Raw genomic sequence first — 139469 nt, 5'->3', positions numbered from 1 at the left:
TGTAAATACATTATAAATTTGTATTAATGTATATTAAACTCTCTTTAATGGTACATGGGCATCGTTTAATTTGTTTGTCAATTAATTTTGTAAACTTCATAATACTCCTTAAATTGGTTGACTAACCACTATAAAATCGCTATTCTCTAGAAAAACGGAGACCACAAAGGTTTCAAACCTCTTTGACCTTCATCATATGCTAGTGAAGGATGCAACTATGCATTAAAATATAATTTCATTTTTTTGATTTTTTCTCGAAATCTATGGTTTAACCCCTACGAAAATATTGATTTTTTTGGTAAATGCTCTATATACTGAAGCCTATGATTTTTGGTGTTGTTTTAAAAATTTTAAACACATTCTACATTTTTATTAATGTATATTAAAATCTCTTTGATGGTACATGGGAGTAGTTTAAATTTTTTGTCAATTAATTTAGTAAAACTTCATAATACTCCCTAAATTGGTTGACTAACCATTATAAAATCGCTATTATCTAGAAAAACGAAGACCACAAAGGTTCCAAACCTCTTTGAACTTCGTTATATGTTAGTAAAGGATGCAACTATTCATTAAAATATAATTTTCTTTTTTTTTGAATTTTTCTCAAAATCTATGGGTTAACAACCCCTACGAAAATATTTAATTTTTGGTAAATGATGTATATACTGAAGCCTATGAACTTTAGTTGTGTTTTAAAATTTCTAAACACATTCTATTTTTGTATTAATGTATATTAAACTCTCTTTCATGGTACATGAGCATAGTTTAAATATTTTGTCAATTAATTTAGTAAACTTCATAATACTCCCTAAATTGGTTGACTAACCACTATAAAATCAATATTCTCTAGAAAAACGGAGACAACAAAGGTTCCAAACCTCTTTGACCTTCATCATATGTTAGTGAAGGATGCAACTATGCATTAAAATAGAATTTTCATTTTTTTGAATTTTTCTCAAAATCTATGGGTTAACCAACCCCCTACGAAAATATTTATTTTTTTGGTAAATGTTCTATATACTAAAGCCTATGATCGTTGGTGTTTTTTATAATTTCTAAACACATTCTACATTTGTATTAATTTATATTAAACTCTCTTTCTTGGTACATGGGGATAGTTTAAATTTTTGGTCAATTAATTTAGTAAAACTTCATAATACTCCCTATATTGGTTGACTAACCACAATAAAATCGCTATTCATTATAAAAACGGAGACGACAAAGGTTCCAAACATCTTTGACCTTCATCATATGTTAGTGAAGGATGCAGCTATGCATTAAAATAAAATTTTCATTTTCTGATTTTTTCTCAAAATCTATGGGTTAACAACCGTTACGAAAATATTAAATTTTTCGGTAAAAACTCTATATATTGAAGCCTATGATTTTTAGTGTAGTTTTAAAAAATTTAAACACATTCTACATTTGTATTAATGTATATTAAACTCTCTTTAATGGTACATGGACACCGTTTAATTTTTTTGTCAATTAATTTAGTAGAACTTCATAGTACTCCTTAAATTGGTAGACTAACCACTATAAAATCGCTATTCTCTAGAAAAACAGAGACCACAAAGGTTCCAAACCTCTTTGACCTTCATCATATGTTAGTGAAGGATGCAACTATGCATTAAAATAGAATTTTCATTTTTTTTTATTTTTTTCTCAAAATCTATGGTTTTAACCCCCTACGAAAATATTGATTTGTTTTTGTAAATGCTCTATATACTGAAGCCTATGATTTTTGGTGTTGTTTTAATATTTTTAAACACATTCTACATTTGTACTAATGTATATTAAACTCTCTTTAATGGTACATGGGCATAGTTTAAATTTTTTGTCAATTAATTTAGTGAAACTTCATAATACTCCCTAAATTGGTTGACTAACCACTATAATATCGCTATTTTCTAGGAAAACGAGACAAAAAAGGTTCCAAACCTCTTTGACCTTCATCATATGTTAGTGAAGGATGCTACTGTGCATTAAAATAGAATTTTCATTTTTAAAATTTTTCTCAAAATCTATGGGTTCCCCTACCAAAATATTTAATTTTTCGGTAAATGCTCTATATACTGAAGCGTATAGTCTTTAGTGTTGTTTTAAAATTTCTAAACACATTCTACATTTGTATTAATGTATATTAAACTTTCTTTCTTGGTACATGGGCATAGTTTAAATTTTTGGTCAATTAATTTTGTAAAACTTCATATGACTCCCTAAATTGGTTGAATAACCAATATAAAATCGCTATTCTCTAGAAAAACGGAGACCACAAAGGTTCCAAACCTCTTTGACCATCATCATATGTTAGTCAGGGATGCAGCTATGCTTTAAAATAAAATTTTCATTTTGTTTTAATTTTTCTCAAAATCTATGGGTTAACCCCTACGAAAATATTAATTTTTTCGGTAAATGCTCTATATACTAAAACCTATGATCTTTAGTGTTGTTTTGAAATTTCTAAACACATTCTACATTTGTATTAATGTATATTAAACTCTCTTTATGGTACATGGGCATAATTTAAATTTTTGTCAATCAATTTAGTAAAGCTTCATAATACTCCCTAAATTGATTGACTAACCATTATAAAATTGCTATTCTCTAGAAAAACGAAGACCACAAAGGTTTCAAACCTCTTTGACTGTCATAATATGTTAGTGAAGGATGAAACTATGCATTAAAATATAATTTTCATTTTTTTGAATTTTTCTCAAAATCTATGGGTAACCCCTACGAAAATATTGATTTTTCGGTAAATGCCCTATATACTGAAGCCTATGATTTTTAGTGTTGTTTTAAAATTTCTAAACACATTCTACATTTGTGTTTATGTATATTAAACTCTTTTTAATGGTACATGGGCATAGTTTTTATTTTTTGTCAATTAATTTAGTTAAATTCATAATACTCCCTAAATTGGTTGACTAACCAATATAAAATCGTTATTTTCTAGAAAAACAAAGACCACAAAGGTTACAAACCACTTTTACCTTCATCATATGTTAGTGAATGATGAAACTATGCATTAAAATATAATTTTCATTTTTTGAATTTTTTTTCAAAATCTATGGGTTAATCCCTACGAAAATATTTAATTTTTTGGTAAATGCTCTATATATTGAAGCCTATAATTTTTTCGTGTTGTTTTAAAATTTTTAAACACATTCTATATTGGTATTAATGTATACTAAACTCTCTTTAATGGTACATGGGCATCATTTAAATTTTTTTTCAATTAATTTAGTAAAACTTCATATTACTCCCTAAATTGGTTGACTAACCATTATAAAATCGTTATTCTTTAGAAAAACGGAGACCACAAAAGTTCAAAACCTCTTTGACCTTCATCATATGTTAGTGAAGAATGCAACTATGCATTAAAATATAATTTTTATTTTTATTTTATTTTTTTCTCAAAATCTATGGGCTAACCCCTACGAAAATATTTATTTTTTCGGTAAATGCTCTATATACTGAAGCCTATGAATTTTAGTGTAGTTTAAAATTTTTAAACACATTGTATATTTGTATTAATGTATATTAAACTCTATTTAATGGTACATGGGCATCGTTTAATTTTTTTGTCAATTAATTTAGTAAAACTTCATAATACTCCCTAAATTGGTTGACTAACCACTATAAAATCGTTATTCTCTAGAAAAACGGACACAACAAAGGTTCTAAACCTCTTTGACCTTCATCATATGTTAGTGAAGGATTCAAGTATGCATTAAAATTGAATTTTTATTTTTTGAATTTTTCTCAAAATCTATGGGTTAACTAACCCCCTACGAAAATATTGATTTTTTTGGTAAATGCTCTATATACTGAAGGCTATGATTTTTAGTGTAGTTTTAGAAATTTTAAACACATTTTATATTTGTATTAATATATATTAAACTCTCTTTAATGGTACATGGGCATCATTTAAATTTTTTGTCAATTAATTTAGTAAAACTTCATAATACTCCATAAATTGGTTGACTAACCAAACCACTATAAAATCGCTATTCTCTAAAAAAACGAAGACCACAAAGGTTTCAAACCTCTTTGACCTTCATCATATGTTAGTGAAAGATGCAACTGTGCATTAAAATATAATTTTCATTTTTTTGAATTTTTCTCAAAATCTATGGGTTAACCTTACGAAAATATTTAATATTTCGGTAAATGCTCTATATACTGAAGCCTATTATCTTTAATGTTGTTTTAAAATTTCTAAATACATTATACATTTGTATTAATGTATATTAAACTCTCTTTCATGGTACATGAGCATAGTTTAAATATTTTGGCAATTAATTTAGTAGAACTTTATAATACTCCCTAAATTGGTTGACTAACCACTATAAAATCGATATTCTCTAGAAAAACGGAGACAACAAAGATTCCAACCTCTTTGAACTTCATCTTATGTTAGTGAAGGATGCAACTATGCATTAAAATAGAATTTTTATTTTTTTGAATTTTTCTTAAAATCTAAAAATGCAACGCCTACGAACATATTTATTTTTTGGTAAATGGTATATATACTAAAACCTATGATTTTTAGTGTTGTTTTATAATTTCTAAACACATTCTAAACATGAGTTCCGGAGGTGTTCTGTTTGTGGCGTTGTGAATTACTGCTCACGCGCTTGTCAGGCTCTGGATTGGAAACTCGACATAAGTTGGCTTGTGCGCCGGCGGAACAAGGTGCAGCCGGTGACTGAGAAGGTAACGTTCAGATTGAGGGAAACGTTAACGGTGATAACGTACCAGTGGTGCCCATAGATTTAAACGAAAAATAAAAGGGTTAAAACACAAAACCCATCACATGGAATTACCTGTGGGACATGTTGTAGCTGGTGTATTTTTCTTGTTAATTTGTTTGTGGCATTCATTCAACAACATAAAACTCTTTTGTCTCAACCCAAACACTTTTTGTTCATCGCATGGCTCCCTTTCTCCAAGTTCAGGTGCTTAGAGCTTTACACAATCATGGTCTCCTCATCAATCATGATAGTCAGACAACTCTTCATTGGTCCCAAGAGACACCAACCCTTCGACCCTGATGCACCATTGCATCGAGTCATATCCGCAGCTTCAAGCATGCCTCCGTGTCTATGTTCTTTATTGTCTATGCTTTTTTCGCAATAGTCTTTGACTGAGCACGGCCTAGAGCAGCTGCAACCGCTAAGGGACTAACGTTTCTTGCTTTAGCCGCTGCGTTCGCTCAGCAATTGTTTCTCTTACATCATTACTCTGTCGACAACATGAACTTGGAAGGACAATACATTTGCTCTTTCAGTTTGTCATTTTCGTTTCCCTCGTCACCACTCTAATGGGTATTGCCATGCCACCAAAGAACAAATTGATGGTGTTTACAGTGAGAAAGTCGACTACTCATCTCCAGTATAACCACCAAAGAACAAATTGATCGAAGAGGATGGTAATGACGACCAACAAGAATTTGAATTGTTGAAGAAGATAAGTTATTCTTGATTTGTTCAAATGGGTAAACTCAATGATAGCCAAGACAAGATGTGAAAATGTTATGTGAAAGTTCAGACCTATTAAACCTGTATTTTTTTGAAATTGGTGATTTTTCATATTACTATTAATTATGGTGGTACGCCATGATATTTTATCTTCCCTGTGTATGCTAAATATTGTGAAATTACTGTTGGTAAGGATTTTACTTTTCTGGAGATATATAAATTATTAACATATCTACTCTTTTAAATAAACCGTGAAAGGATAATACACTGTATGAGCAATCTATATATGAAGGTGGAAAACTATAAAATCTATAATTAGAATATAACATATCTGACTTAAAAGCGTTCTTACATATCTCAGTTGTTTGATTTCTTTCATGATTTACCTGGTCCATTGAAAGTTGTGATAGCTTGGAAGTCCAATGCCGTATTCAATACTCTATTCACCTTTGTTTAGTTTAGTTCCAATGCCGTATATCATATAGATCCCACACACATCGCCGTTCTTGAAGTAGTGAATATATAAGTCTTCTTCAGTCTGGTATTAAGATATATGATGTATATCATGTATGTAAGGGTTTCTTAGGACTTAGGAGCAATCCAACAGCTGTCGAAACTGCATTCAACCCATCCTTGGGGAGGAAGCTCCCATTGCATGCTTTATTATTTTCATCTCTGGATTCGATGTCCAACTCTGACTCTATTTGTCTGAACCTCAACCCATTTTTACACCTTCAAAATCTCTCTTAGCGTCTTAACCTTTAAAATTTCATGCTATTTTCATTTTCTGGAAAAAACGTTGTAATTTTGAGTATGCTATTTAATATAAACTAGATTTTAACCCGCGTTTTTAAAGCGTGGAATATTTTACGTTGTAAAAATCTAGTTAGATTAATTAGGGTTTTGTGACAAATGTACATGTCAAAAGATACTCGCGTAACCGTGCAGGTATTTTTTCAATTTATATATATATATATAGATATTTATTTTAGATCATTGGTGGTATACATTTTTAACGTTAATCATATATATCAATATTTATATAACTATTTCAAATACAAAATTTCATAGTTTATTATTTTTTTTTTTACAGCAAATAATGCACAGACTCATATTGACTCTGTGAACCAACTTGCAAACTCTGCATCCATGTGTACGACGAAAGACGGTTGATACCGGGCACTACGTGCTAAGCTGTCCGCCTTTTGGTTCACCGTCCTTGGTACATGAACGATGTCTGAGTTGTGGAAGCTTCTTCTCAAAAGCTTGATGTCTTCTAAATAGGTTCCAAATGCAGGCCATTCCTCAGGTTCCGAAACCATCTTCACCAATTGAGAACAATCTGTTGCAAACGTAACCTGAAATTGTCTTAAATTTCTCATGCATTCCATTGTCCAAATCAATACCTCCACCTCCGAGTGAAGAGGTGATAGACATGCACGGACATTTCTTGCCCCTAACAAACCATCAAAGCCTCGTAAAGTACTAAACCATCCTTGCCCTGAGAACACATCCTTATATTTTTTAATTAATCAATTGTTTATGCATTTGTCTTTTTTATTATATATTTATCTTATTTGTTTGTATTTAGTTACTGAAAAAATTAATATATTCATGAAACAACATATCTGAAAATTATTATGTGTTTAATTTATCTAAATTCTGACCCACCGTCCTTCAAAACTGGATTTTCTTTTAGCAATATTTTTTATGTTTATTCATTTTAGATAATATATTATTGTATATACAAAATTTTAAGATATGTAATTTTTTTATACATGTATTATATAGTTTGTGAATATTAAGCCATTCTGTCATCATATTATATTTTTAACATAAACATTTATATTTTATAAAAATAATTTTATAAATTTATCAATTTAATATAATTTATCATATTTAGTTCAATATAATAGTTTATTTTAACATGATTTATTATTATTATTATAAAATATATAAAAATAAAATAGAATTTTTATTTTTCATTTTATAAATGATAACTTAATATATATCAATGCATAATAATAATTCTATTTAAAATTAAACTATATCATTATTAAAGTAGTTACAAACATTTTATATTATTAGCTTTAGTGAATATATGGAACTTACCAACATAATTTCTGGTTTTATTTCTAAATTTGAAATTTATATATGAAAGTTAAATTAAATTGGACCTACATAATAGAGAAGAACTATTTTGAGATACTGTTAAGAACAACCAACAATATTTCTAAAAGACAAAACTATAATATATTGTACTTACAAACTATTTTTTTAGTAAATGTTTTTATTTGAAACAGAAAGTTTATTTCTTTCTAACAAATCTTTTAAAGATTTTTATAAAATGTATTTTGAAAATTAATCAATTTAAATTGTTATCTATACTAATAAAGCAGAATCCTTCGTAGGATTATGCCCCTGACTTTTTCAATTAATTACAAAAATTTCCATTACCTTTTTCAATTGTTTTAAATGGTTTTCGAAAATTGAAAGCCCAACAATTAGAAAGTAGCATGTTTCTGTCCAACTAAACAAAACAATCCAATAATTTATGTATAGACCCATCAAAAAGGATGCATGAAGTATACATTTACTTGGCCATCGCTCAAAGTCCTACGAGCAAGCACCATAATTATCTTACAAACTTATTTAATACGAGCCTAAGAATTTATTTAAAAACCATAAACTGTACAAACCCTAAACCTTTTAATTTAAATAAACGTAAAGTAATTTAACATATGATTATATATTTATACACATAACGAAAGCTAAAAGAATTGAAAATATGATTATACACAGAATATTAAGCTTATAACTGTCTCCAATTTATATTATGCTTATAACTGTTTCCAATTTATGAAATATTTGTCAAGTTAGTAATTTTTGATGTTTACAATATATATATATATATATATATATATATTTCTCATCAAGTTCACAATATATATTTGATCCAATTATATACTAAGTATATTTCTAACCCAATTCCGTTTAATAGCTTTCACAATCACTTTGATAATAAAAATAAAAAAATGTAAAATCAATATCATTTTGCTAAATATTTTTAAAATATTACATTTTCAAACTTGGTCAACAAGCAATATCATTTAACATAAGAAAACATAACAATTGCTAAATACACTCCTAAATATATGACAGTTTTGTTATTCTTCAATCTATTAGTTAATTCTTGAAAATAGTTTAGGCAACAATCATTATTATTTAATGTAAACGAGGGTGCCATATAAATATATTTAATGTGGTTTTCCAAATTATGGTCACCACATATCCCCATTTTACAAAATCAAATCTGTAAATACAAACTATATTTTGATTCACAAAATCTATCAAGTTTCAAATTTAGCATATTTTATAATATGCTACATGTTATTTCCTAAATATTGATTTACCTAAACACACAGAAGTTCTTCTTCTTATTATAAATATGACACCATCGACGCTCTTCTGAAACAAACATTTTTCAACCCTTTTGACCTAACAATTCTGTAAAGAATGTTGTAGCCATTTTTTTTTGCAGCAAACGGCTATTCTATTACTCAAACTTGAGGTAGTCTGGGTAACCAGACCGGAATAAAACAACCAATAAAACATAGAGATCTATGAAAAAAACGTGCATTCCTAGCTAACGAATCTGCAATCTCATTTTGCGTCCTTGGTAGATAGCTGATGAAGTCCGAAAAACACAACCGGAGGGTTTGGATGATTTCCAGCTCAGTTGAGAAGTTGGAGCTGATCTTGGTAACGAATGTTGTAGCCATTACCTGTACCATTCCTACCAGTTCTATTACTAAAGTAGTACTAATATAGTTCGGCTGTGAATAATGCATCACCTTTTGTTTTTCTTTTAGGAGAAAAGCCATCATTTTGCTTCCTTTTTCATATTTGGATGAGGTACGCAAACAGAGATAGTTCCGTTAAAGTCACATAATATATCAGTGTAAAGCCTAATACACTGAATATTTTTTACAATTGTATCAATGTACTTATCTTTTACGGTGGTAGTATTGTTTCATTTTTAGTTCGGTTCCTTTAAAATTATTTCAGATTTAAGAAACTCTTCATATACATGTTAGGATATGTGAAAGAAAACTCTTTTTATTATGTTCTGTGAACAAAATAAAGAAAAGAAAAACATTTCTTATTTTGTAAGAGTAATCGAACCAAAAAAATTTAAAGATGAGCAAACGATTTATACCTTATGATTTCTTGAGTGTGAAGTCGTCTTTTTCGAATATACGTGGTAGACCTTGATTTTCACCATCGATTTTTTTTTTGCTGTTATAGAATTTTTTTTTTTACTTTATAAGTAAAGGGTCACTTTTGATGATCGAATTAGGTGCATTGTTGGACCGAGTGATCTCATTTCTTTTAGATAGTTTTAAATTTTTTTACTTAAGGGCGGATCCATCAAAAGCCCAAATTGTTTAATATAATGTTACATGGATTTATAAATAAAATCACTTTATTTCATTTACACTAATAATAAATTGAACTTATTTGAAAAATATATTATGATTATATATTTATAGAACTACTGCACATATACACAAAATACATTATATTTTCATTCAAAAATATATGTTACAAAATATAATATTTCAAAAATAGACAATCCCGCGCTTTTAAAGCGCGGATCAAAATCTAGTTATTATTAAAATATAATTAAAATATTTATATGATTTAATTTTCGTTCACTAATCAAAAATAAATTTAATTTGAAATTCTAATTATATTTTATGATAATTAAAATTTAAACTATTTAGACTTGTTAAGTTAAAGATATTAAAAAATATGATGATTAAGTTATGTAAAACTTGTTAAATTTTTTAGAGGATGGTCCAAATAAAAAAAAATTACACATGAACAAAGAATTTGAAATTTTTGTGGGTGCAAATGCCACTTTCTTGATAAACCTACATCCCGCACTGGTTATAAGCACAATATGTGTTGTTATATTATACGTAATTTTCTATCGTGTTTACAGTGAAAAGGCAATAGTAATCTAGTCTAACCACCAAGCACCTACTATCAAACAGAACAACAACACTTGAATCGAGTGTCGTCGACTCAGATAATGAGCTTTGTCCAATTTTTATTTTGCTAGACTTTTATTATATTTCTATAAATGTTTGAATATAAATAAGATAGACCCAATAAGCCTCTGGGCTTAGATTTAATGACTGTTCACAAATGAGTTTCTTGGTTACATGTGTTGTTATTTCCAAGTTGATCAGGGAAAAACCTAGGAATTAAATCTAGTAGGTGCACTAGTAATAATAAAAGAAAAAAAAGACATAAGAAGGATTCAAACATGAATTATTGGGGGGCACACATTGTACAACCTAAGTTTTACCATGTGATCTACCAAATTATTAATGATTTACCTCAAAATATAAATATTATTAGGGGTGCACATGTCCCCATAGTATAAGGTGGGTTCGCCCCTGAGGTTGATGCCACGGTTCTACAGATACAGAATCAGAAACTGGTCCAGCAGTTAGACTTGCCGAAGAAACGTATGTACGAAGTTGAGACCAAGGTCCTAGAGTTGCATCTCAACCAAACCTCTTATGACGACCAATTTATCTCTGTTGGCATGCTTTCGAACCAGGTCAGATATTACTTTGTGTTTTTTTTTCTTTCAGTTGTCTCGTTCCATTAGGTGGTTTTCCTTTCGCTAACAAATGAACAGCATTATTGTCGGTTCTTCTAACAAACATATGTAATGACGTAGAGAATTATCATTTCAAAACCAAATATGGCGTAAAAGATTATGAACGTTATGTATTATTAATCAAAACCTCTGAATCTCCTTCAAAAATGGTATTAGAAAAACCACAACTCCAAGTTGATTGCATTGCGAAGAGGAGGGCCTTTGCTTCTGCTTCCAAATTTGAAAATGCTGTGTCTGCATATGCTGATCCCCCAATTTTGTTACTCCGTAGCTATTGCCAACAATCCCGCATTGAATTTTGAGAGTGTTTTAATTGTAAGATGCGTTGTAGTTGCATTTAAACATTTCGTCCGGTGGTCGGACCCAAAACATATTTTGTCGAACAGTTTGGTTAGTTTGGTTTGGTTGATCTATAAGTATACTAATCGTTCCACATCAGCAACCACATACTCTACTGTTCAGTAATTGTTTTTGCTAAATTGTAAATATCATTAAACATAATGAAAATTCGGTTACAATACAATTGAAACCAATATCTGCTTCTCAGCTTACCAGGATTTTGAGGGCTGCAAAAATTTTAAAAAAACCCAAAAGAACCTAGGTGATTAAGTCCAAGCTTTCTGTTAGATTCGGGTTTATTATGGGCTTCCAACTCAAAACCAATTGGCAATTAGTGGATTGGCCCTAACCTTTTATATATTACTTAATGTCCCATTGATTTTCCAATGTGGGATACAAATCCCTTAATACCCCTCCTCGAGATGATGGCTCTTATCGGCCAGAAATCTCGGAACTTTAAGACAGTTATACTCGGTCGAGCGAGTCAATTACGACCTATATATACCCGGTCGGGTAGGGTTAATATTAATTAGGGGTTTAACTTATTAGGATCTGGGCTCTGATACTATGTTAGATTCGGGTTTATTATGGGCTTCCAACTCAAAACCAATTGGCAATTAGTGGATTGGCCCTAACCTTTTATATATTACTTAATGTCCCATTGATTTTCCAATGTGGGATACAAATCCCTTAATACTTTCCGACACTGGTGCTTGAAGTTAATAAAACATTAAAGGACAAAAGACAGCAAGCTAAGCTCCCAATCCTAAGCGCTTCTGTAAATTAAAGTTTTCTATTTCTGAAATAACAAAACATTTCATGATATAATAGAGAAATTAATATGAATATTTTACATGAAATGTTACATGATGTGTGCGTGAAAATGCAACAGAAGAATAATAAATAAAAAGTTTATTTTTTACTTTGAGTGGTATCTTAGATCCATGTGACGGACTATAGTTTTTTTTTGACGGCGTTCATTGTCTCCTCCCTTCCTGGATAATTGTGCAACCTGACAGAACAAAACTCGACGGCATCTCCAAGTGGTATTTCTCATCACTCCTTGCCAATTGGTGGGGTCATGAAGTGTAGACTCGTATGAAAGCTTTCGGCTTTGGTGACTCGGCGGTTCAACTCCGCTAGCCACAAGTTTGTCCTCAGAGATTTGTCTTTCTGATTGTTAGAAAAGGTTGCAGCAACGGCGGAAGATGCTAACGAAGTTGCTATCTTACCGTGAGGGGAGATGAATATGTGGTAATTCGGACAACCTATTTTGAGAAATTAATTAAATTAATATATTAAAAAAACAGAAAAATATTATGAATATTTGATATGTATTCCATCCATGATGCCCTGACCGGTCTTTCTCACCATAATTTATGAAATACTTTGATTAGACAAGATACACGTGGTAGCTGATAAGTAATGAAAAGATTAAATATTATTCTGGATAAGTTCGTGAAGTTTAAAAGAAAGAACTAGACAAATACTGAATATCAAAATTGCTGAGGTGTTGCAACCATAATATTATTCTCAACAGTTTTTGATTAAAAATAAACCAAAAATCAAAACTTATGTATCTATTACTTTGAACAACAAAAAAAGATATCCTTGTTTCTTTTATTTACTCATCATAATTTAAATTCTATAAATAGCATAGTCTCCGTATCTATAAATTCTATTAATCGACTGGTCGAATAAAATAAAATTCATCTTGATATTAAATTTAATAGCAGTTTAATATTCTTTATCTATGATTTAATTTTAAATCATTTTTACAAATAGTAATTATGATATTTACTATCGATTTTTTAAAAAGTAAAATCTCAATTTAAGAGGTGCTACATTTGAAAATTAAAAGTGACAATTGTTTAAGTGTAGAAATTCTACGGTTAAAAGAAGGCTTCAACACATTTGAGATAAAACGCGTATTCCAGACTCAAAAACGGAAAGACGGACAGTCAAGTATGCGGTGCTCGAAACTAATTGTTTTATTTTGTCCACATTAATACAAAGTCTCTTTTTTTGGTTACCTGAGTCTTAATCAAGTATATTTAAGTTGATGATAAAAAACTTAATTTTTCAAGTGTCTTAATTATTCTATATGAACAAATAGAAACTTGCAACAAACAACAAGCAACAACATTTGAAATTTGATAGAGCCTTTGTGCGTTTTCTAAATCATGCAAAATACTTTTTTTAACATTACTAAGAAAAGTACGAATTAACTTATTCCGTATATAGAACACGAGACATCAACTTTTTATCGACTTTTGGAGTAATTTATTTGCAGATTCTTTTGCTTCCAAAGAGATCTCAACAAGCACATGTGCTTTTATTGCTTAATAAAGAAAACCCAATCCAAACTTGCAGTTGAACTTTTAGGCTGACAAGCCTTATTTAACTAACCCTATAAAGTCAACTTGCAGTTGAACGTTTATGCAAACGCTTATTATTGAAGCCTATCCCTCAAACTTATTTCATATTAAACCCATCGACTCCTCATTGATTCTTGCTCACAGTCAGAAACTATCTCCTCTCTTTCTCTCTGACACACAAACCAAAGATCACTAAGACATCAAATCCACAACATGGGAACACTCGTTGGACATGTTTTACCAGGTCTTGCTTTCTTAGCACTTGGCTTATGGCACTTATTCAACAACATAAAGCTCTTTTGTCTTCGTCCAAACATATTCTATTCATCTATATGGTTCCCAGTATCAAAGATCAGGTACTTAGAGCTCTACTTCATCATGTTCTCTTCATCAGCTTCCATATCAATGGAGCTCTTCGTTGGACCTAGAAAGCACCAGCCCTTTGACTCAGATGGCACCATCCCATCAAACCACCTCCACAACTTTGAACATTCTTTCATCTCCATGTCCTTCTTGGTTTATGCTGTTTTAGCACTAGTGCTTGACCGAGCACGACCTAGAGCACCGGCTTCTGAGGGGCTAACCATCCTAGCTGCAGCCGCTGCCTTCAGTCAGGAGCTACTTCTTTTCCATTTTCACTCTACCGACCACGTGGGTTTTGAGGGACAGTACCATTTGATCCTCCAACTCATTATCTTTGTCTCTCTCCTCACCACTCTCATGGGTAGGTACATTGTTTTGAGACCCCTATAATAAATACAGTATCTTGAAGTTCTTAATTAACATGTATATATATGGAAAGGAATTGTATTTAACTATTTCTTAGTATTAGGTTCGCCAATACTATTATAAAGATCGGTGCAAAACATCAAAAACTCTATTAACAAAAAAAAAACATCAGAAACTATGTTAATTGTAGTATGCATATTATCTATATACGTTAATTTTGACATACATTTCAAATTTTCATATTTTAATTTGTTTGTTTTACTTTCTAAAATTACAATTTTGATAAATACTCTTTTGAGTAATTCGTTCTACATTATTACTATCTCACTAATCGTTTCATTTTAATTCAAAAGGTGTTGCCTTGCCCAAGAGCTTTTTGGTGAGCCTTGTGAGATCTTCAAGTATAGTTTTTCAAGGAGTGTGGTTTATATTTTTGGGTTGCATGCTTTACACACCAAGTTTGATCCCTAAAGGATGTTTTATTTACGTTGAAGATGGGCACCAACTGGTCAATTGTTCAACCCAAGAAGCTCTTCACAGAGCTAAAGCGTTGGTCAACCTCGAATTCAGTTGCTTATTCGTTATAAACACAATATGTGTTGTGACACTATTTTTGATTATGGATCGAAACTACGGTGGAAACATAGAGTATTCTAGTCTAACCACCAATTATCAAAGAGGTCAATATGATGAAGAGCAACAACACTTCGAGACTCAGAAAATGAGTTTTGTCCAGATGGGTAAACTTGTTGATCATGAAGATAAAATGTGAGAAACTTTCTTAGTGATGATCGGTTATGTCATGAGATACAAAAAATGTTTATTCTAGATAATAAAGTCTATTTTACCAACTCAATTCAAATTGTTATTAATGTTTTCATGTTTTAATGTTTGTTGTAATAAAAGGAAGTTCTCCAAACTATTTCTCCTCACACCCACCCAAAAATTGTGCTTCTTTTTCCAACACATTAACTACCATAAACTTTTAAATTCTTTAAAACCTTAAAAAGTTGAAAACAAGTTCAATTAAACCAAAATTATCCAGAAAATAACATTAAAAAAAATTCTTTGATTCGGTTGATCTTGTGTGTTGTGTATAGTGTATTGATCGTAAAATGTGTTTCATCAACCATGTGCAAGAAACAAGTTGGAATTTCGTAACTTTTCAGTGTTTACTTTAATTATCGTTTAAACGATCATGATGATTTCAAGTCGAATCAAACTGAACAATGCTTGAAATTGAAAACACAAGTCTAACTTTAGCCCGTATAAATCCTATCATTTTTTGTTTAATAATTATTTAGACAGTCATTCAGGTGTCCTACACATTTAAACTAGTAATCATTTGGACATTAATAATTATTTGATTTAGTTTATTATATCTCTTAGTTCAGTTTGGTCTTTCGATTCTGGATAATACAATAGCTGTAGTAGGCAGCATGGTCTTTCGATTCTGGATATACAACAGCTGTAGTAGGACAGCACTTAAACTTTGCATGAAACACGTTGAGCTGTGGAGCCAAGTCTCTCGAAATCGATGTTTGTCAGGGCGCGGATCAGAATCCTCCATGCTTTCTGGTTGGACTATTGTTGCGAAGTAAAAAAAACTCGTAAAGAAAGTAAACCAAGAATCATCTGAATCACGTTCGATCGAGAAGATACGAAACGTATAAAAAATATATGAGTGACGTGACGTGACGTCTACTTTGCAAATTGCAACTAATCCAAAATGCATGTTCAAAAGTCAGATCAGAAGTGCGACTAATTAAGCATTAATCTATCTTATTAAAATATAAGTATAAATAAGAAATTTTTATTAATTTTATGATTTATTTACAATATTGAAATAATTAATTAATCTATCTTTTATATTTTTTTGTCTTTTTCTGTTTATTAATGCATTTTCTTAAAATGATTATTACCTAAATTACAAATCGTAATCTTCCTTTTTAATTTTGTTTTCTAAAATCTAAATTACCAATAAATAATATTATTTATTTCCAACTTAATTCCTAAATTCTAGGCTATCAGTTATTAATAAAAAATATTCCCTATTTATTAAAATAATACAGTATGTAACAATAATTCAGTAAATTATAATCTTTCCTTTTTCAGTCCAATTAACTTGCTTAAATCTAGGTTACCAACAGATTATATTCTATAACTAATCAATCTACCTTTAATTTATCCTATACGATATTTATCAATATAGTCATCCAACCTAATCGCCTACATAACCGAAAATAATAATATACTTTTTCAATTTCAAAAATCTATAGTATCTGAAGATTCTTAGTATTAAATATTTATTTCGATTATTTTGACATAAATATAAGTTTTATAAATGTAGGATTTGTTTTATGATATCAACATTCGTGGTAAAATTGATCGATCAAAACACAAAATATAATTACTCAATGTAAAAATAAAATGTTTGTGTTTTAAACTGTCATAATAACAATTATTTAATTCATCTATCTTATTAAAACTGAAATAATTTTAAAATTTAACCTTAATTTACATCAATAATATGTGTTACTAAAGTAATAATAACTAGGGGTGGGCACTTTACCCGATATCTGAAGCCGCACCCGAATCTGATCCAAAAAACCCAAACCAAAATCTGAACCGAAGTAGCAAAATATACGAACGGGTATTGAATTAGGAGAGATTGGATATCCGAACCCGAACGGGTAATATTCAAACCCGAACAGGTAATATCCAAACCCGAATGAATATCCGAAGATAACCGAACATATGTATAATTAACCATATATTTCTAGTTTACATCTCTCATTTTATATAAAATATTTCTATTGATACTACACATACTTTAAGTTCATATGATATACATAGAATTACTGAGAACGAATCAAATTTTTTCCGGTCTGGAAGGATTATTAGGCCTAAATACCTCACAGTTAACAAATTTCATCACCATGGTTCCCAATTTTTAAACTCAAACACTAAGAGATCTCCAAAAAGAAACTTTATTTTAAAGTTTCTAAAACTTTATATTTGAAGTTTAAATGTGTTTTTCTCCAAAAACAAAACTTCAAACTCAACTTTAAAACTATTTGTATTTTATAGTATGGTCCTTATATTTATCATAACTAATTTGAATTCATTAAAACTTTTTTGTAAATAACGAGCACATATATAAACATATAAAATTTTAAACAAAATAACTTAATTAATATTAAACTTCAATCAAAATACCATATTATTCCATAAAGTGATTTTCGTAATGCATATATGATCTACTAGTGCATTTTGAAATAAAAATGACTATCCTCATTTTTAATTTGTAGATTAGATATAAAAATTGTTAAAATCATGTGATATTAATACTTGTAAATACATTAGATAAGAACCAGAAAGTAAAAGAGAAACATAAAAATTGCTAAAAGACTAACTTTTATCGATAATATTAATACTCGTGAATATATTTAATATAAATAAGAAATAATTGTACGAAAAGACATCATCATCAACAACAACCATCTTCAGTTACACAAAAAAAAAATTGGACAATATTTAGAAATTTCGAAGGTTCCGGTTCAAACTTACATGACTATTAGTGTTGTTGTAATATTTAAATTTATGTAATAGTTATGTCTTCATGTAATTATTTTAAAAAGAAATTGTTAAGTTTCTTTTGTATATTTTTTGTTATCTAAATCTAGTTTTAAAAAAATCTTATTTTAAATTTTTATTTAATTTTATGTATAAACTTAAATTTTGTAAACAAAACTTAAATATTTACGAGATATCATTTTTATAAGGATTAAAACAATAAACAAGAAAATATTTATGAATCATAAATGTGATGTGTAATTGTAAGGACCAAAATGCAAATAAAAATATGAAACTTCAAATTTGAAGTTTTGAATAGTAAAACTTCAAATATAGAGTTTCACTCCTTAAAATTTCAAATTTAAAGTTTTGAAATTCCTTTTTACAGAGCAAAAAACTTTAAGTTATAAAGTTTCTTTTGGAGATGTTCTAAGAACTATGTATAATCTTTTTCTCTTTAGCATTGTAACTAGAAGACATCAACATTTTGACTCTGACGGGTTCCATTCTTTCCAACCATCTCAATGACTTGGAACACCAGTGTTTTTGTTAATGTATTGTTTAACTCGAATTTCTCATATTTAAAATATAGTAAAATTTAATTTTCAGATTTTTTTTTCTTAAAAAAGTTGTGTTTGATGATTACATGTAAATTAAAATAGAGAAAACCCTAAAACAAAATAAAATTCTAGAAAACTGAAGATAATGCAGTTAAATATATGATCTTCTTTTTTTTTTGAAAAAGAATTAAATTGCATTCACTATACACAACAAAAACCAAAATTCATTAACTAACTAAAAACACCCCTTCTCTCCTACTTTCTCTTCCTATCTCTCTCTACTCTCTCTCTCAAAATCTAATTTCCCTTATTTTTTTGGTTATTTAGCAAATAAGCCCATATTTAATTTCGTATTAAATATACGATCTTGTGCATAAATCCTATTAAACATGTAACCTGTTATTGTAAAGCGATCTTAGCTTGAAGAGAACATGATTAATAGGATTTAGCTGTTGGGATCAATGAGCTCAAGAACAACAAACACTCCCAACCTCATAACTCTCTCAAGCAATGAAAGAAAGACTGAACAAAAGTGACACACATGATTAACCGAGTTCAGGCCCTCATGATGAGTAATAACCCTACGTCTCGAGGTGTGGATTCTCAGCAGTTCACTATCTCTCTTCTTCTGTTACAATGAATCAAGAATCTTGAATAATCTCTCTTGCTCACTTTGAAGAGATGGGTTAACCACATATGATAGAGTTTGTTACACACATTAAGTTGATACCAAACTACCATAAACCATGAGCTAACAACTTTTCTGAACCGGATAAACCGTCCTCTTCAAATTTTGACAACTCAATTGACATAACCAGTCTCGGTTTAAGCCTAACCGGATTGACTCTCAACACCAAAGCTACATTAGCTCTGTGAAAACAGACCAGAAATGAGTTTTTGTAAGTTTGTATTGGGCCTCTCACTCTATATATACAACATAGGCCCAATAGGCTTTGGGTTTTCACTGGGCATTGAAGCTAATAACGCACCGTTTTAGTTTGTTTATTCTCTTAATAGATTAAAAAAAAACAAAAAACAATAATCAGTCGACTTGAAATTGATTCTCCGGCGAACTCTCCGAACCTCCGTGTAATCCCTGAGAACGAGTCATTATCGATTTAGGGTTTAGGTGTTATGGAGAGCCAGGACTCGGACGAGCCGATGCAGAAGAAGCCTCATCTTCTGGACTCCGTCTCTCCGACCGCCACGGCCCCTAACTCTTCGCCGTCTCATCCCGTCGCTAAAAGTGTAAGTCTTTCCCTCTGAGAATTTGTAACGAATGATTATTTCACTTCAAAGCTTTGGCCTTTGATTGAATTAAGGACTGTTCACTTCTAGGTTGATGCCACGGTTCTACAGTTACAGAATCAGAAGCTTGTGCAGCAGTTAGACCTGCAGAAGAAACGTATGTACGATGTTGAGACTAAGATTCATGAGTTGCATCTCAATCAAAGCTCTTATGATGACCAGCTTATCTCTGTTAACCGGCTCTGGAACCAGGTCAGAGACTAATTGCATCGTTTAATGATTTAATTTAGAGGTTCTGTGGTTGTTAAATTAATGGATTTGGATGGTTTTTAGTTGGTAGATGATCTGGTCTTGCTTGGAGTTCGAGCTGGAGCCAATCAAGAGGCTCTCAAATACTTGGACATTGCAGATAAAAAGCGAGGTATTATTAATAAGAGCCCTCTCTCTCTCTCTCTCTCTATTGTTCTTAAGTATAAGCATAGATGATTAAGTATATGTCTTGTTTTTTTCTAGGTTCAGTTCCGCCTTGTGCTGCTGACGAAATGTTTCTATGTAGACTTCTTGAAGTAGATTCCATAGGTGCTAGTAATAGTGATGAGGTAGTGAGAAAGGTTGAAGAAGCTCTTTCTCTGCGTCATTCCTCTACAGTAGAGTTGATGGGAGTCTTTGAAAACACCATTGCTACTCAGAGGACTAAAGCTGAAAGCATATCACAGAATTTACAGGCTGTGAAATCTGCAGAAGGTTGGTCGGTTGGTGTGTTAATTATCAGTTCGTTTTGTTTTTAGTGGCTAATAGAAAATTCACATACTATTTTTATTTTTCCAGACGCCACTGTTCAGTTGTCTAACATTAACGATTTAATGAAAGAGGAGGCCAGAAACTTGCGTGAGATGATTGATGCTTTAAATGCGAGGCACAAAGAACATACTGAGCAGATTCAGGCGTACGTAAGCAGCCATTCAACAGATCAATCCGAGCTTAAACACCTCAAAGGTCAAACATAATTCTAGAAAACATGAGAAAAATCAGCTCTTTGTTTGTACAAGCGTGGCACATTTTTTTTTGCTAGTTCTTCTCTGAGTGTGGAATAACTTTGGTTATTGAAGGTGAACTGGAAGAGATCAAGGCTGAGCTTGAAGAGAATAGACGAAAATTGATAAACCTGAAAATGCAAAAGGATGCTGCATGTGAAGGTCATGTAACATCATCACCAGCAGTAGCTAATGGAAGCGTTTCTCCTGAGAAGCCTGTAGATAAGACGAAGTTGCGTGAATTGAAGGACTCAATTGATGAAATAAAGGTAACTAGCTCGCTCTTTGCTATAGTAGTTCATATTATCTTTCTTTTCCTTCCCAATTTGTAAGCTCAGTAGTGTTTTTAATGATCACTCTAGATAGTGGCAGAAGGTCGTCTCTCTGAGCTCCAAGCTGCACAAGAGTATAATCTTTCCTTGTCAAGACAGTGTGAAGATATTGAGGTATATTCACAGTATTTGGATAAAGATATTTCGAAGAGTAATAGTTGCAGTTGACAGTGACATGTTTTGCTTGATGGATGTAGAATGAACTAAAGGATGACCAGTATATATACTCGTCTAGACTGTATAACTTGATCAAAGAGCAACTTCATCACTGGAACGATGATGTGGATCGGTATAAACTTTTATCCGAGGCCGCTCAGGTCAGCTTCTTATTTAATCTGCGTGTGTTTCTCTCCCTCGTATGTGAGTGAGTTTTCATGCAGATCCTTGTCTAACCCTTGGTTCAGGCTGAAAGGTCCTTTGTAATGAGACGAGAGAAGGACCTAAATCAACGGGAAGAATCCCTGGAGGCAGCTAAACAGAAGATTACTAGTGTTGGTTCTCGAATTGAAGTGCTGGAACAGAAGCTGCAGAGTTGTATAGTTGAAAAGAATGGATTGGAGCTTGAAACAGAAGAAGCTATTCAAGACTCTGGTGATGGTCACTCCGTTTCAGTACTCATTGCTTGTGTAACGTTTTAAGTTTCTGCTCTTAACAAAGTATTTTCTTGTTCCAGAGCGGCAAGATATTAAAAGGGAGTTTATTACAATGGCATCAACGTTGTCTAAAGAGATGGAAATGATGGAAGCGCAGTTGAAACGGTGGAAGAACACCGCACATGATGCTCTTGACCTGCGTCAACAAGCTCAGTCGCTGAGAGTTTCGTTAAGTAACAAGGTATGCACGCAAAGATTTCCTCTGTTTTTTTCTTCCTAAATGCCATTAGCTTTGTTTTATTTATATGTTGTATGGATGGACTATTCAGTAACTGCATGATTTATTATTAAGAACAACTTACTCACATAGTAATGTGGCATAGGTATTATTTTCTATGACTTGAGTGGTGATAAGATGAGGAGAAGTGATAAGATTTTTTTATGCAACGTTAGTCGGTATAACTATAAAATACAAATGTGTAAGTTCGTTCACTTGTATTGGACTAATAAAGTGGACTGTTCCCTGAAGTATTGATTTTCTCATGGTAACAAAAGGCAGACGAACAGAAGGGTTTAGAGAATAAATGTGCTGAACAGATGGCGGAAATTAAATCTCTCAAGGCTCTAGTAAGTTTTCTTTATGTCCTTTAAACCATCTACTCCCATTTTTCATTACCATGTTTTTTTATTCAATTTACATTCCCCTTAGGCCATCATGGCTAATAACTTCTTCTTATGGTATCCATCTTATGAGGCACTTAATTCTTCAGCATGCTTAGCGTTTTTATCTTCAGCAATCTGTTAGGAATTCATGGATGCTGATTACTGAAACTCCAGAAAACTTAGCTGTGAGTGTCTCAATGGTTTATTGTAACATTGCAGATTGAAAAACTGCTGAAAGAGAAATTAGAGTTGCAAAATCTAGCGAGCATCTATACTCGTGAGTGTAATGATGAAAGGTAAGTGACTACTTGAGTGTATTATCCAATACCATCTTCCTTTTGTTGCTGAAAATATGAGATTTGAGCTTTTTCCAATTTCAGAGGATTAGCAGAAATCAAGGAATCACAACAGAAAGCTCAGGCCCAGGCTGAGGAGCTGAAAAATGTTTTAGATGAACACTTTCTTGAATTGAGAGTGAAAGCGGCTAATGAAACTGAAACTGCTTGCCAAGAACGGCTTGCTACCGCAAAGGCTGAAATTGCTGAACTGAGGACTCAGTTAGATGTTTCTGAGAGGTATGCTCTCTCATGTTACCACATCAACGGTCATAGAGTTTATCCCTTGTCACCGGTGTTGGGACTATTATGATACTGTTTTCTAAATTTTAGGGAGGTTTTGGAACTTAAGGAAGGTATCAAAGTTAAAGAGCAGGAGGCCGAGGCTTTGATTGCTGAAATGGAGGTAATCTACAATCATCCTATTAGACTTTATTAAATCTAGAAGTCTAAAATGCTCATCGAAACTTTCTTTGTTCTAGACTGTTGGTCAAGCCTATGAAGACATGCAAACACAGAACCAACATTTGTTGCAGCAGGTGGCTGAACGGGATGATTATAATATCAAGGTTGGTTTTATTGCTACTAGAACATGTTGTTTTTGGCTCGTTTCTCAATTCAAACCTTTTCTTACCTCTGTTTAGCCTTTGAACAGATCAGTTTTAAATTATTTATTTGATGCAGCTTGTTTCCGAGAGTGTCAAGACAAAGCATGCTTACAACACTCACTTATCTGAGAAGCAAGTAATGGAAAAGCAGCTGCAAAATGTTAATGCATCAGTAGAGACTCTAAAAGCAAGGATTGCACATAGTGAGGAACAGGTTAGGGAAGCTTTCTCTTGTCTAGTTATTGTGACTCTCCCAAAACAGCTCTTTTCACTGTCCTTTTACTAATGGTCCAACGTTCACAGATGAAAGGCTGTTTCTCTGAGGCTTATAAACTGATTCAAGAAGATCGTCACCTCGTTCTCAGTCTCGAAACCGCCAAGGGGGAATTAGCTGATGCTGAAAAGGAGTTCAGGTGGATCAAATCGGCTGTTTCTTCATCCGAGAAGGAATATGAACAGATCAGCAGGAGGACAGACGAAATCAAACTGGAATTGGATGATGAGAGGTGCACCTGGAAACAGATCTCTTGTTTGAACTGAATAACTATATATTGGCAGATTGGTTGTAATATCTATCTACTGAACAGGAGTGAGAAGAAAAAGCTTGAGGAAGAGCTGATGGAGTTGAACAAGGAGCTTGAAGAGTTGGGTTCTGAGAGTGTAGAAGCTGCAACACTCAGACTCCAGGAAGAAGTTAAGAATTGCAAAAACATCCTCAAGTGTGGCGTTTGTTTTGATCGGCCTAAAGAGGTAATTACTCTCATATCTCATCAGCACAGCAGACATAATGATCTGATTATCCTCTCTTATCACTGTCATATCATTATCAGCATTTAATATCACACAAACAAATATTTGTCCAGGTGGTAATTATGAAATGTTTTCATCTCTTCTGCAAGCAATGCATCCAACGAAGCTTGGAGATCCGACACCGGAAATGTCCAGGTTGTGGTACGGCGTTTGGCCAGAGTGACGTCCGGGTTGTCAAAATGTAAAACACACACACATGGTGTTAGTACATAACACACTTAACTACTTTAAGGTCCACAATCTCATCTTTTACCTGCCACTCTTCAATAATATATTGTATGGGAAATGGTGGCCTCTTCTGTGGATGTGTTGGTTAAGATATAACCACCAAATCTCTGTGTTTCCAGCTAAGTCGGTGATGAGAAGTTAGGTGTGGCATCTTTATGGAGAGAGTGTAGTTTTTAAGTATTTTGACAGTAGTGTGTTTTTTTTTGTGTTGCCTCCATTTATGCCTTCGTTTAATGACATGGGGACCGACAAAGACATCACAAATAGGCCAGAGCAGTAAGATAATATTGCATCTTTGCAATTTGCAGTGAAACTTCTCATGCTTTGTTGTGGAATTGTTTGATTCCCAGTTATAGCTTGCGGCTTGTGAATGAGTAGTCTGTATTTTTCCTAAGATCTATAAAGAATTATGTGAAAAGTTTATCACTAATTGGTGAAATCTTTAATTAGAAAATCAACAAAGTGAATATAATTGATTTAGCTAAATGATGCTTGTGAGCTATCTATTGTTTGGTAGGAGTACCTAATAATCTGGTGACATTTAAAGGCTTTTAATTACACGTGAAGATGGTCTAACCTCTTATCTACAATAATCATTAGTAGTGTACTTTCTTCTGATTATGAAATGTTGGTATTAGTCAATTACGGTTTTACTTGATAATACGACTACCTAATTGGCTAATGGTTACACATCATCTACATAGATGTCGAAAGTATCATTCATAGTAATAGAGATTGAACTTCTTTAGTGTTTTACTGTATCAATAAACACATTGGACTAGTGGTTTGTTTTAGTATCACCGTTCACGTGTATTTACAATCAATAAAACCTTATGTGATCACATAAATTTAAAATCAACAGAATATATGTTAATCTTGTTTTCAGGCTTCTCGTGAGCAATCAATAGAACTTTTTGAATTTTTTTTTTATAATTTAAAGATTAGAATGCTTAATTGCTTATATCAAATCTTGCTTTCAGGCTTCTCGTGAAGAATCTGAAGAGAACAAGACAAACACCAACAAAACTGTTAAATTCGTTTTGTTTGGTTACTGCTAATCACATGCATATGTAACTGAGTTTTTTTGAAACTCGAATCTTACGTTCATATTTAGATTAAACAAAGGACAAACAAACAAATGAAACTAAGTAAACGGGCAAATAAACACATTAATGTCACAGCCATTGTGCTAACTAAATCTGCTTGGAAAAAAAATCATGTATTGGGATAAAAATAAAGTGTCTTGGTATACATTTGTGTATATGATCGACGTAATTTTATTAAAAAGGATAACATTTTATTAAAAAGGATAAAAATCATGTAGCAGGTGGTCGTGGTCGTGGGCGTCTCAACTCTGCTACTGCAGCTGCCGGCAATGCATCTACTTCTACTCAAGATCAGATTGCTACACTGATCAGTTTACTTCAGACTCAAACCAATCAGCTGTCAACTGATCGACTCTCTGGTAAGACAAAACTTACAGATGTTATTTTAGACACCGGCGCCTCTCATCATATGACCGGTGATCTATCTCTTCTTCATGATAGCATAGACATTACTCCGTCTGCTGTTACTTTCCCTGATGGCTCAGCATCTAGGGTTACTAAGATCGGCAAATTGCGGTTGAACAAAGATCACTCGTTGATTAATGTTCTATATGTGCCGAATTTTACATGCACTTTGATATCAATATCAAAGCTTCTTAAACAGACGGGATGTATTGCTATTTTTACTGACACACTATGTGTTTTGCAGGACCGTTTTACGAGGACCCTGATTGGAGCAGGTGAAGAGCGAGAGGGGGTTTACTACTTCAAAGGGGTCACAGTTGCGAAGGCTAATCAGACTGGAAAAGAGAAGATATCTCCTACAGTTTTATGGCACAGACGACTTGGACACCCTTCCTACAAGATGCTTTCTTCTTTACCTATGTTTTCTGATTTTCGTGTGGATTTGGATACACCTGCGTGTGACATTTGTTTCAAAGCCAAACAAACTCGTTCTGTTTTTCGAGATAGTTTTAATAAAGCTTCGGCACCTTTTGAGTTAATTCACTGCGATATTTGGGGTCCTTATCGTACCTTATCTTCTTGTGGTGCTGCATACTTCCTGACTATAGTTGATGATTACTCCAGAGCAGTGTGGACCTATCTTATGCTCGAAAAATCTGAAGTTCAAAGTCTCTTAAAGAACTTCTGTACAATGAGTGAGAAGCAGTTTGATAAACCTGTCAAGTGCGTTCGTTCTGATAATGGTACCGAATTCATGGTGCTGTCTTCTTACTTTCGGCAACAAGGAATACAACATCAAACCTCCTGTGTTGACACACCTCAACAGAACGGCCGTGTGGAACGTAAACATCGCCATATATTGAACGTGGCTCGATCTCTCTTATTCCAGGCTAAACTACCAGTTTCCTTTTGGGGTGAGAGCATCCTCACTGCGTCCCACCTGATAAATCGTACACCTACACCACTATTACACGGGAAAACTCCATACGAGCTTCTTCATGGAGTATCTCCTTCGTTTGATTCTCTAAGAACCTTTGGGTGCTTGTGCTATGCTCACCGTCGACCGCGTGATAGAGATAAGTTCGGAGATCGCAGTCGGAAATGCCTGTTTATGGGTTACCCCTATGGCAAGAAAGCTTGGAAATTATTTGATATAGAGAAGAATGAATTCTTTTCAAGTCGCGACGTGGTGTTTCTAGAAGATCAGTTCCCTGGAACACACGATACACAATATGTGACACCTCCGGTGTTTCAACCCGATGTTGCCATTGATGACTGGATACTACCGACTTCCTCACCATCTCCTGTGACAACTCTACCTATTTCACTACCTTCCACACCTACTCCTGATACTCAACCATCATCTCCTACTACACCATCTACCACTCCCTCTCCAACTCCTACTACTTCATCTCCGTCCCCACCAGCTTTACCTGTACCTTCAGCCATTGAGCAACCTGATATTCTATCTCCAGGACTTCCTCAACTACTTGGTCGTGGTCATAGATCACACAAACCTTCTGTGTTACTAAAGGACTACGTCGTCAATGCCACTACACTTCAAGAACCCCCTCCTCTCGCTCCGCTTTCATCTGCTCCGGGTGCCTCTATTACGGTCTCAGGTACGACACCCTATCCCATCTCTGCTTACCTTTCACGGGCAAATTTTTCCGCAGGGCATAAGGCGTTTGTTGCAGCTCTGACTTCAAACGTTGAACCTCGCAATTATAAGGAAGCTTGTCTCGATGATGAATGGAATGATTCAATGGGTGATGAGTACACAGCGCTTGAAAAGCAACACACTTGGGACGTCACCTCTCTTCCTCCGGGCAAGAAGGCAATTGCGTGTCAATGGGTTTATAAAAACAAGTATCTATCAAATGGTAAAATCTTTCGACGCAAGTCTCGCGTGGTCGCTTGTGGTAACAGACAACGAGAAGGTCTAGACTACACTGACACTTTTGCGCCTGTTGCTAAGCCAACCACAGTGCGCCTCTTGCTTGAAATTGCTGCTGCTAAGAATTGGGAAATCCATCAAATGGATGTTCACAATGCTTTCTTGCACGGAGATCTGAAAGAGGAGGTTTATATGAAGTTCCCTCCTGGTTTCGAACATCCTGACCCTACAAAGGTCTGCCGCCTACGAAAGTCTATTTACGGTCTTAAGCAGTTTCCCCGTTGCTGGTTTGCTAAGCTCCGTACCGCTTTGCAGAACTATGGCTTCAAGCAAAGCAGAGCCGACTATTCACACTTCTCGCTGATCAAGGGAAACATAAGTCTACACATCTTGATTTATGTGGACGACTTCATTATCTCTGGCAACGACCTTTCTACCATACAAAAATTCAAGAATTATTTGAGTAAGTGCTTTCACATGAAAGATATGGGCAAACTCAAGTATTTTCTCGGCATTGAAGTTGCTCGCAACGCTGACGGCATCTTTATTTCTCAGCGCAAGTATGCGTTAGACATCATCTCTGAGACTGGCTTACTGGGCACCAAACCGTGTTCCACACCCATAGAGCTTAATCATAAACTCGCTCTGGCTGTTTCTCCCAACTTTGCTGATCCAGAGGCTTATCGTCGTCTAGTAGGATGCTTGATCTATCTCACTTTTACCCGTCCGGAGCTCTGCTATGCTGTTCATATTCTTACTCAATTCATGCAGTGTCCCTTACAAGTTCATTGGGACGCAGCCTTGCGAACGGTGCGCTATCTCAAAGGCTCTCCTGACCAAGGCATCTTACTCCGCGCTGACTCTGATCTCTCTATTCGAGCTTACTGTGACTCGGACTGGAATGCGTGTCCCTTGACACGTCGATCTCTAAGCGCCTACATTGTTCTACTTGGGTCTTCTCCCATATCTTGGAAAACTAAGAAACAAAAAATGGTCTCCTTGTCTTCAGCTGAGGCTGAGTATCGATCCATGGCAGCTGCCTTGAAAGAGCTCAAATGGATCAAGCAACTACTTACTGCCTTTGGAATATCTCATGATCACCCAATGCAACTCTTCTGTGACAGCAAAGCAGCCATCTATATTGCTGCAAACCCGGTCTTCCATGAACGTACTAAACATATTGAGTCTGATTGCCATTTTGTTCGTGATGCTGTGGAGGACAAGTTGATCACTACAGAACACATAAGAACTACCGAGCAACCTGCAGATATTCTAACCAAAGCTCTACCGGCTACTACATTTTCATATCTACTGTCCAAGCTGGAGATTCAAGATCTTTCACCTCCAACTTGAGGGAGGGTATAGAGATAATGATATAATTTATAGAGATAATGATAGCGTATATGTTGTAGTTATCTAAATACGTAGTCCTCTCTTGTATATATACTTGTATACCATCATCAATATACACACACAGTTTATACGTTATTTCATATGAGTTTCAAATATTATTTTATGAGTTTCATATAATATTACAAGCCATATTTTTGGATAATCGGAGATTCTCTCCCATGTTTTGATAATCCAAGAGATGTAACCATTTTCTCTCGTATATTGAAGGTGAGATTCACCGAAATAAGTTAATTCTTCTATCCGCGCAACTATTCGCAATAACTAATTTAAAATTTTGAAAGGTTTATAGTGGAAAAAATACAAAATATTTTATATGATTATCGTCGGACGGTAACAGTCCCTCAAAAGAAAGGTTGGTTTTTATCTTACGTTAATTTTTCATCAAATATACCATTTACTTACGTTAATACCATAACCGAGCACTATCCATGTGAATCTAATCATAGATATCTCAACTAATTTTTCAAGCTCTTTATCATTTTATAGTCATATAGTATAGGGAAACATGTACATATATCTTACCTCAATTATTATGAGGACTTTAGGAAGAAAGTTACATACTGGCCGAAAATAGAAACTGAGCTAGGAGTCAAGATCCCTACAAAACGAAGTTTTAGTTCAGTCGGTAAAAACATCGTTTCGTTTTACAAATACGCATGCAAGAATGAATAACACAAGGTTAGAAAGAAAAGAACTAAATTTTGAGATCTGTCACGTATGTTATCAGTGCCTTATTCAAAAAATTAAAAATTATAGGCTTAATATCCGTAAACTAACACAAAGAAGAAAGAAAAAGAATATCAGCAACTTGAAAACATACTAATCAAAATACTCATCGTAATAAGTATCATTTTAGATTTTTTATATTGTTTCAAAATAAGTATCATTCTACAATTTCAATATAATTTTGTTAATTATATATTTAAGAGGGATATATTAATCTACTATACAATTTTCTTAATCTTCATAAAATATGTTGACACTTATAATGAAACGGATGGAGTATATTAGAGCTAGGAAAGGACAATAATTGGAGTTGTTTGAAATTCATAACCACATGCATGCAAATTGCAGAGTTCCTAGGGCTTGACTACCATTAATGACTCTCATAAATTGTAGGCTTGTCATTTCGCCATCTAACTTTAAAAATTATGATTGGATTATTCAAATAGAATAATATGATTGAAATTATGAATAGTGGTAATAGAAGAAGTTATACAACTATTGTATAGCAATTACTTCTTCTATATACTAATTGAATAGTGATTGGATTATTCAAATAGAATAATATGATTGAGGATCCAAAATCACTATTCAAATACTATATATGTAGAAGAATTTTTTTTGCCAAAGTATATAGAAGAAGTTATACAACTTTTGTATAGCAATTTTCTTATTAAAACTTCAATCGCTCTATGTTTTAGGTGTATTTGATATTCGGAAACATACCAAGTTATATAGTTAATGCGTGAAACATCTAAGGGTTGTATATATGAATATGACATTTGATGTAGTTGTTGCCTTGTTTGTCCATTTTTGAAAAATTACATACATCCTCAAATAGTCAGTTAACGTAGATGAAGAGATTCTATGCCATCATATAATTAATCTTTTTGCATGTATATTGACCCACATGTACTGTGGATTAACAACTTTAGAAATTCACATTATTTCATAAGAATAACTATCACGGTAAAATATTTGTTCCCCTTGAAAATATCACAATACTGGAATATATTTTTTTGGCTGGAAATAAATTGTGTCACTGAAGCCAAACTAACTAACAAACAAAATACTAACTATTTTTTTTAGAAAAAAAAATTCCGCTTTCTTGATATAATTAAGTTTCAATTGATGATGTTTTTTTTATTAGTTATCTCCCCAATGAATTAGTTGATTCTTTTGAAAAGTTGTCGTAAGCCATAATTAATCAACACTCCTACAATATACTAGTAGTATATAATATTACACGTTTAAAAATTATTTATCTTGACACAACTATAAATGTGAAAATGTAATAAATTCTCATCACCCAACCAATACATTGACACTTAGATAGTATGTATGTGTATATATATATATATATATATATACACACGATCACACCATTCTATCTAGCTAAAAAGTGACGACCAATCAACAGATACATATATCTATATATAGAGAAAGAGAGATCATAAAAGATCACAACATCGAACCATGGAGAAATCAACTAGAACCCTAATGATCATAACCATCGTGATAACCTCCATGTTGGTAGGGTTTGGAAGCTCAGATCTGGATCAAGACAGAGAAGAGTGTACGGACCAGTTGATAGCACTCTCACCATGTCTCCCATACGTGGGAGGAAACGCAAAGGCTCCAACAAAAGATTGTTGTGGTGGTTTTGATCAGGTTATAACAAAGAGTGAGAAGTGTGTTTGCATATTGGTCAAAGACAAAGATGATCCTAATCTTGGCCTCAAGTTTAACGCAACACTAGCTGCTCATATTCCCACCCTTTGTCATATTACAGCTCCTAACATCACCAAGTGTATTTGTAAGTCTCATTCTCTTCTTTTTTGTTTTTTTTTTAAATTTGATTTTGGAGATCATGTACGTATACTAAGCAGGTGATTCCTAGTACAATGGACAGTCTTATTTCAGTTATTAGTTATTTGAAGTATTCTTCGTTTTAGTTTAGTTGTTTTCTTTTTGGGGAATGTTCCTTTCTCATACTAAACTGCGAGTTTTTTTATTCTTCTTTCCCTTATTAGTTTAGTTGTTATACCATATGGAAATGAAAGTAGTTCTAGTATCTACAGCTTTTTTTTTATCAAAAAAATAAAAATAATAATATATATATATATATATAAGCCGTAGATACTAGAACTTTTAGTCTGTTTTAATTATTAGTCTTTATTTTGGAGATCACATACAATTATTAATGTATGATTTTATAATATTTTAGATTGTTAAATAGTACTGTATTATTATTATTTCTTCAGTTGTTATTATACGGTATGGAACGACAATTGATGGTATTTAATGATATAGATTTGCTTCTTTGTTTACTGAATCACGAATTTTTATTTATTTTAAACTTGTTTGCATTTGATTTTATGGGAAAGCGCTTCTGCATTTATCTCCAAACTCGACACTGGCTAAAGAGTTTGAGAGCTTAGGAAGGATTGAATATGAAGGAAAGACCAACTCCACATCTCCTTCACATAATGTTAAAGGTAACTAAAATCAATTAAATTTGCTCAAGTAATTAGTCCATCTCTTTTAAGTTAATCTAATCAACATTACTATCTAATTAAGCACACCATTGAGCTAATCCCATGATCAATAATTCAATACATATGAATCAATAAAGATGGTGTGCTTAATTACTGCTTATCAAATTTACTGACTCTGTAAATGTTTTTCTTTGTGTATGTATATAAAGATGGGACTGGAGGAGGAAAAGCTGAACAAGTGAAGAGTACTGGAGAGAAGAAGAGTTGGTTGGCTGTTGAGCTTTTAATATTTGCTCTCTTCTCTCATCTTCTCTTCATTATCCCTTCTTTCACGTCTTCCTCCTTTATTTAATGTTACGTTCTTCTGCTTTAATTTATGTTAAATAGTTACATCTAAATTTATATATGCATGTGCATGCATATGATTTATGCATGTAAGTGAGTGCAAACTTGTAATGGGTATTGAGATTTTAATAACGAAAGCGTAGCTTTTAATCTTGTTGTTACTTGCTCTTGTGTACGCTAGTGCTTTTTTGTTTCCACAAAAGTGCATTCTTGTATGAGACATAACAAATGTAGTAAGTTAAGATCATTTAGTAAATCGTAATGTTGTTAGTAAGGTGTTGTCAAAAACACAAGGTGTTAGTATGCTATTTTTTGTTTATAAATCATAGCTTTTAAAATAACGTTAGCATGAATCACTTAGCCTAATCTAGTTTTCTCATGTAAATATAGAAAAAAAAACGAATGATCACTAAAACTACGGTTCAGTGTCAGTGACAAGGCCCAGACCCGTCCCACCATAACCAACAAGCTTCACCAGCAGCCCGTGGGCTTGAAGAAACTAAAGTAAATATTATGAACAATAATATCTTAATGCAACTAAGAAAATAGAGTAAAACAAAAAAACATCAAAAATTATGTTCAAACAAATCCAAAGAGGAAAAAGTGTTTCACCTCCCACATAGCAATCCATAATCTATATTCTCTAAAATAAAGATTCAAAAATATGTAAAACAACAGCTTAGAACAAAGTATGTATTGAAGAAAAAATAAAGTATGTATATTGAAGTATTTTTCACCATATTCACTCTTCAAAATTCACATTAATTGATTGAAGAAAAAATTGCATCTGCTCCATGATAAAAATTAGCATCCTTTTATATATAAATGTTCACAAGTTTTGTTAGTGTTGGTACGGTTTGGTTCTGTCCGGTCTGGTATTACTTGAGGAGTAAGCTTCGCTGGAGTCGAGATAAGGTCGTATAAGAGTTGTTAGAGAATATAGAATATACGTAGATGTTGATAACTAAGGATCTATTGTGAAGATCTCTTTGTCTTGTATATATTCTCATTGTGAGTACTGAATACAACAACACGTTCTCAATACTTTCTTCCTAAGTTTACATGGTATCAGAGCAGTGCTAGATCCAGTAGAAGAAATTGTTGAGAAAAAAATATCATGTCAAAAGATCTTGCAGTTGCAAGCGTCAGTGGTGGGAGCAGTATGTCCTCACCTTACTTTCTGTCACATTCAGATAATCCTGGTGTCTCCATCTCTCCAGTCTCGTTGACAGGAGAGAACTATGCCGAGTGGTCGTCGGAGCTGGAGAACGCGCTGCATGCCAAGCGTAAAACAGGATTCATCGATGGATCTCTGACTATGCCGAGTGAGTCGGAGAAGCCGGCAGAAGCTGAGCAGTGGAAGACTGTAAATTCAATGATTGTGGGTTGGATAAGGGCTTCCATCTCGCCCACGATCCGTTCAACCGTGACGTTCACGCCTGATGCGTACAAGATGTGGGATGATCTGAAGAGGAAATTCTCCGTCGGGAATGCGGTTCGAGTACATCAACTGAGGGCAGAGTTAGCGGCTTGTAGACAATACGGTTCCAGTGTTATGGAATACTTTGGTCGCTTGGTGCTCAAGTGGGAGGAGCTTCTCAGATACAAACCAATCCCACAATGTACTTGCGGGGCCTCAGAGAAGTTCGTTGCAGAGTATGAAGAGGAGAAAGTGCACACGTTCCTAATGGGACTAGATGATGCTCGTTTTGGTAACGTGTGTACGAACATCATTGGCATGGAGCCCTTACCAGATCTCAACTCTGTTTATCAGCGAGTGATAAGGGAAGAGAGACGTCTGGTGTCGTCCAGAGTTGAACCTAAACAAGACGCAGTCGGGTTCATGGCGAAATCAGACGGAGGTGCTGGCGACAGTGCGTCTATGAGTGGTTTGATTGCAGCAGTGGCTCGCAGTCGTGGTAGCTCGTTGGTATGTTCTCATTGTAGAAGGTCTGGACACGACAAGAAGGATTGCTGGCAGATTGTCGGGTTCCCGGAGTGGTGGACAGAACGCAGTCAGAACAGCGAGCGTGGTGGACGCAACAGAGGAAGAGGGCGAGGCCGTGGTCAGGCAAAGGCTAATGCAGCTCAAGCAACGAGCAGCGCTGGTGTTCCTGGACTCACCAACGAACAGTGGGCCTCTCTAACTTCTCTTCTTGAGCAGCAAAAGAGCTCACCGATTCCTGACAAGTTGAATGGTAAGCAGCAGACCGGTGAGGTGATCCTCGACACCGGGGCATCTCACCATATGACTGGTGATCTCTCTCTGCTTACTGAAACTGTTAATATTGTGAACTGCCCTGTGAGCTTCGCAGATGGTAGTCAAGTTCTCGCGTCAAAGAGTGGTTCTCTTAGGCTCTCAGACAAGATTACGTTGATGAATGTTATGTTTGTGCCTAATCTGAATTGCACACTGTTATCGGTTGCTAAGTTGCTTAAGCAAACCGGATGTCTTGCTGTCTTTACTGACACTCTGTGTGTGTTGCAGGACCGTTTTACGAGGACCCTGATTGGAGCCGGTGAAGAACGGGATGGCGTTTATGTTTATCGAGATGTTACTATGGCACGAGAACACAGAATCAAAGCCGCTGAGGACAAGACGCTGTGGCATCGGAGATTAGGACATCCTGCATTTGGTGTTTTAGGAAATTTGCCTTTTGTTTCTGGTGTTTTAGACAATAAAGAAAAGTTTGGTGGTTGTGACATTTGTTTTAAATCAAAACAAACTCGCGGGGTGTTTTCCGAGAGTTTTAATAAAGCTTCAGTGCCATTTGAGTTAATACATGTTGATCTATGGGGTCCCTATCGCAAACAATCTTCCTGCGGTGCAGTGTACTTCCTTACAATCGTCGATGACTTCTCGAGGGCTGTGTGGATACATCTACTACTTGAGAAGACTGAGGTCAAGACGATTTTGCCAAATTTCTGCGCACTGGTTCAAAGACAGTTTGGTCGCTCAGTGCAGACAGTGAGGAGCGACAATGGTACTGAATTTGTCTGCTTGTCTAAGTACTTCGCGAGCAATGGCATTATCCATCAGACGTCGTGTGTTGCCACTCCACAGCAGAATGGTCGAGTTGAGAGGAAGCATCGACACATTCTCAATGTCGCGAGATCGTTAATGTTTCAAGCGAGTCTCCCCATCAAGTTCTGGGGCGAATGTATTCTTGCTGCAGCTCACGTCATTAACAGAACACCTTCCAGCTTACTACATGGGAAGACACCTTATGAGTGCTTGTACAGCAAGGCACCAAACTATGATGACATCAAGGTGTTCGGTTGCTTGTGCTTCGCGCACAAGATGTCTAGAGATAAAGATAAGTTCAAGGAAAGAAGTCGGAGGTGCATCATGGTTGGATATCCATACAGGAAGCGAGGTTGGAGGCTCTATGATCTGGAGAGCCACGAGTTCTTTGTGTCTCGTGACGTCGTGTTCCAAGAGGACACATTCCCATACCTTGATGAACACGATGAACCACTTGGAAGCGACGAGCTACCTATCTTCTATGATCAGGGAGTGTTACATGAAGAACCACTGGTCGTAGAATCAAGGGGGAGTGTTAGTGATGCAGTGGTCGAACCGTCTGAGACATCTGGAGTATTGACGGTGGGAGAAAGAGTAGCAGAACTGGGTACTGAGACAGAGAAAGTAGTACCTGCAGTTCCTATAGCTGAAATCGGAGTTACAGAACCTGTTCAAGAGGAACAGTTGCTGGGGAGAGGACATCGCGTGTCACAACCTTCGGTGAAACTCAAGGACTATGTGACATACAACGCACAATGCCTCGTCGATAAACATAACGCCACTCCAATCTCACCTGCAACAACTCCATCAAGGTCCTCCGACTCGGTTCAAGGTAAAACGTCCTATCCACTCTCCGCATATGTTACTGATGCTATGTTTTCACAGAAACATCAAGTGTTCCTCGCAGTCATCACAGAGGGAACAGAACCGAAAAGTTTTAAAGAAGCTATGTTGGATCCCAACTTCAAATAAGCCATGTCAGTAGAAGTAACAGCACTTGAAGAACAAGGAACTTGGGATGTGATGAAGCTTCCTAGAGAAAAGAAGGCGCTAGCATGTATGTGGATTTATAAATACAAATACAACGCCGACGGAACTATAGAGAGACCAAAGGCGCGTTTGGTGGTGTGTGGAAACAGACAGGTAGAGGGAGAAGACTACGACGAGACGTTTGCCCCGGTAGCAAAGTTAACTATGGTGCGAACCTTGTTGGAAGTGGCTGCGGCTAAGAACTGGGAAGTGCACCAGATGGATGTACATAACGCGTTCCTCCACGGGGATTTGAAAGAAGAAGTGTACATGCAGATGCCTCCTGGATTTCAAGCGACCACACCAGGAAAAGTGTGCAGGCTAAGGAAATCTCTCTATGGTCTGAAGCAGGCGCCGAGATGTTGGTTCGCAAAGTTGACGACGGCATTAAAGAAGTTTGGGTTTAAGCAATCCTACTCTGACTACTCATTGTTTACATATATCAAAGGAGACAACTCGCTGCGAGTGCTCATCTATGTTGATGACTTGATCTTGACTGGAAATGATTCAACGATGATGAGCAAGTTCAAGGTGTACCTGAATGAGTGTTTCAAGATGAAGGATTTAGGAAGAGCTAAGTATTTTCTGGGAATTGAAATCGCAAGGGGACCTGAAGGAATGTTTTTGTCTCAGAGGAAGTATGCCTTAGACATTGTTGCAGAAGCAGGGATGCTCGGATGTAAACCAGTTTCGACTCCTATGGAACAGAACCATAAGTTACTGTCAGATAAGGGGGCGTTCTACACGAATCCTGCACGGTTTAGACGATTTGTGGGAAAGCTTGTGTACCTTTCCATTACGAGACCTGAGCTCAGTTATGCTATCCATGTGCTCTCGCAGGTCATGCACAAACCAAGAGAAGCACATTGGGATGCAGTGGTACGAGTGATGAGATACTTAAAGGGATGCCCCGGACAAGGAATTATGCTGAACGCTGCGAGTGATCTTCGTCTTCGTATATTCTGCGACGCGGACTGGGCTGCTTGCCCCAATACGAGGCGATCATTGTCTTCCTTCATCACTCTGCTCGGGAACTCTCCAATCTCCTGGAAAACTAAGAAGCAGGACACAGTCTCTCATTCATCTGCTGAAGCAGAATACAGATCGATGGCTGCTGCGTTGCGAGAGCTCAAATGGTTGAAAAGACTATTGAACGACATGGGAGTGCAACATAAGTGGCCAATGGAGATGTTCTGTGACAGCAAATCAGCCTTGTATATTGCAAACAACCCTGTGTTTCATGAACGTACGAAACATATAGAGTCTGATTGCCATAGTGTTCGAGATGCAATACAGGATCGACTGATTGTGACCAGGCATGTGCGCACTACAGAGCAGCTAGCAGACATCATGACAAAGGCCTTGGGAGGTCCTGTGTTTAACTACTTGCTATCCAAGTTAGGTGTACGTAATCTCCATTCACCTACTTGAGGGGGAGTGTTAGTGTTGGTACGGTTTGGTTCTGTCCGGTCTGGTATTACTTGAGGAGTAAGCTTCGCTGGAGTCGAGATAAGGTCGTATAAGAGTTGTTAGAGAATATAGAATATACGTAGATGTTGATAACTAAGGATCTATTGTGAAGATCTCTTTGTCTTGTATATATTCTCATTGTGAGTACTGAATACAACAACACGTTCTCAATACTTTCTTCCTAAGTTTACAAGTTTCAAATCTAATAAACAATTGTAACTGAAAAATAATATCCAAAGTTTTTTTTTAATGACTGCTATATTGATTCAAAACATGGACAAAATTGATGAAAGGTCGTCATTAAGAAATTATAAGTTATTGTGATAATAAGAGAGAAGAAGATCACAAGATATAAGAATTTTCTATGGTAGTAATAATTATTTTTAGAAAAAAGTATCCAATTACTCACAAAAACTGGTTTCTAATGGATCATTCTTCTGGTGTCCAAACTATTCTTTATTGAAAATCAAAATGTCACTAGCAGTAACATTTTTTTAAAGAAAATGGCCAAAATATCATATATCATTAACAAATCCATGCCAAAAAAAAAACATAAACCAAACTTTACAAAAACTAATAATGGTTAAACTATATCTGATTAAACCGCCAACTCCAAAAAACTTTCACACATTTATGAAAACATTTATATATGAAATTGCTTAGAATAGATTGTTCTTGTATGCTTTGAAAATAAAACTAATTTATAATGGATCATTTCTAGTGTCCAAACTATTATTTATGCAAAATTAAAATATCACTAGCAATTAACTTTTTAATGCAAAAAGGCCAAAATATATACCATTAACTAAACCATATAAAAACATAAAAGCAAACTTCACAAAAACTAATAATGGTTAAACTATCAATATTATTAAAACTGAAGGGCCTTTTTTGAGATCCCCTTGGAGTTTTGAAATATTTACAAATCTCTGCCATTGAAATATTTTTAGTCTATGATTTTTTTTACATATATTCACTACTCCTTTTAATTCAACAGGAACTATTTTTGATCTTTTTCCTTTCATTTTACTCAATTAATATATCTATTTATCTACACCAAAACTATACGACGTTAACAAATTCAACAACTCTAGAATACATATCAAACTCCTTCCTTCGATCGTAGCCATCAAAAAAGATTAAATACACCTTTTTTGTTAACTTTATATGTTCAGAAAATTGTATATTGAAATTTAATTCATCATGTTCCATCAGCACTGACACTTGAACATTTAAATTTCTGTGTTCTCCTCACGAACTTTGGATTCTGCAGGTTTCAAAATTAAAACTTACAACTTTGGATTCAGCAGGTTTCAAAATTAAAACTTACATTATTCAATACAAATGTTTTATCTATTAATATGTAATTCAATGTTTTAATTACAATCATTAACTTCAACCATACATTTGTATTGCAATCGATAATAAACTTCAAGTATATATAACATTCGTGTTCATAGATTTGGAAGCTTCAATTTTTAGATGTACAGTATGAAGCTACAAACGAACCCCTAAACCCCAAATAATTATTTGTTTATTTTATTAATTAAATTATTAATTTTTACAAAATGTCAGTCATATGTAGGGATAACTATTGGGTTTAAATGCCGGTATATTAAAAAAATGAATAACAAATCCCCAAATTTTGAGAATTAAACGGGATTAACAGCTGTGCAATATATTGTAGTTGCAAATAACCAGATCAATAACCAAAAAAGGCGCAACATTTTAAACCAAACCTATATCGAAAATACTAAACTATAGATATCCAACCAATCGTTATAGTTCCATATCTTGAACATATCAATATTGTAGATGCTAATCTTTTTTCAAATCTTTAATTTTCCAACTAAATTATAATTTTCCATAACTTGAAAAAACTAGATTCTCGAGCTATGATATTTTCCTAAACTAACGGCCTATATTTTCTAACTAAATTGAATAGGAATATCCTAAACCCTCACCCTTTACGTTTCCTATATATATTGGCCATCTAGCCTCAAAGCAAACATGCTGTTTTCTATTTTTTTCATATAATGTCTTCCAAGCAAAAAACTGTTTACCTTGATGATATTAAACCATAGAAAACGGTGTGGCTTATCCAAGCGCCAAAATGGTGCATACCTGGAAACCATCCAATCCCAGGTTTGGTGAGACTTCAGAAATAATATTTGTAGACAAAAAGGTAAATACTTAGACATGTTAACATGTTTTTTGATTTTTTCGTGAGATCATGGACTAACATCTGTGGTAAAATAAAAACTAGATTTAAAGGAAAAAATATATTTTAACAGAAAATTCATATTTTTAAAATTAAGACACCTAATATTATCTTCATAGATCCTTGCAAGAGAAAAAAAGATTAAAAAAATGGAATGAAACGATTTACTGGCAATCTGAACCCACATCTTTGGAGATTTTTCTTAGTTGAATACTAAATCGAACGTCCACACCAATATGTTCTGTGAATGCCTCAGATCGGTTTTGATTTCAACGGATCCATTCCTTTTAAGCCATCGGACATCACACGCAGAAGAAATTAAAAAAAAAAAAAGAAGAAATTGGTTAAGTAGAATCTAGGATGCCAATTATCTATCAACGACGGAGAAAATACAGGATATGAGCACACCTTGGAGCCAACTATCTATCAATTGTGTCCTCTGCTTCAATCGCCATTTGAGTTTACTTTTTTGGGTGATACCGAAAAGTTTTTTGAAACATGAAAACAGAAAAAGGAGCTCTGTTGAAAACTGAACCAAACAATCGACTGGGCTTGGGCCAATTTAGAAAATACGGGCTTTGATAAACAATTTGTATTCAAAATACAGCCCATTTTGATAGTTTTATTCAAAATTAAAATAAATATTTAGTTTGCCCATTAACAAGTCCAGTCTAAATTTTATAACAAATTAAATTAATTGAATTGAAAATTATAAACATTGTAAAGTATTTCTATTAAAAACATTACAACTTATTATTTTTAAATTTAATGGTTAAGATAAAAAACCATGTTATTCTATTTCTAGCAGAAGAATAATAATCATACTGTGTTTCTAAGTTACACTTTAAAACATAAATATTATATGTGTAAGATTATATTTATGCATAGTTTAAAATTCTAAAGGTATAGAAATCATAATTTATTTTGTGTTTTAGTTAACGATATAAAATCTATATTGTTAAACTAGAGATTTATGTTGTCATTAAGAGCATGACTGATTTCTCCGCTACCATCCGCAAACACAACTTTTACGGTTGTTAGCGATTGTTGGTGTTTTGCAATAATCATTGAAACCGCTCTTAACAGCTTCAAACCGTTCTAAACCTCTTAAATTCAAAAGCTGGTTTCAGCTATCGTTTGCAGGCGGTTGCGGGAAGTTAAATTTTTTTTCTTCTTTTCAAAAAAATATAAATACAACAATAAAAATAAAAATTTAAAACTGAAATAATAGAAATACTAAAATATATCTATTATATTTTAATTTATATTATAAATTATTAAAATAAAAATATTTTCTATAATTTTTTAAAAAAATAAAAAATATAATTTTATAAATATAATTTTTATATTTATTATAATATTATGATGTTTAATATTTTTATAATTATATAAAATGTAAATATTGTTAAAAGCACCAAGTTCTAACCGTAGTACCAATCGTATAAAGTTCCTGAATATCACGTAAAACCGCAACCATCCGTCCAACCGCAACCATAACCCGTTGCGGTTACACCAGTCTTTAAGTCAAATATATGAACAGTTTTGTCAACTATGAATCTCGAAACATAATTACACATCTTACAATTTTATTTCCTAATACAATCGAAATAAACATGTTTTGATATGTTAACTTAACAGAAAACAAATCCCGCGCTTTCAAAGCGCGGATCAAAATCTAGTATCTGATTAAACCACCAACTCCAAAACACTTTCACACATAATGAAAATATTTAGATATGAAATTGACTTAGATTTAGATTTGTTATTGTATGCTTTAAAAATAAAATTCAACTTTCCACATATACTATCAGGGAGCTTTTTTCTTTGGTAAACTATACTATCAGTTTTCTCCGTTCAGATACAGATCATGTTATTCTTTCCAGATGAACTTTGAGAGAAAAGTCTTGAGATTTACAAATCCACAGAATACAAAATGTAAACAAACAAAAAAAGCTATAACAATTGCTAAAACACCATTTAAATACCACCTTCCTATAAATACTAACAAAGATTAACAACACCAGAAGAGATGGCCATGTCTATTCTTACTCTCTCTCAGCTCTTGTATGACTGTTAAGACCAGACATGAGCTCTTGTATAACACTTATTGAGCATTCGTCTTCTCTTCTTGGAAGCTCAATGTGGTTGGTTTCTTCTAAACTCTCTGGCTCAATTGTTGAGTTTTCTTTAATGTCATGCTTGAAGCACTTGACAATGCACAATATGACTTTTCACAGCTCTCCCTGCAATACTCGACCATATATTACTGAGAATGCCCTTTGACTGCCCTTTCACCGCAATGTTCTCCCACACCCTAGGATTGTTCTTATCAGGATTCGAGACATCAACCAGACTCATGCTCATGTTGTTCCTGATTATACAAAGCTTATTGTTCAACGGAACAAGAGCCGCAGCTTCAAGAGCCTTCGAGTTCCCCAAGTGAACTTTACTGTCCATAAACTTGTTCCATGAATCAGTAGTTTCATCAAACACCCTGAGCTTGCATCCATCCCTACAATCCAATCCATAGAGACGACCGTTCAGAGAAGTACACGGGTTTCTCCAACCGGTAACCATTCCATCACTAACCGGGCTCCACGAGTTACTCTCAGGGTCATAAGCCTCACTCATGACCTGCTGGTGAGACCCAAGACCCTTGAGAAACCACTTCTTGTCATAAACCACACCGATAAGAGGCACCATCGCTGTGCTCATATCAGCAACGAAACTCCACCTGTTCTTGTTCGGATCATAAACCTCAGCCGACCGTAGCGTCCTCTGAATCCCTTCACACTCCCCACCCGCTACATACAAGCAGTTGTTTATAACACAACAGCCAAAAAAGTGTCTCTTCCTGAGCATATCAGGTGCTCTATGCCACTTGTTCGTTCTAGCGTTATAGAAGATCACCCTCCTCATTGATCCTCTCAACGGATCCTTACCTCCAAACAAGTAAAGATGACACCCGCTCAACACAGCACAACCAAACCCAACAGCTTCTGAATACTCTCTAGGAACAGGCGGAAGCGGCTGAGGATGCTGAGAGACGGGATCAAACGTGTTCCAAGAGATCTTCCCATCACGGTCACGTTTAAAGACATAAACCCATTCTTCAGACATCCTGAGCAACTTCCTCTGAGAGTAGAAGAAGTTGCCGGAAGCAAGCCTGTACCATCTCTTGCAGACGAGCCTGAGTTTCCTATGGTCTGAGCGAGGGACACGGATGAGGCAAGCGACGGCTAGGTCGTCAGGGAGGCCGGGGAGAAGCGGAGGTTGGATTCTCGTCCTCTCACGCTTAGAGTTCTTGCTGCGGCGGTGAGCGTTGGGGTTGATGTCGGGTTGGATACAGAGCTTTGAGCCAGGGACGAACTTTCTCGCTTCCACAACGGTCTTGAGACCTGAGTCTACTCTGCAGTAGCAAGAAACAGAGTCCACCTGAAAAAAGATTCCAATTTTTTTCAGATATCAAGTAAAGGAGCAAACTTTCTCCAAAAGGAAGCGTTTTTATCGCAAATTGAACTAGGGTTTCTAAAAAAGGAAAGAAATTGAACAAAGTCAAGAGCAAGTGCAGAGCTTTCCCGAAATGGAAACTAGGATAGTTAGTGATTCTTGGTGAAGGGAAGAGCTTACCAATGGAGCTTGGAGGCGAAAGCCTCTGGACCCATTTGGGGATTGGCGTTGAGAAGATAGATCCATCTTCTTCAGAAGACGAAGCTCATAAGAGACACAGATCTTCGAAAAGTTGCGAACTTTGAGGCCGATCGAAGAATCCGATGAGAGCCCTAACGGTCAAATCTCTCACAGTACATGGGAGGGGAGGAAGAAGGTGCGGCTGAGAAGAAGCAAAACGTGAGCTTTACCTTCCACTTCGCTCTTTCTCTCTACACGGGAAAATGGGACTGGTGGGTCTCTCTCTCCTTCCCTCTCTCTCTCTTGATGCTTTTTAACAATTCTCAGGAAACATAAGTAAAGCGTAGGTATTTAATAGTATTGATTAATGCTATATTACTAGTATTAGTCTTAGAGGTTTTTTAGTGTTTTTGGTAATTACAGAAAGAATCTAGAGTTTATTGAATGAATGAATGCATGATTAAATATTCTATTATAGACCTTTCAAAATATTATAGCCAGTGAATTAATAGTCAACAAAGGTGTAAGGTTTGTTGGGTTTTAGTCAACCATGTGTAAGGTTCAACATTAAATTCTAACACATTTTCCACTCAGGATTTCCAAACGTAAAGAAAGGTTTATTTATCAGTAAGTCAGCAAAAAAAAGTTGAAATTTTAATTAGAAATTATAGTTTACCCTATTCGTATACTAGTCAAGTATGTACAATTCTAGTAAAAAGGTTAAAAATGTACAAGTTAAAACCGTTGCATTAAGAAAAAAGTTGGAATCTGTCAGGTGTATTTAAATATAAAGGTTTGGACAACAAATTACGCTATTTGATGCCTTACGAATGGTATGTTTGGACTACATTGCATCTACCGACCTTTTGTATTAAATTTTATTAAAATACATTAAATTATACGGCAATTGTTCAACCACTTCATCAAAAACTATTTAAAGGAAGGGGGCGATTTTGTCATATGGGAATGGGACACTCATGAATATTTTGAATACAAACACCATAATTTTCAAATATTATATGTAGAATAAATACAAAACTATATGTCGATTATCTATCCATATTAATTAAAAATTTCTAATAATTGAGGTGTATAGGGTGTTTATCAAAATGTTGCTCATTTTCAAGAAGGTACAAAGAGATAAGAGCCAAACATCATATGAAATATTTTTTTAAAAAAGTATATATGAAAGACTCTTTTGAGTATTTGAGACCATACGTTATATGCATGCAAATAGACTCACAAGCATACAAACAAGATATCATTTATCATACATACAGAAAAGTCATACCAAGTACAATACAGCTAATATAAATGCTAGTATGGTTAACCTACCAAAACTGGCATTGTTATTCACATATAGCTAAACCAAACTTTACGTAGAACAGAAACATCATTATGTTATTTAAGGAGTGATTTATGATTGAGGTTACTTTGAGGCAGCTTAACAAATAAATGAAAAATTATACAAATAGAAAGAAATAAAATGATGAGTTCAAGCACACAAGAATGCATGTCAATGGACCAATGATGGCAACTGGCAAGAGAGTTATGACTTAATAAGAGATGATTTTTCAACACCACTTTGATTATATGTTTTATACAAATGATTAAAAGTACATTTTGACAATATTTCATAAACATAATGGTAGTTAGTAGTTATGATAAATAAATGTGTCGATCTTATATTGAGAAAAAACCTTACCCATGATATAATTTCTCCCCCTAAGGTCACTTTTTAATCATAGTCATGCCTTGCCTAACTAATTCTTTGACAGTGACATCTCACTTAACCCTTAAGAAAACAAACTGATTTGGTATGCCATACATACAGTTTCCTTTGTCCTCGATAATATACATTCTTCTAAAACAAAAATCACAAAACATTAGGCTAAAGTCATAATAGATAGAATTGTGTAAGAATCAAACTGTCACTGGCTATGATTATTAGTACATGGATTACTGAAGACTAAAGTACAGATATACACATACATCACATCATTTTCATATGATGTATCATGTAGTAAGATACATATGGACTACTAAAGAGTAATACATACACATACAGTATCAATTTCATATGATGTATGTAAGATTCACATTAACTACTAAAGACTAAAGTGCACATACGCATACAGTATTTCAAATTTTCATTTGATGTATGTAAGATACACATTATTTACATATATCTTCTGTATATAAAGTTATGTACATCTATTTTCAGGCTTTAAACATTCAAGTGAGAGATTCCCAGGAAGAGAAGAGAAGATCACCCATTGTCTCTCTTGAAAGTGTCAAGACCCATCCTTCAAGGGCTTAAACGCAGCCAAAACAACGGCTACTTTGCACACAAGAAACCCCAAAGTCCCCACCACAATCTCTCTTGGAGTAACCGCAAAGGCAGTGGGATTGTAACCTCTGACTGCTAAAACCGACAATCCTATGGCCAATGCGAGACTCAAAACAGGAATCTTGAGTCCTCCCCTGAAGATTTGATTGGTGTTTTCGGATGAGGAAGAAGTTGCTGGTACTTGGAGTTCATCTACTGATCTCTGTAGGAGCAGCAAGTAGAGAAACCCAACTGTACCACCAAAGAAGAAAGCAACGGCGGAGTTTTCACCTAGAGAGAAGGAAACGAGAGAACTTCCGAGAAGGATGAGAACTGCATCATAGAGAAGCAGAGAGAGTTTCAAGTTTTCATATTCTTCCATGCTTTCCTCGTTCGAGACTCCAACGGCTGTAAGGTCAAGATTAGGAGCTGAAGATGAAGAGATTTGATCAGAGTCAGCGAGTTCAGTGATACGTGTAGGTCTGAGTTCCACCATTGACAGGTCACTGCTCTCTCCAAGCAAGATCTCATCGACTTCAAAATCATATCGGTAACAGTAGGCTTCTTCTACATTGGTCTCTCCGAGAACATGTCCTTTAACCACCCACAAGCTCACTCCTCCAACTCTCCATTGTCCTAAAACATGAAAACAGAACAGCAAATGACTCATCTGTGAAAGCCAACTAAAACAACTTCCAAGTGAAAAGAAGCTGACCAGACTCAAGACTGATCCAAACAGCTCTGATCTTGCCGAGTTCCGGCCCTAGAAACGTGAACTCATCAACGGAGCCTCTCTGAAACTTGAAGCTTTCATCATTGCTTGACAAAGTTGCAGGTATTGTCTGTAAAAGCGAATCGCCCTTGTCGTCTATCAAGCATAAAAGAACTCTAGCATTCATGTCGCTGATCCCTGAACCGAACAAGTTACTTGTCTGGAGCTTCACCTTATAAAGAGAGCGAGATTCGGTAACAGTTAAGGATGGGTTTGCAGTAGAAACTTTCACTTCTTCTGCTGGTAAGAGACGCAAAGGTCTTGCATAGCTCTGGTAATCTAAAACCACCAAACCTTTCGATTTAAGAGTGGAAACAGAACCAAAAGTAACATCTTTGAACATTCTACTGATCGATTGAGAGGGGAAAGATAGTGAATTTGAATAGGAGAGATGATGTTACCTTGATAATCAGATGTCTTCGAGCAGATTGCACCGGATTGAGAACGACGAATTCGACAGGAAAGGTTTCTCCTTTTACGAAATTGATTTGATGGGTTCTTCGTTAACCTCGGGAAAGATAAAGGGTTAAGAGAAATCGACTCCGTCGCCATTAGAATTGCAACTCTCACGGTAGAAGAGAGACGCAGCACGGCACATAGAAGCTTCCTAAAAAAAATAGTATTCGAGAGGCAGTGAAACTTCTGATAGAGGCAGTGTCTTTCGTTCAAAATTTTATTAGCTGCCTGCACATTTAACCGAACCGAACCGAGTGCCTATGAAAAACATGCAGACTGCGTGTGTGTTCTTGTTAATTGTTATTTATTTCTTTGATTGATTCAAAGATGAGTGTGATGTTTTGCTTCTAGAGAAACCGAAACTCAGGTTACAGAAACTGAACCTTAATGCTCTGATCAGAGGTTGGCAGAGACTTGATGAATCTTTATAGAGTAGGACGCAGTACTCTTTTATTATTTACTATTAACGCCTATAGTTTCAAGGTTTTATTTTCTGACCCAAATAATTTCTCACTAGTTGAATAAAAACACCAATATGCTATTTATATAATTGGTTTCCTCCTCAAAATATGGATAATAATAACATTTATGAACCGTAAACAACCCAAAATTAGATCTTTTAAGGGGGGACATTGTGTAAAATAGGTAATTGTAGGCACAAAACAGTATTTTAAGAGATTCTGGGGGTTAAAATGTAAAATAATAACCCACTATATATGCCCTAATAGCCCGCCCGTATTGATCAAAAGGGGACTTTAGACGATTTAATCCCAATCTTCTCCAATCCATAGAGCAAAGCTTCGCCGTGCCGTTCGTCGTCACCACCGACCTCCGTCCTCCGGTAAGTTAATATTCTTCCCCTCGGCTCTTCCTTTGACGGTAGATTGTAGTAAAGACGGTAATCTCGATCGATTATTCAAGGATCGAATCGAAAGTTGTCGCCTTTCGAAGCTGTTTTTCAAGGATCTCTTTTAATTTTTTTTTTTTTTTCATTTGGAACAAATATGACTTTTGTAGAGTATCATGAACGTAGTTAGGTTGCAAGATTCATGAAGAAGGCCTAGTTCTTAAGTTTCAAAGATTCGTTTAGTTTTATGTTTCGGAAGTATCTTTGGTGATTCCAAACCAGATTGAATGGTCTTGCCTAAGGCTCTTGCTTTTGTGTTCTCTTGACTGATAGAGAGGTACTGCAATGAGGGGAAGGAGCTACATCCCATCACCATCACAATCACCACCTAGAGGTCATGGAAGGCGAGGTCGAAGCCCAAGCCCAAGCCCTAGAGGAGGAGGCCGATATAGAGCTCGTAGCAGGGACCTCCGTACCAGTCTTTTTGTTCGCCAACTAAGCCGTGATTGCAGGTAACATGACTTGATTTTTCTACTAGTTGTTTGGATACACCTCATATCTAGGCCTGACATTCTCGTTTATGTACTGTGAAGAAGACTTTGAGAAAGTTGATAACTTTGTTTGGTTTTGGTGAACTCTTCATTACTTACTCTTTAGTGTATCTACTTTAATATTCATGAATGTCATAGCTCTTTGTTATTGGTGAATATGCTTCCAATCTGTATCCTTTTTTAGCAAATTCTACTTCACTTCTTCAGGGAAGGAGATCTCAGGAAGTCATTTAAACAGTTCGGTCCTCTCAAGGACATTCACTTGCCAACGGATCATCGTACGGGGTGAGAGCATGTTTCGTAGACATGACATCATTATACGCTTTATTTTTACTTACTAAGGCCTTGCCAGAATCTTCTAATATGCGTTTATTAGAGCATAAAGTAAAAAAAAAGAGCGTGGATTAGTCAATTTGGAATTAGTACTTTTCTAGTTGCTTAAGGAGAAGGATTCAGTTATGATATGTTAATTGAAGTTGTTGAGGTTTAACAGTGAATCTAAAGAATTGGAAGACATCAAACGAAGTAATTAGAGTCCTTTTGGAGATGTTCTATATGGTATTGAAGAGTGCAAGTGAAGTTTGGTTTTGTATTCAAAATTTGAAGATGAATCAAAGTCTTGAAGAAGTCAATTCTTTATACTGAAACTTGCGAATTTTAGCAGGCAAGTGCTTACTTATTTTCATGTTTATCCTGTGATATATTGTCTGTTGCAGGGGATGTCATATTGCTAATTGTTCCTCAACAGAGGCTTGTGTTGTAAAGTGGTTACACCTTCGTGGTCTCATTTTGTATCTTTAAATGTAGATATCCGAGAAGGTTTGGCTTCGTTCAATTTGAGGATCCTGCTGATGCTGCTGAAGCAAAAGATCACATGGATGGTTACGTTCTTCTTGGCCGTAAGATGGCTGTTGAGTTTGCTGAAAATAACAGGAAGACACCGACTGAAATGAGAGCAAAGCAGGGTGGTGATGGAAGGTGCTTCTGGAGCTTTTCTCTTTCTTTTTTGAACTTTTATGTTTATCAATTGAATTTTAAGTCTTTTAACATTCTTTTTGTGTTTGTGGGAGCATTAGGTTTCGGGATAGATGGCGTAGTTCCCCTCCTTACCCCTCTCGCTCGCCTATGTCTTCTCGTTCTCCTTCTCCTTATAGAAGACGTCACTCAAGGTTTATGTCTGAACTCCACTACAACACATCTGTGTGGACAAAATAAACCTCTCCACTCGAGTAACTATTCAATGCTCACTATTTCTCTATAGTCGCAGGAAAGAAGGATATGATAGGAGGAGGAGGTCCTACTCACGCTCACCCGCCAGCAATGGCTCAAGGGGTCGCAGTGCAAGTCCAGCCACAAGTAAGAGCCGCAGCATAAGCCGTAGCCCCAGAAGAAGCATTAGCCGTAGCCCACGCAGAAGAAGTATTAGCCGTAGCCCGAGGAGAAACAAGAGTACGAGTCTTAGGAGAAGAAGGAGCAACACCTATACCAGCGAGCAGAAACAGGAGTAGGAGATCTAAGAGAAGAAGGAGCAACACACCTGTACCACCAGCGAGAAGCCGCAGCCCACGTGGGGAGCAATAGGAAGACAGTTCACCAAGCCAGTGATTGATTCTTCACTCTGTTAATAGTCCTCTTTAGTCTTTATGGTTGTCTCTCTTTTTTTTTCTTCCTTATCCTAAGACAAGGTTATGATGATCTGAAAAGATGAGATGTATGTAGTGTCCAATCTTGGCTTCATGTGTTTTGATGATCAGTATTTTTGTAGGAACTTTATTTTACTACAATGATGTCATCTACGTAATGAATATGCTTTCTTAGAACCAAGTTTCAAATATTTTGTAGTTTTTTTACATTTGAGAGAATATTTTTTAATCAACTTTTGAGAAAAAAAAATTCTCCCATAAAATGTATATTTTTAGCCAAAACCATAAAATGTAGGGAAATTAGGCCAAAAAACCCAAAAAAAAATTATAATTCACTAACTAACTAACAAAACTTCACCCTTTCTTCTCTTTTCTTTTTCTATCTTTTTTAATCCTCTTACTACAAAATTATTTTCCCTTTATTTTTTGATCATTTCACAAATAAATCCTAAAACGTATTATATGGTATAGTGAAACGTAAGAAAATTGAAGTTTATTATTTATTTTAATTTTTTGTTAATTTGATATTTTACGCAAAATTTAGAATAATCTCCGCTGACGCATGTAAAGATTTCTAAAAATAGTATATAAATAAATTGCAAATAACCACGAAACATATTGGAAAAAAAATAGTATAGAAATCTTTACATGATTGGTAAAATATAGGATGATTGGTTGGGTTTTATCTCCTTATTTTAGATTTATTTACTTTTAAATCACTAAAATTTACTAATCATGTTGTAGCTTTATTTTAATAGTTAAAGGCTCCATCAAATTTCTATAAATTTTTACCAATCAATCATGCTTTAGCTTTATTTATAAAGTTACAGTAAAAAAAATTGGGCAAAAAAAAACTAAAGCAATTTTTTTTTAATGTATTTTAGGTTAAGAACCTAAAGCTTTCTTTTATACGCTGTAAAATCTATAAAATAAAAAAACTTATATAATATCAAATAAATTAGATAATCATAATTAAAATTATCTATAAATATTTAATTTAATTTTTCGTGTTGTAAAAATTATTGAAATATTTTAAATAACATATATATTGCATATCACATTTCAAATAACAGTAAACTTTGATAATTTATAAAAAAAATATTAATATAAATTATTGATAAAAAATTAATTATTTTATATATACATCACAGATTTTACATATTTTATTTTAAAATAGCTACAACCTATAATTTACAGATACAGCCTATAATTTACAGTTACAATAAATTTACCTACCGCTAAACTTTTACAACTATAATCAAATTGCTGCTCTTGTACAGGAAATCAAATCGACTCCCATAACGTTGAATCATGAAGCTGATGGAGTGAAATGGAAACTCGGACCTGACTCTTATGGTGATCGTTTTATCTCCGCTGAAGTTTGGCAACAGATACGAAGTCGCAAGGGCAAAGTGCCATGGAGTAAGCTGGTTTGGTTTCCGCAATGTGTACCCCGTTACGCGTTTATCACGTGGTTAGCTTTCCGTGATAGGCTCTCTACAGGTCATCGCACTAGCAAGTGGGGTAGTCCGCAAGGGTGTCTTGTGGTGAGCCAGATGAGACTAGAGACCACCTCTTTTTTGCATGCCTTTATACCTACACACTGTGGCTCAAGGTTGTAGGAAATCTGTTTGGGGCTGAGCCTGATCCGGATTGGGGCATCACTATATCGCGCCTTCAGACTGGTACCATTGATCGGATAACGTTTATATTGCCGAGAATGGTTCTTCAGATTACCATCTATTATATTTGGAAGGAGAGAAACGACAAGAGGCACAATAACACTGCAAAACCGGTAGATCAGTTAGCTCGTATAGTCGACAAGGCAATGTGAAACCGCATCTCATCCACTAGATACTTCCTGAAGCCGAAGTTGAGGAATCTGCTTTGTAGATGGTTTGGAGCTCATATTACTTAAAGCTCTAGTTATTATTTTTATTCTTTAGTCATGTGAATCTTGTAAATACGTTATTTTACTATGATCAATAAATTTAACATTTCATCAAAAAAAAAACTTTTACAACTAAATTTTAGAGCCACGGTTGAACCAATCATCACCATATATGCGTAAATATTCTTTTATGGAAAATAATTAAATGTGAAATCACGCAAACATCTTTTGAATCATATGAAATAAATGCTATCTGAATTTTATTACAATCTAAAGCCTCGTAGAAAAATAGTAGTATAAATTAATTATTAAATAGTATAATATATTTTTTAAACAAATGGCTAGAAAATTATAGTGTTTCCTTTTAATGACGACGAGGGCTAAAGAAAGTGTAATTCACAATCTAAACTCTTTAGTAGGGGGTTTAGGGTTCGCAATACATGGGCCGCTTCTAAAGTTGTGATTTTTTATTTTATTTTTTTAAAATAAGATATATAAAAAAGGGGATTTTAAACCTAAAACCCGAGAAAGGAGCAAAACGGCCGCCTGAGAGAGCAGCAGTAATGGCGAAAGGCGACGATGCTTTGGCGAGGAAGAAGAACAAATCCAACCGTAAGAAGATGAATCGCAAGAACGATTCCGCCACCGTATCCACTCGCATCGCCGCAATCATCGCCGCCAAGAAGCGCCGCCAGACTGGCAAACGCAGCATGTGTCAGGTCTAATCATCTACGAGAGCTTTGAAATCGAAAAATGGAAGTTTATTAGAAGAATCAAGTGTGTTGACTGAATTTGAGTAGGCTGCTGTTGAATCTTAGGGAGTGTGCATAGTGAATCTTAGTATGTATGCGATGAATTTGGGAATGTGTTTGTTGAATTTCAATGTTTGTTTGATGAATTTAGGAATGTTTCTTTTGAATCATAGGGTACAATCATCTCTCTACGAGCGTTGAAATGAAAAATGGAAGTTTATAGATCAAATAATCTGTTTGTTGATATTGAGTCTGTGTTTGATGAATTTGGGAATGTTTCTATTGAATAATAGGGAATGTGTTTTAGCCTTCCTACACCTGAAGACCCCTTCAATGAAAAGCTGGGCAAAGTGGACATTGCTAAAAAGAAAAAGAAAAAGGCTAAGGCCAAGACTAGAGATGCTCTTTCAGTGAATAAATCTCTTAGACAAGCCAAGAAGAAACCATCTCGAGTGTCCATTGGCGGTCCACCTAAGTTTCTGATGTTGTGCCTGAGCGATATAGAGAGCTCCTTTCATCAGCTTGAGAAGCCCCTCTTCACTAGCACTTGGGGGATTGAGTTCTGGAAATCTTTTCATTCTGGTAAAGATGTTGTTGAGACTAGTGGAACATCTTCCACCCTCGAACAAATCGCATGGATCGTTTCAACTGCCACTGATGCTATTTCTACACGGGAGAAAGACGAGGAGAATCCACTGAGCAACAGCCCTTTTCTCTTGTATCTCGTACCGTCTCAGTCCAAAGCCGCTCAGGTTAGCACCACTTGTGACTGTCAGCTGTTTTTATTTAGCAACATTCTTATGGACCTTTTGTTTATTGTCATGATGCTTAGGTTCGATCGGTTTGCAAGGCACTGAAACGTCTTGGAGTTCATGCAGTGAGCTTACACAATGGAGCCGAGCTAGATCATCAGATTTCTGGGTACATCTTACCAATCCATTATATTTCTCTTTCTCGTTTTACACAGATTACAGGCTGTTGCTAGTTTGCTACGTGGAGAAGGATCTTTTTTTTTCCCTCTAATTCTGACAAGCTGTTTTTTTTTTTGAGCTGTAGATTAAAAAGCTTAGAACCTGAATTTCTAGTTTCCACACCTGAGAGACTTTTGGAGATTGTTGCCCTCAAGGGAGTTGATATATCGGGGGTTTCGTTGCTGGTATGCTCATGTTTCCTGTTTAGCTATACTGCTTCAGTTTCGTTGCAGTTTTTTTATAGGTTCTAAATATCTTATGCTTATGGGATCGATCAGTCTCTCTCTAACTCCATGTAGCATGGCTATGGAGCTCTTCATCCTGCATACAAGAGTTTTTTTCCAACACACTGCTAATTGAAATCTCATATCTACACAGGTCATTGATGAACTAGGTTCACTTTGCGCCAGTGGTTATCTAGATGCGGTGAAATCCATTAAGCAGGCCATTTCCAGCGAGCACCGATCAATAGTTTTCAACGACAGTTTTAGTGCTTCCTATATTCCAGCCGTCCAAAGTCTTTTGGGGAGATCAGTTAACAGACTTTCCCTCAGTGATTCTGTAGCCAGCCAAGCCTCTTGTATTATCCAGACTGTAAATGTCTGCGCCTCAGAGAAAAAAAAGCTGCAAAAGGTACGCTATTTGGTACATTATTTTTTTTAATCTATAAACAACGTTTGCTCAAGTTTAGACTTCTCTATTTACGTTAGCGAGATAAGCCTTGTATTTTGAGCAGCAGTAAACACATTGTCATCCATCAATTTGTTGCATTTTTTATTTGGCTGTCATATACTTTACTTAGGAACTGTCCACTGAAACCAAAAAGCACACGTTTGATATTTTGTCAGTTCTCAGAGGTTCTGGATTCAACAACATCTTCAAGGGGAATAAACATTGTTGCAAAGGAGGAAAGTTTCAGAAAGTTGACAGCTCTACTTAAGCTCAAGGGTCTCTCTGTTGTAATAGCCAACAGTGAGCCTACAATTATCCCAGCAATCACAAAGAGGTAAAGGGAGCTTCTCTCAACTTTTGGTGTATTATTTATAAAAGACCATTAGCTCCTTGTTGTTCTTACAGTTTGTCCTCTTTATGGTTTCGGTAGGGGAGGACAGTTGGCATACTTGATTGATATTGAACAGTTTGATTCAACCGGAATGAATAACTTTGAAACCGTTCTACTTCCAGATTTTGTTCCATCGTTCCAAACATACGTTGAGATACTGACAAGTATGGCTAGAGACAGTGTTCGTGGTGTGCTACACAGCTTTGTAACAGAAGAGGAGGATGTGTCTGGTCTGGCTGGTTCATTGGTGAATGTTCTCGCGGATTGTGGCCAGTGCGTGCCTGACTCTTGGAGGAATCTGTCTGCTTCTATGTCTGATTGATTAAAATTGTTGTTTCCCAATACTCTTTGAAGTTACAATGGTTTTTGCTTACTGAAAGCTTTAGCTGCAGAAAACTTTGGTTAAAGTGATTTAATTTTGAGTATTGAGGTTTTTTTGTTCTTCTGATATCTGCCTTATCTGATTGCAATCATATGGTTAAAGTGGAGTTTGCGTCAAGTTGTTCAGTAAGAGACTTAATGGGTCCAGACTGTTGTGCAAGTTGTACAGCAGAAGATTGTGACAACAGTCTAGGTTCTCAAGACTCTCGAGTCTCTCTTAATAAGAGACCTCTAGATTATATTGTACGTAGCTGCTTCTGTTTTAAATCTTGCTTCGTAAAGCAGTTAATCAGTGTCTATCTTTAATCATTGAACTTTATGATTATCAGGACATAAACGAAACTGATATAGAGAGCTTATTTGGACAATGTTAGCGGCGGCCAGTTACAAAGACGTTTGTTTTCTGTGTCCATGTAAAGGTAATGAGAACTTAAATGCTACAGTATGGTCCCTTCTATGCATCACATGGCTTTCTTGTCTGGAACATCCCACATACCCAATCTTTATCCCTTTAAGGTTAGTCTATTATGTATATAGAGAGTGGAGGTTAATCTACTATACGCGAAAAGAAAGTAGAGATTAGCGAGTGGGTGGTTTGTTTTGGGTTCCTATGTATGTTTTAAACACTTAAATCTCAAGGGAGATTGCTTCACATATTACATGTCCTTTTTTATTGCAAATAAAGTTTGTCTAGTTTATTCAAGTGATTATCATTTATTGTGGGGTCATCTTTAGCTTTCTTTCGGTGGTGAGTCACATGGAAACTCATGTTGCCTTAAGGCACCGTAACACCATGGTAATGATAATGATGTCGCATCCTAGTGCCTCCACACATTCTTCCAAATACAGCTCATCGCATGAATGGTTCCACAGGCTCTTAGACAATTCCAAAGTATCCCTTCTGTCTTATTGATCTTTTGTGTAAATCCAAATCAATGAATTTGATATTTTGTAACTTCAATTAACAAGTTACGATGGATTTGTGGACATATAGTAAGATAAACGAGTCCATAAAACAGTCTGAAGAATTTTGATACATACAAGCAGATAGAAACAGATGGTTACATTGAGAATAATACAACACTCTATAACAATATAATCAAATCACACACAAACTCATTAACAAAAACAATAAAAATAATGAACCAAAAAAAGAATGATAAATGTGTGTTTTTAGCTCAAAAGAGAAGACCAGATGCCAAAGCAACAACGGATGCAAACAATGCTGGTACGAACATGGCAGCATCCGAAGTTGGACTTGGAGCGGGAGCTTCTACGGTGGCGGCAGCTGCTTGTCCTACAGCTGAGAAAGCCACTGCAACGACCATGAAAACGACCATCATCTTCATTGCCATGGCTTATGTTTGATGTTTGAAGAAGAACACGAATTTATAAGAGAGATTTTGTTTTTCTTGTGTGAGTATTGTTGTTGTGTTATGATGATAATAGTTTGTGGGGATGGTATTGTCTATTTATACAACAATTGAATGAGACTTTCACAGCTGGCAAATTGGCTGTCTCTTGGCCCAAACGGCCAAACCACACTCTTTCTCACCCACTATCCTTTTTTCTTTCCAACCTCACAATTGTATTTAACAATACTTTTACTTTAATTCGTTTTACTAATAATAAATTTGTGTGTTCATTCACATGAGTAGAGTTCAAAAGAAACAAGTTTCATTAATTTGTTTTTTTTTCTTTTTTCTAATAAATGTTGCTTTAAGAAAACTAAGAAAATCAAAGTTACATTTATAATACTAGAGGTTTACAATTTCTAGAAATTGTAAAAGTAAATATTTTATTGTCACACAAACCCATTTTTATTTTAAATTATACGAGCATGTTTGCTGTAGAATAATCTTCATCGATAGTACTCCCTATGTTTCTTAATATTACATATTCTAGGAAAAAAATTATTTTAAAAAGATCTATTTTTTATATTTTCAAGACATATTTTATTAACTAATTGTAAATTTCAAAAAACTTAATTGCACTTACTGAATTTTTATTGGCTTAAAATTATGGAACAAAGATAAACATAAAAAATTATGCAAATTTAATGTGTTGTATTAAAATGTGTGAAAAAAATAGAATATGTAATATTAAGAAACAGAGGAAGTACTGTAAAAAAAACAAAAAAAAAACAGAGGAAGTAATACATATTTTGGGGAATACTTCTTCAAGAATCACTTTGTAATGTCTTTAATTTCATTAAAGGTTCAGGTAGCCGTTTTAAGTGTTTTCTTGAAATTAGGGAAGGCTTGTATCAACTTTCCCACCAAACTGTGAAAATGACCAGCAACCCCACTACAAAAAAAAAGAATTAATATTTTGTCTGTTTATTTTGTTTATTTTATTTTTGTCTCTGATCATTGAGTATTGTATTACAAATAGTATATTCATTGAAGAAAAAAAAATCAAACTGACCAAAGAGGAAGAATGATAAATAGCTAGCTGGAAAAACTTAAACATACCAAACAAACAACTATGCATAGTCGTTTGCTCAAGGCTGGACTGTCTTTGTTTACCATAACAGACGAAGTCTTTGCCGCCGTTTTAATTTTTGTAGCCTTTCGAAATTAAAACGAGTTATTATATCTCTTTTATTTTTCTGTGACTGTTTTCAATTTCATTAATTATGCATATTCTCCTTAATGAGTTATCACTAACGGTTGAAGTTTTAAATCAGAAAATAGTTAACCACAGGGTGGTGGGCTAGTGGTCTTGAGGTAGTTAACACACCAATACGGACCCGGGTTCGAATACCCCCTGTGGCCACGGAATGCTTTACGTCCTCCCCAAGTTTAAAGTTATCGCGGCGTTGGTACTGGGTCCTTGGGTAATGGGTATTAGTGCCGGCTGGTTCCGGGCCAGGGGGATTAGATGGTTGGCAATCGGAAACCATGTGCGGATTACGGGCCTTTGGGCAAACGGAAACCACGTGCGGATTACGGGTCACCTTTGAACCTCCTGTTAAAAAAAAAAAAAAAATCAGAAAATAGTTTAAGGAGTTTTTTAAACAAGGCCGCAAGAAAAAGTGAGATTCTTTAATATTTACACCCAAAAAAAAAGTGAGATTCAAATATTCATTTTTTTTTTGATCAGTGAGATTCAAATATTCATATGTTAATTCTTAAAATAAGAAGTGAAAACTTTTCTGATGATTGACCAACACATCGTTCCAAGCAGAACCGTGTTCACCTTATCAATCTTAGGGCATTGGCCCCATATCTCCTCTCACATTAGTACATTTTGGGGCTTCCATATTCATAAATCATATAATGATAATATGATAAAAAAAATTATAATTATCTCTTAATACTTTTCAATAATATGATCATTTATGTTTAGTTGTTATGAATATTAATTTTATATATTGTATATTTTTTATTTTTAATGTCGAAAATATTTTCCTACATATAATTTTAGTTTGTATATACAATTTTCAGTTGTAACCAAAATATAACTTTTGCTATTAATTTTTATAAGATTAATTTTTCCTAAAAATAATTTTAAAATATAAGATAAGAAAACAATTTATTTTCTGGTTCGTATTAAAAAAATAATATGCATATTTGATATAAAATAAATTATTTTTACCCTAGACCTCTAATAACCTTCGCACGGCACTGGTTCCAAGTTAGAACATTTTTTACTTTGAAATGCAATGGACCGTTGGTGGGATTCAAATCTAGTTACTTTCTCCAGAAATCTGGTTATAAATCTTTGTTTGCCTCCTTTTCGATGCTTCTTATGAGGGTTTAGAGAAACAAATTCACCAATTGTTAAGATACTATTACAATCTAACCTATACTAAAAGCCAAATATAAACCCCATTTAGCCTGTCCACGTAGGACTATAAATTCTAGCCAATCATATAGCTTCATCTCTCCACATCACCACCGAATATTGGATCATCGAATTGGACATTGTTTGTGGGCCAATCATATATTGTTTTCGGCCTATCTGTAAGAAGCTTCGGTTGCGTCTTTACACGTTCCTTTCTAATTCTTCGAAACGTTAGAGGTTATTAATTCATCGCTTTAACAAACCTCTTAATACCATCAATCCGCGTCTGAGCATGATCTGAGATTGATGCATCTTATCCCTCTGCAAGTTGGTCTCTATGCACCTATAAAAGGTAAGCCCTCTTTCCTTGAATATCATCCTCTCAATCCGTGATAACACCAAAGTTAATTTTATTGTGTGAATGGCTAACTAATCAATCTTTCTTCTTTAGTGGCTTCTCGCTGCAACACAAGAAACTGCGATGAACGGAGAGTCCTCATCGGTTCGAATCAGCCCTAAGCACGAAGGAGTCGTGGAGATCTCTGATTCTGTACCTCTCATTCCTCCTCTCGGGATCTCGGTCATCATGGTCACTCTCTTCTTCTTCTTCTTATGATTTGAATCTGAAATTGAAATTTGATATTGGATTATGGATTATGAAGTTTTAGTTCGTCTACGAAATGAAAGTGTATCCTTGATGTCCTGAATATTGCTTGATTGTCTGTAAGGCTTATTGTTTTGTCTATTTAACATAGAAAGTTTAGGTCTTGGATTGTTTGTGTTTAACCACAAGCGCAACATTGTTTTGTAGCTCTGTTTGAGAGAAATTTAGTGTTTGAATCCATATGTGTTTTTGATGCCAAAAATATAATTTTCTGCTGTTTATCTGTGTTTAGATACGTGGCTATGTGAGGAGATGGAGTTGAGATGAGGATGATAGCTCTCACTTCACCTTGAAATAATTGATCGACCCGTTCAAGATGACTGACTACTCGGTTACTCTCGGTTGACAAGGAGGCGTTTACTCACTGAAAAATCTCTTCCGAAGTGTTTTCCTTTCCAAGAGTCTGCTCAATTGATTGATTTTTCTTTTTTCACCTTCTCTGCAAAACTTTTTTGGTAGCCAAGAGTCACTTTTTATAAACTTCAGGCTTCTGAACTCTCATTCTAAAAATGGATTTTTGTGTGGTTCTCTCATTCTATGATCTTTTGTTCGTCTGATATGTTCGATTTCAAAAGCAAGTTGTTATCTAATTAAAGCATTGTCTTTATAGGAACAGAAGCGATGATGACAAGAGAAGAAAGCTGAGTCCTCTGGAAAGAAACAACACAATAAGTAATTTAGAAGAACAAAGGGAGCTGAAGTTGCAAGACATGTGGACTGTCCGTTGCATTAGCTTTTTTATTTTATTTCCAAGTTCAACGAAGTCAGAGCACTTCAAGTCTTTTATAGATTATGTTTTGTTGCTCTATATTTTCTAAATTTGCACCGCTCAGACATTTGCAAGTTAATAAATTTGCACTTCCACCCAGACTGGCCTTATCCAGTTTACCTTACCGGCTTACACTCACAACGCCTTATAGTTTTTAATTTAATTTCAAATCACTACAAAGTCATATGACTTCAAATCGTCAGCACATCTATTTCTTTAGCTCTATTTGTTAAGAAATAAGCACCACACTTCACTTCAAATCGTCTGCACATGGAAAGCATTATTATCTAAATGAATAATTTATTCCTGCGACACCACACTTCCTGATACCATCATTAACATCTCAAACAAGTTACATATGGTTCATTAAATCTACATAATAACAACATTCCACGAGATATATTGAAAACAAAACATTAGGAGTGCAAGAATGACACATAACATTAAGCCAAAAAAAAAAGAATGACACATAACATCATGCGTGAACGACAACAAATCACTTTAAAGCTGTGGAGGGATAGTTTATATGTTGCTTCGGTGAAAATGTTAAACTCATCCTCTCTAATGTTATTTTATTCACTCTCATATATGGTTACAAAATTAAAACACATATTCTTCCTTACTTCTCATGCAAGTAAATCAAAACTAAAACTCATCCGGAATAGCAGCCGACGTCTTAATAAGCATTATCACAACCACTAATAATAACAAAATATGTTACTATTCACAAAGGTGAGTAAGAAATTTCTGAATGTAAAATATATACCATCCATTTAATTAGAGTGATCACAATGGCACTACTTAATAATTAATATCCATAAATATATTTTCCTTTTATAATTTAATAATTAATAATTAGAGTGAGCACAATGGCATTAGACTTTAGAGTGATCACAAGTTTAACTTCAATCGATTACTTAATAATTCGATTACTTCATAATTAATATCCATAAATATGTTTTACTTTTCTTTTATAATTTATGTTTTTATTGCATGTATAAAAACGTAACCATCGGTTTGGCTTACTCTTCTTTACTAATAAAGATTTACTAGGTATTTTGCCCGCACATACGGGCATAAACTTCTTATGGATACTTATTAGCTTATGTTTTATTAATCTAAAACCAACATAATAAGTTATTATTTATTGTTTTAAATAGTTAAATCAAACATCAAAGTATTTATATATGTCAAATATTTTTTATCAAAATATATACTTACTATTGTGTTATTTTTTTTAAAAACACTCATATCTTAGAAATAGTTTAGAAAATTTTTTTATATGATTTTTTTGCTTGAGTAATATTATTATTAATTGTTTTTATCTTAAATTTTTAAAGTTTATAATAAAATATTGTTTTCAGATAGCAACACAATATAGATAAAAATAATCTTATTTTTTATAATTCTATTATATTATTTTATAATCAATTATTTAATGTAACATATAACATATAAAATTTATACTATTAAAATAAAATTCATTTTTAATAATATATAAAATTCAGTGAAGATATTGTTTATTTTTTTAAAATATAACACAGAAATTTAATATTATTAACATTCGTTTTAATTATATACAAGATTCATTAAGGATATTTTTAAATTAATATATTAATGACTCAGCTAATAACAGATAATAAATCAATAATTTAGTTAAAACCTAATAAAACATGACAAATAAGCAAAATTAGGGTTCCTGGAAAAATGAAGAACCTTATTCAGGTCAAGGATGGTATAGCATACTCGAGGGCTTTCAGGGATTGATGGGTGCAAGAAATTCTAGGGCATGTATTTCACCTCTTCATGCAGAGATGGAAGCATTGATATGGGCAATGGAATGTATGAAGAATTTACATCAGTTTCAAGTTATTTTTGCTACGAATTGTTCTCAATTGGTGAAGATGGTTTCGGAACCAGAGGAATGGCCGGCGTTTGAGAGTTATCTGCACGACATAAAGCTACTGAAGACATGTTTTACTAGCTCAGAGATCATTCATGTACCCCGGACAAGAAAAACAAAAGGTGGATAGTCTAGCACGATGTGCCAGAAAACAATCGTCTTTCGTCGTTCACATGGATGCGGAGTTACCGTATTGGTTCGCAGAATCTATATGAGTCTGTTTGTTGATGACAAAAAAAAATAAAAAAAATAAGCAAAATTATCTAAAATCATGGAGAACATGACAAATAAGCAAAATCACTTCATAAATAATAGTGTAGATTTTATCAGTTGATTTTCATCATTCAGATATTAACATCATAATTCTTATTTACACATTTTTTAGGATAAGAATTTAATTTAGAAAACATTGTATTATTGTAAAACGTTATCGTCACATTTACTATCAAATTATATATAAAGTTATACAAATTTTAATATATAATATCTATAGGTATATACGGATAACGGTTAGCATGATCAACTTATTGCACAAGTAAATGACAAACTATTGTTCATATTTTTTTCTTCGATTTTAAGACATCCATGTTGTCTAATTTTCTCCAAGCTACACTCATCAAGGAGAGTAATGGCATTCTCTTTGATATTGACCATTTCAGCAGCTTCTTTAAAGCTTGCTCTTTCCATAGCATCCCTATATTATGTAATAAAGAGGTTGATGCAGTGGCAAAATCAACTCTCTTATCTCTAAACTTGACAATTTTTTGTGGTGGGTAAACTTGCTTTTATTTTAATGAATCGTAGCTCGGTCAAAAAATGTGATTAATTTTAATAATATTCGTTTGGTCTTTATCACATTATTGTTTCATTGTAACAAAAGCAGTCTAGGATCATCGAAAATTAAATGAGATGTGCTAATTTAGAAAACAAGGTAAACATTATTGTTTCTTATTTTGTATATACGAATAAGTAAATATAAAATATACAATACATAATAACTAAACATCTTCATATATATTAAAATAAAAAAAAACATTATTGTTTGTCGGAAACTTTTAAGAGGCAAACACATAAGAAACGGTTCTTTTAAGTCGACAGATGATGATTTTCCACAATAAAGGTAGATGATGACAAACTTAGTTTACGATAATACTTTTTGTGTGTGACTGTATATAAAAATGAGAGCAACTTAGAAAATTTAACATTCGATTTAGATTAAGTCTACAACTATTTGTTAGATGTTTTTTTGTTGTTGTTCAGAAAAAAAAAGATGTTGTTTTGTTAAAAATAATTGAGGTGACATATCGTTATAAGCTAAATTATAACAAACTTAAACAAAAAATCTATTTTATGATTTTAAGTAGGGGTGTTCAATCCGGATATCGGTTCGGTTTCGGTTCGGTTATTTTCGGTTTTCGGTATTTTGGTTAGTAAAATATAATTACCATTCTAAATCCATATTTACTTCGGTTCGGTTCGGTTTATATACCGTCGGTTTTTGGTGTATTCGGTTTTATACCAAAAAACATAATTATTTTGTTTGAGATCATATTATATGAATTTTAGTCATATTGTCAACACAGTCATTTATTAAAAATATATTACATGTTTAAATAAATGAACAAAAAAGTAAAAATGCTTATACCATCAAATAAAATAATCAAATCTATAACTAAAATCAAAGCTTGAAATTTTGAAAATAAAAATATGAAACAAAACAGAAACATGAAAGAAAAGTTTTTCCACTCTTCCATATTTAGTGTTCATTAAAGTCATGCTTTTTCAATTGAAAATTTTCCATCAAATTTATAATCTTCATATTAATTTAGTGAAGACTAAAATAAATCAAAAAGATCAAAAAAAGACTTAGAAAATAAGATGTCTGAATTGCGATGTATTGTTATTTAGTTATAGTTCAAGTGTTTTACAAATTAAAGTTTTTTATTACTATAAAATTATGGTAATAGTTATTAACACAAATTTAACTTATATAACAAATAGATTTTCATGTATTGTTATAAATAGATACATATTTACATGTTTCTACTTTTAATCGGTTTTTGTTCGGTTTATTCGGTTTAATCGGTTATATACCAAAGCATATCCAAATCCTACGGTTTTTATAAAATTATATCCATTCGGTTTATATGGTATATATCAAAACCAAACCATATTGTCTATTTCGGTTCGGTTCGGTACGGTTCGGTTTTACCATATTGAACAGCCCTAATTTTAAGAGTTAATTAAATTTATGATTTGTAAAATAGATAGACAAGTTTAACATGATAAATATATAAAAAGTAAATTAATGTTTAGCTAAAAATGAATTGAACATTTTAAATATATTTAAATTATTTGTATATTTGTGTACCCGCCCGTAGGGCGGGTTTAACCCTAGTATAAATAATTGTGGCTGACAGAATGTAAACAAATACCTGTTTGAAAATTAAAATATTTAATTATTTTGTATTTTAGTATTTTTAAAATCCCAACAGAAGTCTTCTAACAAAATAGGTCCGTGCTGAAATTTTTCTTTACTAAGAATCTTTAAAAATTTAGACACTGACAATTGAAATATGTGAAGGATATACAAATTTGTCAGTTTTAGATTATATAAAAATTTGGGAAATTAGTATAGCTACAGAATAAATTATAATTAAATATTTAACAAAAAAAATACTTCTATTATTTCTATGATATATACTATATTGTTCCTCGTTTTCGGTTAATGAAAAATAAAAATATATTCTTCTTTTTTTTTCTTTTTATTATTATTATCAACTACCACCACTCTTTTTCTATTTCCACCACTTTCCATCCGCAACCGTTACAAAATGATCATCACAAACTCCACACTATGTTTTGTATTCATCTTCTCCTTAATCACCATATTTTCTTCTATAATCAATATTTTTTTTTCATAATCATTATCTCCTCATTCATAATCACATTTATCATTGAGCCACTATCATCATATCCACCACAACCACCTCCACCTACAAATCCATAATCTTAGCTACATATGTCGTCTCCGCTTCTGAAATCTACAGACTGCGGCATCATTACGGTCGATGCGTCCTTGTTTGTCATGTAAGTTCCCGATTGTACTATGTTATTTGAATATTATGTACTATGTTATTTTGTTTGTTACTAGTTTATTTTAATAATGCTTCATATTATGTACTATGTGCATATTTTGATTAGGGTTTATATTTTCTTTTAGAGTTTAGTGATTAGTGTTTTTGATTTAGTTTATTGAAGGTTTGGGTTGAATTTGGGATAAGCGTTACCTCATTCCTTGCAACCATAGATATTTAAAAATTTGAACATTAATATATACTATGATATTTCGTTTGTTACTATTCTATTTTAATAATACTTCATATTATGTACTATGAATATGTACTATGTGCATATTTGATATTTGGGTTAGAGTTTATATTTTCTTTTAGGGTCTAGTGATTAGTGTTTTGGTTTAGTTAATGGAAGATTTCGGTTAATGGTGGAGTGCTTGCCTCCTTTCTTCTAATCATAGACATTTCAAAATTTGAACAATATGTACTAAGATATTTGTTGGTTACTATTATATTTGTATATTTTAATATTTGAGTTTATTTTGATATTTTGATTAGGGTTTATATTACTTTTTAGAGTTTAGTGATTAGTGTTTTTGGTTTAGTTTATAAAAAAAATTGGATTGATTTTGGAGTAAACATTACCTCCATCTAAACCATTTTAAAATTTCATTAATATGAACTATACCAAAAATGGTACAATTCTATTTACTCTGTTTATCTTCTTGCATAACATTATTTTTTTTCTCCAATCATTGCAGTCATAGCATAACCAGCATCGTAGTCATAATAATCTTAGTTTGAAAGATGACTGTTTTTTGGATTCACAACATTTGTTTTATCCGTAATCACTTTTACCGTAGTCGCCATCTCATAGTCACCGCCACTGCCGGTGCGATAACCACTTCTTACAGTGTACAGACTAGAAAACTAATATGGTAGTAATGAAGAAAAAACATACATTAACATATAAATGTGTGAATATGAAATAGAAGAATATAAAATGTTAATGAAATGGATATTAGAGGCCAGAGAGAGAGAGATCTGGGGAAGGCCTATCTTAGCCTTAGCCCAAGTTTGAATAATTTTTCATTTTTGAAAAGGGTTCAATATAACCCCAGGCGTAGCTTTGGCACGTGAATACCACTGCTATGGAAATATTAAAGGGATTTAGAATTAGCGCGTGGTTCGAAATCTTGACTGTCTTAACGTGAAACGTGTTCCCGTCAAAATTACATACGTGTCATGATTTCATTTGCTACTATCCATAACAAAACAGGCTAAAGTCTTTTTAACTTCTAGAAATCCATCTCACCGTACGTTTCATATCCGACGGCTAAACAATTAAGATGAGCAAAATAGCCAAAAAGGTGAGTGAGCGTACAAGAGAGGTTAAGCAGTTTCTTTTCCTGTGTGTAAAGAAGATAGAGAACAAGACCTGTAGAGAGCAAAATAGAAGACAGTGTTAAATCTACACTCTTCCTTGGTGGAGTTTGAATCTAATCTTCTGAGAAAAAAAAAAGGATCAAAACTTTAATTTTATTTCTCTCTATTTCCTGTCTTTGGTTTCATGAAGCTTCACTCTTGTAAGTGTTCTCTATGCAATTTTCTCTGTATTTATAATGGTTGATTTGAGTTTTATAAATTTGAAAAATGGATCCTTCTTCTGCTGTTAATACTCTTTAATTCCATTTATAGAACCTATAATTTGAAGAATAGATCCTAATTTTATTATACTGTTTTGGTTATTTCTGCTTTGTAGAGTGATTCTGGTATTGTGGAAGCTAAAGCCGCTGAGTTTAAGTTGCAGATCTTGAGGTTAGTGAGTCTTTTGTTTTGTACTGATTAGTTCAGATTAGTCTTCTTTATCTCTGGTGTGCATTTAATCTTATAGAAAGGCTGGAACTTTCTTATTGTTCCTAGTTGTGATCTTTTTTGTTGTTGTCTATTGTCTGGAAGAATGTTTTAATGTGTGAGTATGTCTCTTTGTTTGGTTTTGTGTAAGGTTCTTAAAGTATTGTGTAATGGAAGAAGTGAAGGGACAAAGAGGAAATGGAACCACTGATGCAGATTTTGTGTTGCAATGGGGGGAGAGAAAAAGAGTTAGATGCATGAAAGTGAAGAAAGATCAAAGCCGCAAGTCATCTGATTGTTTGTCTAATAAGCGCAAACTCATTTCTCGTGCTGTCTCTTCTGAGAGAGGCTCCCCTTCTCGTCATCTTAACCGTCCAAACAAGTAAAGTTTGATTCAGTGCTTGTGTTCTCTCTTTTTGAGTGATTTGTTTCTTTAGTTTTTTTATGTTTTGTCTCTTGGGTGATAGGGTTGTAGAGTCTCCTGGTAACGTGAGGAGATCGTTTGTGGCGTCGCCTGAGAAGGAAGATAGGTACTACACAACGAGGGGTTCAATGGGTGTAGATGAGAGTGGGAAGATTATAAAGGAACCTGTGAAGGAGACCAAGAAGCATGTGTGGCCAAAGTTGTTTATAACTTTGTCAAATAAAGAGAAGGAAGAAGATTTCTTGGCTATGAAAGGGTGTAAGCTTCCTCAAAGACCCAAGAAACGAGCCAAATTGGTTCAGAAGACTTTGCTTGTGAGTCCCCTTCATCACTTGTTTTTTTTTAATAGTCTCATTGTGATGCAAATCTCATGAGTATGTTATAATGTTTTTTATGTAGCTGGTGAGTCCAGGTACTTGGTTATCAGATCTTTGCAAAGAGAGGTATGAAGTAAGAGAGAAGAAGACTTCAAAGAAGGTATCTGATCTTGTCTCTTTCTGCAATTAAGTATGTTAGAAGACTTAGTTTATTTGTGGATGCAAAGATGATGTGATTGATAATCTCATGTTCTTATGAAGCGACCAAGAGGATTGAAGGCAATGGGGAGCATGGAGAGCGATTCAGAGTAAAAAACATCCAAGATTTTGGTGAAGGATAGAAGGGAGAAGAGAACGCACAAGAATCTGTTTTGTTTCTTTCATTACATTTTCAGATGTCTTCTCTTCAGGTCAACAACAACTACGACGCATTTGTGTTTTTCCTGAATGTTTTGCTTTTGAAGCTAATCTAATCAAAATCTCTTTTCTCAGCCTTCTTATTATTGATTTAATAACTTGTTGAATCTGCCTAGAGCTACATGATGAGAAAAAGGTTTTTGAATCTCTTATCTCAGAAATGGATGAAGAAAGAGAAAGAGAGCTTATATATTTGAGGAAATGAAATCTGCAAACAGATAAGTGTCTGAATGTTACAACATACCAACCAAAACTGCAGCTACCGCTAACTGCAGATTAATTCAATAATTCAGGCAGAAGTTAATTTAAACCATTTGAATTTTCTCTTAAACTTGTTAATAAGAATAAGACAGATTCACTTACTTGATTAAACAGTTTAAATGACACAATACAAAGGAGACAGTAAAGTTTCAATGTTTTCAAAGAAACTTAAGACACACTTTCCTCTTGTCCATCTACTTACATGGAGAAGAAGAAACCAAACAAACCCAAAAACTAACCATTACATAAACTTTAACCCATCCCTAATACTACTACCCAAGAAGGTGGACTGTGTGTAGATAGAAACACAGGTGAATTCACAAAAACAAGAGAACCGGACAGGTGAGTCAGTACAGTACATCACTTGGTTGTCTACTACTTTTATGGACAGTTCTCGTTTTTACCGGGACCTCCATAGTAGAAGAAATGACCCCAATCATCATTGTTTCCGGGCTGAACATCATAACAGTTAGACTGTTCAGTGAACGTTCCAAGTCCTTTAGGTGCCTTGAGGTTGTTTGAAGAATCAACCACCTGAATGTTCCTGAAGTAACTCGCTTTGCTGAAGCCTTCTTCAGGGAATCTACCACTGCCCATTTGCGTTGAAGTGTGGTGGCCATCTGCTTGAGAGTTCACAACTTCCCCTCCCCATTCAATCATGGACGCACTTTCCGTTAAGTAGGAGAAGAGAAAAGATGGCCAGTATCCTAAAACGTAGCCGTTTCCAAATTGCATCCACCAATGTCCCTCTTTTGGATCCTGCGACAAAGGAAGTAACATAGGCCAAGTTAAAAGGTGACTCATCTCTTTCTCAATTCTCTTTACGGCTTCTTAACATACCTTCCAGATCAGAATGCTGATGTCATACTGCGAGTTACGGTAGCCGGAGACAGGAGAGATACTTGCTCCCATTGCTATGTCGCTGTTGATTTGGATAAAGCCTGAGCAAAGAAGGTTGTAGCAGCCAGTAGCTTGATATGCATCACTCTGCATATAGTAAGCTAAAAGCATAAGCACATGACCATAAGCATTTGATTTAGACAGTGGTTTTACGAACTTACAGTCCAGTAAGTGAAGAGTCTTGTGTTATTGTCACCATACAGATCCGGGCTCACCTGTAGTAAAGAAAACACGAGTTAATAAACAGAACATGAGAAACAAAATCATATTTTTACAGTCAGTGGAAGCTAACTGAGTGTGTGTACCTGCCAACCAGCTTCAATGCTGTTAAGATCTTGTCCGAAAGAGCCACCAAGAAGCCATATCTGCGACAAGCTGAACTCGTTCTGCTGCTGTATCTTTGGCTCCCACACATTAATAGTCGCTTTAGCTCCATAGTACTTGTCCCCTTCCACATAAGCTATGGCATGCTACAGTTCAAGAAACAACACAAGTCAGATCAAGAAACCAACAAAAAAAGACACAAACCACAGTTGACTCACCTGGTGGCCACTTTGGTTGATGAGGTCAGGCTCTGCAGATTTAGGCAAAGGGACAGTTCTATGCTTCTTCTTGCCATATCTTTTGACAGAACTTGCTCTCAAGACATCGTCCTCTTTTGTCCTCCTCATGGGAATGGTTCCTTCAGCGCATTTGCCATACCGATGCCATAACTGAGGGATATGGGGTTCTTTGTCTTTAGATTTAGTGGTAGAAGACACTTTGTTGTCATCAAAGAGTCCCTCAGGGTGGTAGTTAGGCTTCATCTGAAGGAAGTAACTTAAAAACATCAGCACAACTTGCAACAAAAAGAAAAGCCCCAAATAAAAATCTAAATTAAGTTAATATGTAAACCTGAATCTTGTGGTCTTTGAGGAAAGGATGATCAAAAGCTGGTTGCTTTGTGATGGGAACACAGTCAATGATATCACCATCTGGGCTCTGTTTACCAAATCCAAAGTTAGAAACTTTAGTTAGAGGAACCATAAGTACTATTTGTTCAATTAGAACAAAATAAACAAATAGAAATAAATAAATCATCATCATCATTGTGTAGTAGTTGGAGGAGAGAGAAATCAAGAATCATCAGATTATTATGATGCTTACCAAACTCAATCCAATCAGAAAAACCCAAAAGAATAATTAATAAGAAGAAGATCTACCTGAATGCTCTTGACGGCAGGTTTGTTCAACCTGTTCAGATGCTTCTTCACTTCGAACTTCTGCTTAGATACGCCGGACCTTGCGGCGTATGATAGAGAGAAGAAACCCCACAGCCATAAACACACCAAGAAACCTCTAGCTAACTTCTCCCTGCTAAGATGCGCCGCTCCCATTGTATTCCTTTAAGCACTGAAAAGACCTTAAGCTTTCTTCAAAATTATACAACACTCTGAGCTTTTAGAAGAAAGAAAACCCTAAACGAGATGAGCTTCGAACAATAATGTGGTTCGTTGGGACAAGGCTTTGGAAGTGGTGGTGGGTCTGGTTTCTTTCTCACAAGAATCCAACCACACAGCTCAAAATCCAAACTTTCTCACTCCTTTCTCTCTCTCTCTCTCTCTCTCTCTCTCCTCACCTCTCAAAGAGCTTCTACTTTCTCACTCTCTCTCTCTCTTATCACTTCACTTTCCCCTCTCCAATATCCTTTTTAATTATTTTTACCACTCTGTAGAATTATTCAAAGTTAAATAATTTAATATTCTCTTCTTTTTTTTCTTTTCCCAACTCGCTTTTTTTATTTTTTACCCTTTATGGCGAATATTCGCCTTTTATTTCTAAATATTTTGTTCTAAATAAAGTGTATAAACTATTTGACACACGAATTTATTTTTTAAGATTTTTAATACACTGATGTCAAAGAAGAAGATATTTAATACACTTGAATATAGCTATTACATGCTGAAAATGACAGAAACCTTTCTATTAGGACTATAAATATTGATGGAAAATCAAAAGAAATATTGAAATAGTTTCGTAAAATGGTTATAAGAATATCAAGGAATCTGGTGGAAATTCCAAGAAAATGATTTGAAAATTTTAAAGAAGACAATGTGGAATGGTCAGAAGGGTTCAGAGCCAGATTGGCGTTTAATCCACGGTTAATAATAATAATATTATTTGATATAATTCGAATTTCAATGTTATCACTCATCACTAAGACAAAGATTCTTTATGCTCTAATACTTTTCGCATGTTGCTCTGCATTATTTGATATTTTAAAATAATTAATTTTGTTTTTCACGACTGATGTTAGTAATTTATATAATCCACCTCAATGTTCGTCAACGGTGAAGAGTGATTAACCCTAAATCAATGTGAAAGCTGAAGAGTAGATAAATTGAATAAACATCACATGGTTTTTGATATAATGAGAACAAAAAATTGTACTGCCAAAGGAGTATTTGTTTTATAACTCGTTAAAATGTGGTCGACTGCATGCCCTGGTCAAAGATATCTCATTCTTTATCTTTAACTGCATGCCCATAATTAGGATAGGTGCAAATTTATTTTTTAAAAATCCATAAAAACAATAAAATTATAAAATGTATGCATTGTGGTTTTCAGCATTGTGTAGCACGGAGATGAGAAATTACAAAATTGATAATAAAATGTTTATAAATATATATAGAAGATAAAAATACTAGAAAGGAGTTCTTAATACTAGATTGATGTTAGTAATTTATATAATCTACCTCAATTTTCGTCAACTGTGAAAGTGATTAACCATAAAAACAATGTGAACACTGGATAGTAATAATGCAAAAACACATATAAATTGAATAACACCACATAGGGTTTTGATATAATGAGAACAAATTTGTACTGCTACCGCCAAAGGAGTATTTGTTTTATAATTCGTTAAAATGTGGTAGATTGCATGCCCTGGTCAAAGATAGCCCATAATGTATTTATTTTTAACTTGCATGCCCATAATTAGGGTAAATGCAAATTTCCATTATAACATTACATTTAATGTTATATATGAATTTTGATTTTTTTCAGCTTTGTGTAGTACGGAGATGGGAATGTTCATTAAGAAAAATGTTTATAAAATATATCTTGAAGATAGAAGAGTGTTACAAAAAAAGAGAGTGTGTTATGGAGAAAAACTTTACATTAAGGGTATGGGTAGTTCCGGTAGCACTGCAGAACCTACCGTTAAAGGTTCCAAACTTCCAATTAACGCCGTTTATGTTTAACTACCCTCAGCTACAGAGTCATCATCGATTCGATTCGGATATGTCACTGCCATTAACTGGAAAAGCTTGCCAGTAGAGATCACACGTGTTGTAACCAAAAGCCACACGTGAGAGAAGTTGTAATCACCCACCGTACGCGTATGTCACTCCCGTGAGCCCATGACTGACGCACAGATCACGGAGAGCGGTAAAATCGGAATAATGTTAATAAGTGGCCAAACGGTCAAAAAAGTGAATAATAATAGTAAAGGTATCCAATGCGAAGGAAAGGAAGTTCAATTTTTCATTTTAACTATGCACTTTCAATCAATATTTTTAGGGTCTAAATTTTACTAATGACCCATAAATCTAGAGGACCATTTCAATAAAGAGTGATTGGATTCTTGTCGGTGATTGTTTTTTGTGCGATTCACCATATGCAAATGGGTCGAGATTTGAGGCAATGCATTCAATTATAAAAAACATGAACAAAAAAAAGTATACAGTATTATGTATATAATGGATGATATGGACAAAGTTCCATTAGGTAGCCACCCAAAACTTGTCTTTATCATTTATTTTTATAATGCGCTATTCAATTTAAAAATGTACATTTTGATGTTGTAGCTTCCGCCCACTTGAGCGTAAGTCCAAAAACACGAGTGAGCAGTGTCATCGATAATCGCTGTTAGGTCACGATATCACAAACACGTATTATCTATATAATGCAATATTCACGCCATTATGCATCCACATGGTGCATTGACGTCATATTATGAGATTATATTGGTTTCACTTTCACATGTAAGCAATTATTTATATATATGTTTTTACGTTCTACTTGAACGAAGACTGATAGATCCCACATTAAGCCCGATTGAGTTCGTTGTTGGTGGTATTTTTAAGAGTTGTAGAAAACGATTTTATTAACGAAACTTTTATCCCACAAGGCCACAAGTGTGGGCAATTATGATTTTCAATGGTAGTTGGAGATTTGAAGTGTACTAAAATCTCTTTTCAAATTGTTTTTCAAACCATTAGTTTCTTTTTTTGGCTAGGATATGATAAAAAGAGTCGCATATGATGGATTATAAAAGATTTGTTGATTAATGCATGCATGAGAAAGGAGGTGGAACCACAAGCTTTTTCTACTATTTTTTATTTATTTATTCCTTAGACCACTCCATTATTGCATTCATTATGCAAACTTTATAAACTTCTAACAAATCGAGATTCTCTTTTGTGTGTATAAATAGTTGAGAAAATAGATTACGAAAAACGGAAACAATTGAAATGATGGGTAGAAAGTTTATTACATTAAGTGTCATCATATATGGTTTATAGTCTTATAGAGCATCTCAATGGGGCTTTTTAACAATTAAAAAAAAAAGAATATGGGAGAAGAATACTTGAATAAGAATCTCTTAATTACTCATAATACACTTTCTTAACCTATATTGATTCTAAATGTTTTAGGAAATTATAGCCTTAATTAAATAACTTAATAATATGAAAATGTAAATATTAAGAACTTTAAAATCTATCTGAAAAATTCACCTTTGCATATGTTCTTAGTATTTTTTTTTTTGAACTTATATATGTTCTTAATATTGCCAAGAACAAGTTTCGTAGATTTGAAAAGCTATATGTGTACATGTGTATTATTAATAGTTTTGTGTTTCCACATGTAAAGACACAGTAGGGATGTATGTATGACATGATTGGACATGATCATGTGAATGGATGTAAGCTTTTGTCTTCAGGGAAAGACTATTGAGACACATGTGACTTTATCTTCATCTTCTTTTTCCTGGTGAATCACAGACACTTATGCAAAAGATGAAACTTTTGAATCCAATTTTGACTTGTTACTATCTTTGACACAAAATGTCAAGTATATGTTCATATATTTTTGTTGTTTCACACTAAAAGTCATGCATTGGGTGATTATTACATTTCTGTTTTACACCACACAGAAAATGTTTTTCTTTTTACAAAAGTTATCAAAACGAAATCAAGACTATTATTGACCAAAATTGTAAAATATAATAAATAAACGAGGTAAATATGGGTCAATATGGACAAACATCCTTCATGATATACTTGCATTTAACAATTTGCAAACATGTTGGGCTAAAGTCTAAACACAGTCAATTGAAACAGACCGGCCCATATGGAAGATGTCGTTGCCTTACCTGTAGTATTACTGATTCATCAAAAAAGACACAGACACCAGAAGCTGTGATCTGATTTAGAACAGCGTTACATCTCTACAAAGCATCTGACTTTCTTGAAAGTGTTAAAATGTGTGTTAAGCAGTAAACAACTTCATGGTCTTATAAGGCAATGAGAATCAACACTAGATGAAAAAAAATCAAACAACATTTTTAGCAGATCAATATGTTAATCATCACAAAACCAACATGGAAAGAAAAACAACCATTGCTTAAAGAACAAAATCATCACAAAACCAGCATTATATATCTGTTTTTCTTTTTGTATTTTGAATATCCAAGTGTAACAATTTACAGAGACTGAGAAAAAAAACAAGAAAAAGATTGTAACATTTTCAAGAAACAGAGGCATCACCTAATCAAGAAGCTCAGAAAAGCTATTGAAAGGATTAATGAAGTCAGTAAAAAGTCAATATGAATAGATTAATAATTGTAATAGTCATGAAAACAAGAAGGAGAAGAAGAAGCGGATTAAGATTCCTAGCTGTAGGAGTAGAAGGAATCATCAGGAGGGAGACACATGAAAGTCCAAAAACAGAGCACGAAACGACTCAACTGATACATCGGGTACCAAATCGCCATGTCCATGAGCTGCTCAGCGTTGATCCTCTGCGACGACGGAACCCTCCAGATCATCTGCCACGTGTCTGTGAAGACGTCGGCTACAGCCACAACCACCGCACTGTTGAAAACCATAACCACTTCTTTCTCTCTCTTTCGGTGTGTGAGTTGTGGCATGGACTTGGGCCTGAGAATAGCTGAAAGAGGCCCAAGAGGAAGAATTGACACACAGTCCACGAGGAGTGCGACACAGGGGATAAAAGCTTGTAACGGCATCGCCTTTATAAGATAGGCTTAGAGAGTTCGCCATTGTTATCCTGTGAGTAAGAAGCTTCTGTAATCACCCAAGAAAAATATAGTGGATTCCAGGTGCCGATCCTAAAGGAGACGTACCTCGTCACATTGACAGGGAACTCTAAAACTTTGCTTGTGTCATCTCTTTCCTTCAACCTCTTTCTTGTTACGTAATCTCGATCGAGTCGTATAACGGAGTCGCGAACCTACATACGAGTGATACGAGAGTTTAGCACGAGAGAGAAACTAGAGAGATCGTGAGAGTGAACGAGCTAAAGATCGAGTTAGGATCTTCTACAAGTGGTATCAGAGCACGGTGAAGTGCGGAGAGAGGGATCCGAAGGAACTCGAAAGAATCAAGGTGGATCGGCAAAGATTAGATCTGAATCATCAAGGAATCTAAGGGAGTCTTTCTTTCTCTGAAATCGATCTAAGTGTTAGCGTTGGATTCTGGATTGCTGTGGGGTTGTTTGCTCTTTGTTATCTGCAGGTAACAGGAGGAAGAAATCGATTACTACGGTATGGAACCCACGCCAGGGAAGTTCGAGGTACAGAAGTTCGACGGAAAGGGAGATTTTGGATTATGGAAGTTCAAGATGCTTGCGCAACTGGAGATTCAAGGATTAGCCTCAGTTCTCAACGATGAAGAACCAACGTCAGACACAGCAAAGGTCGAAGATGAAAAGGAGGCTAAAGTCGACAATAAGAAGTCTGATAAGGACCTCCGAGTCAGGAGCTTATTCAGCATATGTCTCTCAGATGTTATACTGAGGAAGATCATGCATGAAACCACGGCATTGGGAATGTGGAAGGCACTAGAAAGAGACTATCAGACTAAGTCCTTACCTAACAGAATCTACCTAAAGAAGAAGTTCTCATGCTTTAAGATGGAAGAGGAGAAGTCTATAGAAGAGAATGTTGATTCGTTCCTCAAGTTGATTGCAGACCTAGCCAGTATCAACATCAACATCAGTGATGAAGACCAAGCTATACAACTTCTCTCCGGGTTACCAGCAGCATATGAACCATTGGTTCACACCCTACAATATGGAACAGGTCGAGACACACTGACTGTAAACGAGGTCATGACAGCTGCTTACTCTAAAGAGGCTGAGCTTAAGCAGAAGGGTCTTCATACTCGGGGAAAATAGCAGTCAGAAGGACTATATGCAGACTCAAGAGGAAGATCATCCTCAAGGAGTGAGTCGGGTAACAACAAACATTGGAACAAAGGCAGAGGAAAACATAGGTCCAAGTCAAGAGGAAAACAATACGACAAGTATGACAAATCATGCTGGATTTGTGGAAGTGAGGATCACTGGAAACGTGACTGTCCAGAAAGGAAGAAGGGAGCTCAAAACAAAGCACATGGCGGTGCAAACGTTGCAGCTACCTTACCAGGACCCTTGGCTCTTACGGCAAGTCTGATCGTCTCAGAGGATGAGTGGGTCTTAGATTCAGGCTGCACATTTCACATAACTCCAAGAAAAGAAGTACTGTCAGAATTTGAAGAGTGCGAAGGAAACAAAGTAATGATGGGGAATAACTCTTACTGCATGGTGAAAGGAAAAGGGAAGGTGACGATACAAAATCCAGACGGATCGATTGTGATGCTTAGCAACGTCAGGTACATGCCAGAGATGGGAAGGAACTTGATCTCATACGGACAGTTAGAGCAGTCGGGATGTAGATACACTGGAAAGAACTACCAAGTCGAGTTCTACAAAGGCGACAAGAAGGTTTTAACTGGAAAGTACTCAAATGGCTTGTACTACCTTCAGGGCACAGTGAAACCAGCAGAAGCAAACACCTCAGAAGAAGCACATGACAGCACAAGAAAATGGCACTCAAGGCTTGGACATATGAACATTCGAAAGATGGAAAGCTTGGTGAAGAAAGGATATATAAAAAGCTCAGAGATTGGAAGCCTTGGATTCTGTGAAGCATGTACTATGGGCAAATCTCATAAGCAGAAGTTCCCAAAAGCAAAGCATACATCTAAGGAGGTGTTAGAGTACATACTCTCGGACTTATGGGGCTCACCGAGCACGGTTTCGAGCTTATCAGGGGCTCAATACTTTCTAACCTTTACTGATGATTTCTCTAAGAAGGTGTGGATTTACTTTCTAAAATCTAAACATGAGGTCTATGACTGTTTTGCAGGATGGAAGCTCCTGGTAGAGAATCAGAAAGGAAGGAAGATCAAGTGCCTCAAAACAGATAATGGGCTCGAGTTCTGCAATCAACGCATGGACAAGTTATTCAGAGACTCAGGAATCAAACGACATAAAACGTGTCCATACACTCCGCAGCAAAATGTAGAGCTGGGTTGCGGGTCAAACCCGCCCCGCTGACCCGCCAACCCGCGGGTAAACTGATTTTTTTTACTTAAAAAATTTGACCCGTTTGACCCGCAAGAAGAAAATATGAAATCCGCACCCGCCCCGCTTAAACCCGCGGGTGATCCGCTAGACCCGCAGATAATATTAATAATATTAAAAATTATTAATTTAAATATTTTTTATTAAAAATAACAATAAAATTTAATATTTAAATATTTTTTATTAAAAATAACAATAAAATTTAATATTTTTATTAAAAATAATAAATATTAATCTATTTATAATTATAATTAAATTATTTTTAAAAATTTTCCATTTAAAAATAATATTTTAAAAAAAAAATCTTTTTTTTTTAGTTTTTGCGGGTTGGCGGATACCCGCACTGAATTTTGGCTGACCCGCACCCGCCCCGCATAAAAGTCACTCAACCCGCACCCGCACCTGCGAACCAAATTTTTCAAATCACTCAACCCGCACCCGCCCCGCAGCGGGTCAAATGGGGCGGGGCCCGCGGATAATGATTCATATTCCCAGCACTAGCAAAATGGAGTGTCAGAAAGGATGAACCGAAGCATTATGGACAAGGTGAGGTCGATGCTACAAGAGTCAGGACTGGATGAAAGCTACTGGGCAGAAGCAGCTTCAACCGCAGTCTATCTGATCAATAGGTCCCCAAATGCGTCGATTGATTTTGAGATACCCGAAGAAAGGTGGATTGGTGCAACTATCTCATATAATCATCTCAGGAGCTTTGGTTGTATAGCATACGTTCACCAAGTGAAAGAGAAGACAAACTCGAGAGCATCAAGAGGGGTCTTTCTTGGATATGATCTAGGCACCAAAGGCTATAGAGTTTGGTTGGTTGAAGATGAATGAGTAATCATAAGCAAGGACGTAGTCTTCAACGAGATGAAGTTCTTCAAGGACCTTGATAAAGAATCATCACATGAAGTAGAGGAGTCGGCCCATAAACCAAAGAAAGATAAGAGGAAGGTTACCTTCAGGAGTGATCTTGTGGAATTTGAAGGAGATCATCCTGATCAAGGTGGAGCTCACACGGAAGTCCAAGAAAAAATAAGGAATGATGAGGAAGCAGAGTCATCGGCAACAACTCACGAAGAGGAGTCAGAGAACTCAGAAGATGATTTAGACGAAGAGTTAAATCAACCTGAGGACCTGAGAAATTACGTGTTAGCTAGAGATAGAGAAAGGAGGACCATCAGACCGCCTTCAAAGTTTGAGGACGCCGACTATCTAGCTTATGCACTGGCAAGTGCTGAGGATATTGAAATTGAAGAACCTAAAAGCTACAAGGAGGCAATGAACAGCAAGGACTGGAAGAAATGGAACACAGCTTCAGATGAAGAGATGGAGTCCCTGGAGAAGAATCACACTTGGGATTACGTTCAGAGACCAAAAGATCACAAGGTTATTGGGTGTAGATGGATTCACAAACTTAAACCAGGAATCCCAGGTGTGGAGGAACCAAGGTTCAAATCTAGGTTGGTGGCAAAGGGCTATGCGCAGACTGAAGGTGTGGACTACAATGAAGTCTTTGCGCCAGTTGTTAAACACGTCTCAATAAGGCTGCTCTTGTCCGCAGTAGTGAACTTCGACTTGGAACTAGAACAGCTCGACGTAAAAACTGCATTCCTCCACGGAGTGTTAAAGGAAAAAGTCCTCATGGAGCAGCCAGAGGGATACATCAAGAAAGGAAAGGAGTCGATGGTGTGCTTACTCAGAAAGTCCCTTTATGGACTCAAGCAGTCACCAAGGGAATAGAATTATAGGTTTCATACATTTATGGTGAAAAGTGGGTATCTACGGAGCGAGTATGATCCGTGTGTATACCTAAAGGGCTCTAGTGTCGAAGACATGGTCTATCTACTGCTCTATGTAGATGACATGTTGATAGCGTCGAAGAAAATGAGTACGATTCAGAATCTGAAGGATCAACTGAGCATGGAGTTTGAGATGAAGGACCTTGGAGCAGCTAGAAGAATTTTGGGGATGGATATTATAAGGAACAAGGACAAACACATCCTTAAACTATCTCAGAATGACTATCTAGCTAAGGTATTGAAGACGTTCGGCATGAGTGAGTGTAGACCAGTCAATACACCGCTAGGATCACAGTTCAAACTACAGGCTCTAACTGCAAATCAAGAACGGAAGCAGGAGGTAGAGATGAGTGAAGTACTTATTCAAGCGTAGTGGGAAGTCTCATGTACGCCATGGTTGGTTCAAGACCCGACTTGGCTTATGCTGTGGGGATGGTCTGCAGGTACATGAGCAAACCTGGTAGAGATCACTGGTTAGCCGTGAAGTGGATCATGAGATATGTAAAGGGAGCGTTAGGATTGAACTTAACTTTCGCAAAAGGAGAAGACTTCAAGGTGAGAGGCTACTGCGACTCTGATTATGCTTCAGACATGGATAGAAGTAGATCAATCACCGGCTATGTCTTCACTGTTGGAGGGAACGCAGTAAGCTGGAGCTCATCACTTCAGAAGGTAGTTGCCCTGTCCACAACGGAAGCGGAGTACATGGCATTGTCAGATGCAGTCAGAGAAGGCATTTGGTTAAAGGGGATATGCAAGGAGCTGAAACTAAGTGATGAAGAAATTGAGGTACACTGCGATTCGCAAAGTGCGATCTACCTAGCAAAGAACTATGTCTATAGAGCGAAGACAAAGCATATTGCTACGAAGTATAACTTCATAAGGGATGTGATTGCGAGTGGAGTTGCTAGTGTGGTTAAGATTCACACTTCGGTCAATCCAGCTGATATGCTAACAAAGACGTTACCTGGAGAGAAGTTTGTAGGCTGTTTGGCGAGCCTAAGGATCTTCGAAGCTTGAAGAAGGTCGGAGACAGTCGTCTTTGGAACTGAGAAGATGACTGGAAGAAGGAGCTTGTCTTGGAAGTCAGAAAGACGAGGGGGAGCTGAGAATCAGCACCAGGATCGGCAAAGGACAACAAGCAGTGCTTGTCGGAGTTGTGTCATGGTCTCAGTCAATCTTGACACAGAAGTAACGAGTCGGAGCCAAGGTAGAGATTGTGAGTTGTGGCTCTCGACTTGATTGGACTTGGGCCTGAGAATAGCTGAAAGAGGCCCAAGAGGAAGAATTGACACACAGAGTCCACGAGGAGTGCGACACAGGGGATAAAAGCTTGTAACGGCATCGCCTTTATAAGATAGGCTTAGAGAGTTCGCCATTGTTATCCTGTGAGTAAGAAGCTTCTGTAATCACCCAAGAAAAATATAATGGATTCCAGGTGCCGATCCTGAAGGAGACGTACCTCGTCACATTGACAGGGAACTCTAAAACTTTGCTTGTGTCATCTCTTTCCTTCAACCTCTTTCTTGTTACGTAATCTCGATCGAGTCGTATAACGGAGTCGCGAACCTACATACGAGTGATACGAGAGTTTAGCACGAGAGAGAAACTAGAGAGATCGTGAGAGTGAACGAGCTAAAGATCGAGTTAGGATCTTCTACACGGTGGTCGTTTATTTGACTTGAAAGTTTCGTGCGTTGAAAGTCTTTAAATGTTCCCTTTTGCAAGTTGAGCGTTTTTTTATTACATAGAAATGTATGATTGTGATTCACGTTGAGTGTTTTTATTACAATCCTAAAAGCCAACCTTTTGAGACCAGCTAGGTTTCGTGGTTTAGGCCTTTAGGGTTTGTGTCTTACTATAAGCCCAACACATTACTCGTCTTCTGTTCGGCACTGAAGCAGGGATGGTCATTCATATGAAGGGAAAAGAAGATGAGGCCTTTGTGAAATTGACTTTGAAACGTTCTCAGAGCTGCAGCAGTGGCTCTGCCTCATTCCACAATTATTTCACGTATTTCCTTTCAGTAGATGTTTAAAACTTCATCTTTTGAGCTCACCTTTGCTTCTTTGCCAATTTTATTTCAAACAAAAATGTAACATCCGGTGTGGTATATAGTATTGTTTGTTGAAAGGGTAAATTTAATTTTTTTTGGAGCTCACATATAGAGAAAACTCTAAAATTAAGTGTTTTAACCTCGAGTAGTTAAATGATAGGTGATCTGAGACCGAACAAAGAAGAAATGAGTAGTGATTGGATGATTAGTAAATAAGTATTTCAAACCTCAACAAATTTACGTAGTCACATTGTGAAGCCCCAAATGAGTAGACGTGGGAGTCCATTAATCATGGACAGTAGGTTGTTACAAAAACATTACAAGATTAAATATTTATTTTCTTCCACTATTAGCAACAACATCAACTTCATCCTAGTTTCAAATTATTATATACTCTGTTTTTTTCTTATTTATAGTACTGTTCATAATCTTTTTTGAAACAGATGTATGCGTTTTGAGTTTTTTTTTTAAGTACTTTATCAAATTTTCAATAAAATAATCGATATTAGGATTTTTTTTTTGTAACACAGAATATGTAGATTCACTTATCTATTATTCCATGATGTATGAGTTTTTCTTGGTTCACTCTAAGGTGGAGCTGTAAGTTCACCAAACAATAATTATTTGCTACTTCATATTCGGTTTTTGAAAAAAAAATGTTAAAAATTTGCTAAATCATATTATGTTTTTAAAATAAAAAATTGTAGTAGATGACAAAAAAAAGAAGTTCTTTTAACATTGTTAACGTCGTAAGCAAAATAGTAAACCTAAATTATAAATACTAAATCATAAACCCTAAACATTAAATATTAAACTTTCGGGTAAACCCTGAACCTTTGGATAAACCCTAAACCCTTGGATAAACCCTAAACCCTTGAAAAAATCCTAAATCTTAGGATTTATGGTCTAGGGTTTAGAGTTTTGCTGACGGTGTTTAGGGTTTAGTGTTTAGGATTTATTGTTTAGTGTTTATTGATTTAGAGTTTAAGATTTACCCAAATATTTACTGTTTATCCAAGAGTTTATGGTTTATTGTTTATGATTTATGATTTATGGTTTAATGTTTTGTTGATGGCATTAACATTGTAATTTTTTTTTGGCAGTTACTATTATTTTTTTATTTTAAAAACATAATATGATTTTGCAAATTTTTATTCTTTTTTTAAAAAGACGGAATATGAAGTAGCAAAATATTATGGAAAAAATTGAGAAAATATATTTATCTGAGATTTTATTTTGAAAACTACACTTTGAATTATCTTTCTTGAAAAAATACACTTTTATTTATGTTAAATGACTAAATTGTCCAATCTGAATATATATAATTATTTTACAGATTACTTTCTTTTAGATAATACTCCTAAATCTACGTAATATATATCTTATAATACTATATTTTGTATTTATTTTGATAAAAATACTAAAATGACGTTTTCGCTTATCTCTATCTCCTTATTTCTCTCAATTTTTCTTCTGTGTATCCATTTATTTGTATCATCTTTTTCTTCCTCTAGTTCTCCATTTTTGTAGCGCTTATATGTGTATTATTTTGTATCGATGTTTTTGGATGTTATTTGATTTTGTATATTCTCTTCATGTAATCTTGTTAACATCGTCTCTTTGTCTAGCCAACATCTAAAGGTGTGTAGCTTTATCATGTTAAGGTAACGATTATTACTACATCAATTGATAAAAAGTCCGAATAAACTTTCTATAGTCTTTTGTTTTTCTTTAGATTCAGAAGACATCAAAAGTAATATCCTTTATACAGTACAATGATCTATGTATATGTTTTGATGTGTTTCATGAGTGATGGATCTTCTATGTTCCAGTTCTCTGTATCTCAGAGACGTCAAAGCAAGTTCCCAAAGCATGTATAAAATGCTTAGCACACCATACATGAACACAACTCAATGTCAACAATAATTTACGATACATTTCTTCTAAAATTGACAGAACGAAGTAAATAAGCACATACATCCAATAAACTACTAGCACCAATTCTATACTTTATACTTTGATGATGTTCTGATTAAAAAAAAATCCTAGCTACTGCGAGAATTTACGAAGGTACATGAAATCACAAAAAGTGTATTATCATATAAATATTAACAGTATTCAAATATGTATTTTAGTTGTTAGAGACCGTATACTTTTTTATTCAAATTTGGATTAAAATGTCTTATCACATTTCAAAGAGTATAGTTTTCAAAACTTAAAAATACAAGTATATTCTCCAAATTTCAAACTACAAACAGAGTATTTTTCAAATTATCCCAAATATTATTGGTTGGTGAACCTAGATGAAGAAAAACCATGGTTTGGATTTTAGGAATTTAGTTTTAAGTTTGAAATTGAATAAATTGTAGGTTTTTAAAATTTTGTTAGAAACTATAGAATATGCCAATAGATTGTATTGGCATATTCTATAGTTTACATATATAGAAACTATAGAATATGCCAATAGGTTTTTAAATTTTATTTCTCACGACTTTGTCTTCTAATTGGTCATTTACAGCACATGTTAATTTGATAGTGGATCTCACCGAGAATAAATTTTAATTATCTTTTGTGGGTATGATCATGGTTTTAGTGAGAATTCAGAAAACAATGATTGAATATGATTAATCAGTGCATCACTATTGAGAATCTTTTACATTTTTATACACCGGATTAATTGGGTGTCTCAACTTAAAAATTTGAAAATAATTTCATGTATGATCATGTGAATGATAACTTAATAAATCATTGGACGATCTAGTAACACATCAATAAAATATAAGAATAAAAAATGTTTTGGTTTTCAAAATGTTTTATATAAAAAAATTCGATGTATCTATTTTGTAATTAAAATGATTATATATATATCATGAATTTTTTTGAAAAATAAATAGTTCAATTATGAAATTTAATTTACTTCAAATAAAGAAAAATATATTAACCAAAATATTTTAAGATATGTGAGAAAATTTAATTAATAACTAAATAATAAAAAATAAAAAGAATTAATATAAGTAAATAATTGGTAGGTTTTTCTGTTGATAGTTTTTTCTTTTTGAAAAAAGGCTTTCTATTTTTCTGTTGATAGTTTATGTCTTATACTTGAAGAAAGACAAATAAATTCATAAACGAGCTAATACACAAAAGGTCTATTTGGATCAAATGTCTTTATTCGTCTCCTTCGTGCTCCTTTTCTTGTTTCTCTCGATCCAGTAATTTTTGCATACATTGCAATGTACAACAATACTTACGTGAGTCCTCTTTGAATAATACCAATGTATCCACACAACGATCGTAACATTTATCACAAAATGGCCGCGGGTTACCATTGTTGCGAACAATGTCGACCTTTTCATCATTTATATATATGGTATGGTTGGGCTTCATGTATACCTCTTTCCCCAGCAAACAAGTAACATGAAGAGTGACTCCACAAATGTTACATGTATAGAACCATTCACTTGAATGTAATGTTGTTTCACATAGCTCACACCAGTATTGACCACTTCTTGTACCTTTTTCTCCGTAACAAAGTGTGAGTGGGTGCCTATCAAATTTGTAGTAAGCAATATTTGGTAACATAGCACACTTAAGACCCAAAAACCACGTGCATTCAACACACTCTAGGTAAAACGGTGAACATTGATTGGTGTCACACCTCATGCATTTACCTTTGTTCAAACTTAAGAAAAGAGGGTGACCATGACTGCCATGTATAAATGATTCTTCAAGAGAAGCGCACCTGACGTCTAGCTGAAACCTACAACCTTTCTCGGTGCATCGGTACATGAATCCACATCCTCTTTGGTGACAACCACTGCACTTGAACATACCTTCCACAAAAACCTTGAACTGGATCAAATAGAGATTAGTAGGGAATGGAAGGAGTGTGAGTGGGTGTTTGTGCAGTGGATGAGCTATCTTGCGAGGAAGTAGTGCACATGCTTCGTGGAGAATAAAGTTGCATTTCATACAACTATACAAACTATCAGAGTCCACTATTAGAAGGAGACAAGCTTGGCAGTACTTGTTTCCATCGCATACATCATTGTTTTCTCCAGAATACTTCAGATGGTGCTCATGATTACAATGTAGAATTGTCTCATCATCAATCCTCTGGAATAGCTCCACAACTCCATCCTTTTCTTGTTCTTCACGCACTCCTTTGAGTTCTTTCCCATCCCACACATCTTTCCTCGTTGCACATTTTGAATGGACAGCATAGTGGCAACCCTTAATGCACGAGTACTGCCCGTAGTTGACATCGACAGGTTTGTGGCAAACTCCGCAAGCGAAACCAGAAGTGTCAGCATTTGGAGAGAAAAGAGAGGGTGTGTGCTGGAGACGATGAATGTGTCGGGTGATCTTAATGACACATGGTAGAGATGAGATACATTTTCTATGGGCTATGTAGTTGCTTGAAAGACAAGTATAGACATGATCACTACCTTTGTCGAGTAAAACACCACAAGCGTCACAAGGCAAGGAGATGCGTCTAGGAAAGAGAGTGAAGGCCATATGCTCATGGCTCTTCTTCGGGACAATAGTGAGAAGCGGTGGATTTATCGCACAAGTGGCATTTATACTGAACTTGCAAATAGAACAATGATAGTACCTGTCTTGAAGTTGTCTCCGACAACATTTGCACCCTCCAAGATTCTCATCAAGGGGAGAGATAACTTCTTCATCTGGCCATGAATTAGGTATCAAAGAATTGGAATTAGGAGTGATGACGAGGGTGAGAGGGTGGGAGGGATGATAAGGGTGTTGTTTAATCTGAGGTTGAAACTTGTAACAACCAATGTGAGATTCTTTCTTGCAAGTAGAACAATAGTAGGATTCTGAATATTCCTTGGATTCTTCATTGCATACGTAGCAGCGAAAGAGTTGTGGAGAATCTCGGCGGAAAACATTGTGAGGCTTAGAGAGATGAGAGAAGGGACATTCTAGTGCCATTGGTTCAGGAGAATTTAATGAAATGTAAAGCAAAATGAGTGTATTGAACGTTTCTTAAAGAAGAGCTTAATTAATTTCAGTAAAAAAAAAAAAAGCTTAATTAAGTTGTTTTTTCTTGGCTCTGTAATCTGTGGAGCATGCTGCATACATCAGTTTAACTTAAAAGTCAACTACTTCTAATTTCCGACCAGACAGATAGACGTGGTTCCTTGTAATATACCGCGTTTATTGTGATTTTTTTCTCGATTTTTATTTATTTAAGTCAAAATATATTTCACTAGCTGTACTTCTTAATTATGAACGCGATTAGTTAATTATGAACCCGATTAGTTAATTATTTCACTAGCTGTACTTCTTAATTATGAACGCGATTTATTTAATGTCTCAATCAAGATACGATAATCTTTGAGTTGAATTCGAACGTCCAAATAATTAAATACTACATCTGGCCATATGCTCTCCAATCTTTCTTTATTTTTTTTATTTATTTTTGATCAAATAATTAATACTAATACCACTTTCCTAATACCAATTTTCATTTATACCTTAACCAGTTTTACCATCAAAATTTTAACAGAAAAATGACCATTATGTCCCTAATTAATTTCTATCTTCTTCCTCAATGTGAGAATTCGGCGAGCTCCGGCAAAAGACAACTATCGGATATGTGAGATTCTGAGGAGATTTAACGACACTTCCCGACGAGATTTGATGAATACTGACGAGTTTAAGATCTGATGACGCTGATGAGTTTTCCGGCGAGATCTCACGACAATGGCGAGTTCTCCACGAAGCTAACAGACTTTACAAGCTCAAACGAACGAGACGATCTCTCTCCCAACACCTAAGAAACGCTAACAAAGGTAAAGGTTAATAGATGGTGATTTTTGTCTCTTTATGTAATTGTAGGTTGGTATATCAAATTCGATCAATATCTAGGAAGGAAGACGAAGTTTTGAAGTTTTTCTCATGAAGTTTTCAAATCTCAAATTTATAAGACCTTATAAATTGGGTCCTTTGGAATCTTACTGTTGATCTGTTAGCAATCAAAAGACATAGAACTTAACATATATTTAAATCATGAGAAATTACTAACTTAAGATTAAAATTATTTCATGATTTCTTCTTCTCTTGGTTGATATGATAATGTTGCAGGAAATTACAAAGGTGTGGTATGAGCTTTTGGATTTAAGGGATGCTGTGGAGAATATGTGTGATGATATGCATATCAAGTACCTCACTTTCTTGAGGTAATACAATGATACCATTTGTAGTTTGACTAGCAAAGTTTAGTATGTGCAGTATATGAGGTGGAAAGTTGGTGTTTTGGTAGTGTAATGTACTGTTTGATACTATATGAGATTCATTTATTATGTCTTGTTTTGTGTATAATATCTATAGAAGCAGTGGAGATGGAGCATGAGTTTGTTGAGTTACCAAATCATATTATTTTTGAATCTTGTTTTTGGAAGTGAGTGATGATGCGTATGAATAATATGTGATTGTCTTGCGCTCAGATTTTGAAGATCGACGAGGTTGGTGAGCTGTTTGAAGAAGCAAAAGGAACTCTGGACAAGAATGTGGTTTGTATGATCAAAGAATTAAATATTTATAACTCTTTATAAAAGTTGCAGAGTTGGCTTCTTTATACATCATTCTTTCTCATCTTCTTCAGACATCTCTTATACTAAACCAATTGTATATCCTCTTACGAGTTGCATAGTTGAAGAGATTAGTTAGACATGTAAATGAGTGTGGTTCCAATCGTTTCTTTTATAGAAGAATGAGATATGGAGAAGCCTTGATATTCTCAGATCATGTTAGTAACAACTAACAAAAACTGAGTTTTGCAAGTACAAACTCTATTGGAGCTAGATTCAAATGATTTACAAAGCTTTATAAATTAGTTTATAAATATTTATAATTAACTTATAGACTGCAGTAGATATTTTATAAAGTATTACAAATCTATTTATAAACCTATATGAATCAATTTATACATTCTTGTAAATCAAAATAAAATATCCCAAATCTACTGATTGCTTGAAGAGCTCATCAACTTGGTGCTCCCCAATCCGCCATGGCTCTATGATGATGATGCCTTCTACTCATCTTGCTTGGCGGTTTGATTCAGCTGAATTCACACTCAAAGAAGACTATAACGACTTCTTTCTGAATGTATGTTTCTTAATGTCTCAAGAAGCATTCATCCTTCAGATTAAGTACTAGTAACAAGCAACTATCTTTTAACAATGCTTCATTTCTTAATATACCACTCTACACCTGATTTCATGAAATAAAAAGTTCTAACACTTCAAAATACCACTAACCTGATTCTTCTGATATGTTTTTTGGCTGAATAGATATTTCTCTAACAGCTTAAAAAGACTCTCTAAACTATTTATAAATCTTTTGATAAAGTCTTATAAAACCTTTATATTTTTTTGTAAACCCTATACAAACTCTTCAAAACCCATTAAAATCTTTTATAAACCCTTATAAATCTTTTTTTTGTCAACATTCTTTTCATTTAAGCCTCATAGGCTGAAATTATGGGCACAAGTCTTTCGGCTTAAAGCCCAACACTTTGATACACAAGATTAAATTCATAAAAATAAAGAACACGTGCATGTTTTATAAAGAGATGATGATACGTGGCAGATTCTGAGGCACATGCGGACAGCGAACAATGCTCCACCGCTTCAGACCCCACCGCTTCAGCTCCACGAACGAAGAAACCTCCTTTGTCAGACTTACAAATCTTATATGTCTTTATAAATGGTTTATAGACTCCTACAAATAATTTTACATACCCTTATAAATTATTTTATAATGGTGTATCAATTTTATAAATTATTTTTATAAACCCTTATAAATTATTTATATACCTTTATAAACCCTTATAAACTATTACAAACCATTATAAGTTGTTTTATAAAGCTTTCTAAATGGTTATAGACTCTTTTAGTTGATTTATAAACCTATACAACTCTTATAATACCCCTTATAAATTGAATATATGCTTTCATAACACCGGGTTCAAGCCCTCGACTCCGGTCGACGGGTCCGACTCTCTTCTCCGGTAAGGTATCTCCACCCGGTTTTCATGGATTTCTATATTGTTTACAAGTCTCTGTTGTATAAGCAGTGAACCTATCTAGATTCTATCTAAGAACCTTCCCGCTTTGCGGAGAACTTTATCTACACCTACAACTTGAAGAGGAACTACAGTCAGGTTAAGCATGGCTCGAAGACTATCTTATGCTGAAAAAGGCAAAAACATTGCAAGTAAAGGCTCTCCCCCCAGAAAAGGAAGAGTTATATTACCTGACTTTGACAACTCAGAACTCCTCAAAAGACACGAGCTCACACTGATTGGAAGAGTCACGAACCCTAAGGCCCAACGACTTTGGTCTCTGATTCCCTTCCTTGGAGATCTATGGAAATGCTCCTCTAGACCGGTGGGCTCAGACCTAGGCCAAGGAAGATTTCAGTTTCAGTTCGCCTCAGATGAAGATTTAGAAAAAGTACTAGATAATGGTCCTTACCATTTTGCTAAGTGGATGTTTATAATCCAAAGGTGGGAACCAACGGTATCCCCAAATTTTCCATCTCAGATCCCTTTTTGGATCCAAGTCCAAGATGTGCCGGAACATCTGTGGAATGAAGCTATCTTGAGAGGCATAGGTGCTGATATAGGTACTTTTGATTGCTGGGAAATCACAGCTTCAAAAGCAAGGCTCAGATGTTACATCAATGGACTCCAACCGCTAATTTTCCAAACTACTCTGGAGTTCCGCAACGGTGATGAAGTAAATGCAGTTCTTGTTTATGAGAAGCTTGAAAAATTCTGCAAAATATGCTACAGACTGGATCATGAGCGTGAGGACTGTCCCCAAAACCCCTCCCCAAAGATGAAACGTGAGGAATTTAAGGGAGACTTTAACCTTAAACGAGGAGAACTTCCCCCTCACAAAAAGCTTGATCATCCTCATGACGAAAACCTGCCTAGGAAGGATGAGACCCGACAATCATCTGGCTTTATGAGAGATGCAAGACGAGCTGGTACTGGTCTACACCACTACTCTCACCGGAACAGTGAAGATAGAAGACCCTATGAAACTAGTAGGAGAGTCGAAAATTACTCATACTCCAGAACTCGAAACTACTCTCCTAGCCATCGCTCCCATTCGAGCCAGGTTAGCCAAAGACAAAATGGACCTAGGTGGGTTGACTCAGGGAGACGACTACCTGCCCCAGAAGCCTCTCACTCCAGAGTTCCCGAGAATTCTATAACACGGGAGAAGGAACATACATTTCCATCTAACTCCCTACTACATTCCTCTGCTCAAAGGACAGAGAGAAACTCCTCCCCTCAGGCCAGACACCAAAGGACAAGCCAAAATCCTAACCTGCCAATTAATATTTCCTTGGAAGCTATCAATGACGCAAGAGAGGAACTCAGAGAAGTTATGATTCAATATGTAAATGTTGCTGACCCCTCTGAAAGTGCTGCCCGAAGAGAAAGGATGAGATATGCAGAGGAACATGGTGAAACTGAGGAAGTAATCAGGAATATGGTAATTGCTGCTACTGCAACAGCAACCCCTGAGACTAGGACTGGCAATGAGGATCAACCCTCTGCAGAACGAGTACCAGCGCTGGCTAGGCTTGTACCTGCTCATCCTGTTACGATTCCAACGGATGATTCTGAGAGAGTTCTTGCAAAGAAAAGATTGGGTAGACCCCCACTGAATAAGAATAAGAAGCAAACAAACCCACTCGGAGTTACTGCAGGGCAAACTTCAAAGAAAAGAAAACTACTCAGATCAGGATATCACCTAAAAGACGCAGTGCTCCCTCTTCTTCAACAAGAGGAGCTACTACAAATAGAGCGACTACAGTGACACGTAGCTCTGCTGCAACCTCTCAGCCTCCAACTCGGATTATACCTGGAATAACAAAAAGGAAAGTGGATTTTCAGAATCTACTAAATCCAATTCCTTAAAAATTGTGAGCTGGAACTGTCGTGGGGTGGAGAATTCCCAGACAGTCCAGAAATTTAGAGAGATCCGGAAACGTTTCTCTCCTGATATTATATTCCTCTCGGAGACGAAAAATCCCAACGAGTTCGTGCTCCGGAAATGCTCTTCGTTGGACTACCCACATTCAAGTCTCATTCCACCTACAGGACATGGTGCATGCGGGTTAGCACTCTTTTGGAAACAAGGGATTGATCTAGTGGTTTTATCTTTCTGTAAGAATTACATTGACACAGAGATCATGTATGAAAATAAACGGTTCTTTGCAACCTTTATCTATGCTGATACTGATTACCTTGTGAGAAGACAACTATGGAATGAACTTACTACTCTAGCGCTATCAAGAGATTCTCCATGGTTTCTCTCAGGAGATTTCAATGATATACTCAATAACCAAGAGAAAACATGAGGAAAAATTCGACCTGAAGGGTCTTTTGCTGACTTTAGAACATTCATGTCTGAATGTGACCTCTTTGACCTTCCCCACACTGGAGATTTCTTATCCTGGAGAGGAGTGAGTGGAGATGATGTCGTGAGATGCCGGTTGGACAGATCGATTGCCAATAGCCACTGGTTTGAGCTTTTTCACTCAGGAAGCTGCGAATATTTGAAGTATGAAGGGTCCAACCACAAACCGATCTCACCTGCTTCGACCTGACAAGGAAAAAAGGAAAAGGATTATTCAGGTTCGACAGAAGATTAAAAGATAATCCAGAAGTGAAAAAACTAGCGGAGGAGACTTGGGAAAGTGCAGGCCGCTGCTCTGTACAATCTAAGATTGGATTAACTAGGAAAGCCATTGTCCTTTGGAACAAGGAACAGCACAGGAACAGCAAAAGTCTCATTCATAAATGGAAAGAAGAACTAGAGCAAGCGATGATCTGCCCTCAAAATGACGTTGCTCTGCTTAATAAGATTAATGCTGATCTAAAAGCAGCTTATTTGGCTGAAGAATCCTATTGGAAGCAAAGAAGCAGAAACTTATGGCTTAGCTTGGGAGATAAAAACTCAGGATTTTTCCATGCTATTACTAAAGGCCGCAAAACAATCAACAACTTCTCTGTAATGGAAAATGCGGAAGGCGTACCGCTATTCACAGAAAAAGAAATTACAGGAACTATTGTCGCCTATTTTAACAACCTCTTCAAAACTGTTCCTGGTGATAGAAGACAAGTTGTCTCACAAGCGCTTAATAACAAGATTTCCTATGAAACAAACCAGGAGCTTATCACCATCCCGACTGCGGCTGAAATCCACTTGGCATTACTTGCTATCCATCCGGGCAAGGCTCCAGGCCCGGATGGTTTCTCTGCAAGTTTTTTCCAAGAAAATTGGAGCACTGTTGGACCTGATATTGTATATGAGATCCAGGGCTTCTTCTCTTCCGGCGTCTGGCCGAGATCCTTAAACGACACCCATATCAGACTAATTCCTAAGAATACTGGGGCTAAAACAGTGGCGGACTACAGACCAATTGCACTTTGCAACGTCTATTACAAAATAGTCTCTAAACTATTAGCCAACAGATTCAAACAAATCCTTCTGGATTTGGTGTATGAGAACCAATCTGCCTTTGTACAAGGGAGGGCCATTACTGATAACATCCTCATCTCCCATAAAGTCCTCCATTTTCTGAAAACCTCCAAGGCCTCCAAGCGGTGCTCAATGACAGTGAAAACTGATATGAGCAAAGCTTATGACCGGCTTGAATGGGATTTTATCGAAGAGGTTATGATCCATCTAGGCTTCCATAGCATTTGGATTAACTGGATTATGCAGTGCATCAAAACTGTCTCCTACTCATTCCTGGTTAATGGATCAGCGCAAGGAAGAGTCAAACCTCAGAGAGGAATTCGTCAAGGAGACCCCGTCTCGCCCTATATTTTTATCTTTTGCAGCGAGGTCTTGTCTGGATTGTGTAGAAAAGCGCAAGAAGAAAGAAAGCTGATTGGTATTAGGGTGGCCACTAACAGCCCTAGAGTTAAGCACCTATTGTTTGCTGATGATACCCTCTTTTTCTGTGGAACAAACACCAGAAGTGTGACCACGCTCCAACAGATCCTCTTTCTTTATGAGAAAGCATCAGGGCAAAAGATCAACCACCAAAAATCAGGGCTAACGTTTTCAAACCAAACTCTCCAAGAGCTAAAGGATAAGATTAAATCTGCGCTTGGCATTCAAAAGGAGGGAGGATCAGGGAAGTATTTAGGACTTCCTGAGCATTTTGGAAGAAAGAAAAGAGACCTATTTACGTCTATTATGGAAAGGATCCGACTGAGAGCTAAAGGTTATTCTACAAGACATCTATCTACAGCGGGGAAAATGACCCTCTTCAAAAGCGTTTTGTCTGCTATTCCTAATCACTCTATGCAATGATTCAAGCTACCTCAGTCCTTATGTAAAAGAATACAATCTGAGTTGACAAGGTTTTGGTGGGATTCTAACACAGGAACCAGGAAAATGTCATGGGTGTCTTGGGATACTATGACTAAGTCCAAGAAGGATGGAGGATTAGGTTTCAGAGACATACAAGCCTTCAACGATGCCCTGTTAGCTAAGCTCAGCTGGCGTATTATGGATAACCCCTCCTGCTTGTTAGCTCGAGTACTCAAAGGAAAATACTTCCAAGATCAAGAGTTTCTTCAGGCTACCACACCAGCTTCATGTTCTCACGGCTGGAGAGGTATAATGATAGGAAGTGACCTCATTAAAGAGCAATTAGGATGGGCTATCGGAAATGGCAAAAATGTTTCAGGTTGGAATGATGATTGGCTTTCTACAGTAGGTCCTGAAAGACCAGTGGGTCCAGCCCCTGAAGTAGAAACTAATCTAAGAGTATCAGATCTTATGTCTAGCGAGACTAAGGACTGGGACAGACAGAAAATTGAACGATCATTTCCTCTCCTATTGGGAAACATTCTTAGCATTAAACCAAGCAAGAAGGGCGGAGAAGACAAACTAATTTGGTTGAAACACAAGTCTGGTGCCTATACAACTAAGACAAGATATTACTCAGCTCGGGAAAAACATCAACAGCAACTCGACAACAATTCAGAGGCAACAATCACACAAGAATGGCTAAATGAAGTTTGGAAGATCACAACAGCCCCTAAGCTCAAGCTATTCATCTGGAAAATCAAACATGGAGCTCTCCCGGTTGGTGACAGACTAGAAGCAAGACATATCCTAACAGGAGCTAAATGCACTCATTGTGGAAGTGATGAAACCATTACACATTTATTTTTCCAATGTCCTTTTGCTCTAAGAGTCTGGGAGTTAGTACCTTTTTCTGGAGGTTTCGCTCCTCTGTCTCAGAACAGTTTCAACGAGGAATGGCAACGACTGCTCCAACTGACGGTTCTCCCTCCGGTCGGCCTAGGAAGATGCCCTCTGGCCCCCTGGATCATCTGGTCTATTTGGTCTGCTAGAAATCAAAAAATATTTCAACAAAGATCTTTCACTGCTCAAGAGACTATCTTAAAGGCTATGGTAGATGCTAAGGAATGGCAAGATGCCCAATCCTTTGAGTTACCTTTAATTCTTAGGAAACCTCATCCCCAAGACACGCTAGCTGTGGAAATTACTTGTCGATCGGACGCAGCTTGGAAGAAGGAAACTCACACGGCTGGAATGGCGTGGAGTTTCTCCCGGAATCAAAGTGAGAGAATCAGTTCTCACAGTCAATCATCAGCATTTGTGATCTCGTCCATCATGGCAGAAGGACTAGCAATGCTTGCAGCGGTGGAACACGCCATCGACCTACAGATGAGAAGTGTGGTTTTTAAATCGGATTCCTTGCAACTGGTGGCAGCAATTGCAGATGGAACTGGAATCTCTGAACTCCATGGAATACTCTCTGATATCTATTTCCTATCTCAATGTTTTGATGTTGTATCGTTTAGGTTTTGTCGTTGTGAACTTCTATGTTTTGAAGATACCCTGGCGAAAAAAGCCCTTTCAGACTTTGTACCGAGTCTGGGACCTGTACCGGCTCCAGTTTGATGGTTTTTGATGAATTTCGGTTATGCACAAAAAAAAGAATGTTTCTTAAAGAAAAGCTTAATTAATTTCAGTAAAAAAAAAAGCTTAATTAAGTTGTTTTTTCTTGGCCCTGTAATCTGTGGAGCATGCTGCATACATCAGTTTAACTCAAAAGTCAACTACTTCTAATTTCCGACCAGACAGATAGACGTGGTTCCTTGTAATATACCGCGTTTATTGTGATTTTTTTCTCGATTTTTATTTATTTAACTCAAAATATATTTCACTAGCTGTACTTCTTAATTATGAACGCGATTAGTTAATGTCTCAATCAAGATACGATAATCTTTGAGTTGAATTCGAACGTCCAAATAATTAAATAGTACATCTGGCCATATGCTCTCCAATCTTTCTTTATTTTTTATTTATTTTGGGGAAAATATTGATTAATTAAGCGATTATCTTTCTAGCAAATTATCCGGTTCTGTCTTCTTCCTATTTTCCTAGATCTTCCTCGTGATATATTGATGAAACTTATGAAGAACAAATAGAAGAGAAAAATATATACAAAGAAAAAAAAGTCTGAACTTTGTTTTTTCCTGATTTTAGAGGAATAATGGAAGACATAAATCGCAAGGAAAAGCTTTTTCTCAACTACGTTCCTGTCTACATTGTGCTTCCTCTTGTAAGTAAAACAAACACAAAAACATTTTTTTGGTATTTTACTCTATATATTGTTTGGAGCAATCTATTATATATATATAATGCAGCTAACTAGTATATACTGGTATGAATGCAGTTTGGAATAGTGGCTAAAGATAACAAACACGCAGAATTAGAAACTACAGAAAGGAACTTGAAGCGTCTCAAGAAGGAGGCTTGCATCGATGGTGTGATGGTCGATGTGTGGTGGGGGATCGTCGAGTCCAAAGCCCCCAAGGAATATAACTGGAACGGTTACAAAGAGCTGTTTAAGATGGTCAAGCGTTTGGAACTCAAAATCCATGCCATTATGTCTTTCCACAAGAGCAGCCAAAACAGAAAAACCACCTCTCTGCCGAGCTGGGTAGTCCAAGTTGGCAAAGAGAATCCCGATATCTATTACACCGACCGCAAAGGCTTTCGAAATGACGAGTGCCTCAGCCTTGGGGTCGATAATGAACCTCTCTTTGATGATGTAAATGGTACAAAACGTACTGCCATACAGGTAACTAAATCATATGCTTGAATGGTAACATTAACTATTAATACATAGCGTCATTTTGCTCAATTATGACTTCCAACTTAAAACAAATTGCTAATGAGAGTGAGTTGACTCTAACCTTTTATATATTACTTCATTAGTTTTGAATAGGAGACTTTCATTCATTCAATTAATACGTCTGCATGCACTTTCACCCATTGCAACAACCCTAGTTTCCACTAATCATATGGCACTATCAGATATACAGTGACTACATGAATAGCTTCAAAGAAAACATGGCAGAGTTTCTAGAAGACGGTGTGATAGGGGCAATTGAAGTAGGCCTAGGACCCAATGGAGAACTTTGTTACCCTTCGTTTCCATCAGATCAAAGGTGGACATTTCCCGGCATTGGAGAATTTCAGGTTCCAGAATATATATATATATATACTAATTGTTTCATCTGGCTCTAGATCAAATCTAAATATCCATCCTAAACAGTGAGTTGATATTAATACCAGTGCTACGACAAATACTTGAAGAAAGATTTCGAGAATGCAGCAAAGAAGGCAGGACACTCGATGTTGGATCTTTCAAAAGAAGATTTTGGAGATTACAACAGCAAGCCAGATGAAACTACATTTTTCAAGGAAAATGGGACATACACAACGGAGAAGGGGGAGTTCTTCTTGGAATGGTACTCCAACAAACTTATCATCCATGGTGATCAAATCCTAAGAGAAGCCAACAAGATCTTCACCGGCCTCAAAATTGACTTGGTTGCCAAGGTACAACACATAAACACTCATGCCGGATCCGGGCACAATCTCAAAAAATTTGAATGTTGTATACATAGACATAACCCTTTAAATTATATAATTTTTAATTTTAAAGTTCTTAAGAAATGTTTACGCCCCCAAAACTCTTAGATCCGGCTCGAATACAAATTTTTGAACTGACATGTCACAAATTGTCTTTTTTTTTTCTTGCTATCACATTCTCGGTTTATATTTACCATAGGTTTCAGGAGTTCACTGGCTGTACTACCATCCCAGCCACGGGGCAGAACTAACTGCTGGTTATTACAACCTTTATGACAGAGATGGTTACCGTCCGATCGCTAGGATGCTATACAAACGCAACTGCTTTCTCAACTTTAGTTGCCTTGAGATGAAATATTACAACTATTCAGAGGAAGCCTTATCTGCTCCCGAAGAACTTGTTAAAGCGGTAATTCACCAAAAAAGAGTCTTATTACAATTACAAACATACAAGTAACTATTCTCAAATGGTTTTCTTAGTAAATCATTGTTTTGTTTGGTGTCTTGTTGTAAGGTCTTGAGCAAAGCGTGGAAAGAAGGCATAGAAGTGATTGGTGCAAACACATCGGAAATTAAAAATGAGGAAGGTTACAACCAGGTTCTTCTTAATGCAAGACCAAACGGTTCTAACCCGAAGGGAAAGCCAAAACTCAAAGTGCACAGTTTCATGTACCTGCGATTGTCGGAAACAATTTTTAGTAGAAACTATGACATGTTCAAGAAGTTTGTGAGGAACATGCATGCAGATCAAGTAAGTATTGGCAAGGCCATGAAATTGTTTCTTGGTATGAATCTACATCACAGGTACACATGATGTAACAAAATCTTTTTGTTTTGAAATGGACTAGGATTACTGTGGAGATGCAGAGAAGTATGCCCATAAGGTCGAGTCGAATTCAGCGATCACCATTGAGGAAATATTGGCTGCCACCAAGTCAAGTGGATCATTCAAGTGGGACGAGGAGACCGAAGCTAAGGTTGATGGTTGAACCTATGCAGCCACACGAAATCGCAAATCTACTTACAAAATTTCTATAGCTTCTTTTAATCCTTTTTAATAAAAATAAAAAACCAAATATTGGACGTTGCACCAAATGGAGGTGAACAAAATATCCACACTCAAATAATCAAGGGAAAATTGACCCTAATTACCTGGTGAAATTTTTTGAACGAGTTCTAAACTGCTAATCCAATGACCGATTCCAAACCCGATCAAAATAAGAACAAGTTGAGTATCCGCAAGTATCCTAAATATAAATATATTAGTTATAATAATAAATTATAATAATTTCAATACCCAAATTAATATTATAACCTGAATATATTTTTATTTTTAGATATTTTGAATATTATACAAAATACCGAACCAACATGTAATAACGTAATTACTTTCGATAAAAATGATTCAAACTGTATACTTTTGGCTATTTTGGGTAAATTTAGGTAGTTTAAAATTTTAAATACTTATATTCTTAAACCAAAGTAATATCCTAGTTCCTAAATATAAATATAATTCCAAAAATATTAGTTATAATAATAACTGTAATAATCTCAATATGCAAATTAATATTATAAATATGAATCTATTTTTATTTTTATATATTTTGAGTGTAATAGAAATTTTCGGAAATTTTTTTTTTACTTAATATAAAAAATAGTGAAATATCCAGTCATTAAAATATGATCCAAACCATTATCTTGGGTAAATTTAGAGGCATTGAAGACAAAATGTTTGACCAAAAACAACCAATTAAAACTGTACTAGATTTTGATCCGCGCTTAGAAAGCGCGGATTTATTTTTTGAATTTAATAATTTTTAATTTAATTTTTTATATAAGATAGTTTATAAGTTTGGCCATATTATTCGGAACCGAATAATCAACCCGTACCAAATTGAAAAAATGAAACCAAACTTGAACCAAAATTTATAAATAACCGAACATATCATATATATCTAGAACCAAGATAAATAGACACCTGAATTTTAAAAATACAAATTATATACCTACAAATATTAATATGTAATTTCTAAATAACCAAAAAGCTTAAATATACTATTTATAAGCTGAATTATCCAATAAAAACAAATTACTCAAACATTTTTTTCAAATATTAAAAAAAAATATCTTAATAAGTCCTCAACATTCAGTCTAATTTTCCACTAAAAGGAACCAAAACACCATTAAGTGGTATCCACAGTCAAACCAGTAAACGCAGTCACCATATATAATCTAGTTTCAATTTAATAAAAATCTATTATTTAAAATCCTTTAAAATCTAAAACCCATATTAACTCGTGAATCTATACCAGATGACATGGTAAAAATCTAAAATAACATGATAATGTTTTTTAAAATTTGATTAAATTTCTCATATAAATTTTACTAAGATATAAAATTGAATAAACTATATTTTTTTATGTTATACATTTTAGTTTATAGGTTTTATAATAAACTATATTAAGATTAAATTTTTGAGTTTTAGAAATAAAATTATTATTAATTTGAGTATAGTTGAGTTACCTATAAATGTTAAAAATAAATAATATATTTTATTTAAACATAAAAAACATTCTAAAAATGCTATAATTTCCTGAGAAAATATTTATACAAAACTCTTTCTCCTAATAAACCCAGTTGTAAAAGATTTTCATCACAAAAATAACCTAGGAAGGTTTTCAAAGAAAAACTATACTTTTAAAATATAATTAAGCTTGTTGTTGTACTGTGATGTATTTCTCTAATCGTAATTGGAAGTTAATATGTTTTGACCGTCGAATGGTATCATATTTTTAACTTTCTGTTAACCGTACTTGCATCATGTTTTTATGTTAGTTTGGGTCATAAAATATTTAATATGAATTAAAAGTATGGTATTGTTTAGACTTTAATTACCAATAAATCCAAATGTTTTTAGTAAAAACTTTTGTTAAAGAAAAATGATCGTGGATTGTATGATTATTAAATCAGTTATAAAATAATATGTTTTTTTTAATAGGTTTAGTGGCACAAAAGTAATATTCTAAGGAAAAATAAGGGTAAAATATATCAATGATTCTGAATTAATAATATTGATGTATAAATCTTTGGTGTACTATAGTAAGTTGAGTATTAAATAAGAGCATTGGTTATTTTATAGTTAGAGAAATATAAGGTAATTGATTAGTGTATCGTTAGAGAAATATAAGTTGAAACCAAAAAAATAGTTAAGTTTAGTGAATAGGTCCAACAATTTTTTTAAGTAGATTTTTTGGGACTCCTTCCCTTTTAATATAATAGTATAGATTGGATGGGTATCCGAGTAAAAGTTGGGTTCGAAACAAATTACGCGCACACATCAAAAATATAGATGAAACCGAACCACAAATGGGCTAATGTGTAGGCTCTACTACATATTATATAGGCCCATTAGTGAATCATCCATCAAATCGATTCTTCGCGAAACCTCGACCAGTCCCCTCGTTTCTGCTCTCTGAATCTCTCCTTCTGAATTTTTCGAAATCCCTAGATTCCAATCCCCAAAGAACCCTAATTCATCCGATTCATTCGATTCGACGATGGGCAAGAACGACTTCCTCACCCCGAAGGCGATCGCGAACCGCATGAAGGCGAAAGGGCTCCAGAAGCTCCGGTGGTACTGCCAGATGTGCCAGAAGCAGTGCCGCGACGAGAACGGGTTCAAGTGCCACTGCATGAGCGAGTCTCACCAGCGTCAGATGCAGGTCTTCGGCCAGAACCAGCGGCGCGTCCTCCAAGGCTACTCCGAGGAGTTCGAGAAGACCTTCCTCGATCTCATGCGTCGGAGCCACAGGTTCTCTCGCATCGCCGCCACCGTGGTGTACAACGAGTATATTAATGATAGGCATCATGTGCATATGAACTCGACGGAGTGGGCGACGTTGACGGAGTTTATAAAGTATTTGGGGAAGACGGGGAAGTGTAAGGTTGAAGAGACGCCTAAAGGGTGGTTTATTACTTATATAGATAGAGATTCGGAGACTATTTTTAAAGAGAGGTTGAAGAATAAGAGGGTGAAGAGTGACTTGGCTGAGGAGGAGAAGCAGGAGAGGGAGATTCAGAAACAGATTGAGAGAGCCAAGGAAGGTGAAGGTGAGGGTGAGGAGAAGAAGAAAGGTGAAGACTTTGGGTTGAAGAGTGGTGTTGTTAAGGTTGGGTTTTCACTCGGTGGAGGGGCTAAACAGGTTGTTACTACGGGTGAGAGCTCGAGGCGTGTGTTTGAGGAGGAAGAGAATGAGAGAGAGGAGAAGAAGAGGAAGAAAGGTGGAGACTTGGAGAAGGAGAGAAGGTCTGCTTTGGATGAGTTGATGAAGGAGGAAGAGAGGAAGAAGGAGAGGATGAATCGCAAGCCTTACTGGCTCTTCCAAGGGATTGTTGTGAAGGTTATGAGTAAAGCTCTGGCGGATAAAGGGTACTATAAGCAGAAGGGGGTTGTGAGGAAGGTGATTGATGACTATGTTGGGGAGATTGAGATGATTGATTCGAAGCATGTGTTGCGAGTTGATCAGGAGGAGCTTGAGACTGTGATTCCACAGATTGGAGGGTTGGTGAAGATTGTGAATGGGGCGTATCGTGGTTCAGTTGCGAAGTTGTTGGGCGTGGATACGGAGAAGTTCTGTGCTAAAGTGCAGATTGAGAAAGGTGTTTATGAAGGGAGAGTCATTAAGTCTATTGAGTATGAGGATATATGCAAACTAGCTTAGTTACTATATCTTTAGACCATTATATCAGCGTACCTTAGGTTTCTACTTTGGAACTTTCTTTGTGTCTGCAAGTGAGTTTAAGACAACTCACTGTTATGATAAAACAGAGTGGTCAAAAGATTCTGGCATTTGGTTTCTTTTTATTCTCTTTTGTCCAGCCAAGCGAACAGGGTTGCATCTCAGAGGGTTTAAGATGATGGGTTTGACTGCAATTATGATCCCTGATGGTTTGTCACCGAAGGTACTGCAGATGAGATTCTGTTTCATGACATGTTCTTGACTGGATTATCTTTAATTTTCATTGGTTTACTCAATGTGATTGTACGTGTGACTACTCTAGTATCTTTAAGAAACCCTGTGGTGTTTTGATTATGCTTTCTCAAACAAAGCTCGAATTATATAATTCCCATGTTGACTTCTGAGATGAAATGCCGTTAAGGGGTAAACACATTTAGGCTCATAAATATTGTAACTATAGATACATTAACAGTTGCCTGGACTAAGTCCTCACAAAAGCAAACACTCTAGTGTGAATTGTAGAAGAAGACCAACCTTTCATCATCTCCAATGGGCACCAACAATATTAACGGCCCAATAATTATAAAACAGTAAGATTCTCGTGGACTTTTTTTGTTTGTTTATATATTGATAGAGATGAACATTTTGGAATAAGTTTACACCTGAAAAGACAGTTATCCACAAGCCCTTTCCCTTTGGAGGCAATCAATCAATAAGCAACCTCTTTATTACTTTTAAGGTTAGTCAGTCCGCTGTACAGTGAAAGTTTGGTTGGTTCTTGGTCAAACCGTAATTAACAAACTTCCCAGATAATAAAGGAAGGGAGAATATTTAACAACACTAGTACAAGTCCACCACTTTATTATCTCTTTCTTCTTCCTCTATTTCCTTATTCTCAGGGAAATCAAATCAAATCAGTTTTCAAGGGCTTTTTTTAAATTGGTAGCATTCTTTCTCTGTCCCCTCTAAAATCAGAAAAGTATCTGCCTTTTCACATTCCTCAATCTTTGCTTTTTGTTCCTTCTCGAAAGGGAATCTTTACCTTCTTTCTTTTTCAGTTGTGGGTTTTGTCTGAAACCCCCTTTTCTGGGTTTATCTGTGTTTTTCTCTCTCTCTCTATCTTTCTCTTACAATTAAACAAACTGTGTGCTTTTCTCTCAAAGTTAGAGACTTTATTGTTCACACCAAATGGGCTAAACTCGGAGAAAGAGGTGTAAGAAATTTTCTCCATTGATGATCAACTGTTTCAAAGAGCCATTACATGTTTTGATGACTGTTTTGCTTTGTAAGACCCCCTTTTTTATTTATTAATCTGTTTATCTAAGCACTTCTTTGACATATACTCAAGTCTTTGAAATACAAATATTGTTTCAGCCACTAATGATGACGATGATGGTCATGAAGAAGCTGTTGTGGATGATCATAGGAATAGGGAAGACCCAAAAGTGGACGCAAAGGAAGACGAATGTGAAGTTGTTTGTCCTACTCTCACTCTGACAAGTAGTCTCAGAAAGGTGGATTCTAATAAGAAGGAGAAGAAGAAGGTACAATGGGTGGATTTGATGGGGGTAAAAGAGCTTGCTGAGATTCGAGAATTCGAACCCAGGTTGGTTAAAGTTATGTGTTGAAATTGAGATTCTTACATATAGGGACAGTTAGTTTGGTCATAAGTTTTATGGAATCAGATTCTTTACTCTTTTGGAATGATGTGGTTTATCTCATTTTTCTTGCAGTGGAGAAGATGATATTGACTCTGATGGGGAGAAAAACTGTGTCTGTGTTATCCTTTGATTTGTCCATTTTAGTTTTGCTGGAGGATCCAAGGACAAAGGACAAAGGACAAAGCTGGTGGCTCCAGGCATTGTAATCCCATATACAGAGAGAATCTGCATTTGTGTACATACTGAAGCATTCTTTTCTTCTTCTCTTGAAAATGCTCTGCTTATATAAAAGTATAGATCTTTAACTTCATTCGTTTCTTCAAACCGTTTTAATGGAGTATGTTACAAATCTAGCAATCACTATGTATGTTGATGTCTACTTATGCAGATGAGTTTAACATGCACTATGTAAACCAAATGTCTACATTACAACTTTTATATCAGTCTGGAACAGGTTCTTGTCTTTGAAGCAGCCCTTTTTCATTTATAACAATAAGACTTTGTGTGTATGATTGTGTTGGCACTTTCCATGTCTAAGTTTTCTACTTATGTGTCATGTCAAGCTTGAAGCAAATGTTATCAAAGTTGGCTTTAAGTAACAGCAAGTTTGATTTATCTTTTCCTGAGTAGTTGTTTGTTTGCAACATAGGAATCATGAGACAAAGCCAATCACACTTTGGCTCATGTTGCATAGTTTGTCATATCACTTCGAGTGAAAACAAGATTGCTATGTATTAAACGGATCCAAGTGGAAGGGAGATGCGAATTTATATACGAAAGCAAAAGGACGAAGCTCACTGTGCCAGACCTGGAAAACATCAGGAGAGCTGATGTGGCTGTGAGTTGCTGAGCTGGCAAGAGGAGATGGCAGTTAGAGAGCTGAGGATGAGTGAAAGAATATAAATAGAAGTGTTACCTTTATTTTTGTGGTTGATCGGTTTTGGTTAGACTCGATCAATAGGCTTGTTGAGTTCATCTCTTCAAGAAGGCTGATTCTGAGAGCTTGTTCTCTGGATTTGATGGCTCAAGGCATCGTTTGTCGACTTGAGATTGTAGCCGTTCGATGAGCAATAAGAATAGTACTCAACGCTTATCACACTCATGAAGCAGTTTGATGAATCTTGTGCCATTAACGCCAATCAAGTCCTTGTTTGGGTTTAACAAGAAGTAGTTCACCACCTAAAGTTTTATGTCTCTTCTTGGCTTGATGTGATATACTCAGAGGAGTTGTATTTATTTTCCAGTCAATTTGTATTGATTTTCATATGAAATGAAAGTAAATTTTCAAACGTGATATATAGCATAATGGTTTGTAACTTTGAATTACTAAGGAATCATTTATTCATAGGATTGGTTCAAAATTTCAGTACACAGCTCTATTACACAAGCTAGAAGGAATCAATTTCCGGCAGAGTTACTTTATTCCTGCATCTTCTCAGTATCCATAACCTGAAACAAGAGAGAAGTAACACAGAATCAGTGATGAGACATGAATGTTTTTGGTGGATCTTCACAGGAGAGTAAAAATATCTGAATGTCTGAACAAACCTGAGTTGTCCATTGGGTTGCCTACGGGAACTGGCTCAGGCTCCTTGATCTCAACAACGACACAGTCAGACATCAAGAATGTCTTTGCAACCGAAGCTGCGTGTTCCAAGCAACATCTCACAACCTAAACCCAAATAAAACATACTCAGGTTCATGGATCTGTTAGCAAGCCAAAGACAGTTTATGTATGCAAGCAAACAACTGACCTTAGTTGGATCGATGATTCCTGCAGCCATTAGATCCTCGTACTTGCCGGTTGCAGCATTGTAACCGAACTTCACATTATCGTTAGAAAGCACCTGCCAGTAAATAAAAAGACAGCTCTTCAAGCATCTGATGTAAATCAAGAGCAAAAAGTGTGTAAAGGTTTTCTGTTAAACTACCTTCTCGCTGACTACACTTCCGTTGACTCCTGCGTTCTTGGCAATCAGTTTCAGAGGGTAACTCAGTGCTCTTTTCACGATATCCGCTCCAACCTGAAGTAAGAGAAGTTAGAAGACCTGAAGGCTTAGGAACTATAAACTGAAGTCTTGATCGATTTTGTACCTTTTCTTCATCATTGTCAAGGGCGGCTTTAATGGCATCCACCTTGGAAGCAAGACGAAGCAGAGTACAACCACCACCAACGACAATTCCTTCCTCAACAGCAGCCTGCAGAATAGAAATCCTGATCAGTATAGTTCACGAGTACAAGCTCAGAAAAAAACATATCACCTTTGTAGCATTAAGAGCATCTTCAACTCTCAGTTTCTTCTCTTTGAGTTCTGTCTCAGTTTGTGCTCCGACCTTTAACCAATACGTAAGAGTTTTTACTTAATATCTCTCTCCAACATATTCTCTTCTTATATTAAATACTATTAAAGAGTTTTGTAAGTAACCTGAATCACAGCAACTCCACCAGAGAGCTTTGCAATTCTCTCATTCAGTTTTTCCTTCTCATAGTCTTGCTCTGCTTGCTGCACAAACCAAGTAGCATACTAATCTTAAGTACGGTTTGGAAAATAAAAAGTAAGTAGAGATCATATAAGTCTACTACAAGCTGGTACCTCAATAAGGTTCTTAATTTGTGTAACACGCTTTTGCACTGCGTCTTGTGTGCTCCCATCACCCACAATGGTCGAAGTCTCCTTAGTGAGGACCACCTTTGCGGCATGTCCAAGAACCTCTTTTCCAGCTTTGTCAAGTGAAAGACCAACTTCCTCACGAATCACAGTTGCTGCAAGCACAGATAGAAAACAAGGACAAGATTAAAACCACAATGATTGTGCCTAAACACATGGCTCAGCACTGCACATTGATATTACCTCCAGTGAGGATGGCAATATCATCAAGGTATTGGCTCTTGCGCTCTCCAAATCCTGGTGCTTTGAGAGCTGCAATCTTCAGTGTGCCTCTAAGCTTATTAACAACAAGGGTCGCTAACGCCTCCTGCTCAATGTCTTCTGCGATAATTAAAATTGGGTATCCTCCTCTAATTGCATCCTCCAGAACACCAACAAGATCCCTTGCGTTGGTAATTTTCTTGTCAACAAGAAGCAACTGCAACACAATAAAAAATCCATTAGAGAACATTTAACAGCTGCAAGACTATGATGGAGTGGACTCAGAATTTAGAAACAGTTACCTTGCAATTGTCGAACTCCACTGACATTTTCTCACTGTCTGTCACAAAGTAAGGAGAGACATAACCGCGATCAAACTGCATTCCTTCCACTACGTAGAGAGCGTTCTCGGCACTTTTACCCTCCTCAAGTGTCACCACACCCTTCCTGCCCACTCTGCTCATTGCTTCAGCGATCATACTTCCAATTTCTGCATTGTTACCCGCACTAACAGCTGCCACATCCGCAAGCTCACTGTCTTCAACCTACATCAGACATGACTACTTTCAGAATCTTTTGTCAAATATTCAAAGAAAGAGACTCTTAGAAAAAGTTGTAACCTCTTTAGACATTTTCTTGAGCTCGGCTACCAAAGCCTTTGCTGTCTTCTCAATGCCTCTAGTGATCAATACAGGGTTTGCACCAGCAGCCACCACCTGAATGACAAACAAATTTAGAGATTAAGATCACCATTCTTTTTGAGTTTCATCTCAAAAAGCTGAAAGAAAAAGAAGATTAGACATACCTTGACACCCTCAGCAATAAAACCTTGTGCAAGAACCACAGATGTTGTGGTACCATCACCGGCCAGGTCATTGGTCTTGGCAGCTGCTTGCCTAACAAGTTTAGCACCAATGTTCTCAACAGGGTCTTCCAATTCAACCTACAGCAGCAAGTTCTAAGTTAAAAGAGTCTTTTCAATAAAAAATAAATAAACATCATTATCAGAGGGTGAACGATTCCATACCTCCCTAGCAACAGTCACACCATCATTAACAATTCTTGGCGATCCATACTTGCTCTCTAGAACAACATTTCGCCCTTTAGGTCCAAGTGTAACACCAACTAGGTCTGCAAGCTTGTTGACACCAGCCTGGTTCAACAATGAATCACAAATAGTTAGCGGCAGCAGTAAAGTTTAGGGGCACACAGTTTCCGTTAGTAAAAAAAAAAGGTACTCACTTGAAGCTTCCTGATGGTAGTCCCGTCTTTGTTGAAATGCAACTCCTTGGCTGCACATACAACTGCAGGACTGGATCTTCTGAGCTTGGGGAACACGTTCTGCCTCCTCCCGAAAGAGCTTGAAGACAACTTGTTCATAAGCTTCTTATCCGTTTTGTGGGCATTTGGAGCAACCATGGAGCCAATGGAAGACGTTGCAGTAAAGGTTGATGCCATCGTTTCACTTCAAACACAGACAATCCAACAATCAGATAACATCTCTAAGATATATACAAAAAAAAAATGCTAATCAAAATAAACCAAAGAAACTACTAAACTAATGAAAATTCACATAAGAAAATCAGAGAAAATAGAAGAAAGGCGACACATTTTTTTTTTAAGTAGAGCTCACTAAGAACAACACACCACTGAAAATCTAAGGAAAGAACCATTCAATTATGAACAAGAGTACCCAAAATCTTGATAGAAATGGATATTAAAAAGCTTAGAGCAAAATCTTATCCAACATAACAACACCAAACATAGACACAGAAGCATGAACGGAGCCGGTGAAAACGCAGAGGCTCAGATGTGTTAAGAGAGTACGAGACTAACAGAGAAGTAAAGCGAAGAAGAAGAAGAGGAGAAGTAGAGTACCACGGATAAGAAACACGGGAGCAGCTGAAGCAAGAAGTAGGTTTATCTCCTAGAGAGTGAGAGAGAGGGTGCTTTTAACGTTACCTGAGTGAATCTTGACCGTTGGATTTAACGATCCGGATAAGTTAATTGGATTTTCCTGGACCTCTTTCCCTTCTCTAATTTTAAATTGGGCCTTTTTCCTTGGCCCATTTCATGTAGAATAACATTATAAAATGTTTTTTTTTTGTCTTTAATTTAATGGTGATTAATGAAAATCAATGTTTAAAATAGAAGAGTTTGGTGATTTGCTGAGAACCATCGACTAAGAGCACCATTAACCCTAGCACCTCATTTGGGTGCTTAATTTTTTTTTTAAAGTTTTTTATCTGATTAAAAAAAAAAAATTAAAAACAAACCAATCGTGGACCGTCCCGTGTCAGTGAGACCCGCGAAACAGTGCAAGCAATAAAAGAACAAGGCGCTTAATTTAGAGTAAGAAGCTGCGATGCTTATTATTTTTGTGGGACAACAGTTGATAATCACCCCCTAAACAACTGGGATAAAGGTGCTCTTATGTCCTTCTCTTTTTTCCTGCATTTTTCCTTCTCCTTTTTCCTGCTTCAATCATAAAATTGTATTACTTGATAGAAAACTCAAAAAAAATTAAAGTATCAAGAACAGTTATGATTACTTATTAGGCTTAATGAGGCTGGGAGAATAATTATTAGGTGATTTTCTCAGGTGATTACTTCTTCGAAGCTCTTTTGCTTCTCTTTCCTCTTCTTCGTTCTCTTTATCAGAGTGCTCTTCGTTCTCTTTATTCATTTCGTTCCTGTCCTCTTCTTGGCCCCCATTGCTCTCATCATCCTCGTGCTCTTGTTGAATGAGAGTATCACCACTCCCGCCTACATTCGTTAGCTCTTTGTGACCAGGAGAACGAGACTTATTCATTTCGTTCCAGTCATTAAAAAGATCTCCGCTATTTAAACTCTGAGACGGATCATGTTCCTGATTCTCAGGATCTACGTTATTCTGAGACTGATCACCACTCCCGGTTATAATCGGTTCCTGAGACTGATTTTGTTCCTGAGACTGATCACCAGGAAAAACATTTTGAGGCGGTGACTTTTCTGCTTGATGAAGAGGGGAATTTTGGGGTAGCTCAACATCATGTTGTGGCTCAACACCAGGCTTTGGAAAAACTCGGTTGGATTAATCACTTCGGTAGAGATCTTCCCAAAAAGTTTTCCTTTTCTCTACCATCAAAACTTCTTTCCATCTGTTGAGAATCACGTGAAATGTTTGGGGTTCTTGGACTGTTGCCACTAGATTTTGCTCATCAATTGTAGGTAAAAAAAGAGAGACTTGATCTCCTGTAAAAAGCAAAAGAGAACATTACATTCAAGATACTTTCTCTAGTTATATTCAGATTCAAGATTATTCCCTGAAATAATCTTATTTTCTAAAGGAACATGCTTGTTCAAGAATTCTAACCTTATCAGTCTCAATTGCCTTGTATATGCTCTCAAGAAGTTTGTTCTTGAACAAGCATGTTCCTTTAGAAAATAAGATTATTTCAGGGAATAATCTTGAATCTGAATATAACTAGAGAAAGTATCTTGAATGTGATGTTCTCTTTTGCTTTTTACAGGAGATCGAGTCTCTTTTGTTACCTACAACTGATGAGCAACATCTAGTGGCAACAGTCCAAGAATCTCAAAAATTTCACGTGATTCTCAACAGATGGAAAGAAGTTTTGATGGTAGAGAAAAGGAAAATTTTTTGGGAAGATCTCTACCGAAGTGATCAATCCAACCAAGGTTTTCTAGAGCCTGGTATTGAGCCACAGCCTGATGTTGAGCCACCCCAAAATTCCCCTCTTCATCAAGCAGAAGAGTCACCGCCTCAAAATGTTTTTCCTGGTGATCAGTCTCAGGAACAGAATCAGTCTCAGGAACCGATTATAACCGGGAATGGTGATCAGTCTCAGAATAACGTAGATCCTGAGAATCAGGAACATGATCCGTCTCAGAGTTTAAATAGCGGAGATCTTTTTAATGACTGGAACGAAATGAATAAGTCTCGTTCTCCTGGTCACACAGAGCTGACGAATGTAGGCGGGAGTGGTGATACTCTCATTCAACAAGAGCATCAGGATGATGAGAGCACTGGGAGCCAAGAAGAGGACATGAACGAAATGAATTAAGAGGACGAAGAGCACCCTGATAAAGAGAACGAAGAAGAGGAAAGAGAAGCAGAAGAGCTTCGAAGAAGTAATCGCCTGAGAAAATCACCTAATAATTATTCTCTCAGCCTCTTTAAGCCTAGTAAGTAATCATAACTGTTCTTGATACTTTAATTTTTTTTTGAGTTTTCTATCAAGTAATACAATTTTATGATTGAAGCAGGAAAAAGGAGAAGAAAAAATGCAGGAAAAAAGAGAAGGACATAAGATCCTACCAGCGCACAAAACTTTAAGAGTTGGGCAAAAATTATGAAGAACTAAATTTTGAAATTTTTTCAATTAAAAAGTACTAATTTCAGAGAATTCAATGAATTTAAACAGAAAAGGAAAAGAACCCCTAATAAATCTGAAAAATTAAAAAAACCTGAAAACTTGGAGAGGAACAAATAAACTACAGAAGAGACGAGATCGAGAAGATGGGTATTGGGGGGGGGGGGGTAAACGATAAGAGACACGATCAGAACTTTTATTCTGTGGGGAGAGACAGAAGCAAAGATACAGTGTTTGTGTGTGTTTCTTATGTATGCACCAAATTTACTAGATAGGCAAATTTGATATGTAAAGCAAAAATTTACAAATAACATGAATAAAAAATACAACAATATAATACCGTAGTTGGAAAAAAATTAGGTTGAAATAGAGTCGAGATTAGATCTCTTTCCTTAATCTTTTAAACGCCCGTAGTGTACCGGTTTGATATGTTTAAGAATCCCATGATACAATTGCCTATATCTTCAGTCTCACATCACTTGAGAACCAAAGCCTGTCGAACCTATTTCTATGTTATATTCTCAGACACAAAACAAAAAAAGAAGTAGGAGAAAGTAGTTTTGTTTATATTGGATGTGCATCTTTTCTAAATGGCTAGCAAGCCTTTATATAGAAATTAGAGAATGAGGATCATAATCATTACGTTACGATACAAATCATAAAGGTATGATTTTCTTTCTTCATCCAATGTGTGCATTTGCTAGTTTTTGTTTCTATAATTAGCCAAATTTAAAAGCTATAAAGCTTTCGAAAACACACATTTTGGACCTCCATTTCTCATTCAAAACCAATTTCGATTTTGACATATAGGTACACTACTTCATAGTGTCCAACACCCGGTTATTCCAACGAAAGTTTTCGCTCGGAAACTTACCACAAATGATCTAAAACTATTTTGTCAAAAACGAGTTCCAACAATTTATTTATATGAAACATAGAAGAAGAAATAAAACAGAGGATTTAGAAGAAGAAGTTCTGTATCTGAAAAAAAATTGTACTTTCTTGTTTTTGTTTTCTTTTATCCTCTCTTCCTCTTCGATTCTATTTTGACGGAAAAATCGAGAGAGAGAGAGAGAGAGAGAGAGAGAGAGAGAGAGAGAGAGAGAGAGAGAGAGAGACGAGGCAAATAATCCTCTGTTTGTTTTTTACCTATACGCGCTAACTACTTCGCGCGTAACCTTCAGTTTCTTTTGAAACGATGTCGTGGAGTTTAGTTTTTTTTTTTGTTTGTTGACCGGGAAAAGGATTAGAATACACGAAATCTTAAGGAGGCGGTTTTGTCTTAAGCACCGAGTTCGGTCTGAATAAATCTCTGTCCGTTTTATCAGTTTTCTTAATTGTACGTTTGTTTGTCGCGTTGTTGTAATTAAAATCTCATATTCGTAATTTACTTTCAAATTAAATAATCGTTAAGGAAAAATAAAGTTAGTACTACTGTCTTTGACGGTATTATTTGTACGAGGATTTACTTCTGTTTTAAATCGAATTATTGTTCAAAGTTTGGTGATGTTTTAAAATTGGATTAGTCGGCGTTAGTGTTTACGTTTGATTGATTTTTCTTTTTAAAATGTTCTCGGTGATAAAACTGCTTACACCACCATTATCCACGGTTGCTTAAGGGGTGATTAGCAATTTTTTAATTAAAAAAGAAAGGAAAGAGATGAAGAAGAAGAAGCAGCAGCGCTTCTGATGCTTCTTTAAGCGTCGTTGTTTTGTTCTGTTTGCGGGCCCCATCAACATGTGGCGGCCCGCGATTGGTCCTTTTTTAATTTTTTTTAGTCAGAAAAAAAACTAAAAAAAATAAAATTTAAGCACTCCTAATGAGTTGCTAGAGTTAATGATGCTCTAAAGAGACTATTCTAGTTTTGAGATCCAAGCGAAGTTTAGAGCTAGGTAGCACGGAAGCTTCGTTGTATGTTCGCTTTTTGCTTCGAAACTGGACTCAGAATTGGAAACTTGTAGAAGTTCTCGGAATTTGGTTTTTAATACACTTCTAAAAATATCTCTTTAAAAAACATTAGAAGCTTACGTTTCTATTTAGAAATTATGCTTCCATTTTAAAAATTCAATGTCATGAATAATTATTATATAAAAAATTCAAAATTAATAGTATTAAAATTGGGAGAATACAAAATATGCAAATATCAAAATTAATACTATAAATTATCTTTATGCATAATGTTTTTTTGTAAGAGATCTCATATAAATTCAAATATATTACAACAAATATTTTTGAACTATTTAAAATAATTAATTTTATAATATTTTTATAAGCTTAATGTATTTTTATAATTAAAGGAATGAATAAGTGATTTTTATTTATTTTGAATCATATACTTTTAGTCATAAGTTTTATAAAATCATTTTATGTTTTATATATATATATACTTTTTGGATATACACTTTCAATATGTACCCACTTCCTAATATTTTAAAAAATCTAGTTTATACGTTTCCATACGATTCCGTTTCCACATACCCGTTTCCGATTTCATGTAATATAGGTTTAGACATAAAAAAAAATTATCGATAATGTGTGGATTTGAAAAATTTAAGCTTATTTATATTAATTTAATTAATTTAGATTATTTTTAATTAATTTATCATTGTTTAAACCAGTTTGAGTAGCATTAAAGAATTGTTCCGCTTTAATGACCGATTTGCAGCTAGAACTTTGTTGAAAATTTTTGTTAAAAAAAAAACTTTGTTGAAAATTAAAACAAAAGTGTCAGTTGCAACTCGAAGATATCGATTCACGTGTCGGATCCTACGTGGCATGGGTATCGTCTTCTTCAATAACTCCGTGAGATTAACTTAGAAAAATCTGTTAACTTTCATCTAAAAGGACTCAGCTTTGATCTTATCTCTCTCTCTCTCTCTCTCTCACGAAGTGGTTGAGACTGTTGCCATAAATAAATAAAAGCTCTCTCTCTCTCTCAGATTGATTGTTTGGTGGGTTCGTCGAAAGCTTTCATCTTTTGCAAAAATGGCGTCTCTTTTAGGCAGATTCTGCCGGAAACTAGTTGTTCCGGGCTCTGCTCACGGATCACGGATGGTTTCCACGACGGCGTGTGATTCAGAAGCCGTGAAGTCGTTGAACCTACACTCAGCTATCAACCAAGCTCTTCACATCGCCTTGGAAACCGATCCTCGGTAAGATCTTCTTCTTCTTCCTCCTTTTGCTTCAAAGTGTTTGAGATAGCAAAAGCCTGTTTCTTGAAGTTTCTGGTTTCTCATTTACTTGTTGTCTAAACCATTTTGAGTTCTTTGTCTTTAAGACATCAGACTGATCTTGTTTTGGACTTTTGGAACTCTCTTTTTTTGTTGTGGGAAGCTCTTATGTATTTGGGGAAGATGTTGGCTTTGGTGGAGTTTTTCGCTGCACAACAGGATTAGCTGAACGCTTCGGGAAGAACCGTGTCTTCAATACTCCTCTTTGTGAGCAAGTAAGTAATGTATCTTTGAATCCTTTGACCTGCTGCTTCATGTGTTTCTCTAGTCTTTATTGTTCTTGATGAGCCATTCATATAAAACTTTCAGGGCATTGTTGGATTTGGTATTGGTCTAGCAGCAATGGTGAGTTCTTTCTTGTCTCCTTTATATTTCTGAAGTTGTGAACTCTATGTGTGTTTGATCTTCACAGGGAAACCGAGCAGTTGTAGAAATTCAATTTGCAGACTATATTTATCCTGCTTTTGATCAGGTAAAAAGAGTGTTCCCCACCTTAGAGTTTGATTTTTCTACTGCTGAGTTTCTGATAAGAGGTTTTAACTCACAGATTGTTAATGAAGCTGCAAAGTTCAGATACCGAAGTGGTAACCAATTCAACTGTGGAGGTATAAACCTTGTCTTTAACTTGCCATCAGTATCTCTTTTACTCATTAGGGTCTTTTATCATAGGACTTACAATAAGAGCACCGTATGGGGCTGTTGGTCATGGTGGACATTACCATTCACAATCACCTGAGGCTTTCTTCTGCCATGTCCCTGGTATTAAAGTTGTTATCCCTCGGAGTCCACGAGAAGCCAAGGGGCTGTTGTTGTCCTCTATCCGTGATCCAAATCCTGTTGTCTTCTTTGAACCAAAGGTACTTCTCTTTCTCTCTTACACCACAAATCAGCTTCTCTTCTCGAGTGTAAATCTTGAGAAGCTTTGTTCTTCTTTTCAGTGGCTGTATCGTCAAGCAGTAGAAGAAGTTCCAGAGCATGACTATATGATACCTTTATCACAGGCCGAGGTATTATAATATGTTTACTTATCAAAAGTGTTTCTTTTAGACTGAAAAAGATGGGGTTGTTGTCAGGTTATTAGAGAAGGCAATGACATAACGCTTGTTGGATGGGGAGCTCAGCTTACTGTGATGGAACAAGCTTGTCTGGACGCGGAAAAGGTTTTAGATTTTATCTTTCAATTGAAAGATAATTGGTTCAAAGTTAGTAACATGGGTCTTGAATTAATAATGCAGGAAGGAATATCATGTGAACTGATAGATCTCAAGACTCTGTTGCCTTGGGACAAAGAAACAGTTGAGGCCTCCGTTAAAAAGACTGGCAGGCTTCTTGTAAGTTTCAAGCAATTGTCAGGTTTTTGTTTTTGTGTGGTCGTTCTTATGGATTGCTTTTGGCTTTGGGGTTGCAGATAAGCCATGAAGCTCCTGTGACGGGAGGTTTTGGAGCAGAGATCTCTGCAACAATCCTCGAACGTTGCTTCTTGAAGGTAAAAAGCTTAAGGTTTAATTCATCTAGAAGAGATTAAGTGGTTTTTTTAACTGCCGTTTTGTCTGCAGTTAGAAGCACCAGTAAGCAGAGTTTGTGGTTTGGACACACCATTCCCTCTTGTGTTTGAGCCATTCTACATGCCCACCAAGAACAAGGCAAGTTCATCTTCCTCATTATCTTCCCCTTTAAAAAAAAAAGGCATTATCTAATCATGGGTCTTCACGTTTGGTGCAGATATTGGATGCAATCAAGTCCACTGTTAATTACTAGCCATTCAATCTGTTTCTTCAGATAACTTTGTGAACTATAGTTTGTTGTTTTACATTTATGTATTATGAAAAGCTATCTTATGCAGTACTATGTGTTTATATGACAAAATGATAAGCAATGAAATGCTTGCCTAAATCCATCAAAGATTCACCAAAAACCGCTTTAATAATCGTTAAAACAGATCTATTAATACTCCAAACATTTCAGAGACTAAAACTGCAAATCTGCTTAAAGGAGTTTATTACAGAGTCTTGGTGTCTTATTACACAGGGTTAGCAGAGAAGTTCTAAGTTACTCTTTAACAATTTGGGTACGGTTCACTAATAAAACAAACATTACAGGAAACATGATACTTGGAAGAAACTCAGAACCAAAAAAACAGAATTGGAATCTCCATTCTGTATATACAAATTCTGGTTTTCAATCTGAATCAAACCAAGTCCTTTGTTGAAGGAAATTAACCTCACCAAGCGCTTGCCACCACTGGGATCTCTAGTTCATGGCAATCCAAACATGTTTTCTTTGATTTTTGATGTATAGGCTCTGCTTGTACAAAAAAGATCTATAATCAAACCACTTGTGGTTCATTCAAGAGCTATGAAAAAAAAAAGAATGTTGGAAACTTACATACTATCATTGCTGGATTTTCCTAAACTCTGTAAGAACTGGGTAGATATTCTCAAAGGCCGTGTAAGTCTCTTCTCTCATCTGATAAGTGTAACCCAAGGATTTCATCAGATGACCAAAGTATTTTTTCATGACAAAATGTGTAAATCAACTGAGAGAAAGTAAGATTATTTACCTTGGCTCCAGTTATAACAATCTTCCCTGACACGAAAATCAGTAGCACAATCTTTGGTTGTTTCATCCTATATATCAGTCCTGGGAACAGCTCAGGCTCGTACTGGAGAGAGAGGAGAACCATCAGACCAATTATCTCCATCTAATGCTATACAACTCTTGAGGTGATCACTTACACTTGAGAAAGCACTGTGAGAGTATGCAAGACCTTCAAGCCTAATGGGGAATTTGACATCACAAGACCCTACAATGTTCTGAATCTTGAAATCCTGCATATCGTAAACAGAAAATTTCATTACTAGACTGTATAACAAAACGAATGGAACAATATATAGTGTATGTTGTATCAGAGATAGATCATTAAGTACCTTGAACTTTGCAGGAAAGCCAAGCTTTTGAACAATCCGAGCGTACTGAACAACAACAAAAAAAGAGTTCTTTAACAATAGTAGAAAATAAAACACCTACTGCAATTACATCAAGTTATGACTTACAGTGTTCCTAGAATACGAAAAGAAAATGAGACTGGTGTACCTTTCTCGCAGCCAGCTTTGAAAAATGTTCACTCTTAGCTCCGGTACACACCTAACAGTAGACAACAGGTTAAAACATGAACATGGTAGATCAAGAAATGGTATAAAGCCAATATATAACATACCATTTTCCCAGAAGCAAAGATCAACGCTGTAGTCTTTGGCTCTCTTATCCTCATGATTACTGCAGCAAAACGCTGGAACAAGACACACAAGCAAGATTAAACTATATTCAAAATACAAAAACAAAATTAGTTTGAACTGAGAAAAAAAACACATTTAAATACAGAGCTGTAGAAAGACTAATGACTACTACAGCAAGAAACGAATGCGAACCTTGGGGTTATATTCAGCGTTGCGAGCCTGCAAAGCTATGGATTTGAGATCAAGCTTGCAGTCCAAGTTCACTGTCGAGACAATGTTTCTGAAACAAACAAAACAGACAAAAAGTTATAACCATGTCAGTCCACAAAACACAAACTCAAGAATCTATAAAAAGGGTGTTTATATAGACAAGAGAGGAGAGGACTCACTGAAGAGTTGGAATAATCCCTGAAGGATGCTTCATAAGGTCAACTGGTTGACTCCCCTCCATTCCTTGTTCAGCCATCCCTAAACACAACCAAATCAGCTAGATCTCGACACAAACAGTGTAATTGAAACTCATGTGAATCTACAAGCATCCACGAGACAGATAATAATTGTTTCACAATCAGAGATAGACAGCTTTTGCTGAAACTAATCGAGAGAATCTGAGATCCAATTCTAAACAGCTACGAGGAAACTGAAACCAGATCCGAGTGATTGGACCAATTAGAAACAGAGGGTAAGAATCAAAATCAGACCTTTCGTTAGTTTGCAGATCTCAAGTCTCGAATCTAGGGTTCCGTAACCCTCAAATGATTTGAAAAGGAGAAGGCTTTATATATATATATACAAAGAAGAAGAGAGAATTAGAGAGGGAAAGGGAGATTTTGTAATTTGTAAAATGGGATTTATAAAGGAAGAGAAGAGACTCGTTTTCTATCTCACTGCCTTCTCTCTTTGGGGATGAGGTTTTGGTCTGAAAGGTTGCGTTTTAGATCTGAGGAGCCTTAAGACATCTTTATAGGTATATATACTTTCCTTTACTACCCCTCAATCTTTTTGTCGGATGAGGGTAGTTCAGGGAAAACATGTTGAGTAATCTAATTTTACTGTCTTTGCTGGTGAACGACCACTCTTTGTCTGCCACGTATGATACTACAAGATATATAGTCTAATTAGATTTAGATGTATACAAACTGAGAATTAAAGCGATTTGTATTAAACTTATTGAACTTTTGGTTTGAAACAGAGCTTGCTTTAGATGGGAACTCGCAGTTCGAGAACTCAGAGGTGGTGTGTCCTCCGTTTGGTTGGGTTACTTGTGAGGTGGGTTTGGATTGGTCGGGTGTTTCTAACACAGCAGGAGCTTCGTGGGTTGTGCGAGATTGTCAAGGAGTGGTTAGAGAACACAGTAGAAGATCTTTCATGGGTTTTTCTTCTTTACTTGATGCTAAAAGTGAAGTTTTATGGTGGGCTATTGAGAGCATGAGTAGTCTGAAAAAACCTAAGGTGATCTTTGTGTCAGAATTTCAAGATTTATTTGGAGCTGTGTTTAAGACAGAGGGCTGTCCTGCTCTTAAGGTTCAAGCGGCTGAAATGCGTTTGAAGTTGCAGGTTTTTGAAGATTGGGACTTGCAGGTAGTTTCATGGGGTTCCATTAGAGGTGCTTCTTTCATTGCTCAAAGTGTCAACAGCTTGGGGTTATTACAGTCTTACGTTGCTGCTGGTCACCCTCGTTGGCTTGACTCTCTCTTTGATAGTGAAAGACGTTCGTCTGTTTTGTACAGGTAGTTTGGAAGTTCCTTTTTTTGGAAGAAGGTTTTTTGGTTGTTAATGTTTGTTGTTGGTGTGTTCGTTATCCTTTGGGATGTTTGATAGGATGATGTTTATGGCCTTTGGTTGTTGTAAAGCTTAACTGCTGGACTCTTCTTTATGAAATATATATCAATTTGTGAAAAAAAAAAAAAAAAAACAACAGTGTCGTTGAGATGTTAGAAAACAGTGTGTTTCATTCGTTGTGGTTTAAAAGCGTTAGTGATGATAACACAACGAAGAGACGTTAGTGATAACACAGTTATGGGTCGTATCAACAATACAGATGACGAAGCCCAGCATAAAGATGGCCCGACTCAAGCCCTGCTACTTTCCAAACAATAGTCATATGGTTAAAAAAATAGAGGAGTTAAAGCTGAGTGTACGGGACAAGAGGAGATAAACTCAAACAACCGTTTTTATCCTCCCATTTGTGCTGAGTAATTCAATTTCTAGCTGTTGTGATAAGATAATAGCTGGATAGATGAGAATTTCTAGATTGTTCTTTCTCTATAGTTCAATTGTAACCTTTGTGAAATACAAGTCGAGACTTCATATTTTCAGAAATCTCTCTCTTTCGTGTGTCTCTCACATGTAACATTTATACAAAATCTGAAACACTTCTCTAACGTAATAGAAACATGTTAAACTTGCTACACGCACCACAAGAAATAACATTGTGTTTGTCTATTTGAACTATACATAGAAGTCTACCATGTTTTAAAGATGACGACTATTTGTTGTTCCATGATTGTTTTTTTTTTTGTTTTTTTTTATAACTCTGGTATCTGGGCAGCCACATTCCCAACTATCCCCCGAAAGGGGTCCAGCGCTCCAACGGAAAAGATGTTAAATCCGTTGTGGCCAAGACTCGAACCCGGGTGGCGGGCAGTACAACTATACCTCCTTTACCACCAAGCTACAAGCGCTTGGTTTTGTTCCATGATTGTTGTCTGTAAGACTGTAACTCGTAGCTTAACATCTACCGTGCATTTTGCATGGCAGTTTGCAAAAAAAGCATGTTAACCTAAGGATAATCTAGTATAAATAGAGTTTAGAGTTTTGCTGACAACATTAACAGTATTAAAAAAAATTATTTTTTGATAATTATTACTTTAAAAAAATAATAATATAACTCGACAAATTTTTATTATTTTATTTGTTTTTTTAAAAGATACTGAATCTGAAATAAATAAATCATATTGGTTGGTGAACCTACAACCCACAAAAACTCGTATAAATACATAACGTAAATGTTGCTTAAACGGAATTTTTTTTACTCGTCCAAATATGTCGAGAGCCTAAAGCATATAATTTCTTTTTTCATATCTGGCACAATAGCAGATTAATTCCTCTTATTAGATTCCGAGCATGATTAATGGGAGGTTCTTAGGGTGGGGTTCTTAGCGAAATATAAGAACCCGTCTCTTAACTTTTAACTAAAAAAGTTAAGAACCGGTTCTTAGCTTTTTTAGTTAAAAGTTAAGAGACGAGTTCTTATATTTCGCTAAAAATCCCATCCTAAGAACCATCTGGATATGTTATATCTATTCGGTTTTGTTATTTTTTACAGTCGATTTAGTTATCATTTGAGAATATTAGATTGCATATATTTCTCTAAATTCAACAATAATATTTTTTATTTTAAATATATTAAAATTATGATTTTTCTTATTTGTATTTATGTTTGTTGTTGTCTTAGATATGTAAATATATTTAATGAAGATTATGTATAGCTCAAGATGTATTGTGCTTAAAATGAAATATAAAATAAACTAAAGTGTCTGATTCCACATTACATAAATTAATATAACGATAATATTCTACAGCTCATGCATATATATAATTTTTTCAAAAGATCTAAATTATAAAAGTTGGTTAATATTTTATTTTCATTTGTTAATATGTTTGAGTCATCCTATAATTTGCATTTATAAAATAAATTAATATTATAAAATTATATATTTTTCCTGTAGTTAAATCTATGATTTTAGATATAAGTTGGATTAGTCGAGTCATTCATGTTGTGAGTATATTGAGTTACATATATTCTTTTGAATTCAAGCTGAAGTATAATTATTTTTTTGTTATAATTAAGTAAAATCAAATTAATTTTATGTATCATTTAAATATGCATGTAGTGTCATAATATTTATCAAGTTATGTGTTGACTTGTTTTAAAAAAAAAAATATCAGAAAATAAAGCGATAATCAATATGAAATTACATACATAAGTAACTAATAAATTTTCGGAAGCTCATGAATACATATTAATATTTACAATAATTAAAATATTTTTTGAATTTAAATAATCTTAAAAATGATAATTCAGATTTGCTTTGGTATTTTAATTATAGTCCTATTAAGTTCCACAAACCTAAAAATATAATATATAAAAGTAAATTAAATATTATGAAAACAAATAATTTTAATAATTATAAAATATAACATATCTACCTCATTAAAGTATATAGCATTGTGTTATTTTAAAATATTTTGCAATTATTTTATCAAAAGATGTTTATTGTTAATTCTTTTTATTTTTAATATCTTCTAAAAATAAGCAGTTTAGAAAAATTGTGTGATTGTATTTTAAAATTCATATTACAAGTAGAATATAATTTATAGATTTTTTTTGCAGTAATTGAAAGATATTATAGTCAACTAAATATGTGAAATTAAATAAAACATTTCAATAATACTAATTATAAACTATTTTTTTGTTATTTATAGATATATAAAAATTATTTCTAATACTCTGAAAATATATATTTTTTTGTATTTTTTAAAATTATGTTTTAAAAGAAATAATATTTCTTTTTCTAATATCAAGATTATGTGTGTGAATGTTGTTTTATGAAATCACATTATATGTAAATATATATTTTTATCTAAGAAAATATAGATATAGGGAAATATTTTATTACTTATGTTATTGAAAAATATTTTTTAAATGGAATATTTCTATTTTGTGAATTTTCCTTTTTAATGAAATTATATTATATATACATATATTTTCGTTTTTAAATTTGTTTTTAAAATTTTAAAACTTTTCCTTTTTTATTATATATGTTATTTGGAAAATTATAAATAGGAAAATATATATTAATTTCAATAATATTATTTAAATGTAATAGTTTTAATTCATTAAGGGTATCAGTGTAATCAACCATCGTGAGAGTTAACGTGAGCGCGACACATAAGAAACTGACTTCTGTAACAATATTATAGAGATAATAAATATCTTATATATTAAAACAAAAGTCACAACTTTGATTTATGTGTGATTTTTTAAAAATGGACATATTCATAGAAAATCATGTTAGATTTAATCTGTAATCTTATCTTTTAAATTTTGGGCCTACAAGAAATTTTTATTGGGCTATCAATAATTAGATTTAAACAATAGATGATTCATTGGATTTATAGATAATATAAATTAAATAGATATAATTTAATGTTGTAATATTATGCATCCATATATTAATTATTTAAATATTTATCGATGTTAACTTTTAAAATTATAAAGATTTCTTTTAAATAACAGAAATCATATCATCTCACAATGATTAATTTTACTAACTTAAACCAATGAAAACAAATATTAAACTATATAGTTTATTTTAAAAATTAAACAAAAACTAAATATTTAATGATTTACTCGATAATATAAATCTACGAAGCGGAAAGTTTAAGTTTTTAAAAACTTTCTAAATTTGTGAAATGTTACAATATTTTTGAATATGACAATAAATAATATTTTACTAATCTTTATATATATGGTTAAGATTTTAATAATGAAATAATAATTCGAAAAAACATATATATATAGAAGAAGATACAAATACATGTGAAAGTTTGAAACAATCTATTCAATGAAAAAAACATACCGTAAACTTATTATGTTTTAAAAATTGATAGACACATATATATTAAAATATATACCAATTTAGAATTGAAAACAAAATGTTTATATAAAAATAAATGAAAACAAAAACTCGCGCGGTTGCACAGATCGAGATCTAGTGTATCTTAAAAATAACAAACAATGATCAAATTAACCTAATACAAACTCAGAACTTAACTGAAAGGGATTTAAATATGAGTTCTTTTTAGGATTTTTTTGCAAATATGACTCAAAATTCAAAGTCAAACACAAAACTAACCCATGATTTTTTGAAACTTTCATTTGCCTTATTCACCTGAAAAGTTCAGAGTACGAAAATGCCATTACTCTTATTATTTTATTTTTTTTCGAAAATAAGTTTTTTACTATCTCATCCTCATCTTTTTCATGTATTTATAATATTGCTATTGCCATCAATACACCAACCACCATGAACAACCAATTTGAAGATCTTAATGCACCTAAAAATCTATTTTGACTCCTTATATCTCATTTATTATGAACTAAAAACAACATCTTTTTCACATTCTCTCTATATTCATCCAAAAGACCCAAGATTTTGATTCTAAAATTTTTAATACCATTCAAGCTCATGATTCGTGGTCCTTAACAAGTAAGCTTCTTTGGTGGTGAAATATTGTGTGGTTGGAGAAGCTAAACAAGTTATCTCACTCGTTAAAGCTATGAAATCATTTTTTTCCAGATCTGTCCATCAGAAGACTTACACGACTTCCGTGTAAGTCTTCTCCGATGAGTGTTAAAGCCATGAAATCATTTTTTTACATGGACGTCTTCTGGTTAATGCATAGGTTAGTTTCGCAATTGACTTTATGTGTGTCTTTTAGAGACAACTTCTCTGGAAATCTTCCAGTTTTCTTTGTTTTAAAAAAAAATTAGAGAAGACTTCCCCGTAAGTCGTCTAGGATAAACATGTTAGTTTTGCATTTGACCAGATTGTGTAAAAAATTTGACTTTTCCTAGAGACTTACACGGAAGTCGTCAAACGGAAAATAAAAATTAAATATTTACTTTTACTAGACGACTTCAAAGTAAGTCATTTCAGGTTACTTTTGCAATAGAAAAATAAAACTTAAATATTTAATTTTATCCGAACGACTTCCATGTAAGTCTTTCGGTAGACGAATGACACGAAGTCTTCCAAGATTTTATTCCGAGATTCTGGTCAAACCTTAGTTATTACAGAATTCCATGTAAGCTCTATGCCGGAAGACTTACATAGAAGTCATCTGGATAAAATAAAATATTTAAGTTTTATTTTTCAATTGTAAAAGTAACCTGAAACTGACTTACATGGAAACCATCTAGAAAAAATAAATATTTTAATTTAATTTAATTTTTTTGTTAGACGACTTTCGTGTAAGTCGTCTAGGAAAAATCAAATTCTAACACAATCCAGTCAAATGCAAAACTAACCTGTTTATCCTAGATGACTTCCATGTAAGTCGTCTAGGAAAATTCAAATTTCTTACACATAAAGTCAATTGCAAAACTAACCTATGCATTGACCAGAAGACTTCCGTGTAAGTCTTTCTGACGACTTCCGTGGAAGTTGTCTACGTCAACGTTTAATAAAATTTTATTTTCTCTAGAACTATAAGGAGTTTTTAACATTTTCTTGTTAATTCATGTATACTAGTCAATATTAGGGCTTCTGGATGAAATTCATAACTTATTTGGTGATAATTATGAAGTTAACAACATTTATGCTTATTAATGTTTCTAGCTAATGAGAGAAGACTTCTACGGAATTCTTCTTCGTTAGTTTTTGTAAAACTTGTATTTTCAACTTTAAGATATATATTTTTTTAACTTTTAAAAGTGTTAACTAATTTCATGAATCTCAAGTCATATGGTTTAATGTGTCTTCTTAGATCACAAGATATATTTTTTAACATGGAAATCCAAACCGCAAACTAATTTAGTGTAATAAAAATATGAAGGACCAATTAGCCTAAATTCAAAAATTATTTTAGTAAGTTATACTTTATATAATAAATATGTATCTTCAAAATAATAAACAATGATCAAATTAACCTAATACAAACTCAGAACTGACTACACCAAAGTTATCTTATCCTCAACTAAAAGGGATTTTAAATATGAGTTTTTTTAATCATTTGTGTTATTTTATTTGATTTTGGTTCTATATAATCAACTAGTGGTTAGGTTTCGCTCAGAATATTTTTTTCTGTCTATGATGTCAATTTGTTGTATTTTATCACTGGAATATTTGTGTGTATGAAACTATATACTATATGGTGTATGTATGTGAAACTATATGGTGTTGGGTAATTTTTTTTTTATGTTAGAAGTTTCTTTTAATTAACTCTAATTCAGATATAACAGCTGAATGTTCAGTATTAGTTTTCTGTATTTATATTGAGATATAATTTGAACTAATCAGTGTTTTTTTTATTTTTTATTTTCCTGCCTTCGCTATACATGTATTAGTTTTGAAATTATTGTCTAATACTAAAATACTAGGTGTTTTATTCGTACATACCTATTTAAATGTGTTTAAATTTTTTAAAACTACACTAAAAATCATAGGCTTCAGTATATAGAGTATTTACCGAAAATCAAAACCCATAGATATTGAGAAAAATTTAAAAAACGAAAATTCTATTTTAATGCATAGTTGCATCTTTCACTAACATATGATGAAGGTCAAAGAGGATTGGAACCTTTGTGGTCTCCGTTTTTCTAGAGAATAGCGGTTTTATAGTGGTTAGTTAACCAGTTTAGGGACTATTATGAAGTTTTATTAAATTAATCGACAAAAAATTTAAACTATGCCCATGAACCATTAAAGAGAGTTTAATATACATTAATACAAATGTAGAATGTGTTCAGAATTTTTAAAACAACACTAAAGATCATCGGCTTCAGTATATAGAGCATTTACCGAAAATTAAATATTTTCCTAGGGGTTAACCCATAGATTTTGAGAAAACTTCAAAAAAAAAGAAAATTATATTTTAATGCATATTTGCATCCTTCATTAACATATGATGAAGGTCAAAGAGGTTTAGAACCTTTGTTGTCTCCGTTTTTCTAGAGAATAGCAATTTATTGTGGTAGTCAACAAATTTAGGGAGTATTATGAAGTTTTTACTAAATTAATTGACAAAATATTTAAACGATTCTCATGTACCATGAAAGAGAGTTTAAGATACATTAATACAAATGTATAATGTGTTTAGAAAATTTAAAACAAAACGAAAAAATCATAGGCTTCAGTATATAGAGGATTTACCGAAAAATTAAATATTTACGTAGGGTTAACCCATAAATTTTGAGAAAAATTCAAAAAAAATGAAAATTCTATTTTAATGCATAGTTGCATCCTTCACTAACATATGATGAAGGTTAAAGAGGTTTAGAACCTTTGTTGTCTCCATTTTTCTAGGGAATAGCGAATTTATAGTGGTTAGTCAACCAATTTAGGGAGTATTATGAAGTTTTACTAAATTAATTGACAAGAAAATTAAACGATGCCCATGTACCATTAAATAGAGTTTAATATACATTAACACACATGTAGAATGTGTTTAAATTTTTTAAAACAACACGAAAAATCATAAGCCTCAGTATATAGAGCATTTACCGAAATATTAAATATTTTCGTAGGGGTTAACCCATAGATTTTGAGAAAAATTCAAAAAAAATGAAAATTCTATTTTTATGCATAGTTACATCCTTCACTAACATATGATGAAGGTCAAAGAGGTTTGGAACCTTTGTTGTCTCCATTTTTCTAGATAATTGCAATTTTATAGTTGTTAGTCAACCAATTTAGGGAGTTTTATGAAGTTTTACTAAATTAATTGACAAAAATATTTAAACGATGCCCATGTACCATGAAAGAGAGATTAATATACATTAATACAAATGTAGAATGTGTTTAGAAATTTTAAAACAACACTAAAGATCATGGGCTTCAGTATATAGAGCATGTACCGAAAAATTAAATATTTTCTTAGGAGTTAGTTAACCTATATATTTTGAGAAAATTTGAAAAAATGAAAATTCTGTTTTAGTGCATAGTTGCATCCATCACTAACATATGCCGAAGGTCAAAGAGGTTTGGAACCTTTGCTGTCTCTGTTTTTCTAGGGAATATCGATTTTATAGTGGCCAGTGAACCAATTTAGGAAGTATTATGAAGTTTTACTAAACTAATTGACAAAAAATTTAAACGATACCCATGTACCATTAAAGAGAGTTTAATATACATTAATACAAAAGTAGAATGTGTTTAGAAATTTAAAAACAACACTAAAAGTCGTAGGCTTCAGTATATAGATCATTTACCGAAAAACTAAATATTTTCGTAGGGTTAACCCATAGATTTTGAGAAAAATTCAAAAAAATGAAAATTCTATTTTAATGCATAGTTGCATCCTTCACTAACATATGATGAAGGTCAAAGAGGTTTGGAACATTTGTTGTCTCCGTTTTTCTAGGGAATAGCGATTTTATTGTGGTTACTCAACCAATTTAGGGAGTATTATGAAGTTTTACTAAATTAATTGACAAAAAATTTAAACGATGCCCATGTACCATTAAAGAGAGTTTAATAAACATTAATAAAAATGTAGAATGTCTTTAAAAATTTTAAAACTACATTAAAAATAATAGGCTTCAGTATATAGAGCATTTACCAAAAAATTAAATATTTTTTAGGAGTTAGTTAACCTATAGATTTTGAGAAAAATTCAAAAACTTAATTGACAGAAAATTTAAATGATGGCCATGTACCATTAAAGAGAGTTTAATAAACATTTATAAAAATGTAGAATGTGCTCAAAATTTTTAAAACAACACGAAAAATCATAGGCTTCAGTATATAGAGCATTTACCGAAATATTAAATATTTTCGTTGGGAGTTAACCCATAGATTTTAAGAAAAATTTAAAAAAATGAAAATTCTATTTTAATCATAGTTGCATCCTTCACTAACGTATGATGAAGGTCAAAGAGGTTTGGAACCTTTGTTGTCTCCGTTTTTCTAGGGAATAACGATTTTATAGTGGTTAGTCAACCAATTTAGGGAGTATTATAACGTTTTACTAAATTAATTGACAAAAAATTTAAATGATGCCCATGAACAATTAAAGAGAATTTAATAAACATTAATACAAAATTAGAATGTATTTAGAAATTTTAAAACAACACTAAAGATCATAGGCTTCACTATATAGATAATTTACCGAAAAATTTAAAATTTTCGTAGGATTAACCTATCGATTTTGAGAAAAATTCAAAAAAAAAATAAAATTCTATTTTAATGCATAATTGCATTTTTCACTAACATATGATAAAGGTCAAAGTGGTTTGGAACCTTTATTGTCTCTGTTTTCCTAGGGAATAGCGATTTTATAGTGGTTAGTCAACCAATTTAGGGAGTATTATAAGTTTTACTAATTTAATTGACAAAATATTTAAACGATGTCCATGTACCATTAAAGAGAGTTTAATAAACATTAATAAAAATGTAGAATGTGTTTAAATTTTTTAAAACAACACGAAAAATCATAGACTTCAGTATATACAGCATTTACCGAAATATTAAATATTTTCGTAGGGGTTAACCAATAGATTTTGAGAAAAATTCCAAAAAATGAAAATTCTATTTTAATGCATTGTTGCATCTTTCACTAACATATGATGAATGTCAAAGAGGTTTGGAACCTTTGTTGTCTCCATTTTTCTAGGTAATAGCGATTTTATAGTTGTTAGTCAACCACTTTAGGGAGTATTATGAAGTTTTACTAAATTAATTGACAAAAAATTTTAAAAATGCCCATGTACCATGAAAGAGAGATTAATATACATTAATAAAAATGTTGAATGTGTTTAGAAATTTTAAAACAACACTAAAGATCATAGGCTTCAGTATATAGAGCATTTACCGAAAAATTAAATATTTTCGTAGGAGTTAGTTAACCTATAGATTTTGAGAAATTATTTTTAAAAAATGAAAATTTTATTTTAGTGCGTAGTTGCATCCAGCACTAACATATGCCGAAGGTCAAAGAGGTTTGCAACCTTTGTTGTCTCTGTTTTTCTAGGGAATAGCAATTTTATAGTGGTTAGTCAACCAATTTAGAGAGTATTATGAAGTTTTACTAAAATTGATTGACAAAAAATTTAAACGATACCCATGAAAAATTAAAGAGAGTTTAATGTACATTAATACAAAAGTATAATGTGTTTAGAAATTTTAAAACAACACTAAAAGTCATAGGCTTCAGTATATAGATCATTTACCGAAAAACTAAATATTTTCGTAGGGGTTAACCCATAGATTTTAAGAAAAATTCAAAAAAATGAAAATTATATTTTAATGAATAGTTGCATCCATCACTAACATATGATGAAGGTCAAAGAGGTTTGGAACGTTTGTTGTCTCCGTGTTTCTAGGGAATAGCGATTTTATAGTGGTTAGTTAACCAATTTAGAGAGTATTATGAAGTTTTACTAAATTAATTGACAAAAAATTTAAACAATGCCCATGTACCATTAAAGAGAGTTTAATATACATTAATAAAAATTTAGAATGTGTTTAAAAATTTTAAAACTACACTAAAAATAATAGGCTTCAGTATATAGAGCATTTACCAAAAAATTAAATATTTTCGTAGGAGTTAGTTAACCGATAGATTTTGAGAAAAATTCAAAAAAATGAAAATTATACTTTAATGCATAGTTGCATCCTTCACTAACGTATGATGAAGGTCAAAGAGGTTTGGAACCTTTGTTGTCTCCGTTTTTCTAGGGAATAGCGATTTTATAGTGGTTAGTCAACCAATTTAGGGAGTATTATATAGTTTTACTAAATTAATTGACAAATAATTTAAATGATGCCCATGAACAATTAAAGAGAGATTAATAAACATTAATACAAAATTAGAAGGTGTTTAAAATTTTTAAAACAACACTAAAGATCGTAGGCTTCACTATATAGATAATTTACCGAAAAATTAAATATTTTCGTAGGGGTTAACCCATAGATTTTGAGAAAAATTCAAAAAATAAAATTCTATTTAATGCATAATTGCATTTTTCACTAACATATGATAAAAGTCAAAGAGGTTTGGAACCTTTGTTGTCTCCGTTTTTCTAGGGAATAGCGAATTTATAGTGGTTAATCAACCAATTTAGGGAGTATTATAAGTTTTACTTAATTAATTGACAAAAAATTTAAACGAGGACCATTAAAGTGAGTTTAATAAACATTAATAAAAATGTAGGATGTGTTTAAATTTTTTAAAACAACACGAAAAATCATAGGCTTCAGTATATGGAGGATTTACCGAAAAATTAATTATTTTCGTAGGGGTTAACCCATAGATTTTGAAAAAAATTCAAAAAAATGAAAATTCTATTTTAATGCATAGTTGCATCATTCACTAACATATGATGAAAGTCAAAGAGGTTTGGAACCTTTGTTGTGTCCGTTTTTCTAGAGAATAGCGATTTTATAGTGGTTATTCAACCAATTTAGAGAATATTATGAAGTTTTACTAAATTAATTGACAAAAAATTTATCCGTTTTTCTAGAGAATAGCGATTTTATAGTGGTTATTCAACCAATTTAGAGAATATTATGAAGTTTTACTAAATTAATTGACAAAAAATTTAAACTATGCCCATGTACTATAAAAGAGAGTTTAACATACATTAATACAAATGTAGAATTTGTATAGAAATTTTAAAACAACATTAAAGATCTTGGGCTTCAGTATATAGAGCATTTACCAAAAAAATAAATATTTTTGTAGGGGTTAACCCATAGATTTTGAGAAACATTCAAAAAAAAAAATCATATTCTGCATAGTTGCATCCTTCACTAATATATGACTAAGGTCAAAGGGGTTTGGAACCTTTGTTGTCACTGTTTTTCTAGGGAATAGCGATTTTATAGTGGTTAGTCAACCAATTTAGGGAGTATTATGAAGTTTTACTAAATTTATTGACAAAATGTTTTAATGATACCCATGAAAAATTAAAGAGAGTTTAATATACATTAATACAAAAGTAGATTGTGTTTAGAAATTTTAAAACAACACTAAAGGTCGTAGGCTTCAGTATATAGATCATTTACCAAAAAATTAAATATTTTCGTAGGGGTTATTAACCCATAGATTTTGAGAAAAATTCAAAAGAATGAAAATTCTATTTTAATGCATAGTTGCATCCTTCACTAACATATGATGAAGGTCAAAGAGGTTTGGAAGCTTTGTTTTCTCCATTTTTCTAGGGAATAGCGATTTTATAGTTGTTAGTCAACCAATTTAGGGAGTATTATGAAGTTTTACTAAATTAATTGACAAAAAATTAAAACGATGCCCATGTACCATTAAAGAGAGTTTAATATACATTAATAAAAATGTAGAATGTGTTTAAAATTTTTAAAAATACACTAAAAATAATAGGCTTCAGTATATAGAGCATTTACCGAAATATTAAATATTTTCGTAGGGGGTTAACCCATAGATTTTGAGAAAAATTCAAAAAAAAATGAAAATTCTATTTTAATGCATAGTTGCATTCTTCACTAACAGATTATGAAGGTCAAAGAGGTTTGGAACGTTTGTTGTCTCCGTTTTTCTAGGGAATATCGATTTTATAGTGGTTAATCAACCAATTTAGGGAGTATTATGAAGATTTACTAAATCAATTGACAACAAATTTAAACAATGCGCATGTACCATTAAAGAGAGTTTAATATATATTAATACAAATGTAGAATGTGTTTAAATGTTTTAAAACAACACGAAAAAATCATTGACTTTAGTATATAGAACATTTACCGAAATATTAAATATTTTTGTAGGCGTGTTAACCCATAGATTTTGAGAAAAATTCAATACAAAAATCATATTTTATTGCATAGTTGCATCCTTCACTAACATATGATGAATGTCAAAGTGGTTTGGAACCTTTGTTGTCTCTGTTTTTCTAGGGAATAGCGATTTTATAGTGGTTAGTCAACCAATTTAGGGAGTATTATGAAGTTTTACTAAATTAATTGACAAAAAATTTAAACGATGCCCATGTACCATTAACGAGAGTTTAATATACATTAATAAAAATGTAGAATGTGTTTAAAAATTTTAAAACAGCACTAAAGGTCGTAGGCTTCCGTATATAGATCATTTACCGAAAAATTAAATATTTTCGTAGGAGTTAACCCATAGATTTTGAGAAAAATTCAAAAAAATGAAAATTCTATTTTAATACATACTTGTATCTTTCACTAACATATGATGAAGGCCAAAGAGGTTTGGAACCTTTATTGTCTCTGTTTTTCTTGGGAATAGCGATTTTATAGTGGTTAGTCAACTAATTTAGGGAGTATTTTGAAGTTTTACTAAATTAATTGACAACAAATTTAAACAATGCCCATGTACCAATAAAGAGAGTTTAATATACATTAATACAAATGTAGAATGTGTTTAAATTTCTTAAAACAACACGAAAAAATCATAGACTTCAGTATATAGAACATTTACCGAAATATTAAATAATTTCGTAGGCGTGTTAACCCATAGATTTTGAGAAAAAATCAAACAAAAAAATCCTATTTAATGCATAGTTGCATCCTTCACTAACATATGATGAAGGTCAAAGTGGTTTGGAACCTTTATTGTCTCTGTTTTTCAAGGGAATAGCGATTTTATAGTGGTTAGTCAACCAATTTAGGGAGTATTATAAAGTTTTACTAAATTAATTGACAAAAAATTTAAACGATGCCCATGTACCATTAAAGAGAGTTTAATATAAATTAATAAAAATGTAGAATGTGTTTAAAAATTTTAAAACTACAGTGAAAATAATAGACTTCAGTATATAGAGCATTTACCGAAATATTAAATATTTTCGTAGGGGTTAACCCATAGATTTTGAAAAAAAATCAAAAAAATGAAAATTCTATTTTAATGCATAGTTGCATCCTTCACTAACATATGATGAAGGTCAAAGAGGCTTCAGTATATAGAGCATTTACGGAAAAATTAAATATTTTCGTAGGGTTAACCCATAGATTTTGAGAAAAATTCAAAAAAATGAAAATTCTATTTTAATGCATAGTTGCATCCTTCACTAACATATGATGAAGGTCAAAGAGGTTTGTTGTCTCCGTTTTTCTAAGGAATAGCGATTTTTTAGTGGTTAGTCAACTAATTTAGAGAGTATTATGAAGTTTTACTAAATTAATTGACAAAAAAAATTAATCGATGCCCATAAACAATTAAAGAGAGTTTAATATACATTTAGAAATTTTAAAACAACGCAAAAAATCATAGGCTTCAGTACATAGAGTATTTAACGAAAAATTAAATATTTTCGTAGGGGTTAACCCATAGATTTTGAGAAAAATTCAAAAAATGAAAATTCTATTTGCGTAGTTACATCTTTCACTAACATATGATGAACGTCAAAGAGGTTTGGAACCTTTGTCGTCTCCGTTTTCCTAGAGAATTGCGATTCTATAGTTGTTAGTCAACTAATTTAGGGAGTAATATAAAGTTTTACAAAATTAATTGACAAAATATTTAAACGATGCCCATGTACCATTAAAGAGAGTTAATATACATTAACAAAAATGTAGAATGTGTTTAAATTTTTTAAAACAACACGAAAAATCATAGGCTTCAGTATATAGAGCAATTATCGAAATATTAGATATTTTCATAGGGGTTAAACCCATAGATTTTGAGAAAATTCAAAAAAATGAAAATTCTATTTTAATGCATAGTTGCATTCTTCACTAACATATGATGAAGGTCAAAGAGGTTTAGAACCATTGTTGTCTCCGTTTTTCTAGGGAATAGCGATTTCATAGTGGTTAGTCAACCAATTTAGAGAGTATTATGAAATTCTACTAAATTAATTGACAAAATATTTAAACGATATTCATGTACCATTAAAGAGAGTTTAATATACATTAATAAAAATGTATAATGTGTTTAAAAAATTTTAAACTACACTTAAAATCATAGGCTTCAGTATATAGAGCATTTACCGAAAAATTAAATATTTTCGTAGGGTTAACCCATAAATTTTGAGAAAAATTCAAAAAAATGAAAATTCTATTTTAATGCATAGTTGCATCCTTCACTAACATATGATGAAGGTCAAAGAGGTTTGGAACCTTTGTTGTCTCCGTTTTTCTAAGGAATAGCAATTTTTTAGTGGTTAGTCAACCAATTTAAAGAGTATTATGAAGTTTTACTAAATTAATTGATAACAAAATTTAATCGATCCCCATAAACAATTAAAGAGAGTTTAATATACATTTTAGAAATTTTAAAACAACACGAAAAATCATAGGCTTCAGTACATAGAGCATTTAACGAAAAATTAAATATTTTCGTAGGGGTTAACCCTAAGATTTTGAGAAAAATTCAAAAAAATGAAAATTCTATTTTAATGCGTAGTTACATCCTTCACTAACATATGATGAACGTCAAAGAGGTTTGGAACCTTTGTCGTCTCCGTTTTTCTAGAAAATTGCGATTTTATAGTTGTTAGTCAACTCATTTAGGGAGTAATATAAAGTTTTACAAAATTAATTGACAAAAAATTTAAACGATGCCCATGTACCATTAAAGAGAGTTTAATATACATTAAAAAAAATTTAGAATGTGTTTAAAAATTTCAAAACAACACGAAAAATCATAGGCTTCAGTATATAGAGCAATTACCTAAATATGTTAACCCAAGGATTTTGAGAAAAATTCAAAAATAATGAAAATTCTATTTTAATGCATAGTTGTATCCTTCTCTAACATATGATGAAGGTCAAAGAGGTTTGGAACCTTTGTTGTCTCCCTTTTCTGGGGAATAGCGATTTTATAGTGGTTAGTCAACCAATTTAGAGAGTATTATGAAGTTTTAGTAAATTAATTGACAAAAAATATAAACGATGACCATGTACCATTAAAGAGACTTTAATATACATTAATAAAAGTGTAGAATGTGTTTAAAAATTTTAAAACTACACTAAAAATCATAGGCTTCAGTATATAGAGCATTTACCGAAAAATTAAATATTTTTGTAGGGGTTAACCCATAGATTTTGAGAAAAATTCAAAAAAATGAAAATTCTATTTTAATGCATAGTTACATCCTTCACTAACATATGATGAACGTCAAAGAGGTTTGGAACCTTTGTCGTCTCCGTTTTTCTAGAGAATTGCCATTTTATAGTGGTTAGTCAACTAATTTAGGGAGTACTATGAAGTTTTAAAAAATTAATTGACAAAAAATTTAAACGATGTCCATGTACCATTAAAGAGAGTTTAATATACATTAACACAAATTTAGAATATGTTTAAAAATTTCAAAACAACACGAAAAATCATAGGCTTCAGTATATAGAGCAATTACCGAAATATTAAATATTTTCGTAGGGGTTAACCCATAGATTTTGAGAAAAATTCAAAAAAAATGAAAATTCTATTTTAATGCATAGTTGCATCCTTCACTAACATATGATGAAGGTCAAAGAGGTTTGGAACCTTTGTTGTCTCCGTTTTTCTGGGGAATAGCAATTTTATAGTGGTTAGTCAACCAATTTAGAGAGTATTATGAAGTTTTAGTAAATTAATTGACAAAAAAATAAAAACGATGACCATGTACCATTAATAAAAGTGTAGAATGTGTTTAAAGTTTTTAAAACTACACTAAAAATCATAGGCTTTAGTATATAGAGCATTTACCGAAAAATTAAATATTTTTGTAGTGGTTAACCCATAGATTTTGAGAAAAATTCAAAAAAAATGAAATTTCTATTTTAATGCATAGTTACATCCTTCACTAACATATGATGAAGGTCAAAGAGGTTGGAACCTTTGTTGTCTCCGTTTTCTAGAGAATTGCCGATTTTATAGTGGTTAGTCAACTAATTTAGGGAGTATTATGAAGTTTTACAAAATTAATTGACAAAAAATTTAAACGATGTCCATGTACCATTAAAGAGAGTTTAATATACATTAATAAAATGTAGAATGTGTTTAAAAATTTTTTAAACAACACGAAAAATCATAGGCTTCAGTATATAGAGCATTTAACGAAAAATTAAATATTTTCGTAGGGGTAACCCATAGATTTTAAGAAAAATTCAAAAAATGAAAATTCTATTTTATGCATAGTTGCATCCTTCACTAACATATGATGAAGGTCAAAGAGGTTTGAACCTTTGTTGTCTCCTTTTTCTAGGGAATAGCGATTTCATAGTGGTTAGTCAACCAATTTAGAGAGTATTATGAATTTTACTAAATTAATTGACAAAAAATTTAAACGATGCCCATGTACATTAAAGAGAGTTTAATATACATTAATACAAATGTAGAATGTGGTTAAAAATTTTAAAACTACACTAAAAATCATAGGCTTTAGTATATAGAGCATTAAACCCATAGATTTTGAGAAAAAATTCAAAAAAATGAAAATTCTATTTTAATGCATAGTTGCATCCTCACTAACATATGATGAAGGTCAAAGAGGTTTGGAACCTTTGTTGTCTCCGTTTTTCTTGGAATAGCGATTTTATAGTGGTTAGTCAACCAATTTAGAGTATTATGAAGTTTTACTAAATTAATTGACAAAAAATTTAAACGATGCCCATGTACCATTAAAGAGAGTTTAATATACATTAATAAAAGTGTAGAATGTGTTTAAAATTTTTAAACTACACTAAAAATCATAGGCTTCAGTATATAGAGCATTTACCGAAAAATTAAATATTTGTAGGGGTTAACCCATAGATTTTGAGAAAATTTCAAAAAAATGAAAATTCTATTTAATGCATAGTTACATCCTTCACTAACATATGATGAACGTCAAAGAGGTTGAAACCTTTGTTGTCTCCGTTTTTCTAGAGAATAGCGATTTTATAGTGGTTAGTCAACTAATTTAGGGGTATTATGAAGTTTTACAAAAATTAATTGACAAAAAATTTAAACGATGCCCATGTACCATTAAGAGAGTTTAATATACATTAATACAAATGTAGAATGTGTTTAAATTTTTAAACAACAAAAATCATAGGCTTCAGTATATAGAGCATTTACCGAAATATTAAATATTTTCGTAGGGGTTAACCCATAGATTTTGAGAAAAATTCAAAAAAATGAAAATTCTATTTTAGTGCATAGTTGCATCCTTCACTAACATATGATGAAGGTCAAAGAGGTTTGGAACCTTTGTTGTCTCCGTTTTTCTAAGGAATAGCGATTTTTTAGTGGTTAGTCAAGTACCAATTTAGAGAGTATTATGAAGTTTTACTAAATTAATTGACAAAAAAAACTAATCGATGCCCATAAACAATTAAAGAGAGTTTAATATACATTTTAGAAATTTTAAAACAACGCGAAAAATCATAGGCTTCAGTACATAGAGTATTTAACGAAAAATTAAATATTTTCGTAGGGGTTAACCCATAGATTTTGAAAAAAATTCAACAAAAAATGAAAATTCTATTTGCGTAGTTACATCTTTCACTAATATATGATGAACGTCAAAGAGGTTTGGAACCTTTGTCATCTCCGTTTTTCTAGAGAATTGCGATTTTATAGTTGTTAGTCAACTAATTTAGGGAGTAATATAAAGTTTTACAAAATTAATTGACAAAAAATTTAAACGATGCGCATGTACCATTAAAGAGAGTTTAATATACATTAACAAAAATTTAGAATGTGTTTAAATTTTTAAAACAACAC

At 34.3% G+C, this 139469-nt stretch overlaps 18 protein-coding genes, 3 long non-coding RNA genes and 1 pseudogene across 32 annotated transcripts; 13 read left to right on the top strand and 9 right to left on the bottom strand.

The window, feature by feature from the left end:
• Positions 1-4389: 4389 nt before the first annotated feature.
• On the top strand, positions 4390-9630 carry LOC117127430 (annotated as a pseudogene).
• A 2532-nt stretch (positions 9631-12162) lies between these two features.
• On the top strand, positions 12163-16403 carry LOC103832601 (transmembrane protein 45A). Its single transcript, XM_009108645.3, has 2 exons — positions 12163-14628; positions 14987-16403. Exons 1-2 carry the CDS (start codon positions 14118-14120, stop codon positions 15403-15405), a joined length of 930 nt encoding a protein of 309 aa, XP_009106893.1. The 5' UTR covers positions 12163-14117; the 3' UTR covers positions 15406-16403.
• Positions 16404-19767: 3364 nt separating this feature from the next.
• Positions 19768-24991, top strand: LOC103832600 (E3 ubiquitin-protein ligase BRE1-like 2). The gene is made up of 19 exons (XM_009108644.3): positions 19768-20017; positions 20108-20269; positions 20351-20438; positions 20531-20761; positions 20846-21013; positions 21127-21320; positions 21414-21497; positions 21581-21700; positions 21788-21974; positions 22057-22217; positions 22532-22603; positions 22859-22935; positions 23020-23214; positions 23308-23380; positions 23457-23543; positions 23659-23796; positions 23886-24088; positions 24170-24332; positions 24446-24991. The coding sequence occupies exons 1-19, from the start codon at positions 19904-19906 to the stop codon at positions 24575-24577; spliced, it is 2649 nt and encodes an 882-aa protein (XP_009106892.1). The 5' UTR covers positions 19768-19903; the 3' UTR covers positions 24578-24991.
• A 6564-nt stretch (positions 24992-31555) lies between these two features.
• Positions 31556-33161, top strand: LOC103832599 (protein YLS3). Its single transcript, XM_009108643.3, has 3 exons — positions 31556-31980; positions 32552-32662; positions 32872-33161. The coding sequence occupies exons 1-3, from the start codon at positions 31641-31643 to the stop codon at positions 33012-33014; spliced, it is 594 nt and encodes a 197-aa protein (XP_009106891.1). The 5' UTR covers positions 31556-31640; the 3' UTR covers positions 33015-33161.
• Positions 33162-42174: 9013 nt separating this feature from the next.
• On the bottom strand, positions 42175-62742 carry LOC117127091. Its single transcript, XR_004449834.1, has 3 exons — positions 62728-62742; positions 61934-61935; positions 42175-42434 (listed from the first exon to the last, which is right to left on the bottom strand). It is a non-coding gene; the product is annotated as an uncharacterized LOC117127091 (long non-coding RNA).
• On the bottom strand, positions 42597-44823 carry LOC103832597 (F-box/kelch-repeat protein At1g55270). The gene is made up of 2 exons (XM_009108642.3): positions 44383-44823; positions 42597-44187 (listed from the first exon to the last, which is right to left on the bottom strand). Exons 1-2 carry the CDS (start codon positions 44446-44448, stop codon positions 42946-42948), a joined length of 1308 nt encoding a protein of 435 aa, XP_009106890.2. The 5' UTR covers positions 44449-44823; the 3' UTR covers positions 42597-42945.
• Positions 46464-48131, bottom strand: LOC103832596. Of its 2 annotated transcripts, none has more exons than XM_009108640.3 (3): positions 47885-48082; positions 47427-47777; positions 46464-47347 (listed from the first exon to the last, which is right to left on the bottom strand). In XM_009108640.3, exons 1-3 carry the CDS (start codon positions 48033-48035, stop codon positions 46677-46679), a joined length of 1173 nt encoding a protein of 390 aa, XP_009106888.1. In that variant the 5' UTR covers positions 48036-48082; the 3' UTR covers positions 46464-46676. The 2 variants fall into 2 exon arrangements, with proteins under 2 accessions (XP_009106888.1, XP_009106889.1); XM_009108641.3 differs by having other exon boundaries at positions 46484-47347; positions 47427-47762; positions 47885-48131.
• LOC103832595 (serine/arginine-rich SC35-like splicing factor SCL33) lies at positions 48621-51154 on the top strand. 3 transcript variants are annotated; one of them, XM_033276336.1, is made up of 6 exons: positions 48621-48780; positions 49120-49298; positions 49545-49622; positions 50145-50315; positions 50414-50506; positions 50605-51154. In XM_033276336.1, exons 2-6 carry the CDS (start codon positions 49132-49134, stop codon positions 50843-50845), a joined length of 750 nt encoding a protein of 249 aa, XP_033132227.1. In that variant the 5' UTR covers positions 48621-48780; positions 49120-49131; the 3' UTR covers positions 50846-51154. The 3 variants fall into 3 exon arrangements, with proteins under 3 accessions (XP_033132227.1, XP_009106886.1, XP_033132228.1); XM_009108638.2 differs by having other exon boundaries at positions 48625-48780; positions 50599-51138; XM_033276337.1 differs by lacking the exon at positions 49545-49622 and having other exon boundaries at positions 48625-48780; positions 50599-51138.
• LOC103832594 (ATP-dependent RNA helicase DBP3) lies at positions 53337-56105 on the top strand. The gene is made up of 7 exons (XM_009108637.3): positions 53337-53590; positions 53917-54375; positions 54456-54544; positions 54680-54779; positions 54973-55227; positions 55443-55600; positions 55697-56105. The coding sequence occupies exons 1-7, from the start codon at positions 53435-53437 to the stop codon at positions 55977-55979; spliced, it is 1500 nt and encodes a 499-aa protein (XP_009106885.1). The 5' UTR covers positions 53337-53434; the 3' UTR covers positions 55980-56105.
• On the bottom strand, positions 57030-57501 carry LOC103832593 (arabinogalactan protein 21). Its single transcript, XM_009108636.3, has one exon. It carries the CDS (start codon positions 57391-57393, stop codon positions 57217-57219), a length of 177 nt encoding a protein of 58 aa, XP_009106884.1. The 5' UTR covers positions 57394-57501; the 3' UTR covers positions 57030-57216.
• Positions 60211-61711, top strand: LOC103832592. The gene is made up of 2 exons (XR_004449835.1): positions 60211-60416; positions 60724-61711. It is a non-coding gene; the product is annotated as an uncharacterized LOC103832592 (long non-coding RNA).
• A 4831-nt stretch (positions 62743-67573) lies between the features above and the next one.
• On the top strand, positions 67574-69328 carry LOC103832591. Of its 6 annotated transcripts, none has more exons than XR_004450139.1 (6): positions 67574-67823; positions 68000-68055; positions 68243-68473; positions 68559-68829; positions 68928-69047; positions 69109-69326. XR_004450139.1 is itself a non-coding variant. In XM_033276889.1 (6 exons), the coding sequence occupies exons 3-5, from the start codon at positions 68262-68264 to the stop codon at positions 69020-69022; spliced, it is 591 nt and encodes a 196-aa protein (XP_033132780.1). In that variant the 5' UTR covers positions 67574-67823; positions 68000-68055; positions 68243-68261; the 3' UTR covers positions 69023-69047; positions 69109-69326. The 6 variants fall into 6 exon arrangements, 5 of the variants coding, with proteins under 5 accessions (XP_033132780.1, XP_033132781.1, XP_033132779.1 ...); XM_033276889.1 differs by having other exon boundaries at positions 68915-69047; XM_033276890.1 differs by having other exon boundaries at positions 68928-68992; positions 69094-69111.
• Positions 69329-69594: 266 nt separating this feature from the next.
• On the bottom strand, positions 69595-72106 carry LOC103832590. The gene is made up of 7 exons (XM_009108633.3): positions 71613-72106; positions 71305-71391; positions 70953-71216; positions 70716-70880; positions 70572-70625; positions 70351-70497; positions 69595-70269 (listed from the first exon to the last, which is right to left on the bottom strand). Exons 1-7 carry the CDS (start codon positions 71784-71786, stop codon positions 69892-69894), a joined length of 1269 nt encoding a protein of 422 aa, XP_009106881.1. The 5' UTR covers positions 71787-72106; the 3' UTR covers positions 69595-69891.
• An 84-nt stretch (positions 72107-72190) lies between these two features.
• Positions 72191-77597, bottom strand: LOC103832588. Its single transcript, XM_033276891.1, is given in 1 exon segment — positions 72191-77597. A coding segment is annotated over 1 exon segment (414 nt). The 5' UTR covers positions 76703-77597; the 3' UTR covers positions 72191-76288.
• Positions 77598-83380: 5783 nt separating this feature from the next.
• Positions 83381-90992, bottom strand: LOC103832725. The gene has a single exon (XM_033276671.1). It carries the CDS (start codon positions 87913-87915, stop codon positions 86128-86130), a length of 1788 nt encoding a protein of 595 aa, XP_033132562.1. The 5' UTR covers positions 87916-90992; the 3' UTR covers positions 83381-86127.
• Positions 90993-97554: 6562 nt separating this feature from the next.
• LOC103832587 (beta-amylase 5-like) lies at positions 97555-99954 on the top strand. Its single transcript, XM_009108631.3, has 7 exons — positions 97555-97623; positions 97738-98145; positions 98382-98546; positions 98643-98909; positions 99142-99351; positions 99457-99693; positions 99791-99954. Exons 1-7 carry the CDS (start codon positions 97555-97557, stop codon positions 99929-99931), a joined length of 1497 nt encoding a protein of 498 aa, XP_009106879.1. The 3' UTR covers positions 99932-99954.
• Positions 99955-102364: 2410 nt separating this feature from the next.
• On the top strand, positions 102365-104066 carry LOC103832586 (KIN17-like protein). Its single transcript, XM_009108630.3, has one exon. It carries the CDS (start codon positions 102500-102502, stop codon positions 103661-103663), a length of 1164 nt encoding a protein of 387 aa, XP_009106878.1. The 5' UTR covers positions 102365-102499; the 3' UTR covers positions 103664-104066.
• Positions 104067-104512: 446 nt separating this feature from the next.
• LOC103832585 lies at positions 104513-105849 on the top strand. The gene is made up of 3 exons (XM_009108629.3): positions 104513-104966; positions 105056-105287; positions 105415-105849. Exons 1-3 carry the CDS (start codon positions 104915-104917, stop codon positions 105470-105472), a joined length of 342 nt encoding a protein of 113 aa, XP_009106877.1. The 5' UTR covers positions 104513-104914; the 3' UTR covers positions 105473-105849.
• Positions 105850-106619: 770 nt separating this feature from the next.
• LOC103832584 (ruBisCO large subunit-binding protein subunit beta, chloroplastic) lies at positions 106620-110189 on the bottom strand. Of its 3 annotated transcripts, none has more exons than XM_009108628.3 (15): positions 110091-110189; positions 109455-109677; positions 109240-109365; positions 109018-109155; positions 108833-108928; positions 108515-108757; positions 108195-108429; positions 107937-108106; positions 107769-107846; positions 107605-107676; positions 107437-107541; positions 107274-107366; positions 107097-107189; positions 106891-107014; positions 106620-106791 (listed from the first exon to the last, which is right to left on the bottom strand). In XM_009108628.3, the coding sequence occupies exons 2-15, from the start codon at positions 109668-109670 to the stop codon at positions 106778-106780; spliced, it is 1803 nt and encodes a 600-aa protein (XP_009106876.1). In that variant the 5' UTR covers positions 109671-109677; positions 110091-110189; the 3' UTR covers positions 106620-106777. The 3 variants fall into 3 exon arrangements, with proteins under 3 accessions (XP_009106876.1, XP_018509301.1, XP_018509302.1); XM_018653785.2 differs by having other exon boundaries at positions 110049-110183; XM_018653786.2 differs by having other exon boundaries at positions 110094-110117.
• A 5218-nt stretch (positions 110190-115407) lies between these two features.
• LOC103832583 (2-oxoisovalerate dehydrogenase subunit beta 1, mitochondrial) lies at positions 115408-117715 on the top strand. Its single transcript, XM_009108627.3, has 12 exons — positions 115408-115740; positions 115922-116033; positions 116128-116163; positions 116231-116290; positions 116366-116423; positions 116488-116675; positions 116757-116825; positions 116892-116978; positions 117054-117149; positions 117227-117304; positions 117375-117461; positions 117541-117715. The coding sequence occupies exons 1-12, from the start codon at positions 115574-115576 to the stop codon at positions 117574-117576; spliced, it is 1074 nt and encodes a 357-aa protein (XP_009106875.2). The 5' UTR covers positions 115408-115573; the 3' UTR covers positions 117577-117715.
• Positions 117716-117787: 72 nt separating this feature from the next.
• Positions 117788-120010, bottom strand: LOC103832582 (TATA-box-binding protein 2). Its single transcript, XM_009108626.2, has 10 exons — positions 119756-120010; positions 119444-119522; positions 119247-119334; positions 119036-119107; positions 118912-118962; positions 118746-118790; positions 118554-118646; positions 118379-118480; positions 118204-118284; positions 117788-118119 (listed from the first exon to the last, which is right to left on the bottom strand). The coding sequence occupies exons 2-9, from the start codon at positions 119518-119520 to the stop codon at positions 118210-118212; spliced, it is 603 nt and encodes a 200-aa protein (XP_009106874.1). The 5' UTR covers positions 119521-119522; positions 119756-120010; the 3' UTR covers positions 117788-118119; positions 118204-118209.
• Positions 120011-127959: 7949 nt separating this feature from the next.
• Positions 127960-130302, top strand: LOC117127393. Of its 2 annotated transcripts, none has more exons than XR_004450390.1 (2): positions 127960-128105; positions 130064-130302. It is a non-coding gene; the product is annotated as an uncharacterized LOC117127393 (long non-coding RNA). The 2 variants fall into 2 exon arrangements; XR_004450389.1 differs by lacking the exon at positions 127960-128105 and adding an exon at positions 129000-129162.
• Positions 130303-139469: the final 9167 nt, after the last annotated feature.

The sequence above is a fragment of the Brassica rapa genome, chromosome A08 (genome assembly GCF_000309985.2).
Source record: "Brassica rapa cultivar Chiifu-401-42 chromosome A08, CAAS_Brap_v3.01, whole genome shotgun sequence".
Taxonomy (NCBI): Eukaryota; Viridiplantae; Streptophyta; class Magnoliopsida; order Brassicales; family Brassicaceae; genus Brassica; species Brassica rapa.
This window is presented reverse-complemented; position numbering and strand designations above follow the sequence as displayed.

What these genes read in the sequence shown, in the direction of transcription:
- LOC103832585 (XM_009108629.3), top strand. Translation starts at nt 104,915, where the DNA reads ATGATCAACTGTTTCAAAGAGCCATTACATGTTTTGATGACTGTTTTG. An exon ending in TTTGATGACTGTTTTGCTTT is followed by an intron (nt 104,967 to 105,055) that starts GTAAGACCCCCT and finishes ATATTGTTTCAG; the next exon opens with CCACTAATGATGACGATGAT. An exon ending in ATTCGAGAATTCGAACCCAG is followed by an intron (nt 105,288 to 105,414) that starts GTTGGTTAAAGT and finishes TTTTTCTTGCAG; the next exon opens with TGGAGAAGATGATATTGACT.
- LOC103832599 (XM_009108643.3), top strand. Translation starts at nt 31,641, where the DNA reads ATGGAGAAATCAACTAGAACCCTAATGATCATAACCATCGTGATAACC. An exon ending in TAACATCACCAAGTGTATTT is followed by an intron (nt 31,981 to 32,551) that starts GTAAGTCTCATT and finishes TTTATGGGAAAG; the next exon opens with CGCTTCTGCATTTATCTCCA. An exon ending in TCCTTCACATAATGTTAAAG is followed by an intron (nt 32,663 to 32,871) that starts GTAACTAAAATC and finishes ATGTATATAAAG; the next exon opens with ATGGGACTGGAGGAGGAAAA.
- LOC103832590 (XM_009108633.3), bottom strand. Translation starts at nt 71,786, where the DNA reads ATGGGAGCGGCGCATCTTAGCAGGGAGAAGTTAGCTAGAGGTTTCTTG. An exon ending in CTGCCGTCAAGAGCATTCAG is followed by an intron (nt 71,392 to 71,612) that starts GTAGATCTTCTT and finishes TTTGGTAAACAG; the next exon opens with AGCCCAGATGGTGATATCAT. An exon ending in GCATTGAAGCTGGTTGGCAG is followed by an intron (nt 70,626 to 70,715) that starts GTACACACACTC and finishes TCTTTACTACAG; the next exon opens with GTGAGCCCGGATCTGTATGG.
- LOC103832582 (XM_009108626.2), bottom strand. Translation starts at nt 119,520, where the DNA reads ATGGCTGAACAAGGAATGGAGGGGAGTCAACCAGTTGACCTTATGAAG. An exon ending in GGGATTATTCCAACTCTTCA is followed by an intron (nt 119,335 to 119,443) that starts GTGAGTCCTCTC and finishes TGTTTGTTTCAG; the next exon opens with AAACATTGTCTCGACAGTGA. An exon ending in CAAAGCTGGCTGCGAGAAAG is followed by an intron (nt 118,791 to 118,911) that starts GTACACCAGTCT and finishes GTTGTTGTTCAG; the next exon opens with TACGCTCGGATTGTTCAAAA.
- LOC103832586 (XM_009108630.3), top strand. Translation starts at nt 102,500, where the DNA reads ATGGGCAAGAACGACTTCCTCACCCCGAAGGCGATCGCGAACCGCATG.
- LOC103832591 (XM_033276888.1), top strand. Translation starts at nt 68,262, where the DNA reads ATGGAAGAAGTGAAGGGACAAAGAGGAAATGGAACCACTGATGCAGAT. An exon ending in CATCTTAACCGTCCAAACAA is followed by an intron (nt 68,474 to 68,558) that starts GTAAAGTTTGAT and finishes CTTGGGTGATAG; the next exon opens with GGTTGTAGAGTCTCCTGGTA. An exon ending in AGAAGAAGACTTCAAAGAAG is followed by an intron (nt 68,993 to 69,093) that starts GTATCTGATCTT and finishes GTTCTTATGAAG; the next exon opens with CGACCAAGAGGATTGAAGGC.
- LOC103832595 (XM_009108638.2), top strand. Translation starts at nt 49,132, where the DNA reads ATGAGGGGAAGGAGCTACATCCCATCACCATCACAATCACCACCTAGA. An exon ending in CAACTAAGCCGTGATTGCAG is followed by an intron (nt 49,299 to 49,544) that starts GTAACATGACTT and finishes TCACTTCTTCAG; the next exon opens with GGAAGGAGATCTCAGGAAGT. An exon ending in AAGCAGGGTGGTGATGGAAG is followed by an intron (nt 50,316 to 50,413) that starts GTGCTTCTGGAG and finishes TGGGAGCATTAG; the next exon opens with GTTTCGGGATAGATGGCGTA.
- LOC103832587 (XM_009108631.3), top strand. Translation starts at nt 97,555, where the DNA reads ATGGAAGACATAAATCGCAAGGAAAAGCTTTTTCTCAACTACGTTCCT. An exon ending in CCGAAGAACTTGTTAAAGCG is followed by an intron (nt 99,352 to 99,456) that starts GTAATTCACCAA and finishes TCTTGTTGTAAG; the next exon opens with GTCTTGAGCAAAGCGTGGAA. An exon ending in GGAACATGCATGCAGATCAA is followed by an intron (nt 99,694 to 99,790) that starts GTAAGTATTGGC and finishes GAAATGGACTAG; the next exon opens with GATTACTGTGGAGATGCAGA.
- LOC103832597 (XM_009108642.3), bottom strand. Translation starts at nt 44,448, where the DNA reads ATGGATCTATCTTCTCAACGCCAATCCCCAAATGGGTCCAGAGGCTTT. An exon ending in TTCGCCTCCAAGCTCCATTG is followed by an intron (nt 44,188 to 44,382) that starts GTAAGCTCTTCC and finishes ATCTTTTTTCAG; the next exon opens with GTGGACTCTGTTTCTTGCTA.
- LOC103832583 (XM_009108627.3), top strand. Translation starts at nt 115,574, where the DNA reads ATGGCGTCTCTTTTAGGCAGATTCTGCCGGAAACTAGTTGTTCCGGGC. An exon ending in TTGTCTTCTTTGAACCAAAG is followed by an intron (nt 116,676 to 116,756) that starts GTACTTCTCTTT and finishes TCTTCTTTTCAG; the next exon opens with TGGCTGTATCGTCAAGCAGT. An exon ending in TCGAACGTTGCTTCTTGAAG is followed by an intron (nt 117,305 to 117,374) that starts GTAAAAAGCTTA and finishes TTTTGTCTGCAG; the next exon opens with TTAGAAGCACCAGTAAGCAG.
- LOC103832594 (XM_009108637.3), top strand. Translation starts at nt 53,435, where the DNA reads ATGGCGAAAGGCGACGATGCTTTGGCGAGGAAGAAGAACAAATCCAAC. An exon ending in TATCGGGGGTTTCGTTGCTG is followed by an intron (nt 54,780 to 54,972) that starts GTATGCTCATGT and finishes ATATCTACACAG; the next exon opens with GTCATTGATGAACTAGGTTC. An exon ending in ATCCCAGCAATCACAAAGAG is followed by an intron (nt 55,601 to 55,696) that starts GTAAAGGGAGCT and finishes TGGTTTCGGTAG; the next exon opens with GGGAGGACAGTTGGCATACT.
- LOC103832596 (XM_009108640.3), bottom strand. Translation starts at nt 48,035, where the DNA reads ATGGCGACGGAGTCGATTTCTCTTAACCCTTTATCTTTCCCGAGGTTA. An exon ending in GAAGACATCTGATTATCAAG is followed by an intron (nt 47,778 to 47,884) that starts GTAACATCATCT and finishes TTAAATCGAAAG; the next exon opens with GTTTGGTGGTTTTAGATTAC. An exon ending in TTGGATCAGTCTTGAGTCTG is followed by an intron (nt 47,348 to 47,426) that starts GTCAGCTTCTTT and finishes TTCATGTTTTAG; the next exon opens with GACAATGGAGAGTTGGAGGA.
- LOC103832725 (XM_033276671.1), bottom strand. Translation starts at nt 87,915, where the DNA reads ATGGCACTAGAATGTCCCTTCTCTCATCTCTCTAAGCCTCACAATGTT.
- LOC103832600 (XM_009108644.3), top strand. Translation starts at nt 19,904, where the DNA reads ATGGAGAGCCAGGACTCGGACGAGCCGATGCAGAAGAAGCCTCATCTT. An exon ending in GGCTGTGAAATCTGCAGAAG is followed by an intron (nt 20,762 to 20,845) that starts GTTGGTCGGTTG and finishes TTATTTTTCCAG; the next exon opens with ACGCCACTGTTCAGTTGTCT. An exon ending in CGTGAGTGTAATGATGAAAG is followed by an intron (nt 22,936 to 23,019) that starts GTAAGTGACTAC and finishes TTCCAATTTCAG; the next exon opens with AGGATTAGCAGAAATCAAGG.
- LOC103832601 (XM_009108645.3), top strand. Translation starts at nt 14,118, where the DNA reads ATGGGAACACTCGTTGGACATGTTTTACCAGGTCTTGCTTTCTTAGCA. An exon ending in TCTCCTCACCACTCTCATGG is followed by an intron (nt 14,629 to 14,986) that starts GTAGGTACATTG and finishes TTAATTCAAAAG; the next exon opens with GTGTTGCCTTGCCCAAGAGC.
- LOC103832584 (XM_009108628.3), bottom strand. Translation starts at nt 109,670, where the DNA reads ATGGCATCAACCTTTACTGCAACGTCTTCCATTGGCTCCATGGTTGCT. An exon ending in TTATTGCTGAGGGTGTCAAG is followed by an intron (nt 108,929 to 109,017) that starts GTATGTCTAATC and finishes TTTGTCATTCAG; the next exon opens with GTGGTGGCTGCTGGTGCAAA. An exon ending in GTGGAGTTGCTGTGATTCAG is followed by an intron (nt 107,677 to 107,768) that starts GTTACTTACAAA and finishes TATTGGTTAAAG; the next exon opens with GTCGGAGCACAAACTGAGAC.
- LOC103832593 (XM_009108636.3), bottom strand. Translation starts at nt 57,393, where the DNA reads ATGGCAATGAAGATGATGGTCGTTTTCATGGTCGTTGCAGTGGCTTTC.